Source organism: Barbus barbus (assembly GCF_936440315.1).
Source record: "Barbus barbus genome assembly, chromosome: 3".
Classification (NCBI taxonomy): Eukaryota; Metazoa; Chordata; class Actinopteri; order Cypriniformes; family Cyprinidae; genus Barbus; species Barbus barbus.
The window spans coordinates 44,746,380-44,890,558 of NC_136731.1; the positions used below are offsets into that span (position 1 = coordinate 44,746,380).

The 144,179-nt window shown below is 39.0% G+C and overlaps 6 protein-coding genes across 16 annotated transcripts in view; 4 read left to right on the top strand and 2 right to left on the bottom strand.

The window, feature by feature from the left end:
• Positions 1 to 2,024, top strand: part of LOC306852552 (uncharacterized protein) — a 109,112-nt gene extending 107,088 nt beyond the window's left edge. For 5 of the 8 annotated variants that reach the window (XM_079389469.1, XM_079389468.1, XM_079389467.1 and 2 more), the window contains one exon: positions 420 to 1,989. In XM_079389469.1, coding sequence (XP_079245595.1) covers positions 420 to 522 — 103 coding nt within the window. In that variant the 3' untranslated portion in view covers positions 523 to 1,989. Of the gene's footprint in view, positions 1 to 419 lie in introns of all 8 variants that reach the window. The other 3 variants (XM_079389465.1, XM_079389466.1, XM_079389464.1) reach the window with 2 other exon arrangements.
• On the bottom strand, positions 2,004 to 5,992 carry LOC306852518 (uncharacterized protein). Its single transcript, XM_079389415.1, has 3 exons — positions 5,277 to 5,992; positions 5,083 to 5,169; positions 2,004 to 4,560 (listed from the first exon to the last, which is right to left on the bottom strand). Exons 1-3 carry the CDS (start codon positions 5,826 to 5,828, stop codon positions 2,989 to 2,991), a joined length of 2,211 nt encoding a protein of 736 aa, XP_079245541.1. The 5' UTR covers positions 5,829 to 5,992; the 3' UTR covers positions 2,004 to 2,988.
• On the top strand, positions 5,928 to 10,665 carry LOC306852603 (uncharacterized protein). Its single transcript, XM_079389580.1, has 8 exons — positions 5,928 to 6,145; positions 6,714 to 6,838; positions 7,015 to 7,398; positions 7,503 to 7,719; positions 8,071 to 8,297; positions 8,381 to 8,528; positions 8,954 to 9,063; positions 9,459 to 10,665. The coding sequence occupies exons 1-8, from the start codon at positions 6,037 to 6,039 to the stop codon at positions 9,765 to 9,767; spliced, it is 1,629 nt and encodes a 542-aa protein (XP_079245706.1). The 5' UTR covers positions 5,928 to 6,036; the 3' UTR covers positions 9,768 to 10,665.
• An 18,122-nt stretch (positions 10,666 to 28,787) lies between these two features.
• Positions 28,788 to 38,378, top strand: LOC306860191 (uncharacterized protein). The gene is made up of 9 exons (XM_079401759.1): positions 28,788 to 28,869; positions 29,832 to 29,966; positions 30,039 to 30,173; positions 30,281 to 30,305; positions 30,396 to 30,428; positions 30,561 to 30,584; positions 36,982 to 37,063; positions 37,249 to 37,305; positions 37,418 to 38,378. The coding sequence occupies exons 2-9, from the start codon at positions 29,838 to 29,840 to the stop codon at positions 37,467 to 37,469; spliced, it is 537 nt and encodes a 178-aa protein (XP_079257885.1). The 5' UTR covers positions 28,788 to 28,869; positions 29,832 to 29,837; the 3' UTR covers positions 37,470 to 38,378.
• A 1,545-nt stretch (positions 38,379 to 39,923) lies between these two features.
• On the top strand, positions 39,924 to 92,580 carry LOC306852701 (GTPase IMAP family member 4-like). Of its 2 annotated transcripts, XR_013782664.1 has the most exons (4): positions 39,947 to 40,065; positions 41,460 to 42,037; positions 88,400 to 89,012; positions 92,189 to 92,580. XR_013782664.1 is itself a non-coding variant. In XM_079389754.1 (2 exons), exons 1-2 carry the CDS (start codon positions 40,044 to 40,046, stop codon positions 42,602 to 42,604), a joined length of 1,167 nt encoding a protein of 388 aa, XP_079245880.1. In that variant the 5' UTR covers positions 39,924 to 40,043; the 3' UTR covers positions 42,605 to 42,885. The 2 variants fall into 2 exon arrangements, 1 of the variants encoding a protein (XP_079245880.1); XM_079389754.1 differs by lacking the exons at positions 88,400 to 89,012; positions 92,189 to 92,580 and having other exon boundaries at positions 39,924 to 40,065; positions 41,460 to 42,885.
• LOC306852613 (uncharacterized protein) lies at positions 57,369 to 67,901 on the bottom strand. Of its 3 annotated transcripts, none has more exons than XR_013782641.1 (3): positions 67,760 to 67,888; positions 66,135 to 66,319; positions 57,369 to 60,237 (listed from the first exon to the last, which is right to left on the bottom strand). XR_013782641.1 is itself a non-coding variant. In XM_079389590.1 (2 exons), the coding sequence occupies exon 2, from the start codon at positions 60,138 to 60,140 to the stop codon at positions 58,518 to 58,520; it is 1,623 nt and encodes a 540-aa protein (XP_079245716.1). In that variant the 5' UTR covers positions 60,141 to 60,237; positions 66,135 to 66,272; the 3' UTR covers positions 57,375 to 58,517. The 3 variants fall into 3 exon arrangements, 1 of the variants encoding a protein (XP_079245716.1); XR_013782642.1 differs by having other exon boundaries at positions 57,372 to 60,237; positions 67,861 to 67,901; XM_079389590.1 differs by lacking the exon at positions 67,760 to 67,888 and having other exon boundaries at positions 57,375 to 60,237; positions 66,135 to 66,272.
• Positions 92,581 to 144,179: the final 51,599 nt, after the last annotated feature.

Sequence of the window (144,179 nt, forward strand, 5' to 3'; positions counted from 1 at the left end):
GAATCTTCAGCTCAATGATTCTTCATGTTTAAATGAATCTTCAGCTCAATGATTCTTCATGTTTAAATGAATCTTCAGCTCAATGATTCTTCATGTTTAAATGAATCTTCACCTCTGATTCTTCATGTTTAAATGAATCTTCAGCTCAATGATTCTTCATGTTTAAATGAATCTTCACCTCTGATTCTTCATGTTTAAATGAATCTTCAGCTCAATGATTCTTCATGTTTAAATGAATCTTCAGCTCAATGATTCTTCATGTTTAAATGAATCTTCAGCTCAATGAATCATCATGTTTAAATGAATCTTCAGCTCAATGATTCTTCATGTTTAAATGAATCTTCACCTCTGATTCTTCATGTTTAAATGAATCTTCTGCTCAATGAGTCTTCATGTTTAAATGAATCTGATTCTCTCAGGGATCCTGAATCTGGTGTCCAGATGAGCTTCAGATCAGATGATCCTCTTTCACTGAATGAATCTGAATCTGAGCAGATAAACAGCTCCATGTTTAGAGGATGATCTTCATCTGATGGATTGAATCAATATCTCAGGACATTTTGCTATGGACTCAAACTCAGGGTCAGAGAGCGGTGATTCGTTACGCTTCTGCATGCATTAGCTATTTGCTCATACTACATCATTACAGGATAAATAAGACATTTTCAACCCTAAAGTAACTTTTCTGCACTGATACATTAAAAAAAAAAGGCTAGAAACCTGCTGTCTATTTTCTCTTTCTGCCTCATGGTGTTTTCGCTGCTGTTTGAAATATCAGTGCATTATTCTTAAATCTATATTTAAGAGTCATATATTTATATACAACTCTGCATGACATAAAGGTATTTATCATATTTTCTTTTTAAAGGAAAAGCTATGCATTTTTTTCACACACACACCGTGAACACACACCCGGAGCAGTGGGCAGCCATGCTGCGGCGCCCGGGGAGCAATTGGGGGTTCGGTGCCTTGCTCAAGGGCACCTCAGTCCCCTTCTCACCTCAGTGTGACAGTGTGTGTGTGTGTGTGTGTGTGTGTGTGCGTGCGTGCATGTTTGTGTGTGTGTGTGGCTCACTATTCTCGGGTCTCCTGTCTGTGTGTGTGGCTCACTATTTTCGGGCCTCCTGTCTGTGTGTGTGTCTGTGTCTGTGTGTGTGTGTGTGTGTGTGTGTGTGTGTGTGTGTTTATGTTGTTTATGAGGACACAAATGTGTATAATGACATGGGTATGACAGAGGTATTACAATATGAAGGTGGTTTATGAGGACACTGCCTATGTCCCCGTAATTCAAAAGGCTTAAAAAACATACTAAATGGTGTTTTTTTGAAAATCTAAAAATGCACAAAGTCTCCTGTGAGGCTAAGTTTAGGTGTAGGGTTGGTGTAGGGCAATAGCACACACAGTTTGTTCAGTATAAAAACCATTACGCCAATGGGATGAACACATAAAACATGGAAACACAACATGTGTGTGTGTGTGTGTGTTTATGCATGCAGGTATACGGAAACAGTTGAAGTCAAGTCAAGTCACCTTTATTTATATAGCTCTTTTAATAATACAGATTGTGTCAAAGCACTTAACAGTATCAGATTGGAGGATACACTGCAAAAACTGAAATCCAAGAAAGTTAAAAAATGCTTATTTCTAGAAAATGTGTCTTGTTTTTTGCCATTAAAGATAAATAGTCTTATAAAATACATTGCAGATTAGACTATAAATCTTAATTTAAGAAAATGTATCTTCTTAGGTCTAGGCAAGTAAATGTTAACTAATTTTGAGTAAGATTTTACTAGAAACATGTGATAGCTATAAAGCCCAATTGTTCAGTTAGATTGTTGTGCTAATTTTAAGACTGATACCACCCCTAAAAACTCTAATTTCAAGAACCTTGAGAAAGGATTGTTTTTTGTTTTTTTAATGATCCGAGTCTGTCGGTTTTTTGAAAATTCATTTAAGAAAAATTGCTTGTGTGAACATAAAACACTTGGCTAAAAAGTGGTTTAATTCTGATTTATTTCATATTGAAATAAAAGAAAAATTGCAAATGTTGTACCATCAACAACTTATTCAACATTACAGAATTTTCTGTAGCACAATCACATCTAACAGATTTCTCCCTGTCACAACAGACAGTACTTAACACAAGTATCAAAATATCCCCCAAGGAATATTCTGGGTTCATTACAGGTTTTGCTCAATCAGCAGCATTTGTTGCATAACGCAGATTAATCACAAAAATAAATAACTTTCACTTTTTGTTCAAAAAAAGGTTTGATCAACATTATGCTACTGACAGAGCTTAACTTGTATTAAACCCAGAATATTCCTTTAAAACATCACAATGATAAATGGAAGAAACAAATTTGTTATACGCTTCAAATAAGTCAAAACAAATTTACAGAACACACAAGTTTCTCACACATTTGAAGCTTTATGTAATTCGATTACATCTCCAAGGTAATATTTTGTAGGGACATATGTCATGTCCTTGTGATTGAAACTGTAATACGGTGTGAAATCTACAAGTTCATCTGCGTTTATGAGTTCAGTTCCCTCTGCCTGGTTGGGAACTTCGATTTTATAAGACATGTAGTCTCTGTCAAAACAGACAGTACTGTACCTCTGACACTCAAAACAATACAAAGATGAATTTATGACATAAATGTTCCTCACAAGTCCAAATTCGGGCAGGCTACTAGAACTTACCATACACACAAGTAGTGTTTTTTCACAAATGTATTTGTTACCATTCAAAGTAATCCACTTAACAGACACTGCATGGTATACCTGATCAACTCCAAAGTAGTCCTTTACTTTTCCTTTTAAATAGGGCATATTTTTTACTTCTGATACAGGTCCCAACACACATTCACTAGTAAAAATGGGGTGATTGGAACTGTTCACATTCTGACAGCATTCAAACATTTGATTATGCCTAATCAAGGACTTGCAGACATTTTTAAAATTTACTTTTGAAACCCATTTTTTTTAAAAACAATGTTTGGATTCGAATCTCATGCACATGTGACGGAGCATTGGTCCCAACAGTTTAATCTGGGATGGAACATGAATCAAGTAATGTTGTTTAGGTGTAATGTTGTAATCTGAGAAAAGGTCCTTAAAATGCTTAAGATGCTGTTCGATAAGTACTTTCAACTTGTCAATAGTCTCAAGACATATAACAGGTGAAAACAAAATCTGAACTATCTCCAGAAGTTCAAGAATGAATGAAAAATATGCACTACCTTTAATTACATCCAACAGAAACGGCAATATTTTGAGCAAAACAAGCATTTGACCTGAGGACTGCTTCAGTTTATTGTCATTGGAAGCTAATGTGCTGTATGCAATAGGACAAGGCCTATCTCTAGTATCTTGTGGAGAGTATGGGAAGCCAATGATATCAGCATTGAAAGCATCTAGGTCCAGTTGTCCCGAAAGAACCAATTGTTTCAACATGCACTTAAGTTCCAAGGGAGCAATGCCCTCAAGAATTACGTGCATTATATCTTGAGGTGTTTGCTGGATTAAATTGAAGGCAGGGAAATCCATTACTTTGCTCCTTCGGTTTATTCCGTATGTAGTTTTAAGGCTGTTCCTGAGAAACTCAGTGCTGGCTTTCTCAATGTCACTGCACTGTCGAATATGTCTTTCCAGTGTTCTTTGCTCAAAGTTTTCTTCATTGAAAAACATTTGCATGTCTTCAAAAGAACATTCACAATGTCTGCATTTACTATATGCAAAGCCCACACCCTCTTTAAATCCACACAGCTCATGTTGAGCTAATGTATCTCCACATATGGAAACCACTGCTCCATATATTTCATGTTCACCACTCGCAAGATGAATTTTCACGCCATTATAAAGCTTTACCAAGTCCTCATGCAGTCTTGCCAATATGGCATCAACTCCACATTGTGAGAGGTCACTTTTCTTCGCAATGGCAAGAAGGCGGATCGAAGCTAATTTGGACCTGTACTTTGGATTAATGTTTCCCAAAGTGTAGTAAAACATGAGCAATTTATTCTTTGAAGCATGAGACCCAAGTGGATTGCAAATTTCGATTTCATCTGAATAAAGGATTATCTGTAAAGCAGAGGGTTTAGAGGAAAATAAAGGGTGTGATGGCATGAGTTCGCCATCTATGATGTCATAAAAGTATCCACTGCTGCACTTCTGAGGTCCACCATTTATCATTGCAAAGATTTTTGGATGAGACAGTACTTGTTCTAAACTTTTTATTAGAGGTATATAATGGAAGCATTTGTTTTTTATGCAGAGGTCTCTTCTTTTTTCTCTTTTTTGAGAGCATACTGCTAATCCAACTGGAACTTCTTCAGCTTCCACAAAACTGAATTTTTCTTTTATGACACTGTCTTGCCTGTATGTTGTTGAAACTGCAGCAAATGGATCTTTAAAGCAGTCAAAGATTCCCAAAGCTTCTTGTCGAATCTCGCTTTCTAAATGTCTGTTGAACACTGTTCGTAGCTGACTCCTCAAGCTGTTCAATAACTGAGCTTGATACTCCTGAACCGCTGCCACAACGTCATTCACTCCGCTCTGGGGGGGTAAAAAAAAAAAACTTAACAGGGAAATACACTAAAAATTACATAAATAATTACTAATTGTGTCATTTTCCGTGCACGTATAGATCTTTTTTTAAACCACCTGTCATAAAGACAAAAACATGTTTTTAGGAATCTGTATGCACTTTTATGTAATTGGGCATCTGAATAAAAACAAATAAATAAAAATACCGTAACAAGGGTTGAGCTTTACTATTGTTCTGCCTTTCTTGTAAACAAACAGTAAATCCAAAAGTTAATGGATAAAAAATTATACGTTAGCATTAGACACTATGTGACTAAAGCGCTTACACATACTGGTGGATTAGCTATTACAGAAACAATGTATTTTGGTAACCAAAAATAAAGTTAGTTTAGGGCAGCTGTGGCACAAACCTTACATTAGATGGTTGTCTAATAAATTCAAACACTGTGTGTGTGTGTGTGTGTGTGTGTGTATTCATACATAAACAACATTAACAGAACATTTGTAAGATTTGTATTTATTGATACTAACCTGTGAGAGATGATGTTTCTCTCTAGCAGTCATCACAACAGCAGTGGCATGTCTGGACAGCACATCATCACTTGATAATTCATCATTCTACACACGACAAAAAAAACAAAAACATCTTAACTGTATAATAATTGCATTATATAAAAGACTGTGAAATGATAGTAACAATATAACATCAAAAGTTATTCACTTACCGTGGTTTCTTTGGGGAGGCATGAAGAACACGAGTCATCCGGAGGCCTGTTTGGAATGAGTAGAGTGGGATTCGAATCTGCATCCTGTATTTCCAGGTTCTGAGGCGATGGCAAAACGGAGTTACTGTTTAAGCCAGAAAACACTGTTTCGCTAGTGCCAAAATCACCAAAATGTTCCACAGAAAGAGGGGGTTGTAGATCCACAGTGTTTCTCAGTGTCATTCCATTATCCGGACTGTTACCCGAGTTCCCTGCTTCCTGAGCCACCAATGTAGGCCCACTATCTGCCCACACATTGCTGCTGGATGCCTCGTGTACTGATCTCTCTCTCCGAAGTGATCTGCTCCCGCTCACGCCGTCTAGATACTGTGAATGTGTTCGTCTGACGTGATACCAAAAAGAGTTGTAGACTCGATACTCTTTAGTGCATCCATCTATTCCACAAACCACGCGGAAATCTGGACTACGACTGTGTGCAACATTAATGTGACTCAACAAAGATTTAAGAGTAAGAGCCACAAATACGTAACAAATGACGCAGCGCCAAATCATTTTTCTCCGAGAAATAAAACAGCAGAAATATTGAGTATAAAATCGATGACAAATGTATCTTTTAACCGCAGTTTTCAGTTACATCTGGAACACTACTATTATTACATGCCAAACCAAACATAAAAAAAAAAACCACAGGAAATTAGAAAACGCGCGCTGAGCATGCGCAATAGTGCTTTGACCCTGTGACGCATTAACGTCAAGACGCATGCGTAATCATCGCGCCAAAGTGCAGTTAGGAGACGAAGGCACTTCCTCCTCCCGCCAGTTTTTCGCCATGGATGGACTCGACGAGGTTGCGATTTCCACTCTTAAAGGTTAGTAATTTCTAAAATCGCTTAATTGTTTATTATGGTAATTGAAATTTGAAATAGATTGTATTCGAAATAGAGAATGAGGAGTTATGTCACATTCTCATTCTCAATTGAATTGTAATCGAATATGCAATGCTTCCTGCTGGGAAAAAACACGTTCCTGTATCGAATTAAATTAAGTTAACTGAATATTACAAAATTCAGTCTCTTTCTCTTGAGATCTGTTTAATAAATATTTTCCAGTTTGTTTTCCATGACCTTAGTTGTACTAATAAGTGCTAAATTTATTTGTATTTATTTATTTATGTTTTAATATCCAAACGTGAGTTATTTTTTTGTGATATCATCGAAGGGCATTATCATTTAAGATGTTGACTAACAATATATATATATATATATATATATATATATATATATATATATATATATATATATATATATATATAATATGGATAAACAATTTTAATTAGCTATATTGACATGTGTATATATATTTTTTAAATATCTGAAGTCTTCTGCGCGCAAAGTATACGTGAGTTACACTGACTAATGTATTTGCATTTGTTCTAAGCTGCTAACATTGGGGAAGACATTTTACCAACTCTCTCACGGGAGGATATCCGAGATCTATTTCCTGGTCCTGAGCACTTCCTGCGGCGCAAAGCCATTTGGCTTTTGACTCATAAGGAAGAACAGGTAATTAACTTTAAGTATTTTGGATATTTTTAACCTGTTAATGGGCATAATTTCAGTACAGATAATTTATATGCAAGTTGGTGTGGTTGAAGAATAACATATACATACATGAGACACTCTGTGAATAAAATAAATTACTTTATCTGGTTTGATTAATGTATATATTTGTATTTTAGGGACACACCATTCCTGTTGATGTCCAAGGTTCATCAGCAGATGACGAACATACTGACAGTTCAAAACAAGATGACCCCAGCACTTCAAAGTTTTTAAAGTTACCCAGCCCAGAATATGTTCTCTTCACTGATAGTGAACTACAACACATGAGACGCACATACTTTGAGCAGCAGCGTCTTGGAAAAGAGGGTGACGTCACCTTATCGAAGGAGCTGTTCTGCCGGCTCATCCGAAATACCATGACAAACATGATATCAATTGCAAGAGCGGCTTCAGATGACTACAAATATCCCACTAAATATGAAGTTATTGCCATGGCAAAACGGTTAGTGGAATACTACCCTATGATAAAAGATAAATCAACTGGATCTAGGCATGAGTGGGTGAGTGACATCATTCAATTAATTATAAAAAAAAAAAAAAAACATTGTTTTGCTGCTAACATTGCTTCAAAATCATTCATTGATGCTTTTGTTCTGTTGTACAGGACACTGTTGCCAAAAAGCTCCTGAAGCGACTTTCAAATATCCGAAGTCCCGTGAAGGCCAAACAGCCTCCTTCCAAAAGAGCACGTCAGGACAGAGAACCACCTGCTGCAGTGGCAAGTGACTATGATGCTGATTCCAGTGCATCAACAGTCAATCTGTCACCACCCTCAAGATCAAGCACCCCACGGCAAGATAATGACAGCATCGATGAAGCATGTAAGTACGTTAAAATTTACTTTAAAATAAGGTGGCCAGACGTGCCACTTCCTGAGGACACGTTCTGCACAGGATTTCTAAGCTGCCTAAAATATCCAGGCATTGGTTGCACCGATCGCAAACAACCAACACCTTGTTATTTTAGGCAATTTAGAAATCCTGTGAAGAACGTGTCCTCAGGAAGTGGCACGTCTGGACATCTTACTTCAAAATGTATTAGTGTATTTTGTAAATAACATAATGTTTGGTAATATATGTATGCCTGTATTTTTACTTTTATGTAGAATATATTCTGGAATTGTTGATTTTGTGCGTCTTGTACAGTAATTATATGTTATGGCTAAATTGTAGCTGATGCTCCAGACAACAGCCTTGACAGCCAGAAAACCCAGGCAAGACATTACAGGACTCTGCAAGAAATGTACAAAGCAAAGAAGCCAAACAAAGCTGCTGTAACCCATCTATTAGACCTGGAGTTCCAGTCCAGAAGAAATTTCATTGACTCGAATGCTTTGAAGGAGCAAGACAAACCAACAAAAATTTTGCAAGCATACCCCTGCTTCAAAGAACTGGACCATGTGGGTACACAGAAGCATACTTCAGACAGATGTATAATGTACTTTTTTTTTATATATATATATTAAATGAATAATTATTTCAGGCAATGGATGAACTGCGGAGAATCATTGAGCCAGACAATTGCCAATACATTTCTGAGGTGAAGGGCAGGTGGGAGACCTTCTACTCCAAGGTTCAGTTTTATGGAGTGATGAAGAAAGTCATGAAGCCTCCAAGGACATTAAATGGAGGTAAAGCTTTATTTAATTCTAGGGTTCTCCAGTTCAGCCAAATCTAATCAAACACACCTGAACAAGCTAATCATAATTTTCAGGTCCTACTAGAAATCTACAGGCTAGTGAGTTTGATCAAGGTTGGAGTTAAACTCCACTCTCAAGGGCCAGAGTTGAGAACCTTTGTTATAGATCAGTGGTTTTCAGTTCAAAAAAAGTTTTTCAGTTGAAAACAATGTTGTGTAAACAGCTCCTTAATTCAGTTCATGGAGCTATTTTAATGAACTTGTGATCTGAATTAGGTCTGTTAAATAAAGGAGACATACAAAATGTCCAGAGCAGTGGGTCTCCAGAATCAGAAACCAATGGTATAGATTACACCCACAGATGTACTATATGATATTGATATAAATGTTTTTTTTTTTTTTCCTTTCCTTAACTAGTTGAACATGCCATTGCTGTTTTTACTGCCCTGCCGCTGCTCTTCGCATCTGGCTCTACAGCACCAAAAAAACAGGTCCCAATCAGTGAGGCTCTTTTCCACGTTCTGACGGTGAGTTTTACTTCAATAGTGATAAATTAAAAGGTGCCTACACGCTCAGTAAAATACTGGGTTAAATCCATCCTAATTGCACTGCACATGTAAAAATTACATGTAAAATTGGCCATGCAACATAAAAAATAGCTGAAAAGGATAGTTAACAGAAAAATTTAAATTCTGTCATTTACTTGCCCACAAGTTGTTTTGAACCTGTATACCTTTCTTTGTTCTGCCGAACACAAAAGTTAGACATTTTAAACAATGTTGATAACCCAACAGATCTGGGTAAGCATTCACTTCCATTGTAGGAATAAAATTCTATAAAAGTGAATGGTGACCCAGATCATATTTAGATTTTTGCTGTGCATGTAATCTAAATTATGTATTTTTTATATTTGTTTTTCTAGCCTTCAGAGGATCCAGATACCTACATCCACAGACGCGCATTTTCCACTCCTGTCTTGCTGGTTGGTGAGGATAACTGCATGGTGGTTGTAGGTACAACCCCAGTTCTAACATTTGACAAAGACTTGCTCTACGAGGGGCCTCTCTACCTCCTGGCCTATTACTATGCATTCCATCTCACATATCCAAAGTGTCTTGCAACACTCTTGTCTGTGTTGCAAACACAAGTTCTGAGAGATGCCATCCACGAGCAGGATGCAACCCCCTCGTACAAAAAGGCCATTCAAGAATGGAGAATGTTTGTTGACTAATTAACATGTTTCAAACATGTTGTATGTCTGAGGCTGTGAGACAGCTGCAGTGTTTTTTGTTTTGTTTTTTTTCTTCTTCCATTTGCACTTAATTTGTGTGGTTAGTTTTTTTTCCCCCCATTTTCAGCAGTTTTATGTCTCTGACATACAATAATACAATACATTTTAGTTATTACTGTTTGTAACTTATGGGACTACTGTTTGAGGTTACAGTGTCGTTCTGTGCCAGTGTTTTTTTTTTATTTTTTTTTATTAAGAGAACTTTTTAGTTAGTTTAGTAATTCACTCTTAGTTTTGCTATACCCCACTTGTTTACGAGAAAAATGTTCATTTGTGAATCTGCCATACATTAAAGGCATAGTTGACCAAAAAATGAAAGTTGTCCTCATTTACTCACCCTTATGTTGTTTCAAACTTGTTTATTTGTTCTGTTGACTACAGAAGAAGATATTTTGGAGAATGTTGGTAACTAGACAGTTGATGGTAGCCATTGACTTTCACAGTTATTTTTTTTCATGCATCAACTGTCTGGCTACCAACGTTCTCCAAAATATCATCTTCTGTACTCAACAGAACAAAGAAACTCATACAGGATTGAAAGAACATAAAGGTTTGAGTATGAATTTTCATTTTGGGATCACTATCTTTTTAATGCAGTACACTGATTCAGTAATTGCTGTTTGAAGCTTAAATGACTGCTGTTTGAGGTTGTGTATGCAGATAGACTGAGGCATAGTGTTTACGCAGATCATTTGCTGTAAATCTGCAAAGGAATTTTTTATTTTTTTGTAAAAATGTAAGTTAGCCTTGGAATCAGTGTATCCTGCTTTTATATGCTCCATTTGTTTAAAAGGCTAAACTTTGGAGAATGTTCTTTAATAAATGTTCAGCAAAGCTGAGTAAGTTATTTTTTCTTCATTTAAAGTGGGGGGGGGGGGTTATTTTGAGAATTTTCATCTTATTTTAGGTTTTTGTGTGAAAAAATCTAAATAAGCTGGATTTAAGGTTAAATATTCTATTCTAGTTTTAAGACCCAACAGTATTTTTAGTGACTAGATTTAAGTTAAAATAATCTAGTTTTAATGCAATTTTTCCTATAATTATTATTATTCAGTGCTTATAAAAAGCTAAAAAGTCTGGTTTTAAGAATTTGTATCTAGTTTTAAGATCCAGTAGCATTTATTATTGACTAGATATTTATGCTACTTTCAAGAATTCTTATTAAGCCGGTTTTGCTTACCCCATTGGCAGATTTTTTTTGCTTGATTTTGGTACACTTTAACTAGATTTAAGTGCATTTTGCTTGTTTTAAGAAGGGTATTTTTTGCAGTGTAGAGTGTCAGTAATGTATAATAATAAGATTAAACACTCAATTTTCAGTTAAAGGCATTTCATTGTTGAATTCAGAGATGTCATTGTCTAGCTCAGTTTACTTTAAATAGTATCTGTGAAATCAAATTGATGATAATCACTAGAAATGAAGTGTCCCCAACTGAGCGCGACAGCGGCAAGGAACCAAAACTCCCTCTGTGACAGAATGTAGAAAAAAACCTTAGGAGAAACCAGACTCAGTCGGGGGACCAGTTCTCCTCTGGACAGGATATTATTGTTTACTTATTGTTTTAATTAAAACTTTAAATGTATTATATTTCTATTTTTATATTGTTGCAATTTCTAACAATAATAGTATTATGTAGTTCGGTATTTTATTATATTTTATTATAGAAGTGATCCCGCCAGAATGCGCACGCACACACACACACACACACACAGCAGTTCCAGCTTTCCTAACCTGACAGCGCAGTGGGTACTTTATCAAATTAAAATACAGTGAGCCAAACATCAGCGCACCCCCCTCTATGTCAATTTACATAATAAATAATAGTTTAGCATTCAGTTACATTGCAAACATGGAAATATTATGGAATATTTGGATTTGTGACGAATGAGAGAGGCATGATACACGAGCACAAAGCCCCATTTCACAAACAGTTGAGTGAGCAAGCCTTTGTCAGTCTATGTGAGAGATGCCTTCAGAATCAGCACATGGCCACTGTCTAGTGGGCTTTGTTTTCAAGTGCGCAACTCTTAAGGCTAGAAGGGATACGGATGGCGCTACATGGCATTTGTTGCGGGGGCGGGGGCATAAGGACATGAAGAGTTTCTTTTCATCACTGATTATCATTTCATATGAGAGTTTTAGCTGAAATAAACTAGGCCAAGAGCAGAAAAAGCAGTCACAGGAAGACAGGAGAAGCACAGGAAACCACAGAACAGAGCACGTGTAGCATGTGTGAGAAACCACCATGATCAGACACACACAGCCTCTTTTAAAACCTTACTGCTCAAAATGATGCTGTTTTTCACCAGAGTAGGTTTGTCTGTTTCTGAGCATTCAGAATGTTGTGGCTGATTTAGTCTCTGAATCATGAACCCTTCCCTGTTTACAGATCACTTGTGTCCAGGTCTGGAGACACTGAGAACATGAAGACTGACTTTCTGACTCTGTTTTGCAGAATACAGTGCCCTCCACTAATATTGGAACATGAGCATTTGCATTTATTAGATAGCATTTATTGATAAACATGAGCAAAGGCGGCTGTGAAAATAAATCTGCATCGTTTATCCTTTTGATCTTTCACTCGTAAATTTCACAAAATTCTAACCTATAATTTAAGCAAAACAATTCAAACTGGGGAGAAAATCTCATGATGAAATAAATGTTTTTCTCCAATGAATGTTGGCCATAATTATTGGCATCTGAAAATTAAAATATCTCTGAAGTATATTCTCATTCATATAATTTTTTTTTTAGCACACCAGGGTGACTAGGAGCATGAAATTGTCCAGCCATGACTTCTGTTCCACAGGATTATAAATATGAGGAACACAAAGACTGAATTCCCTTAATCATCCATCACAATGAGAAAAACCTAAGAATATAGTTCTGATGTGCAGAACAAGATTGTTGAGCTTCACAAAATAGAAAGTGGCTGTAAGAAAAGAGTTAAAGCATTGAACATCCCCATTTCCACCATCAGGGTAATAATTAAGAGATTCCAATCAACTAAAGATGTTAAAAATCTGCCTGGAAGAGGATGTGTGTCTATATCGTCCTAATGTACGGTGAGAAGGAGCGTTTTAGAGGCCAAAGACTCTTCAAGGTATACAGTGGGTACGGAAAGTATTCAGACCCCCTTAAATTTTTCACTCTTTGTTATATTGCAGCCATTTGCTAAAATCATTTAAGTTAATTTCTTTCCTCATTAATGTACACACAGCACCCCATATTGACAGAAAAACACAGAATTGTTGACATTTTTGGAGATTTATTAAAAAATAAAAACTGAAATATCACATGGTACTAAGTATTCAGACCCTTTGCTGTGACACTCATATATTTAACTCAGGTGCTGTGTTCTTCGGATCATCCTTGAGATGGTTCTACACCTTCATTTGAGTCCAGTTGTGTTTGATTATACTGACTGGACTTGATTAGGAAAGCCACACACCTGTCTATATAAGACCTTACAGCTCACAGTGCATGTCAGAGCAAATGAGAATCATGAGGTCAAAGGAACTGCCTGAAGAGCTCAGAGACAGAATTGTGGCAAGACACAGATCTGGCCAAGGTTACAAAAACATTTCTGCTGCACTTAAGGTTCCTAAGAGCACAGTGGCCTCCATAATCCTTAAATGGATGACGTTTGGGACGACCAGAACCCTTCCTAGAGCTGGCCGTCCGGCCAAACTGAGCTATCGGGGGAGAAGAGCCTTGGTGAGAGAGGTAAAGAAGAACCCAAAGATCACTGTGGCTGAGCTCCAGAGATGCAGTCGGGAGATGGGAGAAAGTTGTAGAAAGTCAACCATCACTGCAGCCCTCCACCAGTCGGGGCTTTATGGCAGAGTGGCCCGACAGAAGCCTCTCCTCAGTGCAAGACACATGAAAGCCCGCATGGAGTTTGCTAAAAAACACCTGAAGATTCTCTGGTCTGATGAGACCAAGATATCACTTTTTGGCCTTAATTCTAAGCGGTATGTGTGGAGAAAACCAGGCACTGCTCATCACCTGTCCAATACAGTCCCAACAGTGAAGCATGGTGGTGGCAGCATCATGCTGTGGGGGTGTTTTTCAGCTGCAGGGACAGGACGACTGGTTGCAATCGAGGGAAAGATGAATGCGGCCAAGTACAGGGATATCTGGACGAAAACCTTCTCCAGAGTGCTCAGGACCTCAGACTGGGCCGAAGGTTTACCTTCCAACAAGACAATGACCCCAAGTACACAGCTAAAATAACGAAGGAGTGGCTTCACAACAACTCCGTGACTGTTCTTGAATGGCCCAGCCAGAGCCCTGACTTAAACCCAATTGAGCATCTCTGGAAACAAATCAACTTAAATGATTTTTAGCAAATGGCTGCAATATAACAAAGAGTGAAAAATTTAAGGGGGTCTGAATATTTTCCGTACCCACTGTAAGTCTGCTACCCAACCCAAGCCCGACGGGTCCCGAAATACATGAAATACACGTTTCGAGTCAGGTCTGGTTTGGTTTCGGGTTTAGGACGGGCTTGGGTTTGTAGCTAAACCAAAACTATATGCAGTGGCTATGCTTCTTTCATAGATGCACGCACACAAATAGCACACATATCAGAGTAACATATCACAGTAACTAAGTAACTAAGGCTTATTGCTTGTAGAGAGAGACTCGCAGACGCAGGTTCACACGCATCTTTCATTTATCTCTCTGTCTCTTTTTCACTAATTCAAATAAATGATTACTTAATTCAAATACATGCAATCTTACAGCTCTACATCTCTGTGTCTGATTTAATAAAAAAGATTTTGGGTTCGGGCTCTGAATTTAACTGCTTGGGTTGGGTCGGGTCAGAGGATCTCGGGTACGGGCCGGGTTCAGGCTTCAGTTCAGACCTCTACTTCAACAATCACAGATGTAGAATTGTAGAGATCAGTTCAATCACGTGATGAGGCCCATGCCTACCTCTCTGACTTTTCTCACCTCTCTGATCTCTATGTTGGGGCAAACAAACTGTAATGTGCCTTTTCCGCCTTTTGAGACCCAAGCCAACCTCTCTCACCTTTCTGCTGGGGCCCATGCCCACCTCTCTCACCAGCATTTACATATAATCTAAAGGAAAAACATACTTCATTGGCTGCTTATTACCAAAATGAGAAGTTAACATTGCATCCAATGTTCTTTTGAACTCCAGATGAGTAGAATATAGACAATAGAACATGAAACACACTTTAACTTGCCGTGTGGCGCAGACATCCATCTTCCTGATTCATAATGAAACTCTTCTTCTGCTGCTGTTTAACTGGCAGTTGGCAAACTCACTGTAAGGTGCCTTTTCCGCCACCTACTGGACAGAAGTATGGAGCACTACTTGCTGAAAAACTGATTCACAAAAAATAATAAATAAAAAAATAATAATAATTAACAAAAATTCAGATAAATATATCTGACCTCTTTTCAAATAAAATGCTTGATGAAAGTGAATCAGTTCAAACAGAAGGACAAAAGGTCACTGAAACAGAACAGTACATATACTGGAGTTTAGCAGGAGAGTCAAAACATGAAGAGTTTATTTTCATCACTGATTATCCTTTCACATGAGAGTTTTAGCTGAAATAACCCTGCAAACATGCCTCTGCGGGCCCATGCTGGCTTTTTGCGGGCACACTGAACTAGGGCCAGCCCACACCAAACCAAAAACCACACCAAAGTGAGGGCTTGCCCAGGCGAGGCCCACAGATTTGGGCTCACTGCAGGCTCTCTGTATGCAGCCCACACTATGGAACTGCCCACATTAATCCAATGATGGCCCAGTGTGGGCCAGCCGGTTCGGGACCAGAGCAACTTTTGTATCTTAGGGTCCATGCAGGTTTGGTGTAGGCAGCCCTGTAATGCAATTAGGAGAATACTAACATTGATTGGCCATTCTTTAGCCACTCAATTGAACTGGAATAACTCAAACCAAAAGACACCAAAAGAGTTTGTAACTGTAGTAAAATTAAGTTTTTACTATAGTAAACTGTAGTAATGCTGAAGTATACTGTAGTATTCCTACATTTTATTAATTTATACTATATCATAATGTATTATTAACTACAGAAATAATCAATGAGTTACTATAGGATAATATGAAAATACATGTGTTCTTGTGCTAAGTAATTGGTACATGTGGGGACATACAGGGGAACGAAATGTTGTGTCTCGCAGGACCACGGTGCTACATAAATACAGAAATACAACAATGAAGTAAAAAACACTATAAACCTATACACAACTAACCTACTGACAGATTTTAACTAGGTATACTATATATATATAAACAGTGTTGGGGAAGCTACTCTGAAACTGTAGTTTGACAAGCTACAAGCTACTCGTAAGTTAAAGTAGTTAAACTACAGTCAAGCTACCCTTTTGGAAAAGTAGTTAGCTACACTACAAGTTACTATCAAAAAGTAGCTAGCTACATTGAAACTACTTTTGATTTTTTTGAACAACGTATATATTATAAATAACTGAATAAGTGTCTGGGGAATGTTTTAAGTAAAATATTTAGTGTTTAAAACAATGCAATACAATTATGATTTCAAAGAGTATTGTTTTATTACACACAACACTCAAATATCTCAGACTGTTACAAAAAGTGTAACCTTTACTTGTCGTTTCTTTCAGAGACATGAACTTGGACAAATAAGGCCATGGGTAATTAACGTTAGTTGTTTCTCCATCCTCCAAATCTGCCGCCACGTCTTGCTCCATCATGGATGGGTGTGTCAACCCACTTCTGTACGTCAGTGAACCGTTAGCCGCAAGATGCGTGATTAAACAACAGGTGGCGGTAATGGCAAAAAATGAGTTTGTAATCTAACAAGAAGAATATACTTGCATCGCGCTGATTCGCGCAGGCTCGACAAAATGCAATGTAGCTTTTGCTCGCGCTACACCGCTACTTGCTGCAAAAAGTAGTTAGCTACTGGAAAAGCTACACTGTTTAAAAAGCAACTGAGCTACTGCCAAGCTACTGAAAAATGTAGTTAAGTTAGTAGCGTCACTACTTGTAGTTAACTACTCCCCAACACTGTATATAAATATTTACCCTATACAAACTAAAAAATGCAAACTATATGAATGCTTCACATAAATACTGTACATGTGCAAAGAGAAACATTTTGAGTCAGCAGCTGGTTGGGGAACAGTGCAGGATGATTTGTAGTGCCTGAGCATGTAAACATACATATATTGCTGAGTCTTTTGTGGGATTGTGTTCACGCAGCAGTGTGTGAAAAGTGTCTAGTGCACATGGAGGAGAGTGTGTTACTACAGGTGGTTTGCACACTTCGAATTGCACAAACAAAGTTTCATACAGTTTTTTCTTTGGTGTGGTAAGGTTGGGAGAGGGGTGTTTGGGGGTTGGGGGTGGTCTATGTTTCAGCAGGTAGGGGTTTGCATGGGATTTCAGAGGGGGGCGTGGTGATTTGAGTTCAGGGCTCTCACAGCCTGGGGGAAAAAGCTGTTGAGCAGAGTGGGCTCTGGTAGGAGCTGGAAGAGATTGTGGGAGGGATGGCTGGAGTCCTTTACGATGCTGTTGATTTTGCTGGAGCATCATGTAAGGAAGATAGCCAGGATGGAGGGGAGGAGGGCACCGATGATCTTTGCAGCTGTGTTCACTGTCCGCTGGAGGGTCTTGCGGTCAGCAGCACTGCAGTTCCCGTACCAGACAGTGATGCAGCTGGTCAGGACACTCTCAATGGTGCCTCTGTAGAATGTGGTGAGGATGGGTGGAGGGAGACTTGCTCTTTTCAGCCGGCGGAGAAAGTGTAGGCGCTGTTGTGCCTTTTTGGAGAGTGACATGGTGTTGGTGGTCCAGGTGAGATTCTCTGTGATGTGCACCCCCAGGAATTTAGTGCTGCTGACTCTCTCCACAGTCGAGCTGTCGATGGTCAGTGGGGGGTGGTCAACGGAGTTTCTCCATCACAACCTCCTTTGTCTTCTCCACATTGAGGGACAGATTGTTAGTATCACACCATTGAGCCAGCTGTGCCACTTCCTCTCTGTAGTGCGTTTCATCGTTGTTGCTCATGAGTCCTACCACTGTTGTGTCATCAGCAGATCAGATGATGTGGTTGGAGCTGAATTTTTCAGTGCAGTCGTGGGTCAGCAGTGTGAAGAGCACCTGTTCTCAGTGTGGTAGTGCTGGAGGTGTTGTGGCCGACACGGACTGACTGAGGTCTTCTGGTTAGAAAGTCCAGGATCCAATTGCAAAGGGAATTGTTAAGGCCCAGCAGGTTTAGCTTATTTATGAGCTGTTGTGGGATTATTGTGTTGAATGCTGAGCTGAAGTCGATGAACAGCATTCTAACATAGGAGTCTTTATTTTCTTTTCGAAACCGGTACAGATAGATATCATTTATATGGTCGTCTGACATTTTATAAGGCAAACAATAATGTAACTTATTTATTTAGCTTTTTTACAATTATTGTAACTACAACAATTATCAGTGCGCGCTGTCTTGCGCTACGGACGTACATGACGTATGTGACGTTTCACAGCGCGCTTCGTGTCAGTGGCGCGGTCTTCAGCAAACAAAGTTTAAGACAACGCTGCAGCAAGAACATTTACATACTGTCAAATTTGTCCTGCTATTTTCCTAATGGTGAGATTGGGGAGCTCTCATGGTTACAAGGAACGCCAAATTGCCCTTTCCAAATGTGTGTATTGAACTAAACAGAAGACCACATGTCCCAGCGACGAAATTTGGTATGTTAAGTTTGTTATTAACCTTGTCAGTTCTCTTACTGTCTCATGAATTATCAGTTAAAGTAACTGTAGTATAGTTTTTATCTATCTAGCATGCTTTGATGTGTCTGTTGTAGCTACAACTGCTGAGTGTTGTCTGAATGCTGCCATAAACAGCTTCAGCACATAGGTAACATTCTACTGCACACATTAAAGACCCAGTAATGTTACACTATTACATTTTTGGCTGTATGTAGCTGTATAAACCTGAATTGAATGTTTTTTATTTTGTATTTAATAAATTGATTTGAAATCCCTTTGATTTTTGTACATTTTTGACAATGCAGACATTAGTTATGTAGTGACTGCATCCATTTCAGATGTATAATAACTCTTTTCCCCAAAGACGTACGTTATAGTAGCTGGAAAATACTGATAAAGAAACAGATGTATTGTTGTAGATCAGGGGTGCTGCTGTAGATTAATAGTGCGGGCCCTGTGTGGGCCTAGCGAGGGCTTCCTGGGGCTAAGTGAGGGCTGCCCTTGCAGGGCCAGGGGCCAACGTTTTGCCAATGAGCAAATTTTCAGGGGCCCTGCGCTGGCAGCCCACTGGGGGCCCTTAGGCTAGGCCTGTTTGCAGGGAAAGGAGGCCAAGAGCAGAAAAATCAGTCACAGGAAGACAGCAGTTCTTTGGCTTTCACTGTCAGAAGCAGAGGACAGTCACTTTACAAATAAAAAGTTTGATGAAAGTGAATCAGTTCAAACAAAAGAACAAAAGGTCACTGAAACAGAACAAACACACTGGAGTTTAGCAGGAGAGTCAAAACATGAAGTGTTTCTTTTCATCACTGATTATCCTTTCACATGAGAGTTTTAGCTGAAATAAACTAGGCCAAGAGCAGTCACAGGAAGACCGGACTGAGAGCATGTGTGAGAAACCACCATGACCAGACACACACAGCCACTTTTAAAACCTTACTGCTCAAAATTATGCTGTTTTTCACCAGAGTAGGTTTTCAGAGTTTTCAGGCATTCAGAATGTTGTGGCTGATTTAGTCTCTGAATCATGAACCCTTCCCTGTTTACAGATCACTTGTGTCCAGGTCTGGAGACACTGAGAACATGAAGACTGACTTTCTGACTCTGTTTTGCAGAATACAGTGCCCTCCACTAATATTGGCACCCTTGATTAATATGAGCAAAGGTGGCTGTGAAAATAAATCTGCTTTGTTTATGTTTTTGATTTTTCACTCAAATTCATAAAATTCTAACCTATCATTGAAACTGGGGAAAAAAATATGATGAAATAAATGTTTTTCTCCAATGAATGTTGGAGAATAAGTGAGTCAATATTGCGATTGAACTGAATCATTTAAACAGAATGAAGCACTGTCATGTTGCTCAGAGACGCAAAACAGTGCTGTAGTGGTTTGGAATTATTTTTTGACGGCGAAATGGAGCAGAAACAGGCAATATCCTCCTGAGACCCAGCTCTGGAGCTTTTGCCTCTGTAGTGGACATTCTATTTCAGTGAATTTCTCTGAGACCTCTCATGTCACAGTTGTTAGTCTGGATGTCCTGTACAGAGCACTTTCAGGGCTTTACAGAGATACTAAATGATTGGAAGTTTCACCAGGACCACTCCCTCTCCTAGCTCTTTAAAGATGGCTAAATTTAATTTAGTGAAACATTTTACATACTTATGGAAATATGATTATATTTTGTAATTGTCATTTAAATCTGAATAATTTTCTGAATAATTTGTTTGTCATAAAGCAACATCCCAGGAAAATGTTATGGGTTTTCAAATTCAAATATGACTTCATACATATAATTTCATACATGTCCACTGTAGAGGATACCGGGACTAAAAGCATGTTTATCATGTATTTTGTAAGACATAACAATTTAATAAGAAAATTAATTATTTATCAATTATCTTATGAAATATTAGATATTATTATGAAAATCTGGCCATTTATTACACCCATTATGACAATTCGTTTTTCAACATGCTGTCCTAACAGCAAACCATTAATATGCAAATTAGATACAGTATAGATACACTGTGTTTAATGGGGAATCAGTTTATGGACATTTGTACAGACATATTGTATAAAACAAAATGGTATATCAAATCATTTTGTTATATATTTTATAACATAGTTGAGAATCATCCTTAAAGTTTAGTATAAAAAAATATTGAAAGCTAAAAATTGATTGGTGATTTAAAAAAAAAAAATCCCATTGATTTTGTCTTTTTGATGTCTATTCATGCCATTTTATTTTTTTGAAATAGTCCCAGTGTCCTCTGCAGAGGACACAGAAAAAAATATGAATAAAATATAATTTTTCAAAAATGTGTTTTTGTTTTTTCTTATGGTCTAAACAATGTAATGACATGTAAAGATACTAAATTCACAAAACTTTTTTTGTGGGGGGGTCTCAGGAGGATATGGTGTCTAAATGGTAAGTCTCTTAATATTAACTTATTGTTTATTGAACTGTTGTATAAAATCAATATCACATTTGTAATCATGCTTATTTTTGAAGAAAAACTACATAAAACGTAGATATATACATTTTCTGCCCCATATCTTGAATTATGTGATCATTCTTAATGCATTTTAATGCGTGCACTCCGTAGCTGTTTTGTTTGGTTTTTGCTAAATACTCCATACTGTCAAATTGCACATCGTTAAAACAACAATTGCGATATTATCGCAGATGATATATATATATCGCACACCCCTACTTCAGCGTCAGCGACGTTTTATGGTACAAAATCGCTGTCAATCAAACAGAGACGCGGTCTTTCGACAGACCCTCCAATCATCACGCAGAAGCCCGGAGTCCAGGCCACGCCCACTCCTCCATTCACTACCAGAGACGCTGAGCGTCCGGGGGCGGGACATAATCACAGCATTTATTCAATGACCGTCTAGTTTCGAAGCACTGAAAAAAAACTGTTGAAAGCAGCCCCATTGAAGTCAATAGACGATGGGCTTCAGCAGAAATCCACTGTGAAGGGAATGCATGAGAAGGAAATCGAGTCAGCTGACCTGTTATATGAAGCTGATTCTGAACTAACTCGTCTTCGAGATCAACGTGTTCTAACGCATTTTTAGTCAATAAAATTTTAACACAATAGTACATATTTGACCATTATTTTTTTTACATTTCTTGCAGTCTTAAAGAAAACCCCACTGAGGAGAGCATTGAACTCCTGCAGCAGAAGATCATGAGAGCAGCTCATCAATCTACTGAACATGTGCAACTGAACAGAGGAGATGCTGGTTTGTGGCTGAAGAGATTCACACAGCAGCTCTCAGATGAGCTGATCTTCTCTGAAAAACACCTCAGTGGAGTCAGCCTTGATGATGTTGATGATTTCAATCTCCTAGAAGATGTGATGAGACGAGAGCTTCCTGCTATAGTGTGTCACATCAGCAGGAGATTCAACACAAATACATTTCCAGTAAAACTGGACTCTAAGTTCAGACCAGATGAGCTTCTGATCAAGTATTTCTGTCAGTGCTAAACAAACACCATAGAAAACCATCCTGGAGATCACAGTGTTGCTTTCCACAGAGTGAGAGGAGTTAATGGACATGTGTACAGAGGAACAACAAACCTGTGTATTAACATCTGCACATCAGCAGTAGCAAGTGCTCAATGTTTTTATCCCAAAGGATCAGATCAGTCCGTCCCCTGGAGAGAGTACAGAAGAGCAGGAGGAGTTTATGCTCAGTGCAGCATCAGCCCTGGTCTCTCTGATCTGCTCTACTGGAAGTGGTTTGTGTGCAGATTCCAGAAACATCTGGAAAAATACTACAATAAAACATTTGATGAGTGTGGTAAAATACCAGATGAATGGAGAAGATACTCAAAACAAGATGCTCTTGAGAGTTTGGATGAATACCTTTAAAATATAGAAACTAATCTAATAGAGTTGAATATGTTGAAGAGAAAAGAAAAAAAACAGAGTTGTTATATACTACTGAACCAACATAATGTGGTCATTTGACTTTATTTAAAGTAGCCATGTGATCACAAATGAATCGGCACGCTTTTCAATACGTGTGTCCTTCTTCTGTGTGAAATCTGTGTTTGCCCACAAGCTAGAGTTTAATGACGCTTTATTGGAATTGATTTCTGCTTAAAAGTAACGTGACTGTCTACATACAAAAAAAAGAAATACAAAAAAACAATACTGCTGAAAGACAAAAACAGAGTAGGGGAGGTTGGACTCAGACTGTGTTTTGTGAGCAGAGGTCACACATGAACTAATCAGTTGTTCCAGAAGGAGGCAGCACTGTCCATCAAAACAGCAGCGACTGCAACAACTGCTGCTATTCAGTCTATTCTAGCAACCTTTCCTTCCACAAGCACCTAGCAACAGATTTAGATATTTGTATCATTTATTTGGCAACTTTTAGCCACTTTTGATGTGACTCAAATGATAAAAATGCACATTTTCCATTTAAATTACACAAAAAGAGAAAACCAAAGGTGCCAATCAGTACACATATCACGTGAATTTTGAGTTTTAATTTAATAATAATAATAATAATTTAGTAATTTAATAATAGTTAATCTGTGATACACTTTGTTAGTAGTACTTGTGATTGTTGATCAGTTGGGACACTGTAAGAAAAATATCTATAAAAAGGAAAAGGTATTAGTAATTTTCCAGGACATTATCTATAATCTGTTGAAACCCTGTAATCAAAAAACACAAAATAATATATATAATTAAAAATGAACGAAAAAAAAAAAAACTTGTGAAAAATAATTATGGAAAATATTAACATAGTAGATTGTGCATTATTTTACAGACTTTTCTTATATAGAGTGCAGCACACTAACTAACTACTAATACACTGCTTAAAACTGTAACTGATCAGAATGAGTAGATTTACTTGTTTACTAGCTAATAAAAACTTTTTTAGAATCGCTCAAAAAAGTTGACATTTTTGATAATTAAATGTATTTAAAAATAACTATTTACATTTTAATAGTATATTAGAAATTTATATTATTTTACGAACAAATATAAATAAACATATATATATATATATATATATACACACACACATATACTTTTATTTTTTATTTATTTATTTAATTTTTTGATAGTGACTCAATTTTGTGATCATGTAATGATGTCATCATGACCTCACAGTGTCATTTAGCAACTTTTAGCAACAAATCGACCTTGCTTTAGTAACTTCCCCTGAAAATGTGTTGGCAGCACTGATTGTCGTGACATGGTGCAACATTAATATAAAAGAGGACAAAGACATTTTTTATTGGTTCTAACTTCCAGAGAAAAATACAGGAGATGCTGGACAAAGAAGAATCAGTCGACCGCCTGCGTTCTCTCATGTTATCAAATGGAGTATACAGTTCTTTGAAAGGCTGTGTGTTTGACTGCATCTGTAAGTGTAGTCGTGCAAAAACTATGTAGGCCTGTATTTTGGGCTGAAGACTGCTGACTCTTTGTAATGACCCGGCCTTGATTCTGCAGGCAGTGTTTGTGCACAAAGTTTGCTCTTGTCTACAGCTTAAATTACATTTACAAAACCAGCCTAAAGACAGCCTTAATGAAAGTGCACATGTTTGATAGAGATGGTAATGAAATAAATATATTCAGTGAAATTAGAAAAAAAAAAGTGATTGTTATTACTCTTTAATATTTGCAGCATAAAATAAACATGAGTAAATATTTGAATGCATATTGAAAAAAATCAGAACAATTTAATAAAAATGAATGTCTCATGAAATCGATCAATTAGAGTTTCAAAAACATCTATAAGCCTACATTTTATTGCCGTTTTTTGTGTTAAACTTTTAAAATTGTATTATTTTTGCAGAGTATAGGTATAATTTTCACATTAACTTCACACAATATAACATGATTTTATTATCGCAATTTTGACTTTATTCTTAAAATAGTATTTGGTTAATCTTATTTATTTAGTTAGCCTATTTTTCAGTGTGACACTAAAATGCTGCTGTAGGCTATTTTGTACTGCATGCAAACACACTCTTGGCACAGCGGCCCAAAAACTAAACTAAACAAGTATTCTCTGAAGCTGACGACCCGGACTCCCCATATCTCCTCATGGGACGAGCCTTCAGAGAGAAATGCATCTTTACGGATTACACGTGAAAGAGCTTTTAATTTTTGATTTGAATTATTCAATTTTATAGTAATTTAGCCCACAGCATTCTATAAATATATTAATCATGTCAGTGAGGCAAGTATTTGCTGAGATTCGGTTCAGTTTTTGTGAAGCGTTCCTGCTCAAGATCAAGACGGCAGAAAGCCACCCTATTTGTTTTCTTTATGTATTTTAATTTTCCAAAAAAAAAAAAAAAAGCAAGTGATCACGCACCATGTCCTTCAAAGCGTGCTTCAGCTTCCACTTTAGCGTGATTGGATAGCTCACATCTTACATTTTTTAATCTATATTGTGAAATGCATGAAGTTTTTATGTCTCAAATCATGTTTATTTGAGAAGGCTTGTTATTGATTGTTAAACATGCTCAACTCAGTGTCTGGTGCTGGCTGCTTTGTATTAACAAAAAAAAAAAAACCTTCAGTTTAACAAACATAATGAGAAAATGTTCCAGTCATGTTTCTAAATTAACTTAGTAAAGAAATGAAAAGGAAATATAACCATATAACCACTTTGCCATTAAAAACCAAAACTGAACTTTTTTAAGGGCTGCAGCAGCATCTGTGTAAAGGAGAAGAGAGAGAGAGAGAGAGAGGCTTAATACAACTTTTATTAAAGCGCTAACTTTTTTTCCAAATTTCTTATATGACCATATAATAGTTAACAAAATTCACGTATAATGCATTCAAACATATTCACAATTATAATTTTTTTCTATATATACTAGTAAATACACACATTACTTTAAAACCAACATATCATTTTCCAACACCTCAAACAGACCATATTTCAGAAAACCTTTGAATAGCATTAATAAATTATAAGTATTCAATTTTGATTCTGGCATTCACCATGCTTCTGAAAGCATCTTCAACTGAACCTATACCTGTTAACTTATTTTTTCAAGTATCCCAAATTGCCATTTTTGCCATACCCAGCAAAAAATTTAATAAGCATACTTCTCTTCTCTTTTGAAATGTATATTTGGGACCATAATAAAATGTTGATTATAAAAAAATCTTCACTTAAACCTTCAAAACAATTCTTTAAAACAATAAAAAAAATCCAACCTCATACAATTTACAAATAAATGGTCAATTGTCTCTTCAATTCCACAAAAACAACATTCCTTAGCCACTGCTGGATCCAGGTGTGCCAGGTGTCTGTTCGTAGCTGTGATACCATGAACAAGACTCCACTGTAGGTCTGCTGTTCGTTTCTCCATAGAAGGTTTGTACAGAGACCTCCAGGATCCTATAAAGTCTGGCCCAAACACATCTGTCCACCTCCCTACTCGTACCCGTTTTAAAACAGTCTGATGGGTAACTTTAACGCAAGTAATATAGAGGGCTTTCTTACTTGCTTCACAAAACTGTCCCATCTCTGGAGTTTTAAAAGATAATATTGTGTCAGCATCTTCATAATTTTCCTCTGCTGCTGCAGGTGTACTAATGGAAACTGGTACATGTTCTCCCAATCCACAAACACCTAGAGGATCCTGGAGGTCTCAAACTTGTTAGCAAAGACGCGGCATAAAATTCGTCAGTTTTTATCATCAGATATTAGTTTCAGCTCGTCAACGTCTCATCTTAGTCACAGAAAAAAAGGTACGTTGACGAATATTTTCCGTTGCCGTCTTCGTCGACTGGGCAGGCATGACGTGAGCGGACTCTGGCTGGGCAGGCATGACGTGAGCGGACTCTAGAACTGTGGCCATTTTCCCAAGAGACTCTTGCTTGGCAGCTATCTTACGACGGAATTCTTGAATAGCAGTCATGTTCTTGAGTATCTCTTGAGTAACCAGCATGACGTGAGCAGGCCCTGGGGTAGCAGACATGATGTTGGCAGGTTCTGGTTAGCAGGCTTTGGTGGAGGTACAGCACAATTGCGGGGCTCCTCATCGGCAATTCCCACAGTCAGAGGTGACCCAGCCAAAAGCAGAACAAAGTCAATATATCGTTCCAGTGACCAACAAATAGTTCCCCCTGGCAGATTGAACGAATTGGTTCGTCAACACCGGAACGAAAAATGTCTTTAAGGGTCACGTCATTAAAATCTACCAAGTGACAAAGTTCACAAAAATCAGCAACATACTCCTCTATAGCCCGGTTGCCCTGACGCAGGCAGAGGAGACGTGCAACTGCTGGGTTCATTGTGTGGTCGTGTATTCTGTAACGAGGAATCCACTGGAGGTGAGCGTAGTGATGAACCCAAGTGCAGTTTATTTACAAACGTGACATCCAAAATCCAAACATAATCCAAAACAGACTTGACTTGAAACAGGCTTGGCATGAAACAGGCTTGACTTGAAACAGGCTTGGCATGAAACAGGCTTGACTTGAAACAGGCTTGGCATGAAACAGGCTTGACATGAAACAGGCTTGACTTGAAACAGGCTTGGCATGAAACAGGCTTGGCATGAAACAGGCTTGACTTGAAACAGGCTTGACTTGAAACAGGCTTGGCATGAAACAGGCTTGACTTGAAACAGGCTTGACTTGAAACAGGCTTGACATGAAACAGGCTTGACTTGAAACAGGCTTGACTTGAAACAGGCTTGGCATGAAACAGGCTTGACATGAAACAGGCTTGACTTGAAACAGGCTTGACATGAAACAGGCTTGACTTGAAACAGGCTTGACATGAAACAGGCTTGACTTGAAACAGGCTTGGCATGAAACAGGCTTGACATGAAACAGGCTTGGCATGAAACAGGCTTGACATGAAACAGGCTTGACTTGAAACAGGCTTGGCATGAAACAGGCTTGACATGAAACAGGCTTGACTTGAAACAGGCTTGACATGAAACAGGCTTGACTTGAAACAGGCTTGACATGAAACAGGCTTGACTTGAAACAGGCTTGGCATGAAACAGGCTTGACATGAAACAGGCTTGGCATGAAACAGGCTTGACATGAAACAGGCTTGGCATGAAACAGGCTTGGCATGGCATGAACTGACTAGACGTGGCATGAAAAGAACTAGACTCAGCAACAGCAGGTTACAACAATAATACACGACAAGGCACAATTGCACTAAATAGCAAACTTATACAGAAGTAAGCAGGTCACATGACAAGAACAACCAATCAGAACAAGACACATAGAACAGAGGAACCAACAGCAATGAAACATGAGGGCAAGGGAAGCATGACACAAACAGGAATCATAACTAAACTTCAAAATAAAAGACATGAAAACATGAACAAGAAACAAAACCCAAAACAGACCTTACATTAGCATACCTTTTTTTCTTCCAGGAAACAGAAAAAAAAAATACCTTAACAATATTAATTGTTGTTTCAGTTGCTGTGGCAACAATATTTCTATCAGCAAAATAAGACCATCAGCATTGCCTGAAAAACAAATATACATCAGCTTAACAAAGTATCTTTATTGAGCAGAACTAATATACTATTATTGAGAACTCAAAAGTCAAGCTGCCCTATTTATTTATTTATTTATTTTTACATTTTCTCAAATATTTATTTTTTACAGTGTACATGAACTATCATTAACTAATGAAACCTTACAGTGAAGTGTTACCGGAGTTTGTTTTAGTGTCACAAGTGAATGCGAATGATCTTCAGATTCTGCTTTAATTTCTCATCAAACACAACTTTAAGCAAATAGTGTTAAAAATCCTCTAATCCTATCAATCCTAATTTTAACTAATAGGCCAAACAGTCAAATTAAAGCACACTTCAGCTAAAATACCTTGGACGACCCATGCAACAAATTCTATAACTGTACCTCAAAGCCTCGAAAAGCTCCTAAAGGAGATCCAAAGTCTGATAAAGTTTCTTGTGGTTCATGATCTACTCGCCAGAGTGAGTCACCTTGGAGTCGTGCATCTTCGGAAGTCACGTATGCAATGATAAGAAATGCCGACCACATGACACCATGACTCTTTGTTCTGATCTTTACACTAAATGCAGAATTAAACTAATTAGTGCATAATTAATTCAAATCTCTGCTGTGTTAAACTAATGCATCGGTCATTACATCTGTAAGGTTTAGTTGGAAACCCATCCTGTGCTTGTTTCTGTGTGCTTCAGCCTGACCCCAGAACTAAGACACAGAGGTGTGTTAAAGGCTGCAGTAACAGGCTGACACTGTGTTAGGACGTCCAAGCTTCTTCCTACAGGTACGAACTACATACTACTCTTAAATATGTAGCTACGCCTGATTAACAGCTTTATAAACAATTATAAGAGAAGGAAAGGATGTTGAAATGTTTGAGTTCCTCTTTTGTCTAGATGCACCGCACTGGTGCACGATGATAAAATCTGTTTGTGAATGTAAATCTGGATTCTGCGTAGCCTTCTTGCATTAGACAGCGACGCGGATTCACAAGAATGAAAGCATCAGGGTTTTTTTTAGATGCTGCATGATAATAACTAATGTGTGTGGGTGAGGAAGGGAAACCACATGGCTGTTTCCTCTTTAATGTGAAGTGTTTTATATTAAGAGTGGTTAAAACTTTATTAATGTTTTGTGTTGTGTTTGTTTTGTGCTTTATTTTGGACTTGTGATCCATGCGGTGTAAAGATGGTGGAAGGACTCAATGATTTTACTTTTGCCACATATTTCTGCTGGAGTCGGGTAACTCTATAAAGTGTTTTCTCAGACTCACAGTTTGATCATATCTGACGAGAGAGATCTTGATACTGATCAGAGGATAAGTGCTTGTTTACTGCATGAATGGAGTATTTCACCACGTGTTTGTGTCTGTGTGCTTTATTTCCGCATGCAAGGATTAAGTACTGTTCAGCTTATAAATGAGGGATTCATGGTTAAAAATGAAACACGAAAAAGTTTGCATGAGGTTCTTCTTGCCTTTGCATGATCATTCACCTTAAAAATTAAACATTTTTATAATTTCCTCATCACTTTCTTGTCTGTGAAACACAAAAACGGCCATCTTTGTATTTGCTGGTCTTTTGAATCGGTGGATCAAGTGCCATAATGCATATCAATAATACTTTCTTGGATATTTTTGCATCATGCATCAACACATTTTTCAATCATTTGAATGTGATGTGCATTTAAAAAAGCAGTTGTGCAATAACTGACAGGTTATTTGACAGTAATCCCTCTCTCTGTCAGTGCTGGATGATGGAGAACAGTGTGAATGTGACGTGTTCAGAGATTCAGATCACAGACGGGTTTGAGTTCAGAGTTCCTGCTGATAGATTCAGTCACTTCCAGCAGTCTGACTGTGAACCGCTCTGGTACTCACAGGTGAGAGTGTTTCTGTCCTCAAACCACACCGTTACACACAATCAAACTCATAATAATGCTTTATTTGTTCAGGATGATCGTCTGATAGCAGACCCATCAGATCCTCAGAAACTGATTGATCCAGTTATTTCTGTCTCATCTGATCGTCTCGTCACGTCTCACTGTGTGGATGAACTTCGTCATGAGATCCACTGCCATACTTCAGGAGTAAATGATGTCTCTCTCAACATCACGTTTATCTGTTTTCATATTTAATTCTTCATGAACACCATCAATGCTACTCTCAATGCTAATGAATCTTTCCTTCATCACAGCTCAGACTGAACACCATCTTCAGAGGTGAGAGAAACACTTTAATAAACTCTGTGTTGAACTGAATCTTCTGTGAATCTTCAAGTGAATCAAGATGATTGTGAATGTGTTTTTCAGCCAGGAATCAAACTGCAGCGACTCCAAACCCAGGTGAGTTTCAGCTGATAAACGTCTAATAAAACACTGCAGATCTGATTCACACTCAATACACTTTCAGTCTCTTCTCTCATATTGACTCATATTTATGATCTTCATGTGTTTTTAAATATGTTCTGAATGAAGTGACTCCTGATCTCCAGCCACCAGGTAAACCTCTGTGCTTCTGCTTGTGGTACCTGCCATGCAGCATACCTTATTTTAAGTCTGACTACGCCACCCCCTGATGATGGGCAGGAGGAACCCCAACTCTTTCTGTGAATGTAGTGTGGCTAATAATACGTTTATCCCGCAAGTCGTGGCCTAATGGTTAGAGAGTCGGACTCGTAATCCAAAGGTTGTGGGTTCGAGTCTCGGGCCGGCAGGGATTGTAGGTGGGGGAGTGAATGTCCAGCGCTCTCTCTACCTTCAATACCACGACTGAGGTGCCCTTGAGCAAGGCACTGAACCCCCAACTGCTCCCCGGGCGCCGCAGCATAAATGCTGCCCACTGCCCACTGCTCCGGGTGTGTGTTCACGGTGTGTGTGTGTGTGTGTGTGTGCATTTGTTCACTACTCACTGCTGTGTGTGTGCACTTGGATGTGTTAAACGCAGAGCACCAATTTCGAGTATGGGTCACCATACTTGACAATACGTCACGACTTCACTTCACTTCAAAGGGACAGTCAACAAGACGCAGAAATGTAAATGTACTCCAAATTTATTACATTAGTACGAAAGACGTAGAAAAGTTATTTAAAACAGATCTTAAAAATACTGTGATAAATGACTGGTGGATTTTCCTCAATCTAGGAAGGTCGGATCAGCCAATGCAAAACCCCTGCTCAGGAGGCCCCTGGGGAGACAGAAACAGGAGACAGCCACCCAACACCAGTCGAAGCATGCAACACAACAAGCACTACACACTTAAGATCTTTATATACCACTACAAAATATCACACCGTGTTGCAGTTATAAGTACACACCAATACAGTGTCTCTCCCAGTGTGGTCCCCTGAAGAAAAGGGTCAAAGCATCAGTGTGGATCCGGCCTTGTACAATAATAACCTACGCAGAAGACATAGTTGGAGAGGAGAATCACCAGCATAAATGGCAACACTTTGTCAAAATAAGAAATACTATGAATGTGGCACATGAGTGACAAAATTATGAACAAACAAACAAAGAAAGTCAAACAACAAGAAACAATAAAATGCCTATTACAGGAAAACAGTGGCTGGCCTGGTCCCTTTTCAAAAGAAACCAAGCATGTTAGTTACCAACCTCAATAAACAGCATAGTCAACTAAAACATAACTAGAAAATATAAGCCTACTTTTCAGTATGCTCAACTGTCCCACAGCACATTAACACATGCAGAGAAAAGGTGGACGCTCCGTCGCTACAGACAGAGAAAGTCGTTAAAACATGTTTCAATGCAGGTATAAAACATTCAATGGAAAATGTACATATTGCTGCATTTACCAGTGCAGCTCAGCAGCTCGAGTCAAAACTATCAAAACTCCACGCAGAAGCCTGTGTCCTCCGTGAAGAGTAGACACGCGCTTCTAGAATTACCCTAATCAAATGAAATAAATAAGTATTAAAATTCAATGGCAGTGATTAAACATGCTCTGCAATTGTACCTGCATGAAAAAGGGAGCCCAACTCACACAACAGTATCTAACCTCAACACGAAAGAGTCTGCCTTGCAGCCAACAAACATTTATCACTTCCTGATTAGTCAGGTGACCTTACAACAGATCACATGATTGATTGAGTGAATAGGTGCGTTCGACTTCATGCAGCACTTAGCAGACCGATCGGCGGCTGACTTGAAGCAGTGCATGCCGGTTAGAAATTTAGTCCGACTTGAACCGGCGCCGACCACACGTCACTGTCACGTGTGGCATCAAAGTACCGCGATAGCGTTTCGAGAGCAATTTCTCCAGAGCGACTGCGGGAGCGCTGATGACGACACAGCTGTTTCACGATTGGCCAAATTCACCACATGACAACAACGACGTGTGTTTCGGGTTTATTCTGACAACTTCAGTCCCACTAATGCTCATATACGGACTTTCAAAAAAATAAAAATAAAAATAAATTAACTTTTCATGTCATCTTCATCTCGTAAATCATGTTTATTAAAAGATTACAATTATTTTTACTGCAATCACTTTTTTGTTAATTCGTTTATATAGGTTTTGTGCATAGGTTTATTTTGGACCTTTTTCATACAGACCCTTTACAGTATTAAGCTGCATAACCTATTTAGATAATCAGTTTTTTATGGAATAAATCAAATGTCAATCTTACAGACTTTTAATATAATGTGGTCATCATGGATTCTGATTGATACTAATTGTCTAGTTGCTGGGTTCATCCATCTTCACTTGCATGTGATTACTGCCAACAACTCTGACTGGATGTCAACTTAATACAACATTCAGATCACTTTCATAAGCTGGTATAAATCATAATAGAAAGGCAAATAAATTGGGCTTATCCGTAGGCCTGTTCATGGTGTTCACGTATGAATGTTCATGGTGTTTTGTCTTACTGAAATGTGCTTACCTAACTGGAGAAATAGTAAAATAAGTAAACAAATATGTAACATCCTAATTCTTTTATCTGTAATGAAAACCACATTTAGTACATACAATTATTATCTTCATAGATTATTTTTATTAAGTTGCAGTAGAAAAAACACACGTAATGAATCATACTGCACAAGTCAAATTTTCAATATGTTCTGTTTATTTACTTAAAAATTGTTTCTGTCGTGATGACACCCTTTCAAAATATTACATACATCTTAAAGGTTTATTAAAACATAAACCAACATAGTAATAAAAAAAGAATCACTTCTAATGAAAATTGTTAAGTGTAATTGCATTGATTGGTTAGTATTAGAAATAACGAGTCACACTGGTGTTGGGTATGGTCCCGTCCCTTTGGATATATAAAAACAATATTATTACATTGAACCTTTACTCACTTTCGTTGCTCATTGTGCTCAATTTCATACAACAATAACGGCATTTCTATAGCGTCCAGTTCGTCTGCAATAAAGCAAGCAAACGCCACGTGATCTGCCATGACTGAGGTAGATGCAGCAACCTACGAGAGCCCCGAAGTGTCCGACTTGACGACTCCGTTTTCAACTCCGCCCCTGACTGCAAGCGGCTACTCTCGCTGACCACCGTCTGTAGCCGTGCTTCAAGTCGAACGCACCTAATGTGATGCAGCTGTGTTGTATGCCTGCCTAGATCCCCACATGCTGTTCAGTATTTATCATGTTGATTGATCAGCAGAGGCGGACTGGCCATGTGGAGCACCAGGAGTTTTACCGTGGGCTGCTGTATAATGTGGGCCAGCCCTTTGCAATTGATTGTAGTAAATGTACATATATCCTTCCATCGGCCCAGACGAACGGCCCGGGCCGTGTGGCCCACTTCATTCAACAATAGAGTAAGGGGGAACTATGACGTCACTTTGTAGGCGGATCGGCTGTTAAAATGAAACTGGTTCCTCCACAAAAAGCCAATAGGATTTTTCCATAGGCTTTTGGATTATAGCAAAAAATAAGCTCTGTGTTCAATCATAGTTCACAGTTTTGTCCATCTTCACAAAATAATATAACTTTGATGAATTTTGAAGCCTAAATAAAAGCGCCAGAACTGAAAAGCTAAAGGCTATAAATGAACTACAGCACCAGGGTCGCTCGCCTTCAGCGTCACCACCACCACAATACCGACAACTTTCTCAAACTTATTTTTAACATGTTCAGTGAAAATTATTTACTCTGTGTATGAATTTTAATCCACGCTGCATTAGCCGTTTCATATAAACTGGAATAAATACAAAACTAGAGCCAAACTAAAACTGAAATGAGACATTAGTAATAAATAGTAGTGAATAAATGAAATAATCTTAACTAAAGGACATTTAAAGCACGAATTTCTGTACATTTCGAAGTAAGGTGCATTAAAAGTCAATAAATCCTTGAATTTATAATTTAATCCTTTTTAAATAAGAGCAGTGAGCGAGTTTTTGGATATGGTAAGATTAAACTTATTTTAGTGAACAAAGAACCACATTTCAGCTATTGTTTTGTTAGGGTGGTTACACAAAATGTTATGTTATCCTTGCTTCAAGGAAATCCTCAATCTATATGCTGTCTAACTGCTTCGTGTGGCCGTAAACATTTCATTTTAACATGGCTTTAAGCACTATGCATCATTAAAGTTTGACTTTCACCACGTCAAGCCGGTACATGTGGTGTTTACATGTAATAATCGTAATATGAGTTGACTTTACGGTAGAGTCTCCGCTTCAGGAGGAAAGCAATACAACGAGCATCTTCCCTCCGAAGACTTGTGTAGCATTTCAGGGCAGAGCAAGAAAAAAAAACATTGTCGAACAACAATATAAAATGCGGGAAAGTATTCATTGGTTATTCTAAAATTAATTGTATTACAAATTCTGCTAAAACTGGAAAATACTGTAAATTGATCAACTGTTCGGCGTGATGACGTTGAACATCTCAGACAGAGCCTGTAGTCCCATTTAGCAACTTGTTAGCAACCGTCTTGTTTAAGAGACGTAACAGCTTAAAAAGATCACAAGTGTGGTGTAACTGGTGTGTTTTATGTTGTAGAATAAGACGTGAAAGTATTTTGAGCTTGTGTGAACCACAGACTGCAGCAAGCATAATCTTATTTACATAGAAGTGCTTATATTTCAAATAAAGGCTGTTCTTTAACCGAGAACCATTATAAAAAAACATTATTAATTAATAATTTATAATAATTAAGGCAGCATTAGAATGATTTCTGAAGGGCCGCTGAAGACTGGAGTAATGATGCTGAAAATACAGCTTCGATCACAGAAATAAGTTACATTTTAAAACATCCTAAATAGAAAAAGCACTATTTTAAGTGTGATATTACATAATATTAGCATATTGTTTTACTGTATTTTTGGTCAAATTAACTCAATCTCCTTTCAAATAAATACATAAATAAAAATCCTTAGTTATGTCATATTTTTAACCACCTAAAATAATGCATGTGTGAATTAATAAGCAAATTATATTTTTATTAGGCCTATAATATAAATCACTTTCAGCACTGGAAAGCAAAAGATTTACATTGTTTTAGAGTAAGATTGAGAATGATTTTTGTAGATTTTTAAACATTTTCGTTTCGTTGATTTACTGCAACATTGCTGAAGAACAGCATTAATTTATATTTTTGAATCTTACCCAAGACTGAATGGTATCACGTGTTTTGCACATAAATATGAAGCAGCACAACAGTTTTCAACATTGATTATAATCAGAAATGAAGAGTTTGGTTCCAAAACGCTATAAATCCATTTTGGTTAATTCGAGCAAAAATGTGTCTTCTTTACCAAGAAAGATGAAAACCACTATTTTCTATTTCAAACTTCTTATAGCATATTTAGGTTATAATAACATAAATTCAAATCCAGATTTTGATTGTCAAAGATTTATTGTAAAAAAGTATATTTTTCCCCCAAAATGCAATAAATCCATGACATGTTTTTGTTTTCTTCTTCTTCATAATGCACTAAATCCATTGAATCAATATAAAGTTGTTTTTTTCTTCATATTGGAAATATTGAAAATACACAACAAAGTAAGTTGATCCACATATGACAGCCTCTGAACTTGGTCAATACTAATCTTATATACAGGCACTGGACTAAAATACACTCAATCAGTCTTTGCCATATTCATTTAGTTGACCAGTGCTATAACAAAAACATTACTGGCATTAATAAAAACACTCACACTGACATGCTACACGATATCAGTTCATCATCCAATGCCATTCGTGATCTACGGCTCTGTATTAAATGCATCTGAAAGCACGTGATTGAGGTCAAAGAACCGGCGTTTTGGAACCAAACTCTTCAAATATTTGTTGAGCAGTAAATCAGTATATTATTATGATTTCTGAAGATCATGTGATGCTGAAGACTGCAGTAATGATGCTGAAAATACAGCTGCGCATCACAGAAATAAATGATATTTTACTATATATTTGCATAGAAGACAGCTGTTTTAAATTGTAACTATATATTTCACAGCACTGTTTACTGTATTTTTCATTATCAAAATAATTTGTATACTCTTTTTCACAATTGGAGGTCTATTCTTTAAAATGATGGATGTCAAGCTCCTGCAGAAGAACAAATACTGTATATGATCAATAGAAAGGCACCATAAAAACAGTCCTCATTCTGCACTATTCAAGTCTTAGACGATCCCAGAGCATTGTTTCAGATGGACTGATAGTGATATTAAACTGTCCCTTGTACAAATTCTTTACAATTATTTACTATTTGCCATATACACCAGAAAAGACAACTTATAATGTCAAGAATATGCCACTCATTTATGGTGTGTTGTGGACCGGGTTTGGTGGGCCGCTCTGTGCCGAAAAGTCCAGGGCCGCTTTTTGGCCCCAGTCATCCCCTGTTGATCAGTTTATGTCTTCAGTCATTCAGCTGAATTTATTGTCTCTCACATGTACAGATCAGTGGTGGTGGATTTATGCTCTTGTTCTCATTGTTCTCCTGGCTTTGATCTGTTTCTTGCTGCATAAAAGGATCTTCAGGTGAGTCGAGGCTGATCTCTCCTAACATGATTCTTGAGTCATTATATCTTATTCTCAAGAGCTCATGTCATCACCAATCATTTTCCTTTATTTTATCATCTTCAACTGATTATTTAATTCATTTGATCTCAAATATCTTTGAATAAACAGGCAACATGCAATAACAAGTGTCCGTCTGTTTTCAGGTGTTTTCAGAGGAAAGCCCAGTTCATCCGTCAGCAGGAGGATGATCCAAAAAACATGTGAGTGAATCAAACTGATAATTGAACTGATTTACTGAATCACGTGATCATTTAAGAGCTGAATCAGATGGATGATGTTGTAAGCTGTTGTGTAACTGTGTGTTTCTCACAGGGATCTGGTGACGGTCAGATCTGATCATCCAGGAATCGATTCAGTTAATTAGTTCAGTGAGTCTGTTCAATGAATCAGGTCAGTGAATTGGTTCAGTGAATCAGTTCTGTGTCCAGCGGATGACCATCATCTGATGGTCTCTGTTCCTCTCTGTCGACCTCCAGACGATCTGCTGAGACTCTCATGACCTTCAGGAGGCAGCTCGAGACTCTTTCTGCATGCGCTTCACAGTCTTAAATCAAGAACACTTTCTTAAAACAAAAAATGATCTTCGGCTCTGTACGGGTTTAACGGTACAGGTATTTTTTCCCAAACATTTTCAATTAGGCATGTATGTATATCACACAAATGCTTTACAAACCTTAATCACAATCAGCTTTATCATCTTGATCTCTGTCTCAAGCGTTCAAGTTCTGTCAGTTTTATGAGATTCAAACAGTGTTTTTGCTGCTCTTTAGTGAAGCGATGTTCTCTTCCTCTTTACTACTAGTTACAGCAGCAAATAAACACGAACGAACATCAGAAGAATCAGAACAACTCTCTAAAATCACTCCTGAATCATGGACTCCATCAATCAGTGATTCAACTGCAGAAAGACTTGAATAAAACAGAGATCAATAATATCAACAATTCAACCTCCATGATGCACCTTAATGGAAATGTGTTATATTTTATTAATTTGGGAGAAAATTTGTCATAATTTTACTTTATGAATTACTGAACGTAATTTGTTCAGTAAAGCATCAGAAAAAACGCTATTTAATGCATTGTTTTATTTATTTTCCCCCACTACAAACCACGACGTAAAAAGAATGTGTTATGTTATTTTTGTGTACCTTTACACTGCATTTCACCTCCGCTTTATGTATATATTGAATATGAATATTATTGGCTCTGTGAACTGCTGCAGATTTGCTTCTTGAACTGATTAAATGTCTCCTGAATAAATGTAAATGTCTTTAATGTTGTTTATTCACTAGTTTCCTATTACTTGGATTGCTCCGAAACACTCAGAAGAAGGTCAGTGGGGTTCAGTGCTGTTTCTGTGTTTGACGGATGAAATCATTCAGGTTTGAAGGACATGAGGGCGAGTGAATGATGACAGATCAATGACTTTAATTCAGTGAGATCACAGCACTTCCATCTCAATTATTCTGTGAATCTGAGTTCTTCAAGCTCAAATAGGAAAGCCTGTTCAGTTTAGCAGAGCAGCGGTCACTTATTCTCATGTTATGACTATAAACCTGCAAATAGTACACGTGTGCATGCTTAAACAGCCTATAACTTTTTTCTTTTCTTTTTTTTTCTGTTTTTGTCATGCAAAGGTGGTAATTAACCCATTTAATCCCAGCGGTCACAATAATGACCGTACAGAAGGTTTTATAAAACTCTTTAAAACACCTGACTGATGTTTTAGAGCACTTTTGTGCAATTGTAAAAAAAAAAAGCTTCTCAGTTAAATATGTGCAGTGTCACATGACCAGAGCAGTTTATTTACCGTTTGCACCATGAGAAGATGATGACTACAAAGTATGATAACATAAAACATATGTAAAAGATTATTGGTCCACATTGTCTTTAAGGTGTCTAGTATTAATAAATGAATTCACATATATTCAGTTTTGTGGAGTGTGGTCACAGAGTGACTGAACATGTGACCGCTGGGATAACAGTGATATTTTAATACAATATAAATTCAGCTGCAGTTGTTAGTGAAAGCTGCTCTAAAATATTGCAATGACAAATTATTGCATTATATTAAAAGTGCAAATGTTACAATAAAAGTGTAAATGTTACTAATAAGATACAATATTAATGTTGGAATTGTAATACTGTTAGCACTAATATGATACATATAATGAAATACATTACAAAAAAGTAACAGTTTTGAAATACACTGATGGTTGTATTTTTTGTATTTTATCTCAGTATTTCTGAGTGTTATATTTATGCATAAAAGTAACCCTAGAATGTGATAAAACAGAGTTTTACCATATAAACATAAAACACAATATCTCACACACTTTCCAAAATAAATAAATTACAATAGCAATAATTATTATTGTTGTTGTTATTGATTATTTCAAATGGTTACTAATGACACATGGGCTAATCTGGATATTTTCCTTTTCTTTTCAACCTTGACCTTCATTGCTGACCTTGTTTTTTCTGTGTTTTTGATTTTTGGTCATTGTAAAATAAAACTTCTTTTGTTAATAGTTTTTCTGACATCTATTTTTTTTTTTTAAATATTGTAACAGGTGGTTTTTTGCTATCCTGGGTAAAATAACATTCTTGTCAGGAAATTATATATTATTACAAATATTACAAATATATTATTTCTTTAAAATACTTTTTGTGCTTAGTATGGCCACCACCGTTACAGGATTTTAAAACAGATTAAATGTTAATGTAAATAGCTAATAAAAATGTAAACATGTAAATAGCGCAGTTATGTTGTTGCTGATGTTCACCGGAAGCAGGCGCCAGATCTGCGCTCAAACTCTCTCTGATGATGTTTGATCTTCCGCTTCCGGGCGGCGCGAGCTAGAACTGATAACGAAACAACAACAAAACCAGCAAAACTCACCTAAAACATCTTCAGAGTGGATCTGACTCCAGCAGCATGTCTGGAAACACTTTTCCAGGTGTGTACAGATCACTATATCACTCTTTAGTAACGCTGTTCTTGTTTCTGTGTGTCCTGGTGTTTGTTTACATCTAAACTTTATTAGCAGTCTGTTTATGAACTTGATAACATGCTTCTGCTAACATGAGCTCATGATTATGAAGAATTACTTTATAAAAATCATCCTGTCACACAAAATCATCCTGCAAAAAAAAAAAAAAAAACCTTTATTGCACGTGTAATTAGGACGTTACTGAACGTGGAAATGTTGTGAATGTGCGAATATAAAACCAACTTTACCCAAGTCACTGCACACTGATCTGTTATCTTCTGGTTTATTATCAGACAGAAAACAATACACATGTTAAATTAAGCTCTTAATGAAATAAACAAAAAAAGTATTATAAGGAACTTTGTCAAAAAACAAACGAACATGTATATTACTTTTGTTTACATATTATCGAGCTGGTTATGTTTATCTGGACTGTCAAATATCTAAAGTAATTTACTTATTTATTTTTAGCAAGTCATTTTAAAAGAGCTGTAATGCATGCTCTGACCTTTATATTCTTCATTGTTTTCTGTCTTATAAAGCAGGCAAATCACGTTTAAATTATTGTATTCATTTCTGAAAAAAAAAAATATATATATATATATTTCTGGCATATATTATTAATAAAAAATACAAATGGTTCTCTCATTTTAAGCACCTTGTTCTGCCAGATTTTTTTTTTCTTTAGTTAGTTAGTACATAAGTAAGTAGGATCCAGAGGTATGTTTTATTTTTTGGCCTGGTTTCAGTCTGAATCTGTTTATTATGAGTGTTATCAAACGATGTTTATCATCAGTTCTGTGATAAGATTATGAAAGTTGACTTGTCAATAAAGGTAATAACATTTCCAAGGTGGCAGTTTTTTTCTTTAAATAATAGTTTAATTAAACTGTTACAATAGTCAAATTCTTTGACAGTGCAGCTTGTCAATAAAGGTAACAAAATTTATATTAATTTTTTAGCAAGACGTTTTGAAAGAATTGCAGTGGTTTATTTTTACGTTGCTACATTTCTGTAGACATAAGTCAGATATTAGTAATATAGTAAACATAATAAAATACAACTATTTTTTATTTACACTTATTTATAATGACGTTTTATATGGCTTTTTTTCATTTTTTTCTCTGTTCAGAGACTTCTTTATTTTTAGTATCAAGATCAGTATTTATAGTTTTTGTGCGTGTGTTGTATTGTGTATTTCAAAATAAAATTTTCTTTAAAGTGCAACACTTCAACACTTTTTTTAAAAAACTTTTAACAAAGTGTTTTAAACGTTTTTTCATTGTTTGTAAGATCCCATTATATTCTTTGGCATGTTGAAGTAAAGATAATGATGAAGTGAGCTCTGGTTCTGATTCTAGTTCAGTCGAGCGGAGAGGAGGCGTTTGGATCGGAGGAGGAAGAGCGTGACACAGCGGAGCTGAGACTCGTTCTGATTGGCCGCACTGGCTCAGGCAAGAGCGCCACAGGAAACACCATCCTAGGACGACGTCACTTCCTGTCTGCCCTGAGGGCGGGTTCGGTGACCTGCGTGTGCGAATGCGGCCGAACAGACGAAGAGTCCAGCGGGACGATGAAGAGCGTCCTCGTCGTGGACATGCCAGGATTCGGAGACACTCGTTTCGATGCGAATCATGTTCACACAGAGATCGCGAAATGCATCGCGCTCACGGCTCCCGGGCCGCACGCCTTCCTGCTGGTAATCCCGCTCGGACGATACACAGTGGATGAAGATCGGGCCGTTGCGCAAATGCTGCGTGTGTTCGGCGAGGAGGCGCTCCGCCACACGGTGGTGCTGTTCACGCATGGAGACGAGCTGGACGACGGCGGGATTGAGAGTTTCCTCGAATCGGCTCCAGAGCAACTGAGGATCCTTCTACGCGTCTGCGGCAGACGCTACTGCGTCTTCAACAACCGAGTGCCGGAGAACCGCATGCAGGTGAACATGCTGCTAACGATGGTGGATAGCATGGGTGGAGCTTATTACACTAACAGCGTGTTCCTGCACGCCGATCACGCAATACGTGACGAGCTGCGGCGGCGCAGTCGCAGCAGACGCCAGGTCCTGAGATCCGCGCTCAGCAGCGTCCGAAGCGAAGTCGCGCTCTCCGGGAACGTTTTGGAGCGTGTGAAAGTGTTAGTCGTTGCGGGAGCCACCGGGATGGCGGTAGGAGCTGTTTTTGGAGCTGCAGCTCCTTCTATAGCGGCCGCAGCGGGAGCCTCCATGATGGGCGGCGGATCGGTGGCGGCAAGCACAATAATAGCGGTGGCGACCGGAAAGAGCGCGATGGCTCTGGGAGCGGCGACAGGCGGCGTTTTGGGAGGATCGGTCGGAGCGCTAGCGGGCGCAGAAGCCGCTGGACCAAGAGAAGCTGCACTGGAAGCAGTGCAGCAGGTGGGCGTGGTCGGCGGTGTTGTGGTGGGTGTGGCTGCAGGTGTGGGTGGAGCTGTAGGGGCGGGGTCAGCGCTGAGGGCGGTGCTACAGGGAGGAGTAAAAAACCTGTAATGCCACAGCTACTGCAGTAATAGAGGTTCACCGATACCTAACATAACAAGGAAACTAACATACCCAGAACCCATGATCCACTTGAATACTGTAAAGAACAAAAACATGTGTTACCCCATCTATATCTGACTGCACTGCAGTTTTTGTGTACACCAGCCTCCTCTGTACCCTTTGAGAGAGTGTTTTCAAAGGCAGGGGAAGAATTGTGCAAGAGGAGAAATAGGCTCTGCCGTAACAGTGTCAAATTGTTTTTATTTCTCAATAAAAAACAGTAAAACAGCCTCTTTTTTGTGTCCACATTCTTCTTCACCCAGTTACACAAGCACATTTAATAACCACATAATCCATGAATTATTTGAAGTTACATTTAGTCTCCTACTCCTATACCAGATGAAGAAATAATGCAGATAATGTTATTACTATACATACAGTCGTGCAGTGTGAAAACAACAGTGACTGAATGCTACCCCAGATAGTTGTGCAGTGTGAAGACAGCAGCGACTGAATGCTACCCCAGATAGTCGTGCAGTGTGAAGACAGCAGCGACTGAATGCTACCCCAGATAGTCGTGCAGTGTGAAGACAACAGCGACTGAATGCTACCCCAGATAGTTGTGCAGTGTGAAGACAGCAGCGACTGAATGCTACCCCAGATAGTGATCCATAACTTTGAAAATCGTGCAGTGTGAACTCGGCATTAGAGGAAAGCCTCAGCTTTTAAAAGCCCAAAAAGCAATTATAATACATCATAGCTTTTAGATATTACAACTAAAATTATAAAATTACTTTTTTTCTGATTAAAATACAATCAGCAGACAATAAAAGTTGTTGATAAAATATAAAAAATAACAACGAATGAAAACTACTGAGCTGGATCTCTCTCCTACTGACGAGCAAAATGTTTTTATGGTGTTACTATTCTTACAATACAGCTTATTAAAATATTGAACATAAAATTAAATAATTGAACATTAAAAACATAAGAAAGTACAATAATATAATTTACATCATGAAGTAAAATGATATACAGGAATAAAGCTTTTTGGCATTGTTCTTTGGGGAGGAACTCCATCTTTGAGTTGATCTGAATCTCAGTTGAATCTGCTGGTTTTGAAGATGAAGATGAACTTTATTCACTGCGAAAACTTTAGAAAATGTTTCTTTGTCAAGTCACTTGTAATGTCTGCTTAGAACAGATTTATCCAGATAATATTTTATTGCTTGATGCATTATTGTGTCACTTTTGTTGAGGACACAGCATCAGACCTGAAAGTGCTGGATCTGAAGATGATCTACTTACTGTGATTGTGATTTGTATGACTGCGTAGAGAAGATGAATCATTGAAACACTTCCCACATGCAGTGCAGTGATACGGTTTCTCTCCAGTGTGAATCCTCTCATGCTGTATTAAACTGCTCGCTGTAGTAAAAGTCTTCTCACACTCAAAGCACATGTACTCTCTCACACCAGTATGTATTTTCTGATGTTCTTTCAAATGTTGTAGACGTGAAAAACTCTTTCCACACAAATCACATGGATATGGCTTTTCCTTTATATGAACTCTCAGGTGATACTTCAGGTTTGAAGCACACAAAAATGTTTTGTCACATTGATCACAAGTGTACAGTTTCTCTCTAGTGTGGATGCTCATGTGCTCCTTAAGGTTTGATGAGTGTGAGAAACTCTTCCCGCACCGATCACAAGTGAACGGTCTCTCTCCAGTATTAACTCTCATATGAAGCTTAAGATCATATTTGTTTGTGAAACTCATTCCACACTGAGTGCAGGTGAAAGATGTCACGGCCTTTTTTTTCTTTAAATCTTTCTTCTTGGGTTTTTCTCCACTTCTGACGTGATTTTTCTCTTCAACTTCACTCAATTCATCTTTCTCTTCATTATCTTCAATCAACTCTGAAACAAAAGTAAAAACAGCACATTTGTCAGTAACTCATTAAAACAACAAAACAGAAAAGTGAAAGGACATTAAAATTAATCCTGATAATAACAGAAGAAAGTATAAAATTGTATCACAAAATTGATTATTTTGCTGCAGTTTTATGAATTATGTCCCTGAAACTTTCCATGAATGAGAATCTGTGTATCATTCGTTCATTGGTTTTTTTTTTATTAAAATTGAAAGTAGAAAAAAAAAAAAAAAAATAGATCTGGTGTGTGTGCTTCTCCATGTCATCCACGGGTTCCTGGCAAGACAAGTATCTTCAGTATATCCTTTACAAACTCATCAAACTTCAAAAGTACATACTCCACATTCCCTTCTGGTCCCACTATTGTTGAATCAATAAATATACTGCATTGTTTATACATTCATCTGTGTCCAGTCTGCTTACCATAACAGTAATTCAACTCAAATTGTGAAACTCGTGTATTAACTAAATTCAATGCACACAGACAGAAGTAGTTTAAGTATTTGGTTATTTTAATTGTGATGATAAGCCTGCCAATTCACTATCTCAACAAATTACAATACTTCATAAGACCAAATAAAAAATAAAAACACATTTTTAGTGAATTGTTGGCCTTCAGGAAAGTATGTTTATTTACTGTATATGCACTCAATACTTGGTAGGGGCTCCTTTTGCTTTAATCACTGCCTCGATTCGGTGTGGCATGGAGGTGATCAGTTTGTGGCACTGCTCAGGTGGTATGGAAGCCCAGGTTGCTTTGATAGTGGCCTTCAGGTCATCTGCATTGTTGGGTCTGGTATCTCTCATCTTCCTCTTGACTATACCCAATAGATCCTCAATGGGGTTCAGGTCAGGTGAGTTTGCTGGCCAATCAAGCACAGTAACACCATGGTCATTGAACCAGCTTTTGGTACCTTTGGCAGTGTGGGCAGGTGCCAAGTCCTGCTGGAAAATGAAATCAGCATCTCCATAAAGCTTGTCAGCAGAAGGAAGCATGAAGTGCTCTAAAATCTCCTGGTAGATGGCTGTGTTGACTGTGGACTTCAGAAAACACAGTGGACCAACACCAGCAGATGACATGGCAGCCCAAATCATCTCTGACTGTGGAAACTTCACACTGGACTTCAAGCAACATGGATTCTGTGCCTCTCCACTCTTCCTCCAGACTCTGGGACCTTGATTTCCAAATGAAATGCAAAATTTACTTTGGACTTTGGAGCACTGAGTAACAGTCCAGTTCTTTTTCTCCACAGCCCAGGTAAGATGCTTCTGACATTGTCTCTGGTTCAGAAGTGGCTTGGTAGCCCTTTTCCTGAAGACGTCTGAGCGTGGAGACTCTTGATGCACTGACTCCAGCTTCAGTCCACTCCTTGTGAAGCTCTCACAAGTGTTTGAATCAGCTTTGCTTGACAGTATTCTCAAGCTTGCGGTCATCCCTGTTGCTTGTGCACCTTTTCCTACCCAAATTCTTCCTTCCAGTCAACTTTGTATTTAATATGCTTTGATACAGCACTCTGTAAACAGCCACACCTTTCAGTAATGACCCTCTGTGACTTACACTCTTTGTGGAGGGTGTCAATGTTCGTCTTCTGCATCATTGCCAACTCAGCAGTCTTCTCCATTATTGTGGTTTCATAGAACAAGAGATACCCGGAATTTATACATTTACATTTACATTTTACATTTAGTCATTTGGCAGACGCTTTTATCCAAAGCGACTTACAATTGGGGAATACAAAAAGCGATTCATCTTGAAGAGGCAGTCAGACAGAGGAAGTGCTCGTAACACCAAGTCTCAGTCATTGTTCAAATAAGTACAAACTAGTAGGTGGAGAGAAAGATAGAGGGAAAGTTTTTTTTTTTTTTTTTTTTTTTTTTTAGGATGAAGTCAAGTACTGCCGAAAGAGATGAGTTTTCAGTTGTTGCTTGAAGGTTGCCAGAGATCCGGCGTTCCGGATAGGGGTGGGAAGATTATTCCACCAGCCAGGGATGGTGAACGAGAATGTTCTGGAGAGTGATTTTGAGCCTCTCTGTGATGGTACCACAAGGCGTCGCTCACTAGCAGATCTCAAACTTCTGGAGGGGATGTAGGTTCGTAATAGTGAGTGGAAGTAGGAGGGTGCAGAGCCTGTGGTAGATCTGTACGCAAGCATCAGTGACTTGAACTGGATGCGAGCTGCCACTGGTAGCCAGTGCAAGGAGATGAAGAGTGGTGTAACATGCGCTCTTTTGGGCTCGTTGAAGATCAGTCGTGCCGCTGCATTCTGAATCATTTGTAGAGGTTTGATTGCGTTTGATGGCAGACCAGCCAGAAGAGCATTGCAGTAGTCCAGTCTAGAAACAACCAGGGCCTGGACAAGAAGTTGCGCAGCATGCTCTGTCAGAAAGGGCCTGATCTTTCTGATGTTGTGTAGTGCAAACCTGCAGGAACATCCCTATACTTTAGGGATGGTCATTGAAATTCAAATGTAGATATTCTAATATTTTGAGATACTGATTTTTGACTTTCATGTGCTGTAAGCTCTAATCATCAAAACAAAACAAAAAAGCGTTTGAAATGTTTTACTTTACATGCAATGAATACAAAATATATGAAAATTTTACTTTTTGAAATAACTTTGAAAAAATGAACTTTTTCACGACATCCTAAGTTGAGATGCACCTGTATGTTTGTTAGCAAGTCGTCATTTTTCGGGTAGGTCTATTAGACCATCATATCAGTGTGCTCTTGTGTTATTACCTTATCACTTCTCGTGTATGTGTGGCTGTAGTTTGCAGACCAGACAGAGTTGTCGGCGATTCTTATTGTAAAGTCATGCAGTGTGAAACCTCGTCGCCGATCTATCGTACACTGTGAAAAAAACATAATTCACAAAAAATGTTGTAGCTCACTTCAGTAAGTCAAGTCACCTTTATTTATATAGCGTATTAACAATACAGATTGTGTCAAAGCACTTAACAGTATCAAATTGGAGGATAGAGTGTCAGTAATGTATAATAATAAGATTAAACACTCAATTTTCAGTTAAAGGCATTTCATTATTGAATTCAGTGATGTCCTTGTCTAGCTCAGTTTAGTTTAAATAGTATCTGTGAAATCAAATTGATGATAATCACTAGAAATGAAGTGTCCCCAACTGAGCAAGCCAGAGGCGACAGCGGCAAGGAACCAAAACTCCCTCTGTGACAGAATGGAGAAAAAAACCTTAGGAGAAACCAGACTCAGTCGGGGGGCCAGTTCTCCTCTGGCCAGGGATTCATTCTACCAACACTTCCTATTTGTTTTCAGTAATAACTGCAACGATGGGGGGAGTGCAGAGGGTTTCTCCCGAAGTCCACGATCATCTCCACAGTTTTGAGCATGTTAAGCTCTAGGTTGTTAAGACTGCACCATATAGCCAGCTCCTTAACCTCCTGTCTGCAAGCAGACTCATCACTGTCCTGAATGAGGCCAATCAGTGTGGTGTCATCTGCAAACTTCAGGAGCTTGACAGAGGGGTCTTTAGATGTTGTGGTGGCTTCTGCCAGTGCTATGAGGAATCATACTCACAGAGTCTTGGAGTTTTGATGCCAGAATTTAGATTTTATTATCAGAGACAATAAAACCGAGAGACGCTGCAGTGAATCTCTCGAATCTATGTTCGTTCCTCTTAAATAGTTTTTCTCCTAAGGCGTTTTCTATACATTTTCTATAGCGTTATTGTTTCTAAGAAACAGTCTCCATCAGTTTGCTAGAGCAGACAATAGCCCCTCTGTATGTTACGTTAAATGAAGAGGCATGACTTGGTCACAACAGGATGTGCAGCTTTACTTTAAACCATACATCTGCACATTCCATTCTTCTGCAGGCCTCTACACATGCAGACACATACAATTTTACAATAGTAGAATAACTTGATACATACGTGGCTATATTCACATTGATTACACAAATAAAACTCTTCGTCAATGTGCAGTCATTAGTGTAAAGGGAGAAGAGCAGTGGGGAGATAACACAGCCCTGATGAGCTCCAGTGTTGAGCGTACAGGTGCTGGATGTGTATTTTCCCAGCCTCACTAGCTGCTGTCTGTCTGTCTGTCAGGAAGTTGTTGATCGACTGACAGACGGAGGTGGGGACGGAGAGCTGGATTAGTTTATTTTGAAGGGTTTCCGGGATAATGGTGTTAAAAGCAGAGCTGAAGTCCACAAACAGGATCCTCACATAAGTCCCTGGTCTGTCCAGATGCTGCAGGATGAAGTGCAGTCCCATGTTGACTGCATCATCCACAGACGTGTTTGCTCTGTAGGCAAACTGCAGGTGTTACGGGGAAGTCGTGGCCTAATGGTTAGAGAGTCGGACTCGTAATCGAAATGTATGGGATATCTGTAAGGTTTTATTGATATTGCTGTTCTTACAACCATACTTATTAAACACATTGAACTTAATATGAAACAACTGCACATAATTTGAAACTCATAAGAAAGATTGTTTTTTTTGTATGTCTGTGTAGAGAAGATGAATTATTGAAACACTTCCCACATGCAGTGCAGTGATACGGTTTCTCTCCAGTGTGAATCCTCTCATGTGTTTTCAGATGTGATGACTGACTGAATCTCTTGTCACAGTGTGAACACTTGTAAGGTTTCTCTCCAGTGTGAATCCTCTGGTGCAGTTTTAAATAGTTTGCTGTAGTAAAAGTCTTCTCACACTCAAAGCACACGTACTCTCTCACACCAGTATGTATTTTCTGATGTTCTGTCAAACTGTGTAGATGAAAAACTCTTTCCACACAAATGACATGAATGTGGTTTCTCTCCTGTATGAACTCTCATGTGACGCTCAAGATGAGGTTTGTGTGTGAAACTCATTCCACACTGAGTGCAGATGAATGATTTCATGGCCTTTTGTTTTCTTTAAATCTTTCTGTTTGGGTTTTTCTACACTCCTGACATTATTTATTTCTCCTCATCGTCTCCAATCAACTCTGAAACAAAAAGTAAAAACAGTACATTTGTCAGTAACTCATTACTAAAATTATTAAAAGTTTTAAAAAATGAAATTAAAAATTATTAAGAATTTCACTTTTAAAACTCATTATTAAAAGAGAAAGGACATAAAGACATCACTTGAGTCTGTAAAGAGTCTACTTTTATTTGTGTATCTATAAAAAAATAATAATAATAATTTAAACTGATGCAAAAACTCTAGGCTACAAGATCCAGTTCTTGTAGCCCAAGTCAAAAGCCCTATTCGGACGAGATTAGTTTTACATAGAGAGGTGGGATAAAGTAATTATTACCAGACCTTCTCAGTTATTTTAGTCCCATCCGAATGCGCCATCTCAGTAATCATTACAGACAATGTCAGTAAAGATTACGGCGACTTTTACCTTCTGTAAAAAGGTCCGGAGAAATTACCTCAGGTAATACTAATCCCATGCGAACAGACCAGCTGTAATAATATACGTAAATATTCCGTCATTTCCTGTCATTTTCTGCAGTTTTTCAAATATGGAGGTACTTGAAGAAGCTTTCAGTTGCTTTCTAGGCAGAGGGACAAGTCAGAGGCAAACCTTAATTATTTTCAACATAAAACAATGCAGGATTAGTAAAACAATACCAGCTACGCTACGCTTCCTCTCTCTCTGACAGTGAGTTCATATCACACACAGCGGTTCTACAGTCACGCCTCCAGTCAATCACTCAGCACATCACTCGTCTTGTCTAAACCACCTCAAGCAATTTTACTGTTACAGAATGATGAACGATGGTGACTTGTGTGAACCTGAAGCAGCGAGGTATCCCAAAATGCATTTCGCATCAATCAGAGAGTGTTAATGGAGAGGGGAAAACTGCAAAATCTTCAAAATATTACTGTTATTGTGTCATGAAATGCCGTTCTAAAAGTATTTCAGGTCAGAATGTAGTTGTTTAAAACTCAAATCTGCGATTTATTTATAAAGATAGTGCCAACTTGAGAATTTGCTTCGCCAGTTTCAGAGAGGTGAGTTCCAGTGATCACTGGGCGCTCGATGCTCATGTATCCCACTGAGAGCAGTCTCACCGCGTCTAGTCCTTCTGACATCTGCCGCTGGCTCTGATGTCTCTATAGTGGCTAAACATGAGGTAAAATTCATTTTGGGTAAATCTAACAGGCAATCTTTGGTCTCTGAATCTATTATTTCTTCCAGGTCATATCATTTTGGCAGAGTAATCTAAGCATCAGTTTACAATGGACCGCGAGAAGCGCTCAAAAGTGTGGCTACATTTTGTAAAGACCGAAAACAAAGCTAAGTGTAATTATTGCAAGAAAGGCGTCACAACCAACATGACTAAGCATCTGCGGTTGATTCACCGCATCGAATTAAAAGAGTGCACCGTATTTGATTCATTGTGCATCCCGAGTGCCGATTGCCCATTAGCCGGCACTAGTACGTGACAACACCACAAAATGTTACGTGCGAGACACCATTCTCTGCTGCTGCCTTTGAGAGAGAACTGATGCGTGATGAAGCAGCACCAGTTAGCAAGCGCTTTCGGTGTGAGAGCGCCTTTAGTCTTCCACGTTGATTGGTCGGACTCCTGACTCTCAACAAATCAGATGCGCGGTGGGCGGAGACTGCTCTAGACCACAGAGTGGTGAGTTCCGACAGGCTGCATCAGAGCCAAATAGCGCGTTTCATAATTAAATAATTGTATCGGCACATCGGTTTTGAAAATGACCGATACCGATTATCATAAAAATGCTTAATATCGGTGCCAATAATCGGCCAGGTCGATAATCGGTCGACCCCTACTAGAGGGTAGGTCAGTTCCCAGTGGTTTTCATGCAAAATTACCTTTTGTCCCAAAAGGGGAAGTCGTGGCCTAATGGTTAGAGAGTCAGACTTGTAATCCAAAGGTTGCGGCTTCGATTCTCCAGCCGGCAGGAATTGTAGGTGGGGGGGAGTGAATGTCCAGCGCTCTCTCCACCCTCAATACCACGACTGAGGTGCCCTTGAGCAAGGCACCGAACCCCCAACTGCTCCCCGGGCGCTGCAGCATAAATGGCTGCCCACTGCTCCGGGTGTGTGTTCACGATGTGTGTGTGTGTTCACTGCTGTGTGTGTGCACATTGGATGGGTTAAATGCAGATCACAAATTCAGAGTATGGGTCATCATACTTGGCTGTATGTCACTTCACTTTATAGTAGAGAAATCACCACAATTATACCGACAGAGGTTGCTAATTACATCAATGCATAAGTCATCAGAATACTGATTGGTCCTAAAACCTAAATAAACTTAGACAATTTCCACATATGGACGCAAGCTTGAAGCATATCTTCAGATGAGACTATTTTAGTGACGAGTGATCAGAGGTCAGACACAATGCGTCTCTCCAAAGACGTATATCTGATACTCTAGACACTGGCAGTTGAATGTCTGTCCTGGGGCTGTCTGAGCTTCTTCCTGTAAAGACAGATACTAACAAACATACGCAGAGAAACACTTATCTTACTTCAAGGTTGCCTCTGCCCTAAACGTTATCGGCCATGGTTACACACACAATGAGAGCAGCTGCTTAGAGAGTAATAGGCAGACTAAAGCCATATTCAACTTATTCTCTAACATGCATAAATGTAAATTTAATTAATAATTATTCAAAAAATTATATAATTAATATTATTAGGAAGGCCATTGTAGATCTGCGATCCATTCCTTCAGTGTGGAACAATGATAATATTGAAACTTTAAATGGTTGCTTCTCCTGTACCAACTGGGACCTCTTTCATAGTCTGGACTTGGAGGAGGCTGCAGAGACTATTACGGACTACATTCACTTCTGTAAAGACAATGTGCTAAACCAAAAATTAATAACTATATACCCAAATAATAAATCTTATATCTAGGAAATCAAAGAGTGTATAGTACGGAAAAAATGGCATTTAGGAGAGGGAACCTTCTATCTATGAAAGATGCACAGAAGGAATTGAACGCTAAACTAAGGGCAGCTAGGAAGAAGGAAAGGGAGAAATTTGAAACACATTGTTCATCAATGAACACTAAAAAATGATGGGACACTATGAAATACAAGACAAATATGGCTCCAGCCAAAAGATCTTTCAATGTGATAGATGAGGGTGCGAAGGCAAAGGAGTTGAACGATTTTTATTGTAGATTTGGGGTAAGAGACTTCTCACTCAAGCATAAAATTACACTGGATGCTTTATCTGTATTGAATTCCTTTAAGGAAATTATTGACCAACATATGGTGGAGAGACTGTTTTCACGTGTCAGCAAGGCTTTTGGGCCAGACGGTATCTCTGGGTGGTTATTGAAATCTTGCAGTGATTTCAATCTAGACTTCATCTATCAGAAGTCTTTAGATACACATACTGTTCCCTCAATTTGGAAGAGTGCTATCATTACCCCTGTCCGAAAAAAGGCTAGCTGTAAGGAGAATAATGATTATCATCCAGTGGCACTTACTTCAGTATTAATGAAGTGTTTTAAGAAAATTATGATTAACTTTGTAAAAACAGAGGTCAGCTGTCAGACCCATTCAATTTGCATATAGGAGCAATAGAAGTACAGATGATGCTGGTATAGCCCTGTCACATTTTATAAATAGGCATTTAGAGGATTCTAGCTTGTATGCACGTATTTTGTTTGTAGATTTCAGCTCAGCTTTTAACATGCTGCAGCCACATCTTTTAATTGCGAGGCTGAATGATTTTAAAGTTCACCCTTCTATTATTGAATGGTACTAATCTTTTTTAACTAATCGCAGGCAACAGGTTAGTGTTAACGGAACACTGTCTAAATTTTGAGCACAGGAGCCCCCCAGGGCTCTGTTTGTTCACCGGATTTGTTCACCTTGTATACGGATGAGTGTCGAAGGTGTTATTATAATAATTACTAGTGCTGTCAAAATTAGCGCGTTAACGCTGGTGATTAATTTTTTCAGTTTAACGCGTTAAAAATATTTAACGGCGTTAACACAGGGGCGGGGCTAGTGTTGGCCACCCCACTCACAACTGCTGCCTCTGTCTCTTTTTTCTTGCTAATTTAGTCACAGAACGTCTTTACGAGCATTTCAAATAGGAGATGTTTCAGACGCGTGCTTCTACTTCACTTCAACGTCAGGCGTGAGTCAAAGCAGCGCGGAAACTGTACTGTACTGAACAAAGGCGCTACCGCACGCTGTAGCCTTTATCATTTCAAAGCGCGAAAGAAACAATGTGCATGCAATGTCGTGGTCAGTTAAGTCAAGGTGATTAAAACTGCCTTAAAACTGTGCTTGCGTGAAATATATGAGTCACATTTAAGAACATGTCTCTGAAATGGTTTTCAAAACTGTCCTGCACTTTCTCACTCATCTAACACACTCGTCAGATCATTAATAGAGACTTTAAGACCTGAAGTGGGTCAGACAATGTGAAGTGAGTTGAGAGAAAACACGATGCGTGTCAGATCCGCCTCGGCAGCTCTTAAAGAAAAAGCAGCCAAAATAACCTATTAACCCAGCTGCTGTGATGTCTGTTCATCTAAGAACAAAAAAAAAGAAGAAAAAAAAAGGAAATCAATAACTTTATAGCTTTAAGGACTCATCTGTATTTAATTTAGAATTTAGTGTTTGATAACTTTATTCAATTTCTGTACATTTCCTACTTGCTGAAGGGGATAGGTAGCTAAATATGACATTGGTTATACTGTGTTTATGAGAAAATTGTTTAAAGTTCACTTAAATAATAAGTTATTTTTATTAAAGTCTAATAAATATTAACATTGATGGCTTTCAATTATACTGTAATGTTGAATGGCAATAGTCAATGGTTAAATATCAGGGAAAAAAATATTATTTTATAGAGACATCAAAATTGGTGTCAGTGATACTGGCCTTCATTCATTAAAAAGATGCCATTATTCAAATATTAAAAATATACCGTCTTTATGTTGTTTCTACATTAATTTGAAGATTAAATGTGAAATTATTGCAATATAAAAGTAGATTTAAAAAGTTTAATGTTAGGTGTGATTAATCGCGATTAATTTCAGGAAAAAATTGTGATTAATTAGTTAATTTTTTTAATCGATTGACAGCACTAATAATTACATAATTAAATTCTCAGATGATACGGCAATTTTAGGCTTATTGAAAAAGAACAGGGAATATGAATATTTTTCAGAGATTGGAAGGTTTGTGAATTGGTGTGAGGACAACCACCTAGCTCTGAACGTCGACAAGACAAAGGAGATGGTGTTTGACCCTAGAGAAGTTGGTGATCACAGGCCTGTTGATCATCCACAATCAAACTATCATGCAGGTCCCATCATATAAATATTTTAGTGTCTTTTTCGATAATTCACTAACATGGAATGTCCGTGTAGATAATCTCTGCAGTAGGTTACAACAACGGTTGCATTTTTTACGTCTTCTGAGACTTCATGGAGTTGATCAAAGGTTTATGATAATCTTTTATCAGACCATTTTTGAGAGCTTAGATTAATATATATATATATATATATATATATTTATATATATATATATATATATATATATATATATATATATATATATATATATATATATTCCTGTGTCTATAAAGCTGTTAAATAGTGGCAGTATGGACCTGTAATTAAGCTTTTTAAGCTCTCTCTCTTTTTCTCCTTATATAGAATTATAAGTATTTGTTTATATATTTTTTCTGTTTATTTTATGCAATTTTCATGTACAGCAGAAACCCAGGCATTCCGCACAGACTCGCACATTTCAGAGTAGAATTACTGGATATGACATTATTTTTCAGAGAAAAGGCTAACGCGTTTCCTACAAACATATACATTTTTGGCTTTAGAAGAGTCAAAAACTTACATACTGCACCTTTAATTAAAGCGGATTTCCTTTCCTCATTCGTGAAACTATTTGTCTAAATCTGAACAACTCCGTATTCAACTCATCTTTTAAGAACGGAGGAACATTAGACACAATGATCCGGTTAAAGGGCATTTCTGGAGTAAAAGTCGAGAAGCTGACATTTACCTCACATTCCTGCTGCCCTCAAACATAATTACTCAGAATAATCCATGCATGACATCAAAAAGAAAATAATACAGAATGAACATTGGAAAAAGAGGACTCACTTTCACCGTACACGGCTCTCAGTCCCTCGCGCATGCGCACACCGAGTGATTAACTGATGTTTAACCACATCTTCTGGTATTATGGCATCCCAGAGGATATCATCTCTGATTGTGGACCACAATTCATATCACAGGTATAGAAAGCCTTCTTCAAGCTCTTAGGTGTGACCATTAGTCTGTCCTCTGGATACCACTCCCAGACGAACGGGCAGACCGAAAGAAAGAGCAAGGAAGTAGGATGATTCCTTCGAACCTTCTGCCACGGCCACCAGGACTCTTGGAACCAGTTCATTGGCTGGGCCGAGTACGCCCAAAACTCCTTGCGTCAACCTTCCACCGGTATAACTTCCTTTCAGTGTGTACTCGGCTACCAGCCGCACCTGTTCCCCTGGTCTGGGGAACCGTTGGATGTACCATCAGTAGACAACTGATTCACAGAGAGCGAGAGGGTCTGGGATTCGGCTCATCACCATCTCCAGCGAGAAGTGCATAGGCGCAAGATGACAGCCGACCTTCGAAGCTCCGAGGTGCCCCAGTACCAACCAGTACAGAAGGTCTGGCTCTCCACCAGGGACATCAGGATGCACCTACCCTGCAAGAAATTAAGTCCCAGATTTGTTGGCCCCTTCACCATCATCAAGCAAGTGAACTTGGTAACTTACCAAACACAGCTTCCACCCCAGTACAAAATTCATCCCACGTTTCATATATCCCTGCTCAAACCTTACCACTCTCCTGTCTCTCCCGCCACAGAGCCTGGCCCGACGGAGGAGCCCCCTCTCCCATTGATCCTGGGGAACGGTGCCATCTATCAGGTCAAGGAGATCTTGGACTCCCGGCGCCATGGTGGTCATCTGGAGTACCTCGTGGACTGGAAGGGCTACAGCCCAGAGGAGAGATCTTGGGTACCCAGAGACGATGTACTAGATCCAACCTTGCTCGCAGAGTTACATGCCAGTCATCCCGATTGTCCTGCGCTCAGAGAAAGAGGTAGACCACCACGATGTTGGGATTCTCGGCCCTCAGGAGTGGGCAATGAAGAGGGGGGTAATGTCACAGATTGGCCAGGCTCTGTCACCAGCCAGTCACAGCACACTCCCTCACCTGAGGTCTAATCACCTGCACATCATCAAGACACTCATTACACCTCACAACACTCCAGTGTCCGGTCTCGTTCTTACGAAGAGGACAACCATTGCTATCACAGTTCTATGCCTGATACTTACCTCCTTGTCTACTTGCCTGCAGTGTTTTCTACCGAGTGTATTCTCCAGCGATCCCCAGTCTGTCTGCTCCAGAGTTCAGTCCCTGTCTGCCGTATTGGTGAGGCGTGGGTCCAGTTCCTGTTCATTGTCTCCCGTCAAGAGAAGATACTCAAGTTAACATTTCTCCAGATTTCCGCAGACCTCCTGAATTGCCACTTACCTGTTAGACTCCTTGTTGCTCATAATCTATCAATAAATACCCGTTTAATTATCCGTCAAGCTGTCTGAGTCCCTCTACTGTAACGTTTCCTCAACTTTTTACAGTGTGTCTTCCCTTTGTTGAAACAGAAGTAATGTATTAAGCATACAGGAGAGAAAATGAATCTAAAGTATTGATCTCATCAGGCTCGTATTGATCCAATACCAATTTCAATGTTCATATCTATATTATCAACATTAGGATCAATCTGTCCACCACTAGAAGAAGAAGAATTGCTAATGTAGACAAACTCAGTCAATCTCAGTCATGTGTGAAGTAAAATATAGTTTATTAGGCAAATAAAAGCTTTATTGAAAAATTTAAAAGACCAAAAAGCAATTGTAATACGTCATGACTGTTAGATATTACAACTAAAATAAAATTACTTTTTCCTGATTCAAATACAATCAGCAGATGATAAAAGTTGTTGACAAAATATAAAAAGTAAAGAATGTATTAATAAAAAAAGGTAACATTTAATCAACAATTACATTTACATTTAGTCATTTGGCAGACGCTTTTATCCAAAGCAACTTACAATTGGGGAATACAAAAAGCGATTCATCTAGAAGAGGCAATTAGACAGAGGAAGTGCTCGTAACACATTTAATAGCATTTAATCAGCAAATACAAAAATTAGCTAAGTAAAAGTGAAAACTAATGAGCTGGATCTCTCTCTCCTACTGACAAGTATTAATGGGTATCTGTAAGGTTTTATTGATATTGCTATTCTTACAATCCTGCTTATTAAACATATTGAACTTAATATGAAACAACTGAACATAATATGCAACCCATAAGAAAGCACAATGATATAATTTATATCAGGAAGCAAAATGATACACAAGAATAAAACTTTTTGACATTGTTCTTTGGGGAGAAACTCCATCTTTGAGTTGATCTCAATCTCAGTTGAATCTGAAGAATATGAGTTTTGAAGATGAAGATGAACTTTATTTACAGTGAAAACTTCAGATAATGTTTCTTCATGTCACTTGTAATGACAGATTTATCCAGATTATATTTTACTGCTTGATGGATTATTGTCACATTTGGTGAAGACACAGCATCAGAGCTGAAACAGCTGGATCTGAAGATGATCTACTTACTATGATTGTTTTTTTGTATGACTGTGTAGAGCAGATGAATTATTGAAACACATGCAGTGCATTGATACGGTTTCTCTCCAGTGTGGATCTTCTCATGTGTTTTCAGATTTGATAACACACTGAATCTCTTGTCACAGTGTGAACACTTGTAAGGTTTCTCTCTAGTGTGGATGTTCATGTGATCCTTAAGGTTTGATGATCGTGATAAACTCTTCTCGCACTGATCACAACTGAACAGTTTCTCTCCAGTATGAACTCTCATATGTGTCATAAGGCTTTCTTTTCTTGCACAACTCTTCCCGCACTGATCACATGTTGTGCGGTTCCTCTCCATTATGAATGCTTTCATGTTTTTTCAGATTTCCTAACTGACTGAATCTCTTGCCACATCTTAAACACTTGTAAGGTTTCTCTCCAGTGTGAATCCTCTGGTGTGTTTTCAGAGCTCCTGAATCGCTAAATCTCTTGTCACAGTGTGAACACTTGTAAGGTTTCTCTCCAGTGTGAATCCTCTGGTGCAGTTTTAAACTGCTTGCTGCAGTAAAAGTCTTCTCACACTCAAAGCACATATACTCTCTCACACCAGTATGAACTTTCTGATGCACTTTTACATGTTGTGGACGTGAAAAACTCTTTCCACACAAATTACAAGAATGTGGCTTCTCCTTTGTATGAACTATCAGGTGTTTCTTCAGGTATGAAGCTTTCAAAAATGTTTTGCCGCATTGATCACATGTGCACAGTTTCTCTCTAGTGTGAATGTCCATGTGCTCCTTAAGAGTGGATGAGTATGAGAAACTCTTCCCGCACTGATCACAGGAGAACGGTCTCTCTCCAGTATGAACTCTCATGTGGTCCGTAAGGTTTGCTCTTAGTGTGAATTTCTTTCCGCACTGATCACATGTGTACGGTTTATCTCCAGTATGAATCATCTCATGTGTTTTCAGGTGCCCTGACAGACTGAATCTCTTGTCACAGTGTGAACACTTGTAAGGTTTCTCTCCAGTGTGGATCCTCTGGTGCAGTTTTAAACTCTTTGCTGTAGTAAAAGTCTTCTCACACTCAAAGCACACGTACTCTCTCACACCAGTGTGTATTTTCTCATGTTCTTTCAAACTTTGTCGATGTGAAAACCTCTTTCCACACAAATGGCATGAATGTGGCTTCTCCTTTGTATGAACTACTATGTGCTGTTTCAGGACTGAATCTCTTGAAAATGTTTTGCCGCATTGATCACATGGGTAAGGTTTCTCTCCAGTGTGGAACCTCTCATGTCTTTTCAGACCTGATAACTGACTGAATCTCTTGTCACAGTGTGAACACTTGTAAGGTTTCTCTCCAGTGTGAATCCTCTCATGCAGTTTTAAACAGCTCGCTGTAGTAAAAGTCTTCTCACACTCAAAGCACATGTACTCTCTCACACCAGTGTGTATTTTCTGATGTTCTTTCAAACTTTGTAGACGTGAAAAACTCTTTCCACACAAATGACATGAATGTGGTTTCTCCTTTGTATGAACTCTCAGGTGTGAACTCAGATTTGAAGCCCACAAAAAGCTTTTGCCGCATTGATCACAAGTGTGCGGTTTCTCTCCAGTGTGGATGTTCATGTGTCTCTTAAGGTATGATGATCGTGAGAAACTCTTCTCGCACTGATCACAAGTGAACGGTTTCTCTCCAGTATGAACTCTCATGTGCACTGCAAGATGTCCTTTTAATGCAAAACTCTTCCCGCATTGATCACATACGTACGGTTTCTCTCCAGTGTGGATGTTCATGTGATTGTTAAGGGTTGATGAGTGTGAGAAACTCTTCCCGCACTGATCACATGTGAAAGGTTTCTCTCTAGTATGAACTCTCATGTGACGCTCAAGATTTTGTTTGTTTGTGAAACTCGTTCCACACTGAGTGCAGATGAAAGATGTCATGGCCATTTTTTCTTTAAATCTTTCTGTTTGGGTTTTTCTACACTCCTGACATTTATTTTTTTCCCTCAGAATTCTTCTTTATCCTCATTGTCTCCAATCAACTCTGAAACAAAAGTAAAAACAGTACATTTGTCTGTAACTCATTAAAGAAACAGAAAAGTGAAAGGACAAGATGATACACCACTTGAGTCTGTAAAGGGTCAACTTTGCAAATTGGTTGTTTGTCCATTTCTAATTAGTATTCTTCTGATATTTGATTAATCTAGTTTACTTTACATTTACTCATTCATCGGGGTGCTCGTGCCGCTAACAAGGATACAACGTAATCTACTAGTGTCAATAATTACAGAGTAAAACAATAAGATCAAATGTAACAATTTATTATCAGTCAGGTAAATACTGTACTATGCCAATTCCGAGATATCAAATCATAACAATACAAAACATAAAATCCTCAAAGATAAATCTGAGTAAAAGATGCAAACCTGACTTTATAGAAATACATAGTGTGAAGTATTGAGACACACCACACTACGGGCTTCTGGCTACTGAATCGCCCCAATCCTTTCACAACATTTCCTTAAGTACTTCAAACCAAGACCAACATCCCCCGAGATGGAGACAGGAGCTAACAATTGGAATTTGCATTGATCGAGTCAACTCCTTTTAAGTGAGTGAAGTGACATTCAGCCAAGTATGGTGACCCATACTCGGAATTCGTGCTCTGCATTTAACCCATCCAACGTGCACACACACAGCAGTGAACACACACACACACACAGCAGTGAACACACACACACACCGTGAACATACACCCGGAGCAGTGGGCAGCCATTTATGCTGCGGCGCCCGGGGAGCAGTTGGGGGTTCGGTGCCTTGCTCAAGGGCACCTCAGTCGTGGTATTGAGGGTGGAGAGAGCGCTGGACATTCACTCCCCCCACCTACAATTTTTGCCGGCCGGAGAATCGAAGCCGCAACCTTTGGATTACAAGTCTGACTCTCTAACCATTAGGCCACGACTTCCCCTTTTGGGACAAAAGGTAATTTTGCATGAAAACCACTGGGAACTGACCTACCCTCTAGTAGGGGTCGACCGATTATCGACCTGGCCGATTATTGGCACCGATATTAAGCATTTTATGATAAGCGGTATCGGTCATTTTCAAAACCGATGTGCCGATAAAATTATTTAATTTTGAAACGCGCTATTTGGCTCTGATGCAGCCTGTCGGAACTCACCACTCTGTGGTCTAGAGCAGTCTCCGCCCACCGCGCATCTGATTTGTTGAGAGTCAGGAGTCCGACCAATCAACGTGGAAGACTAAAGGCACTCTCACACCGAAAGCGCTTGCTAACTGGTGCTGCTTCATCACGCATCAGTTCTCTCTCAAAGGCAGCAGCAGACGTTGCTCAAGTTGTAAAAACCTCAATATTATCTATTTATGGTTTCCGAGATGGGGGAAACGCAGGGGGAATCGCGGAATCCAGTGTTTACTGTATAACGCGGAGTCACGGAATTAGTCAAAGTTTGGATGAATTAATCAAAAGTAGGTCAGTACACTTAAATCGACTCATGATATGGACTATCTGTAAACATTAAGCTGCAAAAAGACTATTTAAATATGAATTCTGCATGTTCGGCGTGTCTCTGTATATGTGAATGGCACAGAGGCGCGGTTTTGACACACACACACACTGAAGTGCGCGACGCTCGCGGTGTATTCCGCATCTGCCATGTCACTAAATGAGGACATAAATACATGAACATAATCCCCAGAACTGCTCTGAGAGTTACTTCATGAGCATTTGACTGTTTCGTTTGAGTAAAACGATCGTCATATCATAAATAGGCTACAGAAACTTAAGAGGTTCTCATGGCAACCCGTCAAAATAAAAGTTTGGTTTATTTACTAATGCTACTACAATTATTACAACTTTTGTTTAAAAGAACAATCACACAATACGCTATTTCTTACATGTTTTAATTTTAATAGTAAACACAGTTGTTTGCCAAAAAATAGTTTAACTATCATTTGATTAAAAGATAAATTAAATTAATGTTTTATGCATTCATTTGCACTGCTCTGTAAATGAAAACTAATGGAAATTACTGTCACATAGGCCAAGACTAAGATACTGTCACATAGGCCAAGACTAAGTTACTGTCACATAGGCCAAGATTAAGTTACTGTCACATAGGCCAAGATTAAGTTACTGTCACATAGGCCAAGACTAAGATACTGTCACATAGGCCAAGACTAAGTTACTGTCACATAGGCCAAGATTAAGTTACTGTCACATAGGCCAAGATTAAGTTACTGTCACATAGGCCAAGATTAAGTTACTGTCACATAGGCCAAGATTAAGTTACTGTCACATAGGCCAAGATTAAGATACTGTCACATAGGCCAAGATTAAGTTACTGTCACATAGGCCAAGATTATGATGAAGGACATTGGGACATTTCAATAGGCTATTGAACCAAGTGAGCCTATAACAGGCTATTAGTGTTATAGTTTCATTAAAATAGTTGCGGTCTTCTTCGCAACTTCTACAATGGAGCTATGAAGACAATTAAATTATTTACACTTATTATATACACATTGCCAGTGGCGTAACTTTGCTTTGAAAAGTGGTGGGGACACCGCACAAAACGTTTTGCTATTTGTTTATTTAATAACCGAATTCACAAATATGTCTATAAACATCCAAATAAGCAAAACGTAACATTCACAATGTGGAACAACTTGCTAAAAGGACAACTTGCTAAAAGTAGGTGTGATCAATGCACGCGCTGAAGAAGAATCAACATTACGCCAAGAGTCAAGACAAGCCCACAAAATGTTTCCTCATCCAATCAAATAATTTAACCAATCCTGAACTACGCAAAACCTTGTGTAAAACATGAATGAGAGTTCATTTGTGTTTGAAATAGTTAAACTACCTTTATTAATTAAATAATTAAATAAATGAAATTGTTTTGACGAATCTTTTTTTTATGACGTTTTTATAAAAGCTCTATTTTTTTCCTCCCCCACCCCACATGTAAAGGCTAGTTAACGGTAAATGTTGCTACCTATAGCATAAGTGTTAAAACATCAACAAAATGTCCAAAAGAAAGTGTGGAAGTGATATAAGAAGCTTTTTAGTGAAGCAGCCACGCACAGTAAAGGCCATTGCACACTGAGTCCGAATTTTTCGTCCGAAATTTTCGCACGTTGAAAAATAAATACGACCTCACGTTGTCAATCACGTTTGCACACTGCCTCCGAAATTGTCGTCCGTCAAAAAAAATGGGATCGGGTTCGATTTTTTGCGTTTTTCGCATCCGTATAAAGCATTTTGAGATGCTTTGAGAAGGTGTTTTGACCATTCAGAGCCACCGTACAAGCGAAAGCCAAAATCCAAAATGGTGTCAGACAAATTAATACACTTCGTCTTGCAGCACAGAGCACTTTATGACAAACAAATTGCGGAATACAAAGATACAGAATATAAAGAACTGCTGTTGCCTATTTTTTTATGCCTGGCGCGCACCTTTCCGATGCCGCAGTTCGGTGTGTGTGTGTGTGTGTGTGTGTGTGTGTGTATCCATACCTCAGACAGTCTGTTCAGGATAAATTGGTTCACGGAAATTGGTGGTCTTCTTTTTAATATGTGGATTCAGTATCGCTAGCAAAGTATCAAACTGAGGCACTGACATCCTGAAATAAACTTTGAATCTCTCGGGATAATCCCGCAGCTCTTTGATGAGGAGGTGGAACTCTCCTTCCTCTCTGCGCAATCTAAGGATTGGATGGACCCAATATTTCCTTTTTCTTTTTCTTTTTTTAAAAAGGGAGAGGCCAACAAAATCATCCTCACTGCTTGAAGACATTTTGTATAGTTTTGCGAATTCTTTCGCAACGGATTAATTAAAACGCATTGGACTCAGTGTGCAAGGTCTCTGTGCGTGACGAATTTTTAAGATTGCGAATGCGAAAAAACTCAGTGTGCAGAGACCTTAAGACTAAAATACAGTATTAACATTGTAGACTACAAATACATTTTAAAAGAGGTACAGGATCTGTAGACTAATTAATTATAGGGAAAGGAAACTACATATCCCATGACGCATATCGCGTATCTCGCGATAGTTTCACAACGAGACTTAATATTCATCTTTGAGGATGTTGAAAAGCTTCCGACCGGCGGAAAAAAATTGTTAAATGAATGAATTAGATTATGAAGAGTGACGATTTGTAGATGGTGCTTTTCCTTTAATACATACCTTACGCAATCTATTTTTCAGTTACTTTTTAAAAGTGGTGGGGACAATATCGAGCCTGGTAAAAAGTGGTGGGGACATGTCCCACCCGTCCCACCCGTAAATTACGCCTATGCACATTGCGCTTTTTAAATTAATCAACTGATGTGCATTAGATGATCTTTTTTCCTGATTCTTTAATTTTCTTCTCTATTTCTTCTTCCATAGCCTCTACTTATGCTTCAATTTCCCTATCTTTTCTCCCCATCTCTTCTAACACTTCCTCATATCCTTTTTGCCTTCTTGGTTTGTTTTCGTCATTTCTAATGCTATGCGTACCTGTCTATAACAATCTATTGGTATAAATCCTTGACTTTCTTTTCTCTGTCGCCGCTTTGTTTTTACATCTGGTTCCTTTTTTTCTTCCAACTCTACTTCTCCTTCCACGTCTACCGTACCCTTAAGTACTGGTAACTGGCCCTCTGGGGGAAGATATGGGGGTGGTTTAGAAAACAACTCTTCTTTTTTCTTTGTCTGCCTCTTTTAGTATTTTTCTAGTGTTTTATACTTTTCAATGAGTCTCCTCCTTCCTTTTTGAACAAGACTTCCTTCCCTTTTTGCTTCTCTTTTCTCTCTCTTTTTACTGATACCTTTAGTTTTGTGATTTATTATCAGAGTTTCCATCTCCTCACACAGTGCTACATCAAATGCCCCTTCCTTTGGCCATTTTGTCATCATATTCTTAGTTCTCTTTTGCCATTTATTTGAGACCTTGTTTATCAAGTCTTTACACAATGGATATTTTAATCTTAAAATGTCCTGGGAGATGTTGTCATATTTTCCCTATAATCTTACAATACAATATTTAAGAATCTATATATATTTTTCTATAGCCAATTGACCTACTATGTTTCCCCACTTAATTTAACTATTTTGATAAATTTTCTCCTATTTTTAGTCTTTATCTTGTGATATGTATCTATACTCCTATTTTTTATTCTCTGATGCATGTACGCTTTCTGTATGAATTAATAGTCACTCAACTATATTTTATCAACACTCATTATCCAAATGACTAAAAATACATATTTTGTATATTTATTTTTCGTCTCTTCTAATTTTTAAAATTATTTTGTCCACCCTTAAAAGTCTTTTTAAAATACTTATTTAACTTAATGCCTTGATTTCACTTTTACTGTTCTGAATTCAGAAATGTTCTCACACAGACCTCTATAATGTAAAAGCTTATCAAAGATCTCGATTCAGTCTTTATTGATACAATTTTGTCCTTATCTAGTCCCTTTATTCACACAGGGCTTGTCCCTTTATCTATAGGGCTCATACAATCATTCATCCCTCTCACTAGCTGGATCCCACTCAAGGAGGTCCAGGAGGGGGTGCGCAGCTTTTACCACCCAATACAGAATTTATTTATTTTCTCATACAACCGCAGCCTTTCACACAGACACAGACTACACTACACTCTTCCTGAGTGACCTGTCAGTTACCGACTCTTTCACTGACACACATCCTCAACACAGTAAAAAAGCAAAACCCAGCAGGATTTTTTTTATTAATTTTTTCCTACCCATACAGACCTCTATATATTTTATTTCAAATATAGTGGTATCCGTAGGACTTTAGTTATTCTGGAATCAAAACCAATTAATTTGGAAGAGCAATTTTAAGTGTCCTTCCCACCAAGGGTAGACCATAGCAAACAGCTCAAACTAATTTAAGCAAAACTGCTTACCTTTTATTCTTTAGTGGCTACTGTTTGTGCTGCTCGTTGAAGTCCAGCCTGATGCTCCTTTACAATCCTGTGCGTGACGCCAATTTGTAGTGGCTTCCGCCGTTTCTATGAAGAATCACTCTTGAAATCTTGGGGTTTTGATGCCAGAAGACTTTATTTCAAAGAAGACAAAGCCGAGACGTATCCTGCAGGAGAGAAACTCCAGAATTATTTCCTGCATTCTCTTTTGTACAGTTTTTTCTTCTAGGCGTGTTCTATACATTATATACATGTTTGTAATGAGATCACGATGCAGACAGGAGGCCTTAATTTTATGTCCCGTGAAAACAAGGGCCCCATTCTATACTTTGCCTAGAGGAAAAACATGACAAGCAGCTTCCCCCATGTCTGCAGCTCTCAAACAGGATTCTATACAGCAGGCAAATACACATGATTATAATTGTAGAATAAGTTGATACATAAATGGCTATATTTACATTGATTATACTCAAATAATTTATATTTTGATTAATACAATTCTTCGCGCTAGCAACACCAAGGTCATGGGTTCGATTCCCAGGGAAAGCAAGAGCTGATAAAATGTAAAAACTGTAACTTGAATGCAATGTAAGTCGCTTTGGATAAAATGAATAAATGTAAATGTTATGTTCTAAGGTATTATTATAGTAAAACTTAAAGAATAGTCACACATGCGTACTGGTAAATATAAGTCACAGAGAAAAGTTTTTTCAAACGCTGCACAACAAGAAAATGTAATTATGGAGTCTTGCATTTTACATAAAAAAGCAATTAAATTTTAACTTTATTGTCTACGACTGATATTGTGGGTTGCATCTTCATCACCTTTTTCAAACCTGACCTGATAAATTCACATCCCGGATATTACAAAGAACTTAAGTTTTAATTGCAAGGGAAACTGATAGATCTGCTCTGTAGCGCTGTCTTCTATTTTCAAGGGTAATAATTCTTTATAAATCATCTTCACCCATACGTCTTTATTTTGTGGAACACAAAAGGAGAGAGTAGCATAGTCTCAGTCACCATTAATTATTTTATTTTATAGAACATAATCAATAATAGTGAACGGTGTCTGAGGCTGTCAGTCTCTTAATGTTCTGCCTCGCAAAAGTCAAGCACATCTGGTACAAAATAACATTTTTATTCTTATGTGAATATAACTTTTTATTTGTAACTTGACACTATTTAAATGAGCCTATAATTTACTTGATAACTCTTTGTGTGTATCTGATTGTAAATGCATGTCCTGTGTTGTGTGTGCTATAGAAGGTTTGTGCTCTAATCATGTATTTGTAACCGTTTATAAACTGTGTTGATCTGGGACGTCACGTCCACACAGACTCGCACAACAATTACTGGATATGACATTATTTTTCAGAGAAAAAGCTCACGTGTTTCCTAAATATCTACAAACATATACATTTTTGGCTTTAGAAGAGTCAAAAACTTACATACTGCACCTTTAAGTAAAGCGGATTTACTTTCCTCATTTGTGAAGCTATTTGTCTAAATCTGAACAAGTCCGTATTTTAAGAACAGAGGAACATTAGACACATGATCCGGTTAAAGGGCATTTCTGGAGTAAAAGTCGAGAAGCTGATATTTACCTCTCATTCCTGCTGCCCTCAAACATAATTACGCAGAATAATCCATGCATGACGCCAAAAAGCAAATAAGAGAGAAGAAAGAGAAGAAAAAGAGGACTCACCCTCACCCACTCCGAGTCTCTCGCGCATGCGCACACCGAGTGATCCTCACGAGCTGCAGAGTGAAGCAGAGCGTCTCGAGCGCCTCCAGCGGCTGCACTCAGTATAGTCACTTCTTCTTATATTTTTACGGCGGTTGGCAACTAGCGTTTTTAGTGCATTACCGCCACCTTCTGCTCTGGATTAGAAAATAGGTTCACAGACTAAATCACCCGCTCTCCCTTTACCCCCCCCCCCACACACACACACACACACACACACACACACACACCCCTCACCCCTGCCCTGCTTTATCACAATAATAATAATAACAATACCTGTTAACCTTCCTCACTATTCCTTTTACTCTTCATATCCTATGCAAAACACCAGTTACTCTTAAGAAGTTTATAAGAATTCTGGTCTGTGCTCAATAATGCTTTTAGTGTGATGTCCTGAATATAAACTAATGAGACGAGAGACAAACTAAATAATTACATTACACTTCCAATATTTGTTTCTAAAGATGGGTTTGACTTTGTATGTATTTATCATGCAACATACATATACAGAGAAGATCACAGTAGTATTTTCAACTATTATCAGTTACATTCATAATAGCATCAAAGAAACAAAGAGGAAAGAAGGGGAGAAACTGCAGGCTATTTTCTACTTACAGGAAATTTCCATAAGAAAAGGATTCAAAAATTCTATACATCCTTTTTGCTCTCTTATTTCTTAGATTTTGGAAAAACAAAAAACTCATAAACAATAAATAAAAAGTAACAACGAAAGTCTTCAGCAACAACATTTCATAGTAAATTAGTAATAAAAACTGAATTAGTAATTAGTAAATATAAATTAGTAAACATAATTAGTAATAAAATCTGAGATGAAAAATTTACTTAAGCCAGAAATATAAATTTACTACGGTAAAATAAATGTCTGCGCTCCCCTACTGAGATACGTGAAAGAATTTAATATAAATATATAGATAATATAGTGTTTTTCTTCTTCTTCTTCTTTTTCCTCTTTCCTCTCCTTCCTTTCTATCAAGCTACTGCCCATAGTCCAGTAAATGCACCTTTAAGTTAGTTTGCCATCGTGATATTATTCAGTTTATCTGTGCAATAAGGGCTCGCTCTTTTGGCAGTAGTTAGTGTTTATTACAAGTAAGTTTTGGGTTTCCCTGTTCGGTGTTTAGGTATATTAAGCCAGGTTCCTCTAGTGAGAAAGCCCCTATTCCTCCCTATTTCGAACCCGGGTCTCTCACACCAAAGGCATGTGTCTTATCCACTGCGCCATCACCACCCCTTACTGCTTCATCACAGGAGAAAGAGTCCAGCGATGAATCTTCTGACTCCTCAGATTCTGAACCAAGAGCGAAGAAGAAGACAAAGGATAAAAAGCCAAGAAACAAGAAGAAATCCAATAATAAACTTTATTTTATATAGTGCCTTTAAAAGTTGCATCTCAAAGCGCTTTACAAGAACATACAAATAAAATACATTGACACAAAAAATAGAAACATAGATCAAAACAAATTTAAGAGACACCCCCGCCGAAATACAGAATATTCACTTGTATGCTAGCCTGAAGAAATACGTTTTAAGTGAAGATTTAAAAACACTAAGTGCGTGTCTGATCTCAGTGGGAAGAGAATTCCAGAGTTTTGGAGCCACAGAAGAAAAAGCCTGAACGTAAACGCGTCGAAGGAATAATTAAAAAGCCAGAATCAGAAGAGCGGAGATTTCGTCTAGGGGTTTAGACAGTTCAGACAGGTATTGTGGCACTAAACCGTGCAAGGCCTTGTAGGTAAGCATGATGGTAATATGGACTGTTAATGGCACTATGGACTGATGGCGATAGGTATACCATGTCGAATGAGGTAGTTCCACACCTGTATGAGTTTCTCTCCGCTGCTGTACACAAAGGAAGCTATTTGGAAGAATGTTTCTAACCAAGCAGATCTTGGGCAACACTGACTGCCATAGTAGGAAAAGAATACTATAGTGAATGGGGGCTGAGATCTGCTGGGTTGCAAACATTCTTAGCTTCCTTTGTGTACAGCAGCGGAGAGAAACTCATACAGGTGTGGAACTACCTGAAGGTGAGTAAATAAACATTTTCATTTTTGGCCGAACTAATCCTTTAATAGTCTTAATGATTTGTTAATAAAAAATGTTTATAATGTTAATGTAAAACGTAAAAAAAAGGTTTACAATGTTACTGTTGGTTATTAGTGAACATTCTCCAAACACTTTTAAATATTGATTTTATTGTTACATTGTTACGTAATATCTTTACATTTTCTGTTGAGTTTTGTAAAGTAATATACAACTTATGCCTCTTGATTTAAGGTGCACTGATATTTAAAAACTTTAAATAAAAGGTGTGTTTTACCTTTTTAATTTCTGTGTTTGTTTTTTTTTAAGTGCTGGTGAATATGTATCTTAGAAGTAATCATTTTGGACATACTGGTGCAAAATAAGAATCACCTTGGTGGATGTTAATTGGTATTTTAGATAATGACATAATGACTTATGACTTAATAATAAATAGTTTTTAATTATGAATGCATTTTGCGATAGATGAGGTAGGTTAAACGTAAATATTGCAAGAAATCCACTGATGTTTGTGACAGCTGCAGGGGGCAAATTTATAAACAATTTTACATTGTGCCATTTTCGTACATCTAGAGCATGTTTGATTTGGTTTACACCAAAGTGTTAATTAATACATTAACTAACATGTGATTAAGGTAGTGTTATTCATGCAGTAGTTCATATGACTCATGTCGTAGTTAAGTTAGTTCTTCATTAGTTCTTGATTAATACACGTCTAAACTCATCGTTAGTTCATAGTCAAGTAATTATTAATTCGGGAATTAGTACATGATAATTCACGTACTGTTATTATAAAGTGTTACCGAAGAATATATGCTTCTAGGTGTTGTATCTAAGCCAATGAGCCATTATTTGGATTCTCAATGAAGCAGATTTAAAAACATGTGAGCAGAAACACAGAAATAACTGCTACCATGCTTTACATGTGAGAGGAAACCTGCAGTATGATGCAGACAAACTCATGAAGACAGGCATTCAAAAATGCTCCCATTCTATATAACTAAGAGTAACAAACACAAAATGTTGTACGTTAAATGTTAAGTTTATAATATGCGTAGTTGTTCGCTAAATTAAGTGGTTATGTGCTATAAAGACTGATTTACAACGCGTGAATTCTATTATTTTTATAGAATATTAAAATAATATATAGACTAATCATTTTGTGAAAGAAACGCTTCTTCAATTTATATTTTAAATGACCAATTGCCGTTTTTTCTTCTACTTCAAATTATAGGCTAGCTAATTATTAATTTTAAATCTATCTTAAATCAAGGTTTATCTGATAATTATTTTCCACCAAAATTGAAACCTTTAAAAATAAGCAGGTTTACATTTTAACCCATCATTTTGATCCTGGATTTAAGTAGCCTAATATTTGCACCATAACTTTAAACTCAGATTAAAATCTTGATTAGGGATTAACTTTAAACTTAATGAAGGTTTAAATAAAATGCACATGCAATTAAAATATGCAACTGTTTTAGCAAAAACAGTGGAGGTCTGAAAAAAAACAAGGTCTTGGAGAGGTGTTTACCAATGAAAATGAAAGCACATGGATTTGGCAGAGCTGCGAGGGTCGTGAATTCAAAACGCTTTTGAGACCACTTATGTCTGAGACTCATTCAAGACGAAACTGGACAAGTGTAAATGCATCTGCTTGTGGAAACCACATATGTACATTTTACTCTTCCCAAAATGTGTGAGAGCATGTTATAGGCTATAAGACATGTAATAGTCAGCGTTAAAGCTACACTCATCGCCACATATATAGCCAGCAAGCTGGCGTGCAAACTGCCGTGAATGAAGCTGAAAGTATAGTAATTTAATCTTTAAACTGCTGATGCCAATCTCTCATGTTTCAATCTTCGATCTTTTAATTGGCTGATGATGAATAAAATGTTGATTTTAAACTCTGTTGATTTATTTGACGTGATAGTGCGGCTTAATTCAAGATCGGATTTATATCCGTTTTTTTATGTGGCCAAAAGTAACAAATCAGATGGAAATCCGATCTGACAAAATGCATAAAGTAACCAGATGTAAACAAGCCCTAACTGTCTTTCCTCTCCCTCCCTCAAAATCAACGGACATGATAGTAAAAGGTCAGAAAACTGAATTACCGGTGTTGTGAACTGTGCTAAAAAAAAAAAGTAAGCATCTTCATCTTCTCTTACAAGCGTTCTGCACATGCAACTAACATAAATCACACTTTCAATAAAATAAATTGCAACTTAACACTAAAGCCAACCAGATTTTTTCAGTTTTCTCAACTTTTTGTTATATAAATTTAAAACAAGTTGAGAAATTTCCTAAAAAATAAGTTGCTGCTGAAGCTGTTTTTTTTTACAGTGTGGGTTTCGCAGATCACGTGGGGAGGGTACTTTTTACTGTGTGTGTGGATGACCGTCAGCCACCACCGAAGACCTTTTTGACCCAGGAAAAACCCTGATTTAGACATTTTAAATTCACTATTAAAAATATCAAATAATCAAGAAATCAAATTTTGTCAATGTTTTGCTCTTTGTTTATGATTTAGGAAAAGTTCTGCCATTTCTTTAATTTGCACCTGAATCACACATCAGGAGCGTTTCTTAGTGTCCAGTCAGTTCGGTATAACAGAAGAATAATGGCACACAGTAGCAGTTCTAGCTTGTGTGGAGCCCTCGGCGAACCCTTCTGCCACCTCTAAATGAAATTCATTTTACATCATTTTTGACAAATTCAGGCAAAACAAAATTTTTAAATTCAACGACCCCCCCCCTCTCTCAAAAAACAACAACAACAAGACAAGGCAAGGCAAGTTTATTTATATAGCACATTTCACACACAGTGGTAGTGCTTTACATAAAAGAAAATGAAATAGACATTAAAAATCAATAGAAACATGGAAATAAAAACAAGGAATTTTAAAATGATATAGAAATCGATTTAAAATAAATTTAAAACAGTTAAAGAAAATGATTATACATAAAATGTATTGCAGTCAGTTCGGACATATAGCACAGAGCTCATTCAACAAATGCACAGTTAAACAGATGAGTTTTGAGTCTTGATTTAAATGTGGCTAATGTTTTAGCACATCTGATCTCTTCTGGAAGCTGGTTCCAACTGCGGGCCGCATAATAGCTAAACGCAGACTCCCCTTGTTTTGTGTGAACCCTTGGTATTTCTAACTGACTCGATCCTAATGATCTGAGTGGTCTGTTCGGTTTATATTCAGTGAGCATATCAGCAATATATTTAGGTCCTAGGCCATTGAGTGACTTATAAACAAGTAAAAGTACTTTAAAATCAATCCTAAATGTAACTGGAAGCCAGTGTAAGGACCTGAGGACTGGTGTGATATGCTCAGATTTTCTGGTTTTAGTCAGAATCCTGGCAGCAGTGTTCTGGATGAGCTGCAGCTGTCTAATGGTCTTCTTGGGAAGGCCGGTGAGGAGACCATTACAGTAATCCACCCTGCTGGTGATAAAGGCATGAACAAGTTTCTCCAAGTCTTGACTGGAAACAAAACATCTAATTCTTGCAATGTTTTTGAGATGATAATATGCTGATTTAGTTACTGCTTTGACATGACTACTGAAACTAAGGTCTGTCTCCAGAATCACCCCAAGATTTCTGACTTGATTTTTAGTTGTTTGACCCCTAGAGTCAAGGCATGCATTCACCTTGAGAACTTCATCTTTGTTTCCAAATGCAATGACTTCAGTTTTCTCCTTGTTTAACTGAAGAAAGTTCTGGCACATCCAACTGCAGCATGACTGTCATGTTAGTCTGATGGGACCAAACTTCCTCTGTAAGTGATTATAAATCATAAGACACAACCCATATTTGAAGACTACAATAAGATTTCACTTCTACTGTCAATAAAATTTTGGTAGGCTACTATGAGATGGGTAGACTAAATGTTATATAATTCAGATGGGCTACCAGTTATTTTGATCAAAAATTGGATATTTTTAAATGTCATTGTTGGTACATTTTACCAGTATTTACCATAGTTTCAAAACAAAAATTAAAATAGGAAAAATATGCAATATGAAAATAATTTAAGAAAAGGTTCGTTTTACAGAGAGAAAAAATAAAAAAAGAGAAAGAAAAGAAAAGGAAAAAAAATGGTTTTCAAAAAGCCTTTTTCCAAAGGGTACATCTCAGTCAAGTCACACTTTTTCCCGAAGAAGCAAGTTTAGCTTCCCCACATGTTGAATTTGTAAACTGTCATGAAAAGGAAAACAGACTGTTAACGGAAGCTCTCCAGGATTTACTCCACCTGACTGTGTTAAAATGGCCAGTGATACGGTTTTGAAACCTGCCATTGTCAAGATTGAAAAGCCTCAGTCTGTCACATACAGCCCATTTAATTACCGGCCCCTTGCACAGGCTTACAATGCCAGTACTCCCCTTCAGTCACCTTTCCAAGTAGAGGCGGATATGAGTGATTTAGCAAGGTTTCTTGCCCGTCGTGAACTCATTAATGTGGGACTCACAAAATTTGATGACCACCCAGAGAACTACTGGGCTTGGAAGTCATCTTTTTTAAATGCTACCAGTGAGCTCTAACTTACTTCCAGCGAACAGCTGGATTTATTGATTAAGTGGCTGGCAGTAGGTCATCAGAATACGTGAGACGCATCAGGAGAAATGGATTTATCACCATAGAAAAAATCACCTGCAAGAGAAATGGATTTATCAAGGTTTTGAGTACAAAAGGAAGTACAATGTTAACTTCCCTCCATTCTCTTTCCTCACTGACATTGTCTGTCAGGAAGCCCGTGCTCGAAATGATCCAAGCTTTAGTATTGGTACATCCAGCACACACCAGATTAAAGCAGAATCTTTGGTTAAAATGCAAAGAATGCTTGCTGTGTCTACCCATAAGACGGGCCTGGCATCATCAACAGGGTTTTCTCCTAGAAGAAGTTCCAGTAACGAACCAATTGATGTAGAAAAGCAGTGTCCTATACATAAAAACAAACCTCATCTGCTGAGACGTTGCCATGGGTTCAGAGCAAAGACTCTAGAAGAGAGGCAAACACTGAATGTGAGAGTGATAGGCATGTGTCCACCCTTCATTCTGGTCCTCCTCCATGGGCCACAAAAGACCCCTTATCAGATCATGGCGGGGAGGAGGATAAAGGCCCTTCTGCTAATGTCACTTCTAGATGTACAGAGATTTGTGGAGACAGCCCGATACCCAAATCATGCTCCAAGATATGTCTGATAAGAGTATATCCTGAGGTGAGGGCTCTCCAGAGACTATGGTGAAGATGTATGCGGTGCTTGACAAGCAATGTAACAAGTTTTTGTTATATATTTAAAGTAAAAGGAATAGAGCATCCATATACACTTCGAACCTGTGCTGGAGTGATGGAAACTTCTGGAAGAAGAGCCACTGGATTTCAAGCCGTATCTATGGATGGAAAAGTATGTGTCACTCCCTACATACATCGAGTTGCATTACATGCCTGATGACCATTCTGAGATTCCATCTCCCACCATTGCACATCAGTTTCCCCATCATAAGTCTATAGCTCATGAAATACCTGAGATCGATCCAGGTGCGCAAATATTGCTACTCTTAGGGAGAGACATTATTCAAGTCCACAAAGTAAGAATGGTCCGAACCAGGCACTCAATGGTCCGAACCAGGCACCATTTGTCCAAAAACTTGATTTTGGTTGGGTGATAGTTGGAAATGTTTGCTTGGGGTCAGCACACAAGCCTAGTAAGGTTGATGTGTTCCATACAAACATACTTCATAATGGACACCCAAGCTTTTGTGAGCCATGTCCTAATCAGATATGGGTGAAAAAGAAACTAAGCAACAAAGATCATGCTGTCTCTTATCAAGGCTGTCATTTGTATCTAACCACTTGTCCCGAGGACTTCCTGGGTAACGAACTCAAGATGATGAAAAGGTAGCCCCTTCCATTGAAGATCGAGTGTTCATGGAACTGATAGCTAAGGACATGTTCATTGATAGCTCTAACAGCTGGATGGCACCTCTGCCTTTTAGAATTCCACGCCACCGGCTGCCCAACAATAGGGAACAGAGTATGAAACGTCTCCTGTCACTCCGTGAGACATTGAAGAGAAAGTCTCAAATGCAAAAACATTTCATTATGTTCATGCAAAGGATATTTGACACAGGTCATGTGGAACCAGCTACACCTGTAAAAGAAAATGAGGAGGTGTGGTACCTGCCCATTTTCGGTGTCTATCACCCTCGTAAGCTGGGACAGATCTGAGTCGTTTTTGACTCTAGCGCCCAGTACAAAGTTCTTTCGCTGAATCAAGTGCTTCTCTCGGGACCCAACCTGAATAATTTCTTGCTGGAATTAAGGAGTTTTGTTGCGTTTTCGAAATGAGGTGGTAGCAGTTACCGCTGACATCGAGCAGATGTTTCATAGCTTTGTGGTGAGAGCGGATCATCTGAACTTTCTCTGCTTCTTATGGTTTGAGGACAATGACCCCTCTAAAGATGTTAAGGAATTTAGGATGAATGTCCATGTTTTTCGGAATAGTCCCTCCCCTGTGGTGGCAATCTATGGACTTTATCGTGCAGCTCAACATGGGGAACTTGAGTTCGGGAAAGATGCAAGAGCCTTTGTAGAGCGTGACTTCTACGTGGATGATGGCCTAAAATCAATGCCCATGGCTGAGGAACCGATTGATCTGTTGAAAAGAACTCTGGAGATGTTTGCAAGTTCCAACCTGAGGCTTCATAAGGAAGCATCCAACAGTCCTGCTGTCATGCCCGCCAAGCCAGAGTCTGCTCACGTCATGCCCGTCAAGCCAGAGTCTACAGGGCCTGCTCATGAAAAAATACAGATAGATAGATTTATTTTGCAATTTTATATAGACTACTTTATTTCATTTTATATTAGCACATATTTTTATAATCCTGCTGCCAAAAATACCTGTGATTTTCCCAAAATAACCACTATATGGAGTCAAGATATAGATTTTGTTGTTGATATGGACAACATTGATGAGAGTGATGTAGTAATGTTTACTGTGAAGCTTAAACTGTGATGTACATGAGTTATTTGATTTAATCTGTGCTATTTTAATGTTTTTTTTTTTTTTTACCTAAAACATAGAAACACTGGCATTGATCTGTCTGCATTCAGTGGGCTTAAATAGATCACCCTTTACTGCAGATTTCACAAACAACGGACAGTTTTGACCTAAACACGATTTTCAGTTACAATAATTAATCCTAAAATTTGACATTAGTAACTTACTTTTCGCAGCATCAATTGCGCTCGCTCACGAGATCTCCCGGTTCTTGTGAATTCAGTTCACTGGAGACTCGCTCTAAACGGATAATTTGAATCAGTGAGTTGTCGATTCGAGAACAGCTGCAATCAGATCATTCCAATTCGTGAATGAATCGTTTGTTGCGATTTGCAAACCGATTCATTGAAAAGAATCAGTTTGTTCATGAATCAGACACCGCTTCTGCGTCTCGGAGCACGTGATGTATTTTAAGGAGTAACGATATGTTTTATGAAATGTAGTGAAGTAAAAAGTACGATCTTATGCTTAGGAATGGAGTGAAGTAAAAGTAACTTTCCTCAACACTGGTTGCTAATGTAGACAAAGTCATTCAATCTCAGTTGTGTGTGGAGTAAAATAGTTTATTAGGCAAATAAAAGCTTTATTGAGAAACTTAAAAACCACAAAAATCAATTATAATACTTCATGGTTTTTAGATATTACAACTAAAATAAAATTACTTTTTCCTGATTCAAATAAAATCAGCAGACAATAAAAGTTGATAAAATATAAAAAGTAAAGATAATGTAATAATACAATGGTAACATTTAATCAATTACATTTAATCAGCAAATACAAAAACAAGTAAAAGTGAAAACTAATGAGCCGGTTCTCTCTCTCCTACTGTCTTACAAGTATGGATAGATATCTGTAAGGTTTTATTGATTACTATTCTTAGAATCCTGCTTATTAAATATATTGAACATAATATGAAAAAAAATAACATACTCATAAGAAAACACAATTTAAGTCATGAAGCAAAATGACATCCAATAACAAAACTTTTTGGCATTGTTCTTTGGGGAGGAACTCCATCTTTGAGTTGATCTGAATCTTACAGTTGATCTGCTGGTTTTGAAGATGAAGAGGAACTTTATTAACTGTGTAATGTTTCTCTGTCATGTCGCTTGTAATGACAGATTTATCCAGATTATATTCTATTGCTTGATGCATTATTGTGCCATTGATGAGGATGCAGAATCAGACGTGAACGAGCTGGATCTGGAGATGATCTACTTGATGTGATAGTTTTTTGTATGACTGCGTAGAGAAGATGAATCATTGAAACACTTCCCACATGCAGTGCAGTGATATGGTTTCTCTCCAGTGTGAATCCTCTCATGTGATTTCAGATTTGCTGACTTACTGAATCTCTTGTCACAGTGTGAACACATGTACGGTTTCTCTCCAGTGTGAATCCTCTCATGTGATTTCAGATTTGCTGAATGACTGAATTGCTTGTCACAGTGTGAACACTTGTAAGGTTTCTCTCTAGTGTGGATGATCATGTGTATCTTAAGGTATGATGATTGTGAGAAAGTCTTCCCGCACTGATCACATGTGAATGGTTTCTCTCCAGTATGAACTCTCATATGTGACGTAAGGCTTTCTTTTCTTGAACAACTCTTCCCGCACTGATCACATGTGTACGGTTTCTCTCCAGTGTGGATCATCTCATGTTTTTTCAGATTTCCTGACTGACTGAATCTCTCATCACAGTGCGAACACTTAAAAGGTTTCTCTCCAGTGTGAATCCTCTGGTGTGTTTTCAGAGCTCCTGAATCGCTAAATCTCTTGTCACAGTGTGAACACTTGTACGGTTTCTCTCCAGTGTGGATCCTCTGGTGCAGTTTTAAACTGCTTGCTGCAGTAAAAGTCTTCTCACACTCAAAGCACATATACTCTCTCACACCAGTATGAACTTTCTGATGCACTTTTACATGTTCTGGACGTGAAAAACTCTTTCCACACAAATTACAAGAATGTGGCTTCTCCTTTGTATGAACTATCAGGTGTTTCTTCAGGTATGAAGCTCTCAAAAATGTTTTGCCGCATTGATCACATGTGCACAGTTTCTCTCTAGTGTGGATGTCCATGTGTACCTTAAGGGCTGATGAGTATGAGAAACTCTTCCCGCACTGATCACAGGAGAACGGTCTCTCTCCAGTATGAACTCTCATGTGGTCCATAAGGTTTGCTCTTAGTGGGAATTTATTCCCGCACTGATCACATGTGTACGGTTTATCTCCAGTATGAATCATCTCATGTGTTTTCAAAAATGCTGACAGTCTGAATCTCTTGTCACAGTGTGAACACTTGTAAGGTTTCTCTCCAGTGTGAATCCTCTGGTGCAGTTTTAAACTCTTTGCTGTAGTAAAAGTCTTCTCACACTCAAAGCACATGTACTCTCTCACACCAGTGTGTATGTTCTCATGTTCTGTCAAACTTTGTCGATATGAAAACCTCTTTCCACACAAATGACAAGAATGTGGTTTCTCTTTTGTATGAACTACCACGTGCTGTTTCAGGGCTGAATCTCTTGAAAATCTTTTGCCGCACTGATCACATGCGTAAGGTTTCTCTCCAGTGTGGATCATCTCATGTCTTTTCAGGGATCCTGACTGTCTGAATCTCTTGTCACAGTGTGAACACCTGTAAGGTTTTTCTCCAGTGTGAATCCTCTCATGCTTTTTTAAACAGGTTGCTGTTGTAAAAGTCTTCTCACACTCAAAGCACATGTACTCTCTCACACCAGTGTGTATTTTCTCATGTACTTTCAAATTTTGTAGACGTGAAAAACTCTTTCCACACAAATGACATGAATGTGGCTTCTCCTTTGTATGAACTACCAGGTGTGAACTCAGATTTGAAGCACACAAAAATGTTTTGTCGCATTGATCACATGAGTACAGTTTCTCTCCAGTGTGGATGTTCATGTGCTCCTTAAGGGTTGATGATTGTGTGAAACTCTTCCCGCACTGATCACAAGTGAACGGTTTCTCTCCAGTATGAACTCTCATATGCCCTGTAAGGTATCCTTTTAATGCAAAACTCTTCCCGCATTGATCACATGCGTACGGTTTCTCTCCAGTGTGGATGTTCATGTGATACTTAAGGGTTGATGAGTGTGAGAAACTCATCCCGCACTGGTCACAAGTGAACGGTTTCTCTCCTGTATGAACTCTCATGTGACGCTCAAGATGTTGTTTGTTTGTGAAACTCGTTCCACACTGAGTGCAGGTGAAAGATTTCATGGCCTTTTTTTTCTTTAAATCTTTAACCTGTTTGGGTTTTTCTACACTTCTGAGATTATTTTTCTCCTCAGAATTCTTCTTTCTCCTCATTGTCTCCAATCAACTCTGAAACAAAAGTACATTTGTCAGTAACTCATTAAAGAAACAGGAACGTGAAAGGACGTAAAGATGATACATCACAGGAGAGTCTGTAAAGGGTCTACTTTTATTTATGTATAAATATAAATATAATTTAAACTTTTATGCAAAAACTCTAGGCTACAAGATCCAGTTCTCAAAAGTCTTGTTTATGTATGTATGTTTTATGACCTTATTTCAGTGACTTTAAATTTTGAGTTTTTCACTAACCACGCATAAATGTTGTTTTCTCAAAAACACAATCATGTACATGCTGCTCACATATTATTGCAGCCCAGTTTGTGCTAATTACAGTGTTATTAAACTTTAGCCATTAAAATGATTAAAAGCAACTGAAAAGAAGCACAAATGTCAGGGCATGTCAAAACTTCTCCAGGGCCCCAGAGGGTTGAAATAGGCACAATCCTCATGTTTCTATAGGGAGAACCAGGGCTTGACATTAACACCCGCCAAATGCGGGTGGATTTCAGCTGTGGCGGGTAACACGGTCACTCCCACTAGCTCTGGTGGGTTGATTTTTATATACAGTAACAGACCTAGACATTAATGCTTATCCTGTACAAGCAGATTTTCTCAAGGGGAAAATGAAAGAAGAGAATTTTACTTGACTGACCGGAAAACTAATCTGATTAAAACCTTTCGGCGAGAATGGTTCTGATTTTATTACATTCGGTGTAAGCGGTGATTGACAATGGCTAATCAGTAACAACAAGGTTGAAGATCACACAGCTTGTCTATGAGAGAGAATATCGTGGAGAAATCAAAACAAATGAGCGCAACTGCACACAGAAGAAACTAAAAATGTAACATTGTTTTATATTTATAACATACAGCCTAGTTAACCATGAGGTCCACATATTTGGCCCAAAGAAGGTATCCAAAGGTGGATGACGGTTTCCTGAGTGTTTGGTGTCTTCAGTGTGCAAAAATCTTTGTTAAACTTAAATCTGACTCCATTTTATTATGACCTCGAATTTAGGTTGAAATGCAAATTGGTTGTTTGTCTGTTTCTAATTAGTATTCTTCTGATATTTGATTATTCTAGTTAACTCTTTACTTTACATTTACTCGTTCATCGGGGTGCTCGTGCCACTAACAAGGATACAACATAATTTACTAGAGTCAATAATTACAGAGTAAAACAGAATAAGGTCAAATGTAACCATTTATTATCAGTCAGGTAAATACTGTATGTATTACAGCCAATTCAGAGATATCAAATCATATGAATACAAAACATCAAATCCTCAAAGATAAATCTATGAATAAAAGATGCATACCTGACTTTATAGAAATACATAGTGTGAAGTATAGAGACACGCACTACGGACTTCTGGCTACTGAATCGCCCCAATCCTTTCGCAACATTTCCTTAAGTACTTCAGACCAAGACAACAACCCCCGAGATGGAGACAGGAGCTAACAATTGGAATTTGCATTGATTGAGTAAACATCTTTTGGCACAAAAGGTAATTTTGCATAAATTTGAGACGATTCAGATGATACCACACATGACTGTGAATATCACTTGCATTAATGTAGAACATTATATTCTACTATTGACCGTTCTGAGTGAGTTGAGTGAAGGGAAGGATGGGTGAGGGGAAGGAAGGGGATGGAAAGGAACCAATGCATCTGTGAGAGAAGTGTTTTCCTGCATTTTCTCTCAGTGGGATACTGTGTGTGTGTTGTCCATATCAGAAGTTCAAAGTGTCTGAGGTTCTGTAATTCTTACAACCAACATGACACGACTAAGAGAGTGAAGTTCCCAAAAAAACACGATTGCAAATTTCACATTTTATAGAATTAAAACGAGGAATTAATATACATTTTAGTTCTATACTTGAAACTGATATATTATCAACGTTGACTGTTTTTGCTCCATTTGGTTAATGCATTATTTCATATACAGGTGCATCTCAATTAGGGCTGGGAGATAATTCGATAACGATAATTATCACAATATCATTTTCTGAAATGCAAAATTAAATGCAAACTTTACTTTCATCTGAAAAGAGGACTTTGGAGCACTGAGCAACAGTCCAGTTCTTTTTCTCCACAGCCCAGGTAAGACGCTTCTGATGTTGTCTCTGGTTCAGAAGTGGCTTGGTAGCTCTTTTCCTGAAGACGTCTGAGCGTGGAGACTCTTGATGCACTGACTCCAGCTTCAGTCCACTCCTTGTGAAGCTCTCACAAGTGTTTGAATCAGCTTTGCTTGGCAGTATTCTCAAGCTTGCAGTCATCCCTGTTGCTTGTGCGCCTTTTCCTACCCAAATTCTTCCTTCCAGTCAACTTTGGATTTAATATGCTTTGATACAGCACTCTGTAAACAGACACACCTTTCAGTAATGACCCTCTGTGACTTACCCTCTTTGTGGAGGGCGTCAATGTTCATCTTCTGGATCATTGCCAAGTCAGCAGTCTTCTCCATTATTGGGGTTTCAAAGAACAAGAGATACACTGAATTTATACTGTAGAGATGGTCATTAATTGAAACTCAAATATAAATATTCTAATATTTTGAGATACTGGTTTTTGACTTTCATGAGCTGTAAGCTCTAATCATCAAAATAAAAAAAAACTTTTTAAATGTTTTACTTTAAATGCAATGAATCTAAAATATATAAAAGTTTAATTTTTGAAATTACTTACAAGAAAAAAAATAACTTTTTCACAACATTATTGAGATGCAGCTGTACACGCTGGTAGTCAAACGTTTGAAATAATTAAGCCTTATTTATTTTTTGAAAGAAGGCTGAATTTATCTGATCAAAAAGACAGTAAAAACACTATTATGAAATATTAGGTTTAAGTATTTTTTGTATTTATTATTATTTAAGATATTTTTAAATGTAATTTATTTCTGTGATCAAAGCTGAATTTTCAGTATACTCCAGTCTTCAGTGTCACATAATGCTTTAGAAATCATTCTAATGCCGATTTGCTGCTTAATTATTATCAGTGTCACGAATCCTGGCCATGAACTTCCGTTTACTCACCACCAGAGGTGACTCGCTCCCCGCATTGACTCTTGCACTACATTTACATTTATTTATTTATCTGACGCTTTTATCCAAAGCGACTTACAATTGCTATATATGTCAGAGGTCGCACGCCTCTGGAGCAACTAGGGGTTAAGTGTCTTGCTCAGGGACACATTGGTGTCTCACAGTGGATTCAAACCCGGGTCTCTCACACCAAAGGCATGTGTCTTATCCACTGCGCCATCACCACCCGCACACTACATTACTGTTGCCATTCAGCATCGGACTGCATTTCCCATCATCCACTGCACTGACGACACACACAGCTGATTCCACTGATCACGCTCCCACCTGAGAATTATCAAACACTATCTCACACTCTTTATAAGCCATGGACTTCCTCAATCGTATCACAGAGTATTGATCTGCGTATAGCACTCCCCTAGTGTTAACTGCCTTACCGAGCCATTCTGTGTTTTTCTGTTTAGTTCCAGTGTTGTTCAGCATTTATAACTCTCCTAGTTTTAGCTGCAATATGGAACCCTCTTTGTTATCTTAGTCTTGCCTTGCCTTGAGTGTTTTCTAGTGTTTGGATTCTTGCCCGTGTTTCTTACCGTCTTATCTTACCGTCATTAAAATCAATTTAATGCATCCTTGTTGAATAAAAGTATTAATTAATATATATTTTTAATCTTACCTCAGACTGAATAGTAATCACATTTTCCACAAAATTATCTGACACCATGACTGTTTTTAACATTGATAATAATCAGAAATGTTTCTTGAGGAGTAAATCAGCATTAGAATGATTTCTGAAGGACACTGCATTACAGGAATAAATGACATTTTATCATGTATTCACATAGAAAAGAGCCATTTTAAATTGTAGCATTATATATTTCACAATATTACTATTTACTACATTTTTCATCATTGTAAGATTTTTTTTATATTTTTTTCCACAATCGGAGCTCTATTCAATAAAATGACAGATGTCGTCAATATCCTGCAAAAGGACAAAAATAAGACCAATAGAAAGGCACCATAACAACACATTCTGCACTACATTCCACGTCTTTCAGACCAAAGCAGAGCAATGTTATATGGACTGATGATATTTTAGTAGGTTCACACTGCTGATATTAAACTGTCCCTAGAAGAGCTGTGCAAATTTTTTTTTTCAGAATTATTTACTATATGCCATATACCAGGAAAGACTCATTCTAATGTAAAGTATACCAGTCATTCATTAATCTCAATGATAAGGACTTACATTTTTTTTTTAAATACAGCATTTACATTTCTGTATTATGTTATATTTGTATGTTAGTAAGTGGTATTAAACATTGCTCTGTGCATAATGTCTGGTGGGTTTATGGTGTTGAGGACCAGGTGTGGTGGGTCACTCTGTGCCAGAAAGTCCAGGGACACTTTTTAGCCCCAGTCCGCCCCTGCAGACAGGTATATCTATGCAATTGTTTTGATAGAAAGATACAATTATAATTTCAACTTTACTTGCATTTACATTTAGTCATTTAGCAGACGCTTTTATCCAAAGCTACTTACAAATGAGGACAATGGAAGCAATCAAAATAAAAAAACAGAGCAATGATATACAAGTGCTATAACAAGCCTCAGTTAGCTTAACTCTAGAGATGCACCGATTGACCGGCCAGGGACTGGAATTAGCCGATTTTCCTTATGATCGGTCCGGACAGTCTGTTGATTCTGAGCCTGTCTGTTTTGATGTCACACTGACGCTCACATCCGTATAAGTCGTTTCACACAAGAATGCTTCTGATCTCAGTTGCATGTAGTGTAAACGGTGACTGATAATGTATCGATGCTCACGCAGCCTGAGTGAGTGAGAGAGACTCGAGCAGAAATCAAAACAAATAAGCACAACAGCACTCACAGAAAGTGATAGATGCATATTACGATAGAAAAAAAATTACATTTATAATATATGATTTAGGTAAGCAACAATAAACGACCAAGATGTTTTCAAAATGTCAAAATCAGCAAGATTGCCATGTGACCCTGATTTTATTCAATAATAAACAATGAAGTGACGTTTTTTTAGAATTAAGTGATTTTAGACAAAATATTGACTCTTTTTGCTCAATTTCACTGACAAAAATAGTTCCAATCAAAGCCACAGCAGAACGGTTGTGTCTCCAGCAGCACACAGCGGTGTTTCGTCACTGAATGAATCCACGTTTTTGAAGGAATTGAGCGAGTCAATGATTCAGTGGCCCATTATTAAAGACAGTCACTTGCCTCGCTTCTGAATGAATCAGCCATTTGAACAAATCGGTTGAATGAACGACGAATGACTTATTCATTAAAAAAAGTCATTTGCTGCCACCTGCGGGTGGTTTGGTCATATTTAAAAGCATTGTTGCATTTTTCCCAACATTCAGTGGTATGTTTAAGGAAATATGTAATCTTATTAAATGATTTATGCATTTATGGCACCTCAGCTTTATCAAGCAGTCTGTGTAAACACATCTAATGCCACGTCAGATGCAGCGTCTGTGTTTCCTGCAGTGGAAACGTGGTGTTTGCTGATACTGATTTCATTTGAATGTTAACAACTCTACAGTCTTTAATTATTCTGACTATATTAAATGAAACAAAGTAATGATTTGATGTGAAAGATGGGAAAAAAATGACCTGATCTGTTTTGTTACGTACAGCAACTCATTTGAAGTTTATTGTTATTTCTACCTCTTTCCAGTCACCAAATACTTTATTTTGAGAGTTGTTTAAGTGAGAGAACATCTGCAACTTAGTCCAGATTAGGGCAATTTTAATGTTTAATAATTAATTGTATTATGCAAAGAAATAGTTTGCACTGAAATTTGCATAGATTTTTGTTTGTATATGCTGTCAATTTGAGTTCTTAGAGAGAAAATAAATAAATAAATAAATAAATAAATAAATACCTTTCGGCGGGTCACACTTACCAAAAAACAGAAATTGGGAATCGGCCAAGAAAATAGCAATCGGTGTAGCAAGGTTTTGAATAGAGGAAGAAAAATAATAGAGCAAGCTAGTTTTAGATGCCTTTTTTTGCGTTTGTTAATTGTATAATAAATAAAAAGAAAAGATATTATACAAAAAGATTAGAAAAGAGAGTTTTTTTTTTAAGAAAACAAGCAGTAAATGAATAGAGTGCACGTCTAAAAGAGACACTTTTTTTAAAATAAAAATAGAGTAATACTTTATAATAACTGCACGCTATGAATCATTAGGTAAGCATTAGTAAATAGTCAGTTCATCCTTTGTAAAGCATTATCCCAACATTAATATGCATTAGTAAGCAGTTTATAAATATCGCTATAAATGCCTTGTTCTTGATTTATAAGCAGATCTAGTACAAAAGAGATTTAAAGGCTCAGTTATCTTCCTAACAGAATAAAAATAAACAAACACAACACAGAGGGATACAGAACTCAGAAATATTTATTTCAAGATGCAAAAAAATGAAACTGTATGCTTGAATTTTTATTTTATTTATTTTTTCTATGAAATTGCAGAGGATTATATTTCATTTTTTATCAAGTGTTGTATTTTTTTGCATCTTGAAAAAACATTTCTGTGTTTTGTATCCCTCTGTGTTGTGTTTAACTTTTCTGTTTGGAAGATAAACGAATGCTTTGGCAACTAGCATCAACTTCTCCAGACTGGAAATCTGTGGAAAATCAGGGTAAAATCATGTGTATTAGAGCCTTAAGAGACTAAAAATGAGTTTACATCCATTTAAATAGAGGTTTCATAATGAGGCTAGTTTTGTGTTCCTCCCCATGAATGAAATGCTTTATTGGTTTGTGTTATCTGTTTTTTAATGTGCTACTTGCTGAAAGTGGACTAGTCCAGATGTTGATATGTGCTTAAATGACACTTCATTATGAATATATAACGGATCGACTTGAATTCCTTGTTGCTTGATTTTAGTGTTTTGCTTTTCTTTGAGATTGACTTTGTACCTTCAAAAACATATATTTTTACAATTATTCTTTAAACATTTTCCTTAAATTAAGCAGAGATTTTTTTTATAAAACATGATGTGAGCTTAATGGGAACAGGGGTGTGCTTATTGGGTACAAAAATGTAATGTACATTTGAAATGCTTTTTTCATTTAAAATAAAATTAATATTTTTTTTGTGAGAGATTAATATTTTATTTTAACAAAACTTTTTGTACTGAAACCAAAAATAGTCTCAATGTAGATTTTGGTGAGCTTAATCAACGCAGTCTCATCCCAACTCGTCACATATTGGCGCTTGGTCAGGAGCGTCGCTTTTTGATGCTGAAGGTACCCCTTTAGCATCACTTTTCGACGTGTAGGGTCCTCCATTGTTTTAAATAGGAAACACTTAGCGTCGATTTTTATTAGCGACAGTTTTATTTATATTACTTTATTTACACATTTATGAGCACATAACCCAACCCCGCCCCTAAACCTACCATCTGTCAACAAAACACAAGATATAGCAGGCAGATACAACTAGAGGACCCTTCATGTCGAAAAGTGACGCCAAAGGGGTACCTTGAGCACCAAAAAGCGACGCTCCTGACCAAGCGTCAATATGTGACGAGTTGGGATGAGACTGCGTTAGCTTAATAGGTACGTTTACCCTATTGATTGCAGTGTTTATACTGCTGTTATCGTTCATTTGTATTGTTTGTGTTTGTTGATTATTGTGTGTTAATTGTGATTTGATTGCAGCATGGGTGATGGCCCAAGACAAATCTCCCACATGTGGGACAATAAAGTTTACCTTACCTTATTGTTACGTGTCTGTTTCTGTTTAGTTCCTGTTTTCCCTTATTTGGTCATTCCTGTTTTCTAGTCATTATTAGTTAATCATCGTTTAGTTTAGTTGCTACGCATGCGCTGATTTGTGACTGCGTGTTTTGAGTTTGAGTATAAGTATACAGCACGCTGCTAACACTCCCACCACCTCTACTCCGTGTGTTTCTCTGCACAGACCCTGTGCACCCAGGACGCGATCTTCCCAGATGTCCTTCACTCCGGCGCCGGGACGCCACGGACCCTGGGTGTGCCATCAGCGGAAGACGCGAGCCAAGCCCCGGGCGACAACCTCGACACCTCCGGTCTTCGATATTTCCACCCGGAACCGCTTCGCTCCCCTCCGCGAGACGGAACGCGACGCTGAGATCGTCGGAGACTCCATCGTCCGGCACGTCCGTGCTACGTTAGCTGAAGGTAAAGTGCACACTCACTCACCACGCGTGCTGCACGCGGGGGTTAACGACACCAAGCTGTGGCAGACGGAGACATTGAAGAGGGACTTCAGGAGCCTGATCGAGACGGTACGCAGCACATCGCCCGCGGCGACGATCATCGTGTCAGGACCGCTTCCCACGTATCGACGAGGAAGCGAAAGGTTCAGTTGACTGTTTGCTTTAAACTAATGGTTATTGTCATGGTGTAAAGAACAGAAACTGCTCTTTGTTAATAACTGGAATCTTTTCTGGGAGCGTCCTAGGCTTTTCCGTGCTGATGGCCTGCACCCCAGCAGAGTCGGAGCGGAACTCCTGTCGGACAACATCTCCAGGACGCTACGCTCCATCTGACTAGTAAGCCAATTCTCAAATAACTGCTATGATGACTTTTGTTCTACCCACTTAAAAGATAGAAGTACTTGCGTTGTCCAATCTATACAGACTGTGTCTGTTCCCCGAATAGCGAGGTCAAAATATAAATTTAATGCAGGATCTAGAAAAAATCTGATCGTGATTAAAAATAGTTTTTGTTCATTTATTTAGCGTTTTTCTGGTTTAAAGCTTGGGCTCCTAAATATTAGATCACTCGCACCCAAAGCAGTTATTGTAAATGAAATGATCACAGATAATAATTTTGATGTACTCTGCCTGACTGAAACCTGGCTGAAACCAAATGAATATTTTGGTCTAAATGAGTCTACTCCACCGAGCTACTGTTATAAACATGAGCCCCGTCAGACTGGTCGTGGCGGCGGTGTGGCAACAATATATAGTGATATTCTCAATGTTACTCAGAAAACAGGATACAGGAGGTTTAACTCATTCGAAATACTTCTGCTTAATGTTACACTGTTAGATATGCAAAATAAATCTCTCCTATCTCTTGCTCTGGCTACTGTGTATAGACCGCCAGGGCCATATACAGATTTCCTAAAAGAATTTGCAAATTTCCTCTCAGATCTATTAGTTAATGTTGATAAAGCGCTAATCGTCGGAGATTTTAACATTCACGTTGATAATACAAATGATGCGACTTGCGTTTACTGACCAAATAAACTCTTTTGGAGTCAAGAAAAAAACGTCACCGGGCCCACTCATCGTTTTAATCATACGCTAGATTTAATTATATCGCATGGAATTGATCTTACTGATATAGATATTGTACCTCAAAGTTATGATGTTACTGATCATTTCCTTGTATCGTGCATGCTGCCTATTACTGATATTAGTTATATGGCTCCGCGTTATCGTCTGGGCAGAACTATTGTTCCAGCCACCAAAGACAGATTCACAAATAACCTGCCTGATTTATCTCAACTGCTCTGTGTACCCATAAATACGCATGAACTAGACGAAATGACTAGCAACATGGGCACTATCTTCTCTAATACATTAGAAGCTGTTGCCCCCCTCAAATTGAAAAAGGTTAGAGAAAAACGTACTGCGCCATGGTACAACAGTTATACCCATTCTCTCAAGAAAGAAACTCGTAATCTTGAGCGCAAATGGAGAAAAAACTAAATTAGAAGTTTTTAGAATTGCGTGGAAAAACAGTATGTCCAGCTATAGACAGGCTCTAAAAGCTGCCAGGGCAGAGCATATCCGCAAACTCATAGATAATAACCAAAACAATCCAAGGCTCTTATTTAGCACAGTGGCTAGACTAACAAATAAACAGACACCGCCCGATCTAAATATTCCCTCACAGTTTAATAGTAATGATTTTATGAATTTCTTTACTGATAAAATAGATAACATCAGAAATACAATAACAAATGTAGATTCTACTGCGTCTAGTATTTCAGCTTCATTCATCGCACCCAAAGAAAAACTGCAGTGCTTATCAGTGCATCTAAACCAACAACGTGTTTATTAGATCCTGTACCCACTAAACTACTGAAAGAGTTGTAAACCTGTAGCAGAAGAACCGCTTCTCAATATTATTAACTCATCGTTATCTTTAGGTCACGTCCTAAAACCATTCAAGCTGGCGGTTATTAAGCCTCTTATTAAGAAACCACAACTAGATTCTAATGAACTGGCAAATTACAGACCCATTTCAAATCTTCCGTTTATGTCTAAAAGTCTAGAAAAAGTTGTGTCTGCTCAATTGTGCTCCTTCTTGCAAAAAAAGATCTCTATGAAGAATTTCAGTCAGGTTTCAGGCCTCACCATAGCACAGAAACTGCACTTGTTAAAATTACTAATGACTTGCTTCTTGCTTCAGATCAAGGCTGCATCTCATTGCTAGTATTACTTGATCTTAGTGCTGCGTTTGACACTATAGACCATAACATACTCATAGATCGATTACAAAACTATACTGGTATTCAAGGGTAGGCTTTAAGATGGTTTAGATCCTACCTGTCCGATCGCTACCACTTTGTTCATTTAAATGGAGAGTCATCTCAATTATCACCAGTAAAGTATGGAGTACCACAAGGATCTGTCCTAGGTCCTCTGCTATTTTCAATATACATGTTGCCTCTTGGTAATATTATTAGAAAATACGGGATTAGTTTTCATTGTTATGCTGATGATACTCAACTATATATATCAACAAGACCAGATGAAACTTCTCAACTATCTAAGCTAATAGATTGTGTAAAAAATGTAAAAGATTGGATGACCAATAATATCCTCCTATTAAATTCAGATAAGACAGAGATATTACTTATTGGACCAAAAAACAGTACACAGAATCCCGTGGATTATAATTAGCAACTAGACGGATGCACTGTCACATCCTCTAAAGTCAAAAATCTAGGTGTTATATTAGACAGCAACTTGTCCTTTGAAAATAATATTTCCCATGTTACAAAAACAGCATTCTTCCATCTTAGAAACATTGCCAAGCTTCGAAGCATGCTCCCTGTTTCTGATACAGAAAAGCTAGTTCATGCATTCATGACCTCTAGACTGGACTATTGTAATGCACTGCTAGCTGCTTGTCCTGCATCTTCAATAAACAAGCTACAGATAGTCTAAAATTCAGCGGCTAGAGTTCTTACCAGGTCAAGAAAATATGATCATATTACCCCAATTTTACAGTCTCTGCACTGGCTACCTATTCAGTTCCGTATCATTTATAAAATATTATTACTTGCCTATAAGGCCCTAAATGGATTAGCTCCTGCGTACCTAACTTGTCTTCTACCACGCTATAATCCAACCCGCTCCCTAAGGTCACAAAACTCTGGACTTTTGGTAGTACCTAGGATAGCAAAGTCCACTAAAGGAGGTAGAGCTTTTTCACATTTGGCTCCCAAACTCTGGAATAGCCTTCCTGATAACATTCGGGGTTCAGACACACTCTCTCTGTTTAAATCTAGATTAAAGACACATCTCTTTAGCCAAGCATTCACATAATGCATCTTATAATCTTGTACTGCAGTTATATCTGATCAAATGTGCATTATTATTATTCTTTAGCTTGGGTTGAACAAATAATTTTTGCTTGGATAGAACAGCAGCTACGCTAATTATGTCTCTATTTGTTTCTCTGTTGATTAACATCCCGTGGTAACTAGGAATGACAGAAGCTTCAGTCTGGATCCAACCCTTAAATGATCTGAGATGACCGAACACCTGAGAAAGATGATGCCAACCCCTCAGAGGACCTCAGAGGATGCCAACGCTCAGACAACATACAGAATTACCAAATTTTGCCATAAGTCAAACATATTAAGGTTCTACAATATATAAATATATTGTGGAAACTTAAATTCCTGTAGAGCTGCTTTGCAACTATTTGTATCGTAAAAAGCGCTATACAAATAAACTTGAATTGAAAACTTGAATTTTCTGAGATGACAATATGAACGTCTTTCTTATAGTAGAAAATTACTTCTGGAGTTTGTGCTAGATTGCAGGGTCAGAACTAACATGCAACAATTATCCAATAAATGCATAATTACCTAACTAAAAAGTACATGCTATGAATTATTCCATTTTTTTTGCATTTTTTCTCATATTGTAGATTAAACACAGTCTGAAATGAACCAAACTGCATAGAAATATATTCCAAATTATACTAAAATAAAGTATTCTATGTAAATAAAACAAAAAAAGGCCAATCTGGGACATATATATAATGGAAAACACTCTGCGGTGGTCGCACCACATAATATTTGGTCGCACCACATGATATTTTCAAATAAAAACACAGAATTGGTCATCTAAACAAAACAAGCTAGCTTCCCACAAAAGATCACTATGAAATTTACAATGAAAATATGTAATTGTAGAAATAACTTATTATTCATTGTCGCTTTGAAGTCATACCGCATGATATCCAAATGTGGTACCTACATACCATCCTTTAAAAATATATGTATATTTTTTCCAAATTTGAAAGAGACTTACAAATCTGCTTCCATGGGTCCCTGGCAAATTGTAGGTAGTCGTGACCTAAATATAGGCACCTTGTAATTGAGAAACAAAATTATTCAGAATGTTTAATATTCAGATCTTTAATTTATACAAGTATTTAACTCAGAGCAATAATGTATCTCTGCCCTAAACATACATGTCTGCTGGCCTGGAGAGGTCTATGCTCCTGTCTGAGGCTATCTGTAGCACACATGGGTTCAGACGGCAAGCCTCAAAGCCTGGCTGTAGAATCAGACACTGCTCATCAGGTGTGGGGGTCACATTCTCCACTAAGACCCGGTGTGTATCGTATCTAACTCCCTGCAGCACTGACTTTCCTCAGCTGTGACCATGGCCTCGCATTTACCACACAAACACTTAATTAAACAAAAACGTGTTTATCTCTCTCTCTCCTGTGGTGATGAGAAACCGTTACATCGCGTAATGTTAGTGTGGGATATTAACGAGCGTGACACGCCTGATCAACGCTTATTAGTTTCTATTACTGTAAGTATCAATACAAATAGTCATAGATGACCAATACTAGCTCTGCTATTGGCTGATTATATATCGTTAGTTCAGGTGTGTATATCTGTAAGCTAACACTGGTCTCTCACCCCTGCCATGTTCTCCTCACACATCAACTCAATTTGTCTCTTCTGACCATTGTTCTGTCTAATCCTGGCTTGTCCTGCTCTATGCTGCACTGCAGGCTCATAATTGTAACTGTAGTCCCTCATTCATTTCAAATTTCCTCAGCATCTGATCTGTCATTGCGATCCATTGTTTTCCTATAGTTAAAATGGGCCACTTCTAGTTTACATTTACATTTATTCATTTAGCTGACGCTTTTATCCAAAGCGACTTACAATTGCTATATATGTCAGAGGTCGCACGCCTCTGGAGCAACTACACTCTAAACCCGGATTTTGTGTTAATAAAACATTTTAAGTGGTCATTACTTGTGCTTTATTGTTCTTTAAAAAATGGTGTCATTACTAAATCAAATTAGCTGTTTGCACTATTCAGAAGAAAAAATTTAGTGTAATGATCATGTTAAGAAGAAACAACTCAGTAATTTACGTTTTTGTAAGGGAGGGGAGGGGCCTTAATTGCGTCAAGTCTTGACGTGAGCAGAGCGCTGCTTGATGAGTGTCTTCGGTTGGTGCACGTTTACCGCAGATTTTTGAAAGCAACGTGAAACGGTGAGTGTGTAAATTCTTGTAAAAAAGTTTTTATCTGTTGATATATTTCTGACAAAAGTGATAACCCAAAAATCCGGACCGATGTTGAACTCTAAAATGTTCACGTAGTGTTAATGTGTCAGTCAACGCTATTTTTTCCCTGTCGGTTCATAATCATATAAATTAGCTATTTCTGTCGAGTCACCGCTTATAACGTTATGTAAGTTAGTGTTTCTCTGTGTATTCACAGTTTAGCTACAACGTGTGTTGTAGCTAAACTATTGGCATAAGTTTTATTCCTGTAGCTTCATATCAGCACGAGTCCGTGCACGTGCTTGTGGCTAACGCTCTTTTATATTTATATCTCTTTGGTAATAGTTAAAAAAAATCCTACTTAAAGTTTAACATGAGTGATAGTTTTTTAAAATATATAAATTAGTAATTTAACTGTTTAAAATCTGAGATCGCTAGCAGAAGTTAACAATTTTTACAGTAGAAGTATATGTGCAGCTTTTTCCTAAACGTTTTCTTATGCTCTGTTTTACAGGTTCTTGTGAAGATGCAGTGGAAATGTAAGTTTTGTGAATTTGCATGTGACAAACGGGGTTACCTATTAAAACATGGAAGTTACAGCAGAACTGTTCCATTTCCTTGCCTACATCAAGATTGCTTGTGCACATTTAACTCTATTAATGCACTTAAAGTGCACCTGTCTAAGATTCACTCGAAAGCCCACGATACTTAACTGTGTGAAACTGGCCAAGTAACTATTCACTGTGAGTTATGTCATTTTTCTGTACCTTGTACAGAAGGGGATTTGTTCACTCTCCTGCGCAATACACATTTAAAAGTGATATTTTCTCTTATTTTCCAGGTGTTCATGGAGTTCAGCAGGATTGTGGGAAAGAACCTCAGGAATTCTATGAAAGCATTGATCGACACAGTCTTCGTCTAATTGAGATCTTTCAATCTAAGAGAGGGAATGTCGGACAGCTTTTGACACGGCTTTTACAACAAACCAAGGTTGGTCCATATCCATTAAACAAATTATTTTGTTTGTTTACAGTTCAGTTATTGAAAATATCACAAGTGATACTATATTAGTTGTCTAATACAATTGTCCAACAAAATGCATTGTTGGTTCTGCTCTCTTCTAGAGCATTTCCTGTTGTTCTAGCAATTTACCTTTTTTTTTTTTTTTTTTAACTACCCAACAGACTCAAGAGCCAACTGACATTAGGTCACTGGTGCTCAGAGGGCTTCCGATTCTCTTTGGTGACAACCCCACAGACTTCTTCAAAACATGCTTTGTAAGTAACTTTCTCAAAGGTTATCTTAAAGGACCATGTAAACATAATTATTTTATTAATAGTCCTTTTATTTGATAACACGTTTACACATAGCTTAAACCATTGAAACTTAGAGTAGCAAAAGCTCTTTCCAACCTCTCTCTAATATTATCATCATATACTCACCCACATGTCAGTCAAAACCCATAAGACTTTTGTTTATCTTCAGAACACAATTTAAGGTATTTGTAATTAACCCTGCGACTTTCTGTCGCTATTTTAAAAGTCCAGATAAATTTAAAGGTTCATTAAATTGGCTTTATGTGACTTTGAATAGAGGGAAAGATACCCTTTAGGTTTTTTTTTTCTTTTTTTATTATCTTAATTTCTTTGTTGAAGATACACAAGTCTTATGATTTTGGAATGACGTGAGGGAAAATGACAAAATGTTAATTTTTGGATGGACTAACCCTTTTGACGAAGTGTTACTAAAGCAGTCATAACCAATTCACACATTCTTTCATGTGTCTGTCATTACAAGGCTATTTGTTTAACATTATGTTGTTGATCCCCTCTGTTGGTAGGACTCTGATGATCAGTCATTCCACCACCTTGACCTTGGAATCCTCCTTGTTGAGCAAGAAGGTGTTGTGTGCCCATCTTCTCTTCACCTCAATCCAGCCTCATTTAAGATCATCATTGAAGAAGTCGTGATGGAAGGCTTTAAAGACTCACCAAAAGCTGTGTGCATTCTCTTTGGGCTGGCATATGCACTGCATCTCAACTACCCCAAGTCGATGATGAACACATTCCAATTCATCCAGCAAGTTCTCCTCATGTTGGGCCACAGTGACTTAAAACCCAAGTTACAATCATTAAAAAATCAACTTACAATTTGATTATGATAAAGGAGTTGCAGGAAACTACCATCAGAAGCCATGGCAGTTTATTGTTCTCAAGATGCACAATGAATCTTTGAAGAGTTATCTTTTTCAGAATGTCCTGTCACTGCAGTAAGTGATCCAAAGTTTAGCCGTGTTCTGTGTTAAAAGTGTGTTTAAATCTGCAAATTGTTGCTCTATTAATATGAGTTAACGTGGTCAATTTAAGTTTAAAGTTTTAGAGGTTTGCCTCAGGTTTTAATGCATTTCAAGTCATTCACATGGATTATAGCATATTGTTGAATACTGTGTGTTCATGTTCCTCTAAAAAAATAATAATTGTTAACAAGCAAAAATGTTTGCTTATGCAAAAAAATGTTACTTGTCTTTTGGTTGAAAAGTTGAGTACAACTTTTTGTCAACAATTAAATAAAAATTTTTTTTTTTACATGTTATTGTTTACTTCTAAAGTAATTAATATTACAATAAGTATCATTTTTAAATTATAAGACATTACTTAAATATAACAATGATCACTACTAACAATTTATAAGACATATCCTAAAAAAAAATCATAATGTGAACTAATGATTTTTAGTAAAGATTACTAATGCAAACTTGATTTATCTGCTACACCCACTAAAGGTTCTATGTTAATACAACTTAACCTGTTTAGTTTCACCCTGTGTAAAAACTAAAATTGTTTCGTGCAACGGGTTTCCACGCAATTTTCTAGTAAAGTCAACTAATTCGGGTTAAGAGTGTAGGGGTTAAGTGTCTTGCTCAGGGACACATTGGTGTCTCACAGTGGATTCGAACCCGGGTCTCTCACACCAGAGGCATGCGTCGTATCCACTGCGCCATCACCACCCTCTAGCTCAGTTTTGGCGCTTTTCAGATGCGGAAGTAAAATTCTCTCACAAAAGCTATTCCAGAAGCCTTAATAGCATATTTTAAAGAAAATATAGTTCCTAGATTATTTTTCCATACGTTGACTGGAGTCTCTAAGATGCAATATGCCCTTTAATAGGTACGTTTACCCAACCCCTTGAGCCATATTGAAATTCCAATATTTCTGGAATTAAACAATGTAGGGCCTTAAAAATGAAGATGCCAAAAGAAAATTCATTAAGACCAATATCTGAAATGGCATTAAAATATCTTTAATACTTCATGAGTTACAGGCATGCAAACTTTGGAGTGAAATCTTAAAGTACGGTTTCCTCATTTTTGAACAGCCACCATCGGCACAGAATGTAACAAAGATGGCTAAAGTAGTCTTGACTGTGAAGGAAAATTGCAATTTTCATGTAGGCTACTGCAGAAACCCAGGCATTCCACACAGACTCACACATTTCAGAGTAGAATTACTGGATATAGCATTATTTTTCAGAGTAACAGCTAACGTGTCTCCTAAATATCTACAAACATATATTTTTTTTTTTTGTCTTTAGAAGAGTCAAAAACTTACATAGCCTACTGCACCTTTAAGTAAAGCGGATTTACTTTCCTGATTTGTGAAACTAACTATTTGTCTAAATCTGAACAACTCCGTATTCAACTCATCTTTTAAGAACGGAGGAACATTAGACACAATGATCCGGTTAAAGGGCATTTCTGGAGTGAAAGTCGAGAAGCTGATATTTACCTCACATTCCTGCTGCCCTCAAACATAATTACGCAGAATAATCCATGCATGACGCCAAAAAGTAAATAATAGAGAAAAAAAGAGAAGAAAAAGAGGACTCACCACACACTCTTCCTCTCACATGCGCACACCGAGTGATCCTCATGCACGCTGCAGAGTGAAGCACAGCGTCTCGAGCGCCCCCGGGTCACAAACCCCGCCCCCTCCATACAATCTGACGGGACGCGAGACAAACTAAATAATTACATTACACTTCTAATGTTTGTTTCCAAAGATGGGGTTTGACATTGTATGTATTTATCCCGCTGCTGATGCACGTTCAAGTGTTTGTTTGTTAAATAAGTTTGGTTTTAGTTAGTTATTTGTTTTATTGCATAACAAGAACAGTAACACAACATACATATATAGAGAGAGAGAGCGAGAGAGAGAGAGAGAGAGAGAGAGAGAGAGAATCACAGTGTCGTCAACTATTATCTGTTACATGCATAATACTTGCATCAAAGAAACAAACAGAAAAAAAAGAAAGAAGGGGAGAAACTGTCGCGCGCACACACACACACACACCACCTCCAAGCTATATGTGTGTGTTGGGGGGGGGGGGGGGTCTTCTTTGTTCCTTTCTAACTAAACGCAAAGACAGGAAGCTTGAACTTTATCTTACAGCTGCACATTTGTTCTTCTTCGTAACGGTAACACCTTTTGAAAGCGTAAGAGAGGCACACACATGAAGAGTTTGCTTCCAAAACGCTATAAATCCATTTTGAGTAAAAATTTGTTTTCTTTACCAAAAAAGTGGCAAGATGAAAACCACTATTTTTAGCTTCAAACTTTCACTTAGCATATTTAGATTATAATAACATTAAAAATTCAAATCCAGATTTTGATTTTCAAAGATTTATTATAACAACCCCAAATGCAATAAATCCAAGTTTTTTTTCTTCTACTTCTTCATAATGCACTAAATCTATTGAATCAATATTTTTTTTTTTCTATCTTTTCTTCATATTGGAAATATTGAAAAAACACAACAAAGTAAGTTGATCCACATATGCCAGCCTCTGAACTTGGTCAATACTAATCTTATATACAGGCACTGGATTAAAATACACTCAATCAGTCTGTGCCATGTTATATTCATTTAGTTGACTAGTAGTCCAGGTGATATGTGCAAAATTTGAGGTGATATGTTCACTTGAAGAATGAATTAATAAATCATTTAAATTATTCGGTTCAATTACAATGACTCACTTATTAACAGTGACTTACTGCCACCTACTGGCGGTTTTAATTCATATTCACATACACTAAACAGAAACAGACACGTTACAGTAAAAAGATTGCTGTAAATTTTACAGTAACTTACTGGCAGCTGGATGCCAGTAACTTACTGTAAAAACGGTTACAATAGTATTACCGTATTTTCATTTACAGTATTATTACCATATTTCCATTTACAGTATCAGTGCTGTAGTGTTTATTTTCATGTAATTTAAACATTTTTTACCTGTACAAAACAATCAAATTGTGATACAGCACTGTAATCCATGATTTTTACCACCCCAACCCCATTAAAATCACAATAACTCGTGAGTATTAGTTCTGATGATATTATTTTTAATTGTTGAACATTTTCTTTTTAAAAGTAAAAATGACAAGTCTTGATCTCTTGGATGAACTAGCTGAAAAAAGGGCATCAGATCAGTCCCCTGGGCTCTTTGTAACACACCATAACATACACATGCTGAAAAGCAAAAACAAGTACACTAACAGTCAAACGTTTTTGAACAGTTAGATTTGTGATGTTTTTAAAGTATTATCTTCGGCTCACCAAGCATCCATTCTTTCTCCAAATCGCTGTACCTAGTAATTATTTATTGTGTAGCAGAAAAACTGTCAGTGTGAAAGTGATTGTGGGCCATACAAACTAGCTCTGTCCCCACGATTGTCCACTTACTTTGTCTTTGTCTGTCTACATAGGTTCCTTCTGCCAGAGACATGGTAAGTTATCGTAATAACCGGTAAACTCACAGAATGTGTATTTTATGTATGATGCACTTTAAGAAGGAAATCTTGCTTTCTCTCATCAGTATGTGGTCAAACCTCCCTCAGAGACAGAATGGCCGTGGCAGGTCAGCATTCATGACCGCTACGGTTATCACATTTACATGATTCTTAAAGTATATTTCAATGATTTCAAAACTTTAAAATGTACTCAGTATTGTTTAGTGTAAAAATGTTTCACAAAAAAAAAAAAAAGAGTAGATCATATTAAAAGTTGTTGTTTTTTTACAGTGTAGGCTACACATACATAGATTGCTTGCTTTGAAAGATTATACAAGTAACATGGCATTGACATTCAGGTCTTGTTCATCAACAAAACTTCATATGAATTGTGTCCCAGCAGGCACCAGGCGTCTATGTAATGTCAGGTTGACGTCAGACAGACGTTTTATTTTGGTTGAAAATGAAAATCGGGTTGAAGTCAATATTTGACGTTGACTTAACGTTGGATTTTGGTTACACAACCTAAAAACAACAAAATCTCAATGTCAGCTGACGTCGGTATTGGACATCAATTTAACCTTGGCATTAGACGTTGAATTTACATTGAATGTTGGTCACCCGATGTCGTAACCAAAATTTAACCAAATATCAGTGTCTTATGACGTTGTGTGCCTGTTGTGTTCCTGCTGGGCAGGTCCTCCACATACTTATATGAGGTATTTTTATATTTCAAATTTTACAAAAAAAAAATTTATAATAATAAATCAAAATTGAACCCTAAGTCTAACAATCAGAATCAGTAAACTAAATAAACAAGTGATTAAAAATAAAATATGTGAAAACAATACAGATGTGCTAAATAAATATTCTGCAAGGGAATGTGGATAGATGTATGATATATTAAATAAAAAACATATGTATAATAAGTATGGATAGTTGGGTATTGCACATGTTTTATTGCACAGTGGGGAGAACATTTAACTGTTTGTGAGGTAGATGGCCTGAATGAAGAAACGAGTAGATCTGGTTGTGGCAAATAAAGTTTAAGTACTAAGTTACCACAGGCTATGATTGACTATGATCAATAATAAAAACAAAACCAACTGACATCTTTATGATACTCTACAGGCAAATAAGTACAACACAATAACGTCCTTATAAATCTAAATATAGTTTGATTCTCTAATAACTACATTCACTGCGATAAAGTAATCGAATTGTAGGAACAACTCTTCGGCTTACGCACACATGTAACCACAGACAGCTTGGCGTCTGCTGGGATGCACTCGCTTAAATCTCCAGGGACCAGGAAAACATATATTTTGGATTTTTAAGAGCCCTTGTCACTTGGAGGAACCCCACATAGAAAGCCCCCCTGACTTCATGCAATAAATCCAAGGACGATATCGCAAAGGATGACGTTTTTACGGTCGACTCGAAATAGACAATTTCCAGACTTTCCAAATCAAAGACTTTTACGACCCTGCATATCACGCACATTCCAGGAAAACGCGCCGTTTCTGTGGTGCTAGCTAACAAAGGGAACCACACCTTTGAATTAGAAATGAGTCTTAAAAAGGGGAACAAAAGTTATATTCGTTTCTGCTACGGAAACAAATCATACTCAAACAAAAACACTATATACCATATTAACAACCTATATATATATATATTAAAGGATGTTTTTGGTTTGTGACATTTATAAGCTGGTTGTGTGAACTTATGTAATCTTTTTCATGTAATCGTTTTATATACCTGATCACTAGTTGTTCATTTTCACTTGATTAATATGTGTATTTAGAATTTAAGATCGTTTAATCAATGCCTTAACTACGAAATCGAATATAAAGGATATTTGTATGTTGGTGCCTGTTAAACGGCTACTGTTTGGTCTCGAATGAAAGCTGATTTAATGAATAATAATATCGTGGTATGAATTAAATCTTATCTGTTTTTCATTAACGCCTATTTACAAGATGAATGGAAGTCTGCTGTTATAAGTTTTTATGTGATAAAATACTTGCGCAGATAATGTATGCAACACGAAACTCTGCAGGGGCGGGGCTCCGCCCACAGAGACTTCTTCGATTGGGCCACGCGCCAAAAAGGGCGGACCTAAATCAGCTCGCTTAAAACGGATGCACGCCCATGAAGTTTGCGCGTGTTGGAGTTTTGAAAACAACAGGAGGACACGCACGCCAGCGAGTCTCTCGTTCTGCTCACGCGGCAAGCGCTTCAGGCCATAACATCACGGCGAAGCAAAGCAACTAACACAAAGACTCAGTTAAACTTTCAAAGAACTTTAATCCTAAACTTCATTACGTCAGAACGAGACAACCAACCACTGAAGAGTGCGCTAGTCACACGACCGACCGAACAGCCAATCCGAACACGGCCCGCAAAGAACTGAATTCACCTGAGGAAAAGAGTCTCTTTGAACCAAAGGAAAGACTGAGTTCGATCAAAACAACTGAAAGACCAAGTAAGGCAAATCTCTTTATTGACTGAAACCGGGATATCTCTCCGCTGAGGGTAAAGATAAAATAATTCTTTGTCTATGAGTTTCCTCAGGTCGAAAAGCTAGCATTCAAACCTAAGTCTCTCTCTCTCTTCAGATATAAACAACTCGCTCCCATTTGTGTGTATGTTAAATTGTCTGTTAATGTTGTGTTAGAATAGTGAATAAAACTTTGACCTTATTAAGAAATCTTTTGTCTGTGTTATGTGATTTAACATGTCGTAACTATTTGCCAAAAGATCGCGTTTTACCTATACGCTCTTGAGCTAACTAAGCTAACTCAATTTAACTATTTGATTTATTTTAATCGTTGGCCACGAATTAAATAAACAACGTGTTAAAAGATAACTTGCTGTTATTAATGCTTGCTGGACAAGTCGTTAACAAGGCATAAGTTGTACATTATGATTGATAACAATTAATCATATGAAGATCAACTCTTAAGAGTGATTCCCTAAAAGCTAAATAATAAAATAAATATATATATGTAGGATTCATTCCCTACAGTATTAATGGTGGAGGATTTTCAGCTGGCATTAGTTTGATTTGAAAAATTCATAACATATTAAAAAAGTTGTGTTTTTCTATTTTTAACCGGAAAGAAATAGAGACACAGAGAGTCAAAGTTGGTTTCACTATTCTGTAGTTACTTGTGGCAATGTGTTTGTGGAATGAAAGTGCAATGTGTATTTGTGTTGTTTAAAGATATAGCTTAAAACTGCAGTAAGATTAAAAGATGTCCGTGAGACATGTAAGTCGCTCATAGCGCAGAAAAGGAAAGGAGAGAATCTAAGCGTGTTCCTTTTATTCTCCCTCATAAGGCCTTCATAGTGTTGTCATAGTTAAAGTGCGTTACCCACTTTCTATCCCACCTATGGTTAAGATAAATCTCCCTTGGCATTAAACATTAACGTAGCTACTTAATATTTTCTGCCACTTGTAAATTCACTAAGGAAGTGAAGTCAGCGCGCGCCACTCAGAAGGAGGGGCCAGATCGCGTCTGTGAGGGAGCATTTTATTGGATCTGATTTTATAGTGTGATAAAATAATCCACTGTGTTTTTCCTGTGAAGTCACGTGAAGTGACACAGAGAATCGGCCCGCCGTGGTCAAACTATTAGATTGATAATTAATCTGTGGGTTAATTTGATTCGGTCTAAATAAATTGAGATTGCAGTGCTAGAAAGAAACTAATCTAAAACAGTGCTGTGTGGCTGTTGAAACCTGAACACAGCCTAGGCGTGTCATGGTAACGGCCTGAACCGGAGGTAGTCAGAAGACTTGCCCGGAAATGTTCTAGTGCGCACGCGCAGCCGCGAGCGCCATTTTGAAGCTATTGTAAACAAATAGCATAGCATTTGAAGCTAGTAGGTAGCATTAAAGCTTAGCCGAGCTGGTAGCATTGAAGGCTAGCGATTAGCACCTAGCATTTTGTGGGTTTGAATGCAGTGTGCTATGCAGTGTGTGTGTGTGTAAACGGTTAACTCTTTCACTGCTGAACTCTAACTCCCGCTTCACGTGTTCACTTTGAATGTTGACGTCATTCCTCCCTCTCTTGTGCATTATTAATGCTTTCTCTCCTCCCTTTTGAAAATATTTTAACAAATACAGATGTCGATAAACTATTGTTAATTCTATAGGAATAGAGGCATTTGGTTAGGATTGTTCTTCTCCTTTGGAGTTAGACACAGTTAATATCAGACCTTAACTTCATTCACCTTGATAAAAGGATATTTAATTCAATTATAAGTGCGCTCATGATTTTAGGATATCAGTGGGTGAATCGCTATGAAATATTTGAAACTGATAATTTGATTTCATCCCAGATTTGAAATTAAACTCATTTGAAAATAATTTCAGCTCCGGATTCCATATAGACTGATTGAGATAATTATGTGTGCTCTGATAATTTAACAAATAACATTAAGATCGTAGTTATTAACTATCAATGTGTTTGATTTTCAGGCCCTGAAAATTTTAAAATTTCCTTTTATAAATTGAGATTAATTTGTTCTGAAGGTTCTGATAGCACAAGGAATTAGTAACCTGTCAGATTTAGGGATGTGGAAGTTGTAAATTAATTTCATAATTAATTACGAATTTGAAAATTCTAATTTAATTTAATAATTGATTACAGTTCCTGTTTCATATTGGTTTCAGTTGCAAATGTGCTTGTAATTTTAATGACAAACCTCATTAAGATCTTGATACTTAACTGCAACTAGGAAGACTATTATAATATTTTAATATTATAATCAAATATATATCCCTCTGAAAAATTAATCTGAATCGATCCTATCAATTTTAATGATGACATCATGAAAAATTTAATTAGGAATCCCTATTTATAATTTGAAATTCTAAATTCAAATGGCAATTAAGTTTGTTCTGTCTACCTTATTCTCAATCCTTTAGTTACTTAATTAACACGGGAGTTAATTTAAATATACTTTTGCTTAGATCAAATAAGAACTTAGACTTCTAATTAGCCAAACCCTTAGGTGTATCGACTCAACAGCACCACCGTGTGGCCATACTTGTTATTAATCTTGATATTGGGAGTAAATTCTAAAGCTCATTTTTCTCTTTTCTCTCTGTCACTATCTTCTGATTTGACTACTGCTACTAGTTGCTGGGATTTTGCCTGAGGGAAATCATAGACAGAACTATAAAGCTATCAAGCAGGTATTTGGAAACTTGAGAACGGCATTTCAAATTGTTTTCATTTTTACCTTCCTCTTTGTGAAATCCTACCCCACTAGGCTGAAGCAGGTCAACGAAAAGGTAGGCGTCAGCGAGATTTCCAACACACACGAGGAACACGCTAACAGGCGTTGCGGTGTCAATCTTGCCATTACGGGACCAGGGCTGTAATTATTATTATTTTTCCTTCACCCCGGAGAAAAATATTAGCAATCACAGACTTACAAAAAAAAAAAAACATTTTCCTTTCACGATCCTCTGACTAAGAAGCAACCTTCTGATATCAGACTTGACTTAAAAAAAAAAAAAAAAAAAAAAAAAAAAAGGGAAATCTAATATCAGAAAGATATATTTTGTTTGAGTCCCTCTCCCTCATTTTGGCTTAGCTTAACCTTCGCCCTTGAAAAAAAAAAAAGAGAGAAGGGCCTTCTTTTACAGAAAACGGTGAAGCATCCGATTATCACCCTGTTCCTTGCTCCTTTTGGGATTCTTCATTTTCTTTATCTGTTCTCTAGCTGTTCTCCCTGTGTGTGTGTGTGTGTGTGTGTTCAATTTCTCCCACAGAGGCAACGATTTAGAAGCACATACACCCCCCCAGAGGATCACAGTCACAGAGAACCACACTAGTACACACTCAACACTAGTATACACTCAACAGTGCATATCTACACTCCTTTGTTTGTGATTTGTTTTGTTTCTTTTGTTTTGGTTTGTTTTGTTTTTCTCTTCAAGGTCTGTGTCAGTTGCGGTTGGAAAACTTCCCTCACTCGTCAAAACATGTCTCGCGCAACGGAACATGTCGGTCACTGGGAGGATCTGGAAACATGGCTAAGTGCTGCAACCGACAGCCTCCTGCCTAAGGCCGCTGAAACACTGAAACACCAGACACAAGACCAGCTAGATGAAAACATCACAAGTCTCATGGCACAAGACCCAAGTCAAAGCTACAGTCATAAAGAATTAGCCAAGATTACCGGCTCCTTAAGTCACACACTCATCGCGACCCTCAAGTTGAGCGACAAGAACGCTGCACAGCTCCAGCAGGAGTTGACACGCGCACAACGGCGCATCGAGCAGCTACAACTGGAAGCTCAGGAACGACGGGAAAAACCCGATGAGGTGAACCAAGGCGCTGAAGAGGAAATCGAAAGGCTAAAAGAAACCCTAGCAGCTACTAACAAAGAAATGCAACAAGTCAAGGCAGACTACGCTGATCGGTCCGAAAAGCTACAGTACGCGGAACATCTGCTGGCGAAAGCAAAGGCCGACTTCAGGGACAAGAACGGCAGAATCAAAGCCCTCGAAGCTCACCTGTATGAGTCAAGAAACGAGGTTAGCCGTCTAACATATCAGCTAGACTATGTCAAAGAAGAAGCTGATAGTTTCCAAGAGGAACTCAAGCATGCTTATGAACTGCGCCGTGAGCCATCAAGGACACGAGACGCACCGACCTCACCCCTGCCAAGCAGGACTGGGTCACCTGTTCCTGGACTGACACGTGAGAAAAGGATGGAGGGCGTGGAACGGAAACCTTCACCACCCGCCTCTAGAGAACTTTACCTCACTCTACCTCAGCCAAAGGAATCTGCGGCAGCCAGCCACAGATCATCGCACGGCTTGGACCTAAAGGACCTCGACAAGCTCGCCAGGAACATTGGCAAATTCACTCCAAGTGTGCCAAACAGCCAAAATGTCCAAGCGTATCTCCAAGACATCGATTTCCATCTGGAAATGCGACCTAACGTTACGGACAAAGATAGACTCTATTTGCTCCGAACCACATCCAGCTCTGAAGTTCGCAGCTTCCTGGACAGGCAGCCTGCTTACACAAAGACGGATTACCAACTGCTCCGAGAAGCCCTCATTAAAGAGTTCTCCGACCCTGAGTCCGATCAAGGCCTAGTGGCTGCCCTGGAGACAAGACAAGGACGTCACGAACCTCCCCAAGCCTACTACAGCCGACTCAGACGAGCATACTTTGGAACTCGTAACGAACCTGACATGGAAGATGAACTAAACTTCAAAACTCTCTTCCTAAGGAACCTTCACCCCGGCGTAAGCCACCATCTTGGCGTTCTCGCATGTCCACGAACAATGACTGCTCAACAGTTGCGAGACTTGGCGCAGAAAGCCTACGGCAAACAGAAAATGGCCTCGGAAAAGAGCGGCAAAAGCCCAGCAGTTCTTGACTTCAACACTAACAGTCAAGGCCTGGCTCTAGAGGGCGCCCAACGCCAAGACAGTGCCAAGCCGCCACCCAGAGAGTGGAACGCACCCTCGTCCAACAAAGAACGAGACTCCCACGCCAGTACCAGATCTAAACAGAGATATGAACGCTGGGATGGACCGCGTGGACGTCAATGCTCACCTGGACGGCATTGGGAAAAGACATGGGACCAGCCAAGGCCTCATGAGAGTCAATGGGAAAGATCGTGGAACCAGCCAAGCTCGTTTGGAAACTCAAGAGGAAAAAACTCATGGGAATCCAACGGAAACACCAAGGGAAAACGACAAAGTCACCCTGGAGCGACTAGCCCAAGGAATCGACGAAAGAATTCACAACGATTCCAAGCTGACCGAGCTCAAACTGAATCCACGCAGGAACAAAAGTCACCACCGTGTTTCGACTCACAAAAACTGATGGAAATGATGATGAAAGAATTCTTCCAACGGAAGGAGGAAGATCGGAGATGGGAAAAGAAAGAGAAACCAGATTCAGCCTGACTAGCGGCCGGACGAGAAGGCAGCGACCAGCTGGCCCAACCAGCCATGGAGAACAGCACTCCTTCATCTCACTCTCAGAGAACTGCAATCACAATAACTTCAGATGGACACAAAACCCCATCTGAAAACCCAGCAACAGAGTTAGACATTAACTCAACACTCAAACCTCTAGATCACAGCAGCGTCCAGCAAACACCTGCTGATGAAACCACTCAAGTTCCTGAAAGTGCTGTCTTGGTCGTCTGCCACTCCTCCGAAGAACACCACATCAGCCCTGATATCCTAACCGTTTCCTCCCAAAATCCAGTCCCTCAACTCCTAGGCGATCTCATTGAGAAAGGTATAGCGAAAAAGTTTTACCTCTCCATCATCATTGAACGACACATCAGAGTCGAAGCCCTTCTTGACACGGGAGCCGACATCACTCTAATGTCCACCGAGCTCCTCGAAAAGGTCCAAAAAAAGAACAAAGGGGACTAACAGAACTCTCAGACTCCACAGATGTGAGCTGGACCTCCAAGCATATTCCCACACGGGCCTCCAACTGAAACATGTGGCCCCAATCCACCTAACGGTTGGATCAATGGATCTCGTCCATCCAATATACGTCTCACCACTCAAGACGTATCCACTTCTCATTGGGAAAGATCTGCTTAATCGCTTCGAACCGCTGATAGACTTCAAGCACCTAAAGATGTGGACACAAGTCCGCGAGCCTCTGCCCTGCCAGTCATTAGACTCCAACGAGTCGCAGTGTCAAGTCACAGACACCACCCTCAATCCAGCGACTGATGATGCAGTAGCAAAGCCTGAACCTGGATCAAGCACAAGCAACAAAGACCAGGACCCACTCCTATGCTCACTGCAAGAGCCTGAATCAAACACAGGCCCCCATCGAGTCATGACTGCAATAGACGTTCAAGGCACATCAGTGTCCGACGCAGCACTAGCCCTGTGGGCAGAGAACTCAGCCATCAGCCTGAAGCTATTCAGCACAGTGAAGCAAAGACATCAGAGCCTACCACATGTCGCTAAACACAGCCGCTTCCCTCTCAGTCCCTGGGCAACAACCATGGCCACCTCCAAGATCATCTGCGCTCTGGACATACGATGGAACAACCGACAGCTGAGTCACTACTTCCTCGTCATTCCAGATCTACCGCACGACATCTATATTGGAGCGGATATCATGGTCCGGCTCAATGCTTACATTGACACTGTGAACGACGTCATATGGGCTCCTCTGTCACACCAACTGACAACTGCAGTCAACCTCAAGAACCTCCAATCTGGTCAAACCATGCCCGATGCATGCGCTATGATCACGGAGCAAGAAGCCATAATACCTGCCTACAGCAAGAGTGTCAGCGTCCGCCTCAACATGCGACCTGGCCAAACTCTCAACAGTAAGCTAAGCTTCTTCCAACCTTCCAGGACCTGCCTGAAACTAGGACTGACCCTGGAAGCCACACCTCTCATCGAAGTGTCATCTCGTGCTGTGTATGTGTTATTCAACAACTGTACGGCCCAAGACATCCACGTTCCCAAAGCCAATCACCTGGGATGGCTCATCAGCCAGACATTCCATGACTTTGAACTGATGGTACCTGTCATAGGCCCTATACCAGCACATCTAATGCCAGACGAACACGAATACGACGACACCGTAATGTTCACAAAACCTCATGGAATCATTGCCATCACTTCCATTCTGCCGGTGTCCAGAGAAAGCGTCTGTCGATCAGAACTAACAGATGACACTCATCTCGCCGTCTATGCTGTCTCAACACAGCCTGCAACGGAATCACCTCCACAGGTGAACATCGGGGTCCAACGCCCCTCAAATGACTTAACTGCAGAAGAACCCTACACCGGGTTCAACGCACAAATTCAGCAGATCCTGAGTGAGGCGGATGCCCTTCACAACGAAGTGGATCGCCAAGGACTCAAAGACATTCTGCACAAATACCGAGACTCTTTCGCAAAGGATTCTCTGGATTGTGGACTGACCAACATCCACACGGTGCGCATCCCGACAAACCCGAATGCGCCACCCACATTTGTGCGACAATACAAGATTCCAATAGCGTCATATGAGCCAGTGCAAGAAATTGTTGACTCCATGCTGGAAAAGGGGGTCATCCGGCCCTGCAACAGCACATACTCTGCCCCGATATGGCCAGTCCTAAAACCTAACGGCAAATGGCGGCCCACCATCGACTATCGCAAGTTGAATCAACAAGTACCACTGTCACGATGGCCTATGACCCAATTGGATCAAGAAATCCCAAAGATCAAAGGCTCGACGATCCTGTCAACACTGGACGTCGCCTCCGGGTTCTGGACGATCCCTGTCCACCCCGATGACCAACACAAGTTAGCATTCACCTTTGGCAATCGACAGTACACCTTCACACGGTGCCCCTTCGGCTATGCCAACTCACCAGCTGAATTCAACATCTTTCTAAACAAAGCATGCCCTGACGCCAGAGCTAGAGGCAACCTTGTCTATGTCGATGATATTTTGATGAAAAATTCAAATGTTCAAGATCACCTCAAGGAAATTGATCACGTCCTAAACCAGCTGACAACGGCAGGAGCCAAAATCGCTCTTCACAAAGGACAGTGGTGCAAAACCAAGGTGAACTATGTCGGACTGCTTGTCGGAAGAAACGGCATCGAGCCACAGTCTAACCGCACTCAAGCCATCCAAAGCATAAAAGCGCCGACTAACATCTCTGAACTGCGGAGCTTTCTGGGAGTGTGCAATTACTCGCGACAGTTCATCGAAGACTACGCTGACATTGCCCGACCACTAACCTCCCTCCTGAAAAAGGATGAAACCTTCGTCTGGACGGAAGCCCAGGACACCGCGATGAGCCAGCTCAAACAGCGCCTGTGCTCTGCCCCGTGTCTAGCTTACCCAGACCCCGGAAAAGAATTTTACTTGGATGCTGGATTCTCCAATCATTGCCTCAGCGCAGGCCTATACCAGCTCCATGACAAAGACAAGCGAGTGGTCGCTTATGCCAGCAAAACGCTGCTTTCCCCAGAATGCAAGTACTCAGACTGCGAAAAAGCTTTACTTTGCACTGTGTGGGCTATCCAGCGTTTCTCGAATTACATTGGTGCACAGAAAGTCATCATCGAGACTTGTCACCAACCTGTCACCTTCCTCAACAGTCAACGCATCAGAGATGGCGTGGTGACCAACGCACGCATAGCTACCTGGCTAATGACACTCCAAGGACGGGATGTGGAGGCACGATACGCCCAAAACTACAAATCATCATTGGGCAACGGGCTAGCAGCCTGCCAGAACTGTTCAACGGACACGCTGCACACACCAGCAGAACCCAAAGAACCACCACAACCTCAAATGACGAATCACAGGTACTTCGAGGAGAATGTGTGTGAAGGAATGCCCACAGCATATGTCGATGGCTGCTCCTACAACCACAAGGGCAACTTACAAGCTGGAGCGGGAGTGGTCTGGCTCAACAACGACCCGTGCCCACCGCAACAATTCAACTTAGGCCCTCACTCATCACAATATGCTGAAATAGCAGCCATCCTCATTACACTGCAAATGGCCGCATCCCACAACATCAAAGAATTCCTCATCTGTACCGATTCAAACTACGCCCGTCTCAGCTTCACCTGCCATTTAGCTGGATGGAAACAGAATGGATTCAAGACAGCTAACAACAAATCTGTCAAGCACCAGGAACTCTTCCAAGCAAGCGATGCCATTGTCACTGAACACGACATTATCGTGTATTGGAAAAAGGTTCGAGGTCATTCACGTCAACCAGGACAAGACAAAGACTTCAATGACCAAGCCGATGCCCTCGCCAAAGCAGGAGCATTACATGGAGAGTCCTGGACATTTCAATCCCACCCACCCAACCCAACGGTGGCAGCCATAACCCGCCGCCAGCACGCCACTGGCGTTCATACCCCCACCTCCTCCCTCGTTACCCTATCACCTCAGTTCGCTACTGACGATCTGCTCACCCTCCAAACTGCGGATCCCACTCTGCGAACTATTGCGGCTCACATAGCCGATCCATTATCTAATCCTATTTCCACTTCCGACCTGACTGCGTCCTCTGAGCTCCGCACGCTCCACTCAATCAAGCACATGCTGCATCTGAGAGACGGTGTTCTCACATATGTCCCTGAGCCTCTCACTGCGCCAAAGCTCGTAGTGCCTCACGGCCAAAGGGGGATTTTGCTGACACACGCACACGATGCACCATGCGCTGGACACCACGGTGCCAAGGCCACATACGAAACCCTCAAGCAAGTAGCATACTGGCCCGGCATGCAGCAGGACGTAGCGGAATACGTAAAAGGATGCCTGGTGTGTTGCCAGTTCCAACCGGCAAACCCAAACCACCGAGCCCCACTGCAAAGAAAGGGAATTACCTTCCCATGGTCGGACCTCCAAATAGACTGGGTAGGACCCCTGCCACGGTCAACACGGGGTAACAAATACTTCCTCACCGTGGTCTGCGAATTCACAAAGTGGATAGAATGTCTCCCAGCTCCCAACGATACAGCAGAAACAACAGCCTGCCTGTTAATGAACCACATCTTCTCAAGATTTGGACTGCCTTTAAGGGTCAACTCTGACCGTGGAACCCACTTCACCGCTGCAATCATGCAGGAAGTGTGGAAACTCCTGGGCATACAGGCCAAGCTCCACATAAGTTTCCAACCAATGTCCTCAGGGCAAGTCGAACGTGGTAACCGAACAGTGGTCAGCATGTTAAAGAAGTATGTGTCCGCTAATCAAAAGGATTGGGATATCAAACTTCCACTGGTATTGATGGCCGCTCGAGCCACCCCTCACCGGTCCACCGGAGTACCCCCGTTCACATTGATGACAGGGAGAAACATGACGCTACCACTGCATCTGCTGTACCAACCCGGTGACCTGAACCTTGTCACTGCCTACACCACTCACCAGTACCTGGAAGAGTTGCATCAACACCTGAGAGCGACTTTCGCCTTCGCGCAACAGCAACTGCAGCGAAGCGCAGAAGGTCGTAAAGCCTACTACGACCAAAAGGCCTCTCACCATGAGCTCAGTGTCGGAGACAAAGTGTGGTACTACCGCTTTGCCCAACCAAAGCAGAACACTTCCCATCGCCTGGCAAAGAAGTTCTTACCTCGCTGGACGGGACTCCATGAGATAGTAGACAAGCTCTCACCTGTCGCCTACCGAATCAAAATCAGCCAAGGGCGCAGCGAGCCAATACTTCGATGGGTCCATCGAAACCAGATAAAGAGGCACCAGAGCTCCAGCCGACTGGCAAAGGGGGAAGATCAAACCCACTGACACAGACCGACACCCATACGCTCTACATCACACTAACATAATTTCTGTTGTCTAGGAAACATATAGCGACCTCGCTTAAACATAACACATACACTCTCTCCTCAGCTGCACTACTAGGGCCAACCTCTAGTAGAGAGGAGTTACTCTACACATGTGACACTCGTTTGCGGCCTCGCCTCATTCGGTGTCCTCGTGTCTCTTTGTGTATCTCTTTTGTTTGTCGTGTCTCTTAGGTTTTTCCCGTTTTCCTTTTCTCAATCCAATCTCTCTTCTCCTCTAGTCCCCTCATCAGGAAACTCCCTTTACAAATTCCTTAAGTCCAGGTCCCGAAATTGAGATTGACTCCCTTTAATAAGTCGTTGGAACTCGTTGCGAGAACCGTGGTCAACCGATCCAGGTGACCGGGCCATTCTCCTCAGTTTAACCATTATCGACGCTAATAACATTTACCGGCTCAAAGATGTAGTGAATGTGGGATTTTGGCAAGGGAACACCTATGTCAAAATCCACGCTCCTGAAGTCGTTGCGTATCACGATAACAACGAACAGTTGTATCTGGCCCCAAACCTAAAGATGTGTACGCTCACGAAGGACATTCACTTCCTTTGCCCGAGTAAGCCTTTTATCCGCGATAATACTGAGGGCATCTGCGGCCTAGAATCCATAAGGCCCGACACTAGCTGCCCCGCCGAAGCGACACCACGTTCTCAAGTTGAGGTAACGCAAGCCGAAATTATCGGAAACCGATGGCTGGTCAACACCCCAGCGCGAACGGCTACCCTCACATACGATCAACACGACACCGCCACACGCATTATCCTACCTAACCAAACTCTATGGATCACGGTCCCTAAGGGCTCGATCCTCCATATTAACGATTTGGCGTTGTACCACCTTACCGACGACGAGTATCAGGCTGAAATCGAAATCTCACCTTTCTTCAAACAGCATTCCTTCACCCTTAATCCAGAATTGGAAGAAAGGATCAGGGAGGAAGGAACACAACTGATTGATTTAACTCCCGTTGATACAGCTTTAGAAGCTATTGCTCGCCTTCCGCCCGTTGGCAATTATTCGGTCTTGGTCTGCCGCTGACACAGCGCTTTGCATCTCTACTATTGTAGGATATGTTGTGACTTTGACCCTGGCCTTCCTCCTACACAAACGAGTGAACGCCGTTCAAGAGTCTTGCAACAAATGCACGTCAGGCGTCCCGCGCATTTTCCGACGTGATAAAACTGACCAAGAACCCGAACCGGAGAACTCACTTAACCTGATTGAGATCACGCCTGTACCGCCTCGTCGAACCCCGGACAACTAAACCAATCAAAATAACCCCACTTCCAGTAACCCAGTTGTCTTCTCAAGTTTCTAACCTGTACATTCCAAAATTACCCTGCACCAGGATTCAGTCAGTGATGGAGATGTTGTTTGTGCCTTGTGTGTGCCTGTTCTCCCTGATTCTTGTTCCAGTGCCCGCCGACGTCCACAAACGGGGACCTCACCGAGCAAAGGGGGATATGTAGGAACAACTCTTCGGCTTACGCACACATGTAACCACAGACAGCTTGGCGTCTGCTGGGATGCACTCGCTTAAATCTCCAGGGACCAGGAAAACATATATTTTGGATTTTTAAGAGCCCTTGTCACTTGGAGGAACCCCACATAGAAAGCCCCCCTGACTTCATGCAATAAATCCAAGGACGATATCGCAAAGGATGACGTTTTTACGGTCGACTCGAAATAGACAATTTCCAGACTTTCCAAATCAAAGACTTTTACGACCCTGCATATCACGCACATTCCAGGAAAACGCGCCGTTTCTGTGGTGCTAGCTAACAAAGGGAACCACACCTTTGAATTAGAAATGAGTCTTAAAAAGGGGAACAAAAGTTATATTCGTTTCTGCTACGGAAACAAATCATACTCAAACAAAAACACTATATACCATATTAACAACCTATATATATATATATTAAAGGATGTTTTTGGTTTGTGACATTTATAAGCTGGTTGTGTGAACTTATGTAATCTTTTTCATGTAATCGTTTTATATACCTGATCACTAGTTGTTCATTTTCACTTGATTAATATGTGTATTTAGAATTTAAGATCGTTTAATCAATGCCTTAACTACGAAATCGAATATAAAGGATATTTGTATGTTGGTGCCTGTTAAACGGCTACTGTTTGGTCTCGAATGAAAGCTGATTTAATGAATAATAATATCGTGGTATGAATTAAATCTTATCTGTTTTTCATTAACGCCTATTTACAAGATGAATGGAAGTCTGCTGTTATAAGTTTTTATGTGATAAAATACTTGCGCAGATAATGTATGCAACACGAAACTCTGCAGGGGCGGGGCTCCGCCCACAGAGACTTCTTCGATTGGGCCACGCGCCAAAAAGGGCGGACCTAAATCATCTCGCTTAAAACGGATGCACGCCCATGAAGTTTGCGCGTGTTGGAGTTTTGAAAACAACAGGAGGACACGCACGCCAGCGAGTCTCTCGTTCTGCTCACGCGGCAAGCGCTTCAGGCCATAACATCACGGCGAAGCAAAGCAACTAACACAAAGACTCAGTTAAACTTTCAAAGAACTTTAATCCTAAACTTCATTACGTCAGAACGAGACAACCAACCACTGAAGAGTGCGCTAGTCACACGACCGACCGAACAGCCAATCCGAACACGGCCCGCAAAGAACTGAATTCACCTGAGGAAAAGAGTCTCTTTGAACCAAAGGAAAGACTGAGTTCGATCAAAACAACTGAAAGACCAAGTAAGGCAAATCTCTTTATTGACTGAAACCGGGATATCTCTCCGCTGAGGGTAAAGATAAAATAATTCTTTGTCTATGAGTTTCCTCAGGTCGAAAAGCTAGCATTCAAACCTAAGTCTCTCTCTCTCTTCAGATATAAACAACTCGCTCCCATTTGTGTGTATGTTAAATTGTCTGTTAATGTTGTGTTAGAATAGTGAATAAAACTTTGACCTTATTAAGAAATCTTTTGTCTGTGTTATGTGATTTAACATGTCGTAACTATTTGCCAAAAGATCGCGTTTTACCTATACGCTCTTGAGCTAACTAAGCTAACTCAATTTAACTATTTGATTTATTTTAATCGTTGGCCACGAATTAAATAAACAACGTGTTAAAAGATAACTTGCTGTTATTAATGCTTGCTGGACAAGTCGTTAACAAGGCATAAGTTGTACATTATGATTGATAACAATTAATCATATGAAGATCAACTCTTAAGAGTGATTCCCTAAAAGCTAAATAATAAAATAAATATATATATGTAGGATTCATTCCCTACAGAATCATTAACGTTACAGGTACAGAAACGGACAATATTCATTTCATATTTAAAAATAAACAGTACCACAAAACAATATATGTGTCCAGTGTCAAACTATATTCATATTTATCTAAACGAACATTTATAACATCTCATGTGGCTCAATTTAAATATGATATATTAATCAAATTAACTAACAAATGTATTTCAAAGATATCTAAAGAGTAGAAATGCAGCACTTCAGATCGATTCCTATCAATTCTCCTCACAGATCTCAAATTTTGACTTTTGACCTGACATTCAATAAGTTTATTTACTCCAAACATCGACACGATCACACTAACAAACACACAAACGCACTGAAAATCGCTCCGGTCTGAATGAATACATTTTACTCACGTGCTCGCTGCCTTTGTTGTAGATTTCTTCTTGCTCTGAGAAAAAAACACTCTCAGAGTCTTGAGGTGCCGAGCTGATCTACAGAGCAACTGTTGAGTCTGGCTTCATGTTCCTATAGTTACAGACAATCCACTCCATCAGCATTCCGATTTCCTCCTTGAGCTCTCTCTCTGCATCTAGCTGCAAAGAAACACACTCACACACACACTCACACTCACACACACTCACACACACACACACACACACACAGAGAACACTTATCTGTACTCCCAAGGTTGCTGAATATGATCAAATATGGTTAATTACACACACACAATGAGATCAGCTTCTTAGAGAGTAAAAATCCAGGCTAAAGCCATATTCAGCTTATTTTCTAACATGCATAACATTATTATGAGGGCCACTGTAACATTTGTCTATGATGCATTTTTGTTATGCGCAATTCAGAAGCCAGATCGCGCTCACGCGGAGGAACTTCAGCACACGCAACATGAAAGTCCTGTTTAATTATGATAGAAGAGAGAACCAACTATTCAGACATCTGCTCACACTTTAGGCCTGTGGCTGTTATATTAAGCTAAGTATTTTTTTTTTTTTTTGATTTTGGCTTCCAAGGATTATAGTCGCATTTCTTCTAGCACAACTCCCTTCCCTTCATAGCGGCGCGGATTCGTTCCTCCGAACCAAAACTTAACATCTGAATCAGCTCAATCAGTGATTGTTATAAAATGCCGTCTTTACTGTTGCTACATTGCAGGACATATTTGATAGTAAAACGTTGAAAGTACAATCTGCTGTTCCCCAGGCTGAAATGTGTGTGCGCGCGTGTGCCTGCGCGGCGGCGTGCTCCAAAACGGACAAGCAAAGTACACTTTGAGCTTCGGGCGTGTCGAAATAACACAAAAATATGCCAAAAAATGCGTTGTGTGTCAGTATATTGTCTTAAAGTGTCAGACTGGAGCTTGAGCCATATCAATGTTAATCAAAGAACAAAATGCAAAGAGAAAATCACCCACAGCTCTTAATCTGAACAACGTTATAGCTTTAATAAACATAAATCTATCAGTACATACAGTGAAAACTATGCAGTGCTCATTTACATCTGATTACTTTTGTAACTATTACTTACCTGAACATTAATATTAGTAGACCTTCATGGAAAAATGAAAGCACTGTTTATTTCATTTCGTTTGTGTGTTTGATTTATTGTATTTGTCAGTTTGTTTTACTTTGTTTCTTTGTTCATGTTGTTACTGTATCTTATCTTATGTATATAAAACACTAAAAATACCTGCACACTGGTGCATTTACAAATTGATGAAGTGCAGGCATTTTTAGTGTTTTATATACATAAGATAAGATACTGTAAGAATATGAACAAGGAAACAAAGTAAAACAAAAAGTACCGATAAGAATATCGTTAAAGTACCGGATCGATAAGCAGTATCGGTAAGAGTAGTAATACCGTTAAAACCTTAACGATACCCATCCCTAGTCAGAAGCTGAAAGAGCTCATTGAGCAGAGCGTCTATAAGAGGACAGCCAGAGAGTTAGCAGATGAAATCAGATCAAACTGTGCATCACTGAAGAGAAACAGATCAAATCTGGAGAAACACATCCTGAAGACACTGGCAGAAGAGGAGGATTTTAGCAAATACATGAACTACATTAAAACTCCCAGAGATCACTTCAAGAGTTTCATCAGAGATGAAGTCAGTCGATACATCACTGATCAGTTCAGTGTCAGTGTTTTACCCAGGATGAAGGAGAACATTAAACTCCTGCAGCAGAAGATCATGAGAGCAGCTCATCAATCTACTGAACATGTTCAACTGAACAGAGGAGATACTGGTTTCTGGTTGAAGAGATTCACACAGCAGCTCTCAGATGAGCTGATCTTCTCTGAAAAACACCTCAGTGGAGTCAGCCTTGATGGTGTTAGCCTCCTAGAAGAGGTGATAAGACAAGAGCTTTGTGCTGCATGTCTGACATAAGCAGCAGATTCAACAGAAAGGTATTTAATGAAAAACTGGACTAAGTTCAGACCAGATGAGCTTCTGATTGATCTCTTCTGTCAGTGTTGTTGGGTTCAGTATCCGTTCTGTGGAGCCGTCTACACAAACACCATAGAAAACCATCCTGGAGATCAGTTACTATCCACAAAGTGAGAGGAGTTAATGAACATGTGTACAGAGGAACAACAAACTTGTGTATTAGCATCTGCACATCAGACGTAGCAAGTGCTCAATGTTTTTATCCCAAAGGATCAGATCAGTCCGTCCCCTGGAGAAAGTACAGAAGAGCAGGAGGAGTTTATGCTCAGTGCAGCATCAGCCCTGGTCTCTCTGATCTGCTCTACTGGAAGTGGTTTGTGTGCAGATTCCAGAAACATCTGGAAAAATACTATGAGAAAACATTTGAGGGATGGGGTGAGATACCAGAGGAATGGAGAAGATACTCAAAACAAAACGCTCTTAAGAGTTTGGATCAGCACATGTAATGGAGAAGATGAAGACTGAGACTCGTGCGTCTCCTTTCAGATTCAGATCACAGTCAAAAATAAGTTTCTCTGAGGTCCATCACTGAGACTCTGAGCGTATAAACACCTCAGAAGATCAGAGCTTCATCGAACACAGAAGAGGATTAAAAACGAGATTCATTCCCACACACTGATATCAGTCAAATGATCAGAGCAACACACACTACCAGTCAAGTTTTTTAACAGTAAGATTTTTAATGTTTTTTAATGAAGAACGGCCAAAGATCACCTGGCGACGAATGATGGAACAAGAACTGAAAAGCCACTACCACACCTGGGGAACGATAGGCACTCTGGCCCGCAACCAGCAGAAGAGGAAGGATTTTGTTGCTGCCCTTTGCGCCTTTGGCATGAAATCACGTTCACTGTGAAGGATCAAATTTGTTCTGTGTCATTTTACCGTGCTTTCATATTATGTGAAATTTTGACCACAGGAATTAAAATGTTAAAAACACTATTCGTGTGAAGATCTCATTCGCAGTTTTTTGGTTCACTTTATTTTATGTACAGTGGTTTGTGTGCAGGTCTACAGTCAGTTCATCTGTCAGTCAAACTATCTGTTCCCAAAATGAACAAACAAAGAAATACTGATTGTGTCAAAGCAGCTTTAAACAGGAAACTAGTTTGTCAATAATGCAAGAGCACAATTGCACGTTTATTTACATTAAAGGCAAAATAACTGAAATAATAAGAGCACAAGTATAGATCTGGAACTTCTTAAAGTCTGTCTAAATATGTAGTGATTGCAATGTCTTCTGGTCCATATCCTTTCCATAAGAAGGATTAATGTATCTTAAAAATACTATACATATTTATATGTTTTGCTATTGTATAGTGGAGTGACACTTTCTTAAACTTTTCTATGCTCGTCTGATTATATAATGTGTGGCAGGGTTGAAGAATCACACAACAAGGAGAGCTCAAAATAAATACCCCGGAGGATGGATTTATTTAATAAAGTGAGGGTGTTGGGCGAAAGGGGTGGCGGTGCTCTTCGTGTCGTGATCTCTTCCCTTGTGCGGTGTGTCGGTGCGGTGCGCGTGGCAGGGCAGGATCGGGCACTCGCTGGGCTCTGAAATCAAGAAGAATAGAGCACATTAGTTCTCAGCTTCTTTGGAGATGTGTCTCCCTGTCATGCAGCCTCACATGGCTTATCTGGCCGCGGGCAAATGAGCCTCAGGTGTGGCCGATCCCGCCGTGATGAGGAGGTGCAGGTGTTTCTTCTTAGTCTCCAGGGCAACGCTGATGAGTACTCGGGACGCTCGTCACAAATGGTGAATATTACAATATCATAGCACAACAAAAGTGATCAGTATTAATGATAAGCCTTATACTCACAATAAAAATAAAAAATAATCAGGAACCACAGTTTCCACAAATCCCTTCACTCGATTGGGATGTTGTTTTTATTCTGGACAGCAAGGGCAGTGACTGTAACATGGAGCATATTTTGCAGTATTAAACACGTATTTATACCGATTTCCGAAAATTCTTCAAAAAGAACACAAAGAATGGCCTTCTCAGCTGCCATAGTTGCAACTCTTGCGTCATCAGAACAGGGTTTTCAAGGTGTTTGCACTGTTTTTTCGGGGCTGAACGCAGCCCTAGTCTCTTATCTAGTCTCAAAGTTTGCCTATTCATTAATGATATTTATTTTTGTGTAGAAAAATCAGCTGGGCTGTTTTGGTCTTAATAATAAACTTTATTTTCTATAGCGCTTTTAAATGAAGATCTCAAAGCACTTTACAACAACAGATAAAACCATACACAATAAAAAATAAAAATAAAAAAAAACACTACAAATAAAACAATATAAAAATAATACGTTACTCTTTTGAGTAATACAAATGTTTAATTAAAAGCTACCCTAAAAAAATGAGTTTTAAGGCGAGATTTAAAAGAGCTAAGAGTTTTAGCTTGCCTTATCTCAATCGGTAAAGAATTCCACAGTTTTGGAGCTAATGAAGAAAAAGCCCTATCGCCCATCAATCTTAAATGGGTTAAAGGAACAGTTAGAAGACCAGTTTCAGATGAGCGAAGGTCACGTGTTGGAGTATAAGAAATTAAAAGCTCAGACAAATATTGAGGTGCCAACCCATGTAAAGCCTTATAAGTAAGCATCAAAATTTTAAAATCAACCCTAAAAGTAACAGGAAGCCAATGCAAAGACTCCAAGACCGGTGTAATATGATCTCTCATCCTAGTTCTAGTAAGGATTCTAGCAGCCGAATTTGTTTAGGGTAGCTTTTGATGCCCCAGCCAACAGGGCATTACAATAATCAATCCGGGTAAACACAAAAGTGTTAATCAACCTCTCAGCAACAGAAAAGGACAACATTGGACGTAGTCTGGCAATATTTCTAAGATGAAAAAAAAATATGTTTTAACAGTGCTCTGAACATGTTGTAGCGCATGGCTCGGTTTCTAGCTCTTACAATTTCAGATTTTGGACCAGACTCAGAAGATTTTTGGAACGACTCACAGAAGCAATTATTAGCAAAGATGATAGTAAGAATTAATAAAATGAATGAACCACTCAAAGTATTGGTATGCAGCTAGTTTATGAAAAGGTAAGTGTATTTTTTTCTTTGTTTGATGTTTTGCATATGTTGTATTTTCTTTTCGAAATTGGCAGAAATGAAATAAAATAAAAACAAATGGATAACAGTAACACACAGTATTTGAAATGGATGATAAACACAGAAACAGTTCCCACACACAATTCCCAATGTCAGTTTCTGAAATTTGACCTCAGTGTCTGAATTTCAAGTTCTCAATCTCAAATGTCCCAAAAAAATATTAATGTTCATCAAAAATGAACTAATGAGCTCAGTCCATGAAGAAGGAAAAAACTTGAATTCTTGACTTCAGGAAAATCCAGGTAAATTGGAAAAAATATGCAATGTGTGTAGTTTTGTCCTACCCACTCAGAACTTTGTTTCTCACAACACTTTTTACAGGTTTCCAGGGACGAAATGATGGGATGGCTCGCCAGTCCAACCAGGGATAGGAAATCCACAGCAGGACAGAAATCTCGGAATCGGAATGGAACGGAACGGAATCTCAGCAGCAATCCAGGAACTCTCAACAGAGAATTAAATCGAAGGAAAAAATATACCAAAACAAAAAACCCGGCCTTGAAAAACAAAGCCAAACACAATTATTAGCATCTCATTCAAATAAACCTTTTTAAACAATCAATATGACTCTCTTCAATCATTTAAATACATATGCATGCTAATCACCATGTGCTCGATTAACACATTAATCTATATACAGAGCTAGCAAGCTAGCACCGCATGGCACACACTTCCCAACAGAGAAAAAAAACACAATCTCAACAAATAATACATCTCTGCATTATTTAACGTAAGTACATACAATCACATAGTATATTATAAAACATTTTCACATTTTTTTCATATTATTACCCACTTTACCAATGCGTTGTTCACATTACTATTACAAAACAATATTCTCATTAGTCAAACACACTTCTCATAAAGAAAATAGTACTCACCAAGGAGAAAAATGGATCAAGGAACAAAAGAAAAACTATTTTCCAAAGGAAAGATTTGAAAATTTCTCCTATCTGTTCAGTTCACAGCGCGCTCAGTTTTCACGAGGCACTTCTCACACGCGAGCTCTCTAAGAACTAATAACTCACAAATCTACTGTGCTTGTTAATAATTTATTGATAAATTATCACTGTTCATTCTTTACTCACTCAATTGATTTAATATCACTCGTGTCGTTCACAATCTCTCTCATCTAGTCTCAGCTTGATACCGATCTTTTTCTGGAAGCTTCTCAACTGAGGGCGGAGCTAACCTTTCACCTCACCAATCAAATTAATTCAGAAACGTTTTTATATTCTTTGAATTATTTATAATAAAATAAATACAATTTATGTCTTATTCTTCACTTACTATTAGTTTCATAACGATATGAATAAACTAATACTAATTAATTAATACTAGTGATCCAAACTAATGTACTGGGTTACACTCTCCCCTCCTGAATGTATGCAGGTCCCTCTGCATGCTCAAGGTTAAAGGGTTTCAATAGGGGAGTAATTTCTAAGGGCCTTCCAAATTGGTAGTAATCGCAGTACTCAGACTTGACAGCAGGGATTGGATAACTAAACTAAGGGGGTTACCCAGTTGCGGGTACTGAAGTCTTTTGGGGGGTTCACATTGTCTCCTTGAACGTCTAAGACCTCCACCAGTTTCAGTTAATTCACCCTGGTTATGTAGAGAGTCACAAGGAGTGGCACTTTCTGTTTGAGGGGAAAAGATACTTCCTTCTCGGTGTACATTTCCAGATGATTGTTCACCATCAGCATCCAATTTCTCACAATTCCTCATCGGTTCATTTTCATTTCCAGATCTATCAACCGAACTTTCATCAAGAATTTCAACTTCAGGCAGATCTGATGGGTTCCCTTCTACCAATTCCTCTGAAGTAGGATGATCAGCCTTCTGAACATTGGAGAATTCCATATCAGGTAAGTTTCCATTTTCAGCAGGTTCTTTCGGGCTAGGACATTCTTTATCCTTTTCCATCACAGGTTCAGCACCAGGTAAGTGGACGGTCCTTCTACTTCCAGTGGAAGAAACAGGTTTTGGGTTTGACAGAACTCGGGTTTCAATCTCGAAGGACCTTTCAGGAGCATAATGGTCAACTGGATCATAGTCTGACTCTGAACACTCGCTCACACTCTCAAACTCCTCAGGTTCCTCAGCACATCTGGCTCTGGTTCTGGGTTTACGAATCACTTTTCTTTCAACAGACTCATCAGATATCCACAGGAATCCACAGGGCAACAGCAGATCCCTGTGCAGAGTCCTCAGAGGTCCATTCTTTCTTTCTGGAGTCACCGTGTAAACAGGTAAATCTCCTGCCTTCTTGATTACAATGTAAACGTCAGGCTCCCACTTGTCTGCTAACTTGTGTTTTCCTCTCAGGCGTATGTTTTTCACCAATACACGATCACCAACTTCAAGGGTGGAGGCAACAACATGTTTGTCATACCTCTTCTTGTTTCGCTCCGCTACCTTTGAAGCATTTCCCGTTGCAACCTTGTAGCTTTCTTCAAGTCGCTTCTTGAGATCTTGTACATACTTGGAATGGGATCCAGACTTATTATTGACAGGTAACCCAAATGCCAGGTCGACCGGTAGTCGTGGTTGTCTCCCAAACATTAGTTCGTATGGAGAGAATCCAGTCACATCACTCTTAGTGCAATTGTATGCGTGCACAAGTGGTGTGACATAATCTTTCCATCTTGATTTTTCCTTGTTGTTCAGGGTTCCCAACATCTGCAGCAGCGTTCGATTGAAGCGTTCAACTGGATTGCCTCTCGGATGGTATGGAGTGGTTCTGGTCTTGGATATTCCAGCACATTTGCACAGTTCTTTAATGGTGCGAGACTCAAAGTCAGTACCTTGGTCACTATGGAGTTTTTCTGGGAATCCGTAGTGCACCAGAAAATTGTCCCATAGACATTTGGCTACTGTCTGAGCTTTCTGATTCCGTGTCGGTACAGCAACAGCGTACTTGGTGAAATGGTCTGTTATTACCAGTATATCCTTGGTGTTACTTTGGTCAGGCTCTAATGACAGGAAATCCATACAAACTAGCTCTAGCGGTCTGCTAGTTCTAATGTTCACCAATGGAGCGGCTTTCTCTGGTAGGGTCTTTCGTCGAACACAACGTTCGCAGGTTTTGACCTTCTTTTCCACTGCTGAGGCCATTTTAGGCCAGAAGAATCTTGATCGAACAAGGTCGAGAGTCCGTTCGATGCCCATGTGACCCATTTCATCATGGAGCTCCCTTAAGACTGCAGAACGAAGATAAACAGGTAATGCCAGCTGGTATGACGAGTTTCCTTCCTTTTGGCTTCTCCTGAATAGCACACCATTTTTCAGTTCCAGCCGATTCCATTCTTTGAACCATAGAATTAATTCAGGTGGAATGGTCTTGAAACAGGGCTTGTCATTTAACTCCAGCTGTCGGATAACTACTCCAATTTCTGGATCCATTCTCTGTCTTTCCCGCAGGTCCTCCTCAGACAACTGGGGAATCTCCGTGAAATTATAAGTATCCTCTTGTTGGAAGGCTTGTGGTAAAGCTTCCACATCAATAGCAAGGGATTCCACCAAGGTCACTGGAAGATGTGAAGAACCAGGGTTACCACACAACTGACCGAGATGGTGACGTTCACAGATAGCTTCAACGGCTTCTGCAGAAACAACCATTGAAGGGTCTTCTGTCAGATGATGGTGAGTGAACTGTTTAATTCTCTCCATCTCTTTTTGTGTCTCCAGGTCATCTAGAACTTCCTCTTGTGGCCTTCTAGATAGTCCATCCGCATCTTGATTTCTACTCCCAGCTCGGTATTGTATCTTAAAAGTGAATGTTGACAAACTTGACAGCCACCTATAGCTGGTGGCATCTAGTTTTGCGGAGGACAGGATGTAGGTCAACGGATTACTGTCAGTTATCACAGTGAAATCAGTCCCGTACAAATAATCGTTGAATTTGGTGGTCACGGCCCATTTCAACGCCAGAAATTCCAACTTGTGGGCGGGGTAATTTGCTTCACTCCTGGTAAGTCCTCGGCTTGCAAAGGCGATGACTCTCATCTGTCCGTCTTGCTCTTGGTATAATGCTGCACCAAGCCCGGTGGTACTGGCATCTGTGTGCAACACATATGGGAGTTTGGGGTTAGCAAATCCTAATACTGGAGCAGAAGTGAGTTTCACAATGACAGTATCAAATGCCCTTTGACTTTCTGGCGTCCATCTTTCACCAAACTGTTCCTTCGAACTGAAATACTGTTTTGCTTCGTTTGTCTTTTTCTTGCGAACTTTCTGTAATGGAGGATACCCAGCAGTGAGATCATTAAGAGGCTTCACTATTTTCGAATAATCTTGCACAAACCTTCGGTAATAACCAGAGAATCCGAGAAAAGCTCTGAGCTCCTTAAGCGTTTTCGGCCTTGGCCAGGTTTTGAGGGCTTCCACTTTCGCTGGATCAGTTTCAACTCCACTCTGCGAAACTATGTGGCCTAAGTACTTGACAGAGGTTTGGCAGAACTTGCACTTCTCAGGTGAAAGCTTTAGCTTGAACTCACGCAACCTTTTGAGCACTTCTTTCAGACGAGCTTCATGTTCTTCCAGAGTTCTTGAGAAGACTATCAGATCGTCAATGAACACAAGCACTTCCTTCCGATTGAGATCTCCCATACAACGTTCCATCAACCGTTGAAACGTGCTAGGTGCGTTCGTGATTCCTTGTGGCATCCTATTAAATTCCCAGAAACCTAATGGGCATACGAAAGCGGTCTTCTGCTTATCAGACTCTTCCATTTCAATTTGATAGTAGCCCGACTTTAGGTCGAGGACTGAAAACCATCTTGATCCGGTCAAGACTGAAAAGGCTTCTTCCAAGTTAGGAAGGGCGTATGCGTCTTTGATTGTCTGGGAGTTTAATTTCCTGAAATCAATGCACAATCGCACAGAATTGTTCTTCTTTCGCACCACAACTATAGGAGATGAGAATGGAGACTCTGACTCTCTGATAACCCCAGCTTCAAGAAGCTCTTGGAGATGCTGCCTGACTGCATCCACGTCTTGAGGGTGAATTGGTCTGGCTCTGTGCTTGAATGGTGTCTCATCACTAAGCTTTATCCGATGCTTCACTTGGTCAGTGTGTCCGTAGTCCAGATCGTGTAATGCAAAGACATCAGGCATCGAATTCAACAGTGATGTTATTCTCGCTTTCCACTCTGGCGTTAATGGAGACTCTCCAAAGTCAATTGGAATCTTTGACAGAGGTGGCTCTGTCTTCTCACTTCCAGTATCCACTTTAGAAGAATCTTTTTCCATCACTCGCTGGACTGCATGGATTTCAGCTATCACAGCCTTTGATGGAATTACTAGATCAGTTTGGGTGTCATTCTTCACTACTACTGGCAACTGAGCAAAGCGATGCCTTGAAGGTAGGCTGTGCAGACAACTTGCCACCATAAGACCACCGGGTAAGGAAACTGTGGTGGGCGGCTCCACTACGACCCATTTTTCAAAAAGAGGACTTCTCACTTGGACTAGTCCATCCAGAACTACAGTGCACCCTGCCGGTACAACTTCTTGTTGATTCCCTTTCAACTTCACACATCCCACAGTTCCACTGGAAGCGTGCAATTTCCTCTTCTGCAGCACATTTATCACAGCTTGATAGCCATAATAAAGTGACTTGATAACACCCGTGCCCCTTTGAGTGCAATCGGCATACAACACATCAAGCGAGTTGGTACCAATTAGAATCTGTGGTATGTTTGCCAGGTCTGGGACTATCAGAGCTAGCGTCGGGACCTCGGCTTGCACCCCCAGGAAACTTTCGGGAAACTTTAAGTTGAGCTCGACATAACCCAAATAGGGTACGGCTTGTCCGTTGGCTCCTTCTACTTCAAGGAGATGCTCCAAGGATTTCATGGGGTGCTTGCACAGGTATTTATCATAGTAGGACTTGGGAATGGTTGTCACCTGCGATCCAGTGTCTAGAAGGCAGTTCACTTCTCTTTCTTCAATTTGGATTCTGGCGGTGCACCTGGTCCCTACTAATCCAGTAGGTAATTCACAATGTGGAGATTCATGAGCATGCTGGTGCAACAGATATTCATTCTTATTAGGGCATTGTTCTCTTCTTCCCGTCTCTGTCCGCCCCGCAACTGAGACGGATTTCAGTTTAAATGGTTAGTGTTGGAGACGTTCTGCAGATCCCATCTGGCCTGTCGCTCTCTTAACTCACGGCGCTTCTCTTCAACCTTGCGAGGGTTTGGTTCATTTTCACAGTTAACAGCAAGATGTCTATCCTCTCCACAATGGAAGCAATAGCCAGGACGGGGTCTGCTGTGCGATTGCCAGGTGGGTCTTGAATTTCTATCCATCTCAGGTCCCATCGGTGTGGGTCGGTACTTTTCAGGAAAAGTGCTCAAAACCGGAGACTCTTGATATTCCCTCTGCGCTCTTGGGACAAGATGAGCTTGAAGTTCAGCTATCTGCTGCCTCAATTCAGAGAATTCCTCAACAGTAGGACTGATCTTTCCTTTACGAACTGGCTCTGGTTTCATCGCGGAGATCTGGGCTTGGAGTTTTGCAACCTCCTTCTTCAGGGTTTCGACTTCAGACTTTTCAGCTTTACTTTTGGACTTGGTTGACTTCGGCTTTTCACTTGACTGGCCTGACACCTCGTAAGTGGAATCTTCAGATGCATCACTGTAGCACACAACCTGTTGATGGGTCGCTGTTCGTAATTTAATTGGAACAGTAGAATGTCTGGTTATTCCGAGATGCTTCCTCATCCTTTCTTCTTTTAAAGTCTGTTTGTCCTCTGCAGTACGAATGAGAACTACCAGCTCAGCGAATGAAGGGGATGTGACTCTCTTTCCTTCCAGCTGCAACTCAGTGATTAGGCTGTTGTCCCAGCAACCTCTGCAAAATTGCTTGAGAAGGCAACGGTTCCGTTCAGCTTCAGCAACACCACCTCGTCTAATTGCCACACTCAGCATTACATGAAGACGGTGAAGGTAGGTGGAGGATTTTTCCCCTTGATTTTGCAAGGTGCTAATGAACTTCGCAAACAATTCATCTCCATCTTCCACTGAGCCATATACTGACTCCAACAGTTCCAAACACTCTAGTGGCAGGGCATACGGACCGATGTGTTTGACAACATCCGAGGCTGGAGGCAGTAGGCTGTCGAGAATCTTCCCAGTCTTGTGTAAATCAGAGAGAGACTTGTCATTCAGTAGGAAATCCACACTCGCACGCCAGGTGTCGAAGTCTGGTTCATGGCTTGGGCGAGGGATTCTTCCTGAAAAGGATTTCAGTCGGAAAGTAGCATGCGAAGAGGACAAGGATTCACTGGTCTTTACTACATGCTCCATCACTACTCGTTGGATTCCTGGTGGACTCAAAGCACTAACAGGTAGGTTCAAGGAAATGGTCTCTGCAACACTGGCGTCAGAACTCTGTATGTTATGAGGGGACTGTGCCAGGGTGCTCCCCTTGGCTGGGTTTTCAGGTCCTTGGGTTGGAACACTCAATAATGGAAAGATCTCTGGTGAGGGTATTGCAGCTGTTTCTGCTTGTCCCTGTTGCGCATTAACAGATAGTTGACATTCCGGATTCAAATTTGTGGGGGTACTCACTCGCACACAACTGTCATCTGCAGGCTGTTCACTTTCTGGAAACATCAACGCAGATATCTTCTGCAGCTCGCACTGGAGCACTTCCTGCACAGTTCTTCCACTGCCTCTGGCGATGGCCTTCAATTCTTCCAGGTACTCTTCAGTGATGTTTCCACCCGTTTCAGAAGTGTATACACTACTCAGGCTGCGTACCTGGAACACAACATTAGCATCTAGTGTGCTTCTGATAGTCAAAGGCAGTGAGGCTTCTAAATTGTGCATGGCAGACTCGTGTGAGAATTCCACAATAGCACTGTGGTGATACTCTGACTTGGGATCGTCAATGATTACGTTGCGTTTGATGGACCCATATTTTAGCAAGCAGTCTTCTATTTCTAAATCTGGGTCAGAAAGTGTTAAGCCACTTACAATGACTGCTTTCTGGACGTTAATATTCTCACGTTTCACTATTTCCATATCTGCCTGTTTAACTGATTTCCTATAGAGCAAGGGAACGTATTTTTCTTACTTTTCACTTAAGCTCTTTGTCTATTTGTGATTATCAAGTTTTAACTTTTACACTTTGCTGCAATTTTGCTCCTGGCTGGCTCTCGCCAAGTTTTACATGTAGCGCATGGCTCGGTTTCTAGCTCTTACAATTTCAGATTTTGGACCAGACTCAGAAGATTTTTGGAACGACTCACAGAAGCAATTATTAGCAAAGATGATAGTAAGAATTAATAAAATGAATGAACCACTCAAAGTATTGGTATGCAGCTAGTTTATGAAAAGGTAAGTGTATTTTTTTCTTTGTTTGATGTTTTGCATATGTTGTATTTTCTTTTCGAAATTGGCAGAAATGAAATAAAATAAAAACAAATGGATAACAGTAACACACAGTATTTGAAATGGATGATAAACACAGAAACAGTTCCCACACACAATTCCCAATGTCAGTTTCTGAAATTTGACCTCAGTGTCTGAATTTCAAGTTCTCAATCTCAAATGTCCCAAAAAAATATTAATGTTCATCAAAAATGAACTAATGAGCTCAGTCCATGAAGAAGGAAAAAACTTGAATTCTTGACTTCAGGAAAATCCAGGTAAATTGGAAAAAATATGCAATGTGTGTAGTTTTGTCCTACCCACTCAGAACTTTGTTTCTCACAACACTTTTTACAGGTTTCCAGGGACGAAATGATGGGATGGCTCGCCAGTCCAACCAGGGATAGGAAATCCACAGCAGGACAGAAATCTCGGAATCGGAATGGAACGGAACGGAATCTCAGCAGCAATCCAGGAACTCTCAACAGAGAATTAAATCGAAGGAAAAAATATACCAAAACAAAAAACCCGGCCTTGAAAAACAAAGCCAAACACAATTATTAGCATCTCATTCAAATAAACCTTTTTAAACAATCAATATGACTCTCTTCAATCATTTAAATACATATGCATGCTAATCACCATGTGCTCGATTAACACATTAATCTATATACAGAGCTAGCAAGCTAGCACCGCATGGCACACACTTCCCAACAGAGAAAAAAAACACAATCTCAACAAATAATACATCTCTGCATTATTTAACGTAAGTACATACAATCACATAGTATATTATAAAACATTTTCACATTTTTTTCATATTATTACCCACTTTACCAATGCGTTGTTCACATTACTATTACAAAACAATATTCTCATTAGTCAAACACACTTCTCATAAAGAAAATAGTACTCACCAAGGAGAAAAATGGATCAAGGAACAAAAGAAAAACTATTTTCCAAAGGAAAGATTTGAAAATTTCTCCTATCTGTTCAGTTCACAGCGCGCTCAGTTTTCACGAGGCACTTCTCACACGCGAGCTCTCTAAGAACTAATAACTCACAAATCTACTGTGCTTGTTAATAATTTATTGATAAATTATCACTGTTCATTCTTTACTCACTCAATTGATTTAATATCACTCGTGTCGTTCACAATCTCTCTCATCTAGTCTCAGCTTGATACCGATCTTTTTCTGGAAGCTTCTCAACTGAGGGCGGAGCTAACCTTTCACCTCACCAATCAAATTAATTCAGAAACGTTTTTATATTCTTTGAATTATTTATAATAAAATAAATACAATTTATGTCTTATTCTTCACTTACTATTAGTTTCATAACGATATGAATAAACTAATACTAATTAATTAATACTAGTGATCCAAACTAATGTACTGGGTTACAATGTGGTTCAAAAGTTAGATTGGAATCGAAAATAACCCCCAAATTCTTTAGTTTTGTTTTAAACTCCATAATTAAACCATCAACGGAAAAGTAACCGACCAAGCTTTACGTAACTGGTGGGGTGAACCAATAAGCATAACCTCAGTTTTTTCACTGTTAAGGCAAAGAAAATTGTGACATCCATTCTTTTATCCTAGAAATACATGTGGAAAGAAAATCAACAGACACAGTATCATTAGGTTTAGTATGTATGTAAATCTGAGTATCATCTGCATAAAAGGTGAAATTTTAGACCAAGAGATCTCAAAAGCTGACCAAATGTAAAAATATAGATGTTAAAAAGCAAGGGGCCCAAAATTGATCCCTGGGGGACTCCAGATTGCACAACACCAATTTTAGACCTAAATCCACCCATGGAAACAAATTGCTTACGGTCAGAGTTAGGACTTAAACCAATTAAGTGCAATATCAGAGACCCCAAAAACAGTTTCTAGACGACTAATTAAAACCGAATGATCTACAGTGTCAAAAGCGGCACTGAGATCAAGAAGGATCAAGATTGAAAGATAAGCAGAATCCGAAGCAATTAACAAATCATTAGTAACCTTAACCAGTGCTGTTTCAGTACTATAGAATTTGCGGAAACCAGATTGCAAAGGTTCAAAAAGATTGTTTTCAGTCAAATGAGAAATTAACTGAGAAGCAACCACTCGCTCCAAAATTTTAACAAGAAAGGGAAGATTGGATATGGGATGAAAATTTGAAAGGTTTTCATAATCAATATTCATAATCATAATATCATTGCTTTTGTTTTGGTTACTCTTGCTTAGCAGGCTGATAAGAGAGGCAGAGCGCCGTCCTTGCCTCCACTCAAGCAGTCTCTCTCTCTTACTCTGCAAATTATCTTTTGACAGTTTCACCAAACTTTAATTTAGACAGACTATAATATTACATTAATTAAAATATATAATCCTTCAATCAATCACTAAAGTTCCAGCTGTCAAAGTTTATCTCTCAACTCTCAATTTAGACTTTCAAAATAAAATTATGCTAGAAGAATTTCTTAAAATTATTATTATTTACCTTAAATGCTTAATTCCCTTGACCTTTGTTATCCAAACCAACTCTTCATTCAGCAAAAGCAGTCTTCATCTTTAGTCACCAACATGTCTTCTAATTTTCCTATGCCATGGCTTATGACCTGCATGAGTGAAAACTAATAACTCTGCATATGAGACTGTTTATATAGATCTTGGCAGTCACTTAGCCAACTTCATGATATTGATATAAATTAAGAAATTTTGTTTAAAATTAATGGCTGTCATCACATGGTCTCAGATGGTTCTTGACAGTCCATTGCCTTTAACTCTTTATAAATAATTGGGGTGGTGATGGCGCAGTGGATAAGACACATGCCTTTGGTGTGAGAGACCCGGGTTCGAATCCACTGTGAGACACCAATGTGTCCCTGAGCAAGACACTTAACCCCTAGTTGCTCCAGAGCCGTGCAACCTCTGACATAATTAGCAATTGTAAGTCGCTTTGGATAAAAGCGTCAGCTAAATGAATAAATGTAAATAAGCTCATTTTCCTCATTGTGTGATCCCCTGGCATAGTTGCACAAGTTGTGACGCTTGTCACAATGAAAAACAAGCCATCAAGGAATGTGGTTGCTGGTGATCAGGTCTGGAGGAGCTCACATTTTTGAGGCAAATTGCTGTAACTTCCAACAGTTCCCCCCTTAATGATGCTTTTAGGCCTTTCAAGCATCCGCTCAACTCCCCTACCATCTCACATATAACACCTCCCTCGGGGCAGGTGCAGTGACCCCCTGTCTTAGGTTGCCCTTTGCTTGGCCAATAAAGTATCTTACCCGTCATTGATAAATCACCTCATGCACATTGGTAACCCCTCTTTCTCACTGCAACATCCTCAACAGTTTTTCTCCAGAATCCGGTATTTTCTGCAGCTGAGGAAAGGTGCACTCATGAACCATGAGAGCCATTAACACCACCTACTAGTGTTAAAACACTGAGACGGGTTAATCAGAGCAATATTTAAATCACTAAAATCAATTCAATATTTTCTAACCTGAAGCCTGTGTTATACTTCCACGTGTGCAATCCGGACGCGTACACGGACACGTACTGCTTGTATTTATACTACCAAAGGCGTGCACTGGTGGTCTGCTCCACGGACGTGTCACATACATATACAGTAGATCGGCTTGAAGTAAACAAACAATTGCCCAGAGCTGTATTTATATCGTTTTATCGATGGATTATAGAAGTGCAGGTAGCAATGCGCGTCTTCACACAGCCTACACAGCCACAACAAATGGGAGAGGCACGTGGATGTCCACGCAGACCGTCCATGCACATCCTCCGATGATGATTTTTACGTCAAGCATACCATAGCAGACCTTAGTGGACGTGGAAAGTATAACAGAAGCTTGAGATTACTTAGTGAATGTAGATATTACACCCATCCTTTCAGTGTAATGTTCTGCTAATTCTGTAGCCGGAGCCGTCGGGGCCTGTATGATGATGGACACTAAAAACAAGACAGATAAGTTATTGGTCATAGAACAAGCAGCAATACATATATTTGACTATTCAAAATAATTACTTCTATAGCTCAGGGTCTCTATTATGATTTCCTCATTATACATTTACAGGGTCTCTATTATGATTTCCTCATTATACATTTACATTTATTCATTTAGCTGACGCTTTTATCCAAAGCGACTTACAATTGCTATATATGTCAGAGGTCGCACGCCTCTGGAGCAACTAGGGGTTAAATGTCTTGCTCAGGGACACATTGGTGTCTCACAGTGGATTCGAACCCGGGTTTCTCACACCAAAGGCATGTGTCTTATCCACTGCGCCATCACCACCCCATGACCACCACCTTTGATAGCGGCCTTCAGGTCATCTGCATTGTCGGGTCTGGTGTCTCTCATCTTCCTCTTGACAATACCTCATAGATTCTCTCTGGGGTTCAGGTCAGGTGAGTTTGCTGGCCAATCAAGCACAGTAACACCATGGTCATTGAACCAGCTTTTGGTACCTTTGGCAGTGTGGGCAGGTGCCAAGTCCTGCTGGAAAATGAAATCAGCATCTCCATAAAGCTTGTCAGCAGAAGGAAGCTTGAAGTGCTCTAAAATTTCCTGGTAGATGGCTGCGTTGACTGTGGACTTCAGAAAACACAGTGGACCAACACCAGCAGATGACATGGCAGCCCAAATCATCACTGACTGTGGAAACTTCACACTGGACTTCAAGCAACATGGATTCTGTGCCTCTCCACTCTTCCTCCAAACTCTGGGACCTTGATTTCCAAATGAAATGCAAAATTTACTTTCATCTGAAAAGAGGACTTTAGACTACTGAACAGTTCAATTCTTTTTCTCCACAGCCCAGGTAAGACACTTTTGACATTGTCTCTGGTTCAGAAGTGGCTTGGTAGCCCTTTTCCTGAAGATGTCTGAGCGTGGTGACTCTTGATGCACTGACTCCAGCTTCAGTCCACTCCTTGTGAAGCTCTCACAAGTGTTTGAATCAGCTTTGCTTGACAGTATTCTCAAGCTTGCAGTCATCCCTGTTGCTTGTGCACCTTTTCCTACCCAATTTCTTCCTTCCAGTCAACTTTGCATTTAATATGCTTTGATACAGCACTCTGTAAACAGCCACACCTTTCAGTAATGACCCTCTGTGACACCCTCTTTGTGGAGGGCGTCAATGTTCGTCTTCTGCATCATTGCCAAGTCAGCAGTCTTCTCCATTATTGTGGTTTCATAGAACAAGAGATACCCGGAATTTATACTGTAGGGATGGTTATTAATAATAATACATTTTATTTATAACGCACTTTACATTTAAATCAAATCTCAAAGTGCTACAGATTAATACAATTTAAGCACAAAAATAACACAATTTAAAAACCATCAGTCGTTTGTGAAACCAACGGATGTTCAAGAAGGGCCATTAAAGGACTTTTTTAAAAGGTAAGTTTTTAAGCTTAAGTTTTTAAAACCGTCAGTCATTTGTGGAACCCTCAGATGATCAGGGAGGGCATTCCACAGGCGAGGGGCGGTGGCACAAAAGTATTAACAAAAGTTATTAATTGAAACTCAAATGTAAATATTCTAATATTTTGAGATACAGATTTTTGACTTTCATGAGTTAAAAGCTCTAATCATCAAAATTAAAACAAAAAACTTTTGAAATGTTTTACTTTACATGCTGTAACACTTCCCGTGTTACCAGAGTAATTTCTTTTGATCTTACTAAATTAAAGAAACAACCACCGAGCTGATTCGGTGTACTCCTTGTTTATTCTAGTGCTCAAATCTAACTTAAAGCCTCTTAACAAAAACAAAAAAAACTCAAAACTTAATTGATTTCAGAAACAGAAAAAAAATAAAATAAATAACAAACAGTTCAGTGTCTTTGAGGTAGTAAAAAAAAAAAGTTACTACTTCCCCAATCGTTGCAGGCTTAGTCCAGTATAGGAAAACATTGAGTACGCTGAAATAATGTGGTTGTTTGAGGCACCAATCCAACTCCAACTTTCTTCCTTCTCAAGTCAGCATACCAAATCCTTTGGAGCATAAATATCCAGCTGTATGAACACTCTCCCTTCTTCTAGGGCGGTGTAAAAACAAGCTTAAAGATATTTCGAATATTAAGGAGTCCTTTAGATTGAGCTAAAACCACAAGGTTTCTCAATCAGGATTCAGACATTTTTTGGAAGCAAAAGGGAACACAACCACATGCTCCCTCCACCAAACGAATCTCCTTCTTCTCTCTATCAGCTACCTCTATATCCTGTATGCAAGCTCTCTTGCCCCCTAGTGCCCTGTAGAATTACTACAACCGCTATAGTCATACAGAAATAAGAAAATAAAATACAAGTAACTTGGGACATGTTACACATCTTTGCAATTGTTGGTGCTTTTGCAGAGCGAAGTGGAAATAACTCCACCCATTTGGAGAAATAGTCCACGACGACCATCAGATACTCATGTTGTTTGGTGCTGCGAGGAAAAGGTCCCATCAGATCAACTCCCAACATATATCCGGGCTCAACAATGGTAGTATTCTGCAATAGACCAGCAGGTTTAGAGGTGGTAGGTTTGTGTTGCTGACATACCAAACACTCTCTACAATATCTCCATACATCCTTCCTTATCTCAGGCCAGAAAGAAAAATCCAACAATCTCATTAAAGTTTTAAAACTTCCAAGGTGACCGCTCAATGGATTGTCGTGTGCATATCTTAAAAACGAGTTTCTAAAAACAGCAGGAACAACAACTTGTGTTCCAATAAATGTGTTCTCAAAGTGTCATCCTTGTTTGTTGCTTGCTCTTCACCACCAATTCCTGCACTTCAGCATCAGCCTTCTGAGCTTGTGCAAGCTGAGCCAGATCCACTGGAAGATCATTGGTGATGGTAGATGAATGAATTGCTGTGGTTACATGATTAAATTTGTCTCTGATTGATGTTTTCTTGACAGTGCATCTGGTACATTATTAAATTGACCTTTCCTGTAACGAACAACAAAATTGAACCCTTGCAATCGAATTGTCCATCTCTCCAATCTTGAGGAAGGTTTTGGATGATTAAAAGCCCACGTAAGCGCTGCATGGTCAGTTAAAACTTCAAAACATCTACTTTCCAAATAGTGCCTCCATCTTTCCACGGCCCATACCACAGCTAAACATTCCTTTTCTGAAGCCGAGTAAGCTTGTTCGGCTCCTCTCAACAGACGGGATGCAAAGGCTATGACACGTTCTTGACCATCAAATTCTTGGGTCAATACCGCTCCCAGACCAGTGTCACTTGCATCTGTTTGAACTTTGAAATCCAATGTGAAGTCTGGTACTGCTAGAATCGGAGCTTTGGTAAGATCTTCTTTGATCTCCTCAAACGCTCTCTGACAGTCCTCTGTCCAGTTCCACTTTGTACCTTTTTTCTTCAATGCATGTAATGGAGCTGCCTTGGAAGAGAAGTCTTTAATGAATCAAGAAATCTCTGGACTTCTTTAACGGAAGTTGGAACGGGGAAATTTTCCACTGCATTCACCTTTTCAGGGTCAGTTTTAACGCCTTCAGCAGACACAATGTGTCCTAAGAATGTCAAAAAGGTTGGATGAAGTTGCACTTCTTTAAGTTGAGAGAGAGTCCGGCGTCATGCAAACAAGTGAAGACTTCTCGCATGTGAGTGAGATGAGTGGAGATGTCTGGTGAATAAACAACAATGTCGTCAATGTACACCATACAGAACTGATTCTTATGCTTCCTAAGAACAGGTTCCATCAAACGTTGAAAAGATGCTGCAGCGTTTCTAAGCCCGAAGTGTAAACATAAAAATTCATATAGCCCTGATGAAGTGACAAATGCCGTTTTTTCAACACTTGCAGAGTCCATCTCCAGTTGCCAGTAGCCAGATTTCAGATCCAGTGTGCTAAAAACCTTGGCTCCCTGCATGGTTTCTAAAATGTCCACAATTTGAGGCATAGGGTAAGCATCTAAATGTGTTTTGGCATTCAAGCCATGATAGTCAACACACATTCTAGAAGTGCCGTCTTTCTTCTCTACTACAACAACAGGCGATGCCCATGGGGAAATGGATGGACGAATGATCTGCTTTTCCAACAACTCCTTTATTTGTCCTTCTATAAACTCATACTTAGTAGTTGACACACGATATAGCTTCTTCCTTACTGGATGTTCATCCGTAGAGATGATCTTGTGTTTCACCAGTGAGGTACGGCCTAAATTCTGAGTGCATACCTTGGGCCACTCCAACATGAGATTTTGCAGCTGTACTTTTACATCAGGCGAGGTCTCAGCCTTTTGAGCTACCTGGTGAATCAGTTTAGAATCTGCATCATCACACGGGAGGTTTTCTCTAGAGGTAATGCAAGAAAAAAGTGATTACTTGGTTGTGCCACGTGAAAGTTAAAAGGAATGGCTGGGGCTGTGTCTACATCTGGCAAATAGAATTGATCAGAATTAAAATCTATTACCATTCGTGACTGTTTTAAAAAATCCAGTCCCAAAACAACCGGTACTACCAGGTCACCATCCTTGAGTACATAGAACTGTACTTCAAACGTCTTCCCTTGAACCTCACAGCTCTCTCTTACTTTACCAACAGCTTTTTGTCGATGTCCATTGGCGAGCATGAAAGTCTGTGTACTGGGAGGCAAACATTTAGCTTGAGGTTTCAACATCTCCCATACCTTTTCTTGTATCAAGGAGTAAGTGCTCCCGGTGTCGATCACTGCATTGATGAATTTATGATCAATGGTAATGGACGTTTGAAGTGAACTGAAATTATCTGTTCGGTCTACCATCATAAGATGAGTTTTCAGGTCTGGTTTTTCAGAGGTTACTCTTTTCTTATTTTCACCACTTGTGTCCAGTACTTCTTACTCTCTACCCAATCTTTCTCCACTTGTGTCCCCAAACGAACAACATCATCCACAGTTTTAGCTGTGCCTCTGAGAAGTGATGCCAAGCGTGGGTTGCAGTTCCTAAGAATGGCCTTCACTATCTCACCTTCAGTCATCTCAGGTTTGCTTCGGAGGCAAATGGCTCGATAATTAAAAGCAAAGTCTCTGACGCTTTCATTTGGACCTTGTTTGCGACTTGCCAGTTTCTGAGCAATGACTTCTTGGCCGTCTTCATTTAAGAAGGAGAATAAAAACTTCTGCTTGAAAGTTTTCCAGTCAGTAATGTTAGCTCTCTCTGCTCTCCACCAGTCCTTGCCTGTTCCTTTTAAAACAACTGAGAGTGAAGCCAAGAGTTCTTCATTAGTTAAAAGACGAAGATCATGGAAGATCATGGAGTGGAAGATATTCTTCCACTCTCTCTATAAAAGTAACAGCATCTTCAGGATCTGAGCTATCAAAGGTAGGAAACTCCAGCTTTACTGGAGGATTATATTGGGTTACAGAGAATTGAGATGAAGTAGACCGACTTTGGTGACTGTTTGTGACTTGTCTCACCGGAGTTTGATAGATTACTGACTTTCTGGGTAACTCATCAGTAACTGGCGTAGAGACGGTTGGTTGAAAAGCTCTCATCCACTCCTCAATTTGCTTATCTCTGCGTTTCAAACAATCAATGACGGTTTTTCCCATGTCATCCATCTTGCTTTGAGTCCACTCCTTTAATCTATCAGTTTCTCTTTGCAACTTATAAAAAAACTTTATCTTGAAGAGATTTTAGCATTAACGCGACTTGCGTCTCCTTAACTAGCTCACTTACTTGATGTTCAAGGTTGGCTAGGTGATCCTCAATGTTAGTGAGACGTGACTGGTTGCCATCAACTCCATACATGTGGTGACTATCCTCATTAAAATCAAGGGGTGGTGGTGGTAGGTCCTCAGTAACAATTACTTATTTTTCATCATCTGAATCAATGTAAAGCTCATTAAAGGTATCAATGATTTCGTGAACAGGTTCTCTTCTCTGAGTGAAAGCTTTAGAAGAAAAATCCTGATCAGGTGCTATCTCATCATCCTCCATTTTATGTTTTTTTTTTTTTTAAACAAAGGCTAAGTATAACACTTCCAAAATCAAAAATTCACACCGAATAGTTTTTCAGCTCTGATAATTTGGTGGTTGTCCCTGTTCGGGCGCCATCTGTAACACTTCCCGTGTTACCAGAGTAATTTCTTTTGATCTTACTAAATTAAAGAAACAACCACCGAGCTGATTCTGTGTACTCCTCGTTTATTCTAGTGCTCAAATCTAACTTAAAGCCTCTTATTAACAAAAAAACCTCTAAAAACTTAAACAATTGATTTCAGAAACAGAAAAAAAATAAAATAACAAACATTCAGTGTCTTTGAGGTAGGAAAAAAAAATGTTACTACTTCCCCAATCGTTGCAGGCTTAGTCCAGTATATAGGAAAACATTGAGTACGCTGAAATAATGTGGTTGTTTGAGGCACCAATCCAACTTTCTTCCTTCTCAATTCAGCATACCAAATCCTTTTGAGCATAAATATCCAGCTGTATGAACACTCTCCCTTCTTCTAGGGCGGTGTAAAAACAAGCTTAAAGATATTTAGAATATTAAGGAGTCCTTTAGATTGAGCTAATACCACAAGGTTTCTCAATCAGGATTCAGACATTTTTTGGAAGCAAAAGGGAACACAACCACATGCTCCCTCCACCAAACGAATCTCCTTCTTCTTCTGTAAATTTTATTGGCAGCTTGCAATCATTGTGCATTACCGCCATCTACTGGGCTGAGGTGTGACCATATTGGGACGTCATCATTCTTAATAAAAAAAATAAAAAAAAAACCTAATCAATAACATCCTATAGGATCAAGGCCCAAGCTTCAGCTGTTGCTGCGTGTTCAGCTCCTCCAGCTTCCACTTTGAGCTCCTCAACCCCCAGGAAGAAAAAAAAAAACAAAAAAAAAAAACTAAATTCTACTTGCTAATTGGGTTTCTTTAATAAAAGTTATAACCGCCCTAACTGTACACTGTGTGCTGGCTATACTCAATAAATTTTCCATTGTTAAATCTTTCTTTACCGCTCTCTTCATTTTTTCCCTTTCTCTGGTGTATTGTGTACAATCTAAAAGTATGTGTTTTACATTTTCTATTACTCCACAATTTGTGCATAATCCAGTCTGATGTTTCCCTATAATATGTAATCCACTATTTAAACTTGTATGTCCCATCCTCAGTCTGCTAAACCATGTTTCCTCCTGCCTTTCCAATCCACTGATTTTACTAGCTGTAACCTCTTTGTGTATTTTATACAAATGTCTGCCTTTTACCTCCTTATCCCATCTCTCCTGCCACATTCTGTTAATTTTGTCCTTAATAATACTTTTAATTTCTGACCTGCTTAATTTGATCTCCAGTTCAACCAGTTCTGATGTAACAGCATGTCTGCCTTCTCGTTCCCCTCCACTCCCTTGTGTGCAGGAACCCATAGAAACACTACGCTTATGCTCTGTTGATTATTTTTAAAAATTAGTTGATTAATTTCATCTAATAGATCCTGTCTACATGAAGACTTTCCACTCTGAATGCATGCTAGTGAGGACATTGAGTCTGAACAGATGATCACCTTATTGGGTTTTACTTCTTCCACCCATTGTAAAGCCAGAATTATTGCTAACATTTCTGCTGTAAAAATGGCCAAATGGTCTGTTGTCCTTTTTTTAATATTAACATTATACTTTAAAATGTGGACTGCAACCCCTGTTTTCCCAGTCTGATCTTTTGATGCGTCTGTGAAAATCTGAACTGTGTCATCATAATTTATGTCAATATATTGCTGAACTTTTTGATATATCCCCGATTTAATTAAATTCTTAACTTCCAAATTTACCCTGGGAGAATAAAACATCCATGGTGGGATTGTTGGTGTACTAACAGTTTTGCAACACGCAATGCTGTCAATTTCCAGATCCTTTGCCTGCCTATTCCCATGCCAGCCAAAACTGCATGATGGGCGCCCATACTCCCAGCAATCTAATAACACCTGCTTTGTGGGGTGTGTTTCTTCATGACCTTGCAGATTTGTCCAGTAAGACATGGATAGTTTTAATCGCCTTAGGTCTAAAGGCATTTCTCCTACTTCTATTTGTAATGAAGGAATAGGTGTTGTCCTAAACGCACCACAGCATATTCGAAGTGCCTTGGCCTGTACTCTATCTAGTTCTTGCATTAAAGTTTTAGTTGTTGAACTATAAACTATGCTTCCATAATCAAAAACAGAACGAATCAATGCAGTATAAATCCTTTTCAGGGACATGACTGATGCTCCCCAGCTAAACCCTGCTAAACACTTCAGTATATTTATACCTTTTTTGCACTTATCTATCATTTTCTGAATGTGTATTTTAAAATTTAACTTAACGTCAAACCATACCCCCAAATATCTTATACTATCAACTTGCTTAAGTTGCTGCCCATACAGTTTAAGATCTATAGTTGGGTTCATTCTTTTTTTGGAAAAACATATAAATTGTGTCTTTTCAATAGATAGATAGATGAAAGCCCCACTCATATGACCACTTTTCAACCTTAACAATTTCTGATTGCATTTTAACCTTCAGATTGTGAATATTCCTTCCTCTCACCCATAATGCCCCATCATCAGCATATAATGCTCTACCCATCCTCTGATCTATTCTATTAAAAATGTCATTAATCATTATATTAAAAAGCATTGGGCTACATACGCTTCCTTGTGGAGTACCATTCTCTATTGGATATATACTTGAAAATTCCATCCCTACTCTTACCTCTATGGTTCTGTTATTTAAAAAATCTTTAATCCAGTTAAACATCCTGCCACCTATTCCCATCTTATTTAACTTAATTAAAAGCCCCTCCTTCCACAACATGTCATATGCTTTTTCAATGTCAAAAAATATAACCAAAACAGCTTCTTTACTTACTTGAGCTTTCCTGATTTCATTTTCTAGACAAATAATTGGGTCCATTGTTGTGCGTCCATTACGAAATCCACTTTGGTAAGGGGAGAGCATTCCTCTTTTTTCAATTACATATCCTAATCTTATAGTAATCATTTTCTCCATAATTTTGCATAAATTGGATGTAAGAGCTATTGGTCTATAGCTTTTAACCTCTGTTTTATCCTTGCCAGGCTTACCTATAGGGACTACCACAGAGTGTTTCCACATTCTAGGCAATTTCCCTTGCTCCCATATCTTATTATACAATTTTAAAACAACACTCTTAGCCACATCTGATAGCTGCTCTATCATTTTGTAACTCACCTCATCTTTCCCTGGTGAAGTACTCTTAACACCTATTAAAGCTCTTTTCAGTTCAAATAATGAGACATTTGTATCAATTGCACATTCATTTGTGACTTTCCTCCCCAATATGCCTCTATTTTCCTCATTCATCTTTGCTCTCCACATTAACTCTTCACTGGATAGGTTCTGTGTGCTATGTACCTTAACAAATGCCCTAGCCAGTACCTCTGCCTTTTCTGCATTAGTTACTGCCTCAATGTCATTTCCTCTTATTATTGGTAAAGCTAAGTCCCTTCTAATGCCTCCCATTTTCCTTATCATTCCCCATACCTCACTAACCTTGATTTCAGACCCAATATTGCTACAAAAGTCTCTCCAGTATTTTCGTTTTGCCTCACAAATTACTCTTTTA

Excerpts from the sequence above, each read along its gene's own strand:
- LOC306852518 (XM_079389415.1), bottom strand. The coding sequence starts at position 5,828 with ATGATTTGGCGCTGCGTCATTTGTTACGTATTTGTGGCTCTTACTCTT. Across the intron at positions 5,170-5,276 it reads GCCTCCCCAAAGAAACCACG|AATGATGAATTATCAAGTGA; the intron begins GTAAGTGAATAA and ends TGTCGTGTGTAG. Across the intron at positions 4,561-5,082 it reads AGAAACATCATCTCTCACAG|AGCGGAGTGAATGACGTTGT; the intron begins GTTAGTATCAAT and ends TTACCCCCCCAG.
- LOC306852603 (XM_079389580.1), top strand. The coding sequence starts at position 6,037 with ATGCGTAATCATCGCGCCAAAGTGCAGTTAGGAGACGAAGGCACTTCC. Across the intron at positions 6,146-6,713 it reads TGCGATTTCCACTCTTAAAG|CTGCTAACATTGGGGAAGAC; the intron begins GTTAGTAATTTC and ends ATTTGTTCTAAG. Across the intron at positions 7,399-7,502 it reads CTGGATCTAGGCATGAGTGG|GACACTGTTGCCAAAAAGCT; the intron begins GTGAGTGACATC and ends TCTGTTGTACAG.
- LOC306860191 (XM_079401759.1), top strand. The coding sequence starts at position 29,838 with ATGATGGAGAACAGTGTGAATGTGACGTGTTCAGAGATTCAGATCACA. Across the intron at positions 29,967-30,038 it reads AACCGCTCTGGTACTCACAG|GATGATCGTCTGATAGCAGA; the intron begins GTGAGAGTGTTT and ends TTATTTGTTCAG. Across the intron at positions 30,429-30,560 it reads TGCAGCGACTCCAAACCCAG|TGACTCCTGATCTCCAGCCA; the intron begins GTGAGTTTCAGC and ends TTCTGAATGAAG.
- LOC306852701 (XM_079389754.1), top strand. The coding sequence starts at position 40,044 with ATGTCTGGAAACACTTTTCCAG. Across the intron at positions 40,066-41,459 it reads GTCTGGAAACACTTTTCCAG|TTCAGTCGAGCGGAGAGGAG; the intron begins GTGTGTACAGAT and ends TTCTGATTCTAG.
- LOC306852613 (XM_079389590.1), bottom strand. The coding sequence starts at position 60,140 with ATGGCCATGACATCTTTCATCTGCACTCAGTGTGGAACGAGTTTCACA.